The sequence below is a fragment of the Passer montanus genome, unplaced genomic scaffold (genome assembly GCF_014805655.1).
Source record: "Passer montanus isolate IOZ18808 unplaced genomic scaffold, ASM1480565v1 scaffold10, whole genome shotgun sequence".
Taxonomy (NCBI): Eukaryota; Metazoa; Chordata; class Aves; order Passeriformes; family Passeridae; genus Passer; species Passer montanus.
In genome coordinates, this window is record NW_024356505.1 from 15,323,846 (window position 1) to 15,468,024 (window position 144,179).

General features: G+C 37.4%; 1 protein-coding gene across 2 annotated transcripts; it reads left to right on the forward strand.

The window, feature by feature from the left end:
* The first annotated feature begins 4,047 nt into the window (after positions 1 to 4,047).
* CRPPA (CDP-L-ribitol pyrophosphorylase A) lies at positions 4,048 to 112,380 on the forward strand. Of its 2 annotated transcripts, none has more exons than XM_039711081.1 (10): positions 4,048 to 4,185; positions 11,454 to 11,733; positions 29,165 to 29,314; positions 43,283 to 43,387; positions 50,566 to 50,611; positions 58,599 to 58,696; positions 62,666 to 62,755; positions 63,477 to 63,569; positions 67,733 to 67,861; positions 109,911 to 112,380. In XM_039711081.1, exons 2-10 carry the CDS (start codon positions 11,509 to 11,511, stop codon positions 110,013 to 110,015), a joined length of 1,041 nt encoding a protein of 346 aa, XP_039567015.1. In that variant the 5' UTR covers positions 4,048 to 4,185; positions 11,454 to 11,508; the 3' UTR covers positions 110,016 to 112,380. The 2 variants fall into 2 exon arrangements, with proteins under 2 accessions (XP_039567015.1, XP_039567007.1); XM_039711073.1 differs by lacking the exon at positions 4,048 to 4,185 and adding an exon at positions 4,195 to 4,495.
* Positions 112,381 to 144,179: the final 31,799 nt, after the last annotated feature.

Below are 144,179 nucleotides of genomic sequence, written 5' to 3' on the forward strand. Positions count from 1 at the left end.
ACAACTGCTCAGAATGCTACAGATACCATTTTAGCTTCAAGAAGGGCTCTCAGATTTGTAGTATTTTTATCTTTATGTTGTCTTTTAGAGATCTTGCAGCTCCACAGTATATTGGGGGGGTTTTGTAATTTTGCTTTTACAATTTACTTTAACTTGCAAAATATTCTTCGATCGCATGCCTTTCCCTTTAAAACACTAGTGAACCTTGCTGCTTGTCAGGAAAAGGCAAATTAATCTTATTTTGCCTGCATTAAAAATAAAATGCTTCAAGAATTTTGAAAAAAAGGACAATTTCTCAGCTATACCTCCTCTACAGAAGATTCAACTGCAATTTTAAATTAAGAAATTTTATTCTTTCACTATTTTTTCCACAGAAGCCTTTCAGAATGATATCTACCACTCCCATAACTTAATGTTCTCTAAAAACCCTATTATGAGTTTCAGTTATAGAAACAGATAATTTTTTTTCCCTCAGCAGACAAATTGTCAGGTGCATTTCACTACTGTAATTTGATTCCAATTTGTACATATTTTCTTTCTCCAACAAAAAAAGGGAAAAAACCCACTTTTCTTTTCAAACATATGATTGGCATATTTACTGCATAATTGCAAACTACAACTGTGGTTTCAGATGTTATACCCCTGCACAGAAATGATAGATTATCTTGCTCTTTACTTGCTTTGAGGCAAATGCTGCCTCTGTCCCTTTTTATCCAGAAAAAAAACTGTGCAAAATTGTTCTTCCAATATGTGTGAATTTACATTTTACCCACTTCCAATGTTTATGTATGAGCATGCATATATATGCACAGCAACTAAAATATGATATTGATTAAATACAAAATGTATAATGGAATGGAACTTAAGATAAATTATGTATTCACCAAGTGTCACTGCATTCACAAAGTGCTTCATTGCACATTAATAACAAATGAATATTAAAAAAATGTAAACCCCCAAATCCTGGTTTTCTTAACCCATGGTAAAACATAATATAAATATATAAGAATGCTAAATATGCTGTTCCTTCCATATCATTGCTTAGGAAAACAGAAAAAAAACCCAAAAAACAAAACAAAACAAAAGGAGAAATAACAGTAAAAAGTTCAGTATAACCAAGATGCCAAAAATCTGATGGACTTTGGAAAAATGACCAGGGGCTATCAACACAAGTCAAGAATCTTTTGACTCCATAGGGACTGTGGAAAGCATGAGAACTTCTGAAACTTTTCATGTTCAAGTGAAGCCAAAAGCAGCTTCAAAGTGCTTTTTGGCTGGATTGTAAAATCCACCATGATATACAACAGATTTGATGACACTGAAGTCTGCATCCACCAAAGTCCACCCATCAAATATAGTTTATTCTGGATTGATCAAGTGTAATATCCCTACCATAGTAAGGGAAATGGACTTCAGAGCAAGAACATAACCAAACTGGCATATGTTCCTTCAGAGAAGTTAATATTAATGAATGAAATGAAGTGGGGAAACACTGGCTGGACAAGAAAGAAGGTACTGAGCACAAGAGGTTGTGTGTGTAGGTAAAGACATACAAAACCACTGTGTCAAGAAGGAAGGGAAAAATAGTTTTGAAGGCTGTTTCGATGTTGTGAATGTCTTACTTACCTACTCCTCAGAACTCATATACACTGTGAGAAGTCATGAAACTAAAAAGAACTTATTTTGTTCCTTATAGAAAGGCAAATAAGAGGCATGGTTTTTATGAACAAATGCATGAAGACCTGAGACAGAAATTCAGAATATGTTGCACTGAAAAAAAGAGGGAAAATTGGGAATGCTGCAGTATAAACTTCCATGAATGCATTTGTATAGGACTGCTGCAAGAAAAAAATCAGAATTTAAGACGATCATGGATATTAGAGGTGCTGAGCTTAAGAAGAAAAATTAATTTTGGGCACCTAATAATAATGAAGGGATGTTGACTCACAGTACAAACTTGGAAATCCTGAAAGAGACAACAGACAAATACATGTCATCAGTCAGGAATTAGGTAGTGAAATGCTTTCTAGGAAAAGAAAATAAAATAAAAGACCTGCTAAAAAAACCCAGGAATTAGGTAGTGAAATGCTTTCTAGGAAAAGAAAATAAAAGACCTGCTAAAAAAAAACCATAAACAGTTTAATATAGTTGCTGAGCCAATGTATTTTAAAAAATAATCCCACATGCTAAACTGTCCTGCAGACAATGAGACCAACATTTGTTGGGAGGAAGGCAGTTCAATTTCTAGCTAATTCCTTCTCTGGTGAAAAGTCTCCATTCCAAAAGTTTGACACCTCTGCATGTGAAGTGTCTGTGCTGTGCATGACTTTCCTGCTGCTGCAGGTATCAAGAATACCTGTGGAGTCTTGCCTTTGCTAGGAGGGATCACTTCAGTCCTATTGTATGACTTCTACTTATGATGCCTTTGCAAGCCTGTATGATCATTTTACTCCAGCCCACAGCTGACACTGGCAAAGCAGCCCAGCTGGCTTATAAACTTTCATGCTTACTCCTCAGAAAGGTCTCTGTATGTGTTTTCCTTAGGTTCCTCTTAACACAACCAAGAGAAACCTGAAAAGCTGTAAATAAGCTGTCTTCTCAAAGATATAAAGAAATTTTGCAGACACTAAAGATTTTGGTAATTTTAGGATACCCTGCATATAAGACACTGAATTTTTCCAAGAAATAATACCACAGAGGCAAGGGCCAGGGCCCTGAGTACCCCCACCTTCAAGCCTGGATGAGTTAAGGAGTCCAACTTGTCAAATACAAACACAGTCCTTCCACTAGTAAGAGCTGTTATGAAAAAGCTAGAAGCAACCCTCTTCTCAGCCTTCCTTTCCTTGTTTTGCTTTGGGAGCTACTTTTAAGCAGTCTTTATTGTTGGCCTCCTATGTCTGCATATGCTCTGATGCCTCCCTGACCTTGACCTGCCCCCACTGGCTCAGCTTCCTGGCTTGCCCTGACACCTGCCACCTCACTAATGTCTTGACAGGAGATCACCAGGCTGTGTCTTCTCTGCCATTTAATGGGTATTAGCCCTGGGAATTTTCCAAATATGTCTGGGCCATCACTGCTTATATTAACACCATGAGACGAGCTGGAACATCCCAGATCCTTGCAGTGAATTGACCACCACTGAGTTTTACCTGTGGGCGCTGGTTCAGAGTGGCTGAACATGAGGCAGGTGGCCAAGAAGGCCAATGGCATGTTGGCTTGTACCAGAAATAGTGTGTGGTAGTCTTGCTATTCTTGGCACTGGTGAGGCCACACCTAGAGTGCTGTGTCTAGTTTGGGACCCCTCACTTCAAAAAAGACACTGAGATGCTGGAGTGAGTCCAGGGAAGGGCAAAGAGGCTGGGGAAGGGTCTGGAGCACAAGTCCTGTGACGAGTGGCTGAGAGCTGGGGCTGCTTGGCCTGGAGAAAAGGAGGCTCAGGGGAGACCCCCTCACTCTCTACAGCCCCTGAGAGGAGGCTGGATCCAGGTGGGAATGGGCCTCTTCTCCCAGGTGGCAGGGGACAGAAAAAGAAATTGCCTCAAGTTCCACCAGGGGAGGTTTATGTGGGATATTAGACAAAAAATTCTTCACTGAAAGAGCTGATATTAAAACAGAATGCCCAGGGAAGCAGCAGAGTCCTGATCCCTGGAAATGTTCCAAAGGTGTGCGGATGTAACACTTGGGAAATGTAGTTAAACAGTGAATACGGCCATGCTAGGCTAACGATTGGACTCGATGACTTAAGAGGTCTTCCAACCTCAAGAATTCCAATATGATCCTATTCCAATCTCCCCCTCGTAGAATGAAGGAAAACAATCACTACATTTCAGCAGGTGTTCCCTGCCAGCCTCTTGGGCTCTCACGAAGACGCAGGGCCCAGGGTTCCGTCTGCTTTTCCCTCGGCGCCACCAGGCCCGTGTTTATCCCCTGACGAGCCAGCAGCCCCAGCCCGGCTCCCGGCGGGACAGGGCGGGACGCGCCCCCCGCCCCTCAGCGCGGCCCCGCCCCGCGCCACCCGCGAGCCGGGCATTTAAAGGGCCCATGGCGGCCGTGCCCGGGCAGTGCCTCTGCGTGCCGCCGCCGCCGTGCCCCGCTGCCCCTCGCCGCGGTCCGGGCACTCCCGAGGGGCTGCCGGGGCCCGGGGGAGCTCCTGCGGGGGCTCGCATAGCGCGGGGGGGCCGAGCGGTAGGGCCCGGTGTGCGCCGGGGGCAGGCGAGCGGGCGGGCGCTGGATTCTTTGGATCGCGGACGTCGTGGGCGAATAAAACAGGCGGGCGGGCGGTTGCGCTGTTCCTGCCGCGGGGGGCGCGGAGCGGAGCCGGCAGCCCTGGGCCGATGGAGCCCGGCAGCCGCGGCGCCGCGCCCGGCGGCGTGTCGGTGTCGGCCGTGCTGCCGGCGGGCGGGAGCGGGGAGCGCCTGGGCGGTGCCACCCCCAAGCAGTTCTGCGCCGTGCAGGGGAGGCCGCTCGTCAGCTACGCGGTGCGGGCCATGGAGAGGTAACGAGCCCGGCGCCGCTCGGCTTCCGACCGCGCCCCGCGGGCTCCTGCCGGCCCTCGCCGGGCCCGGAGAGCCGCAGGCAGCCCGTGCTGCCCTGGCCTCAGGCCCTGGGCACTAGGGCGGGTCTCGTTTGCCTTGTGGTCTCTCCGTCCCTCCCCGCCCGGTCACACCGGGAAGGGAGCGAGGTGTGTCTGGGCCCCCTCACCCGGAACGAAGTCCCGGGCGGGACGTGGGCGCTTCCCCCACCCCAGCCTGGCTCTAGCGCCGCCATCCCGGGAGGCCCTCCGACCTCCTCCAGCCCTGTCCATGCTTCGGGGCTGTGCCGCATTCCTTGGCTCTTGGAGATCTTCTGTTCGAGCCCACTCGGCCTCAAAGCTCGAGGGTTTGTGTAGCTGCAGTGGCTGGTTTGGTGAGCTAGGAGCCCACCACAGCTGTTGGAGACAGTCAGGACTATCCATCAGCCCTGGAAAGAGATTTATTCTACCATTGGATATGCTCTTTTTAATGTCCAGAGGCTTCGAAAAATGATCCACTCCTCATGATGGGATGAATGAACTAGCTGGCGTACATTCATCCCATCATTGCATTATGCTCCACTATTGCCCGTGGTAAAACACCTTGCATCAGCAGGAAGTTTGAAGGAAAAATGCTTAAGTTACGGTTGCTGGACTAGAAGCTGATGGTTTATGTAGTGTGAAGGTGCAAGTGTAACTTTTCCATGTTTATGCTGTAGTGATATCTCAAGGAGTAATGGGTTCAAATTGAAGGATGGGAAATTTAGTTTAGGTGTTAGAAAGAAATGCTTTACTGTTAGGGTGACGAGGAGCCAGAACAGGTTTCCTCAGGAGGTTGTGGATGCTCTAACCCAGGTACCATTCAGGGCTAGGTTGGATAAGGCCTTGAGCAGTCTGGTTTGCTGGGAAGTACCCATGGCAGGCAGACTGGGACTAAGTGATCTTTAGGGTGCCTTCCAACCCTTAACATTCTATGATTCTGTGTTGGAACAAAGGATTAAAGTAAAGGGATTTCTTAACAGCCAGGCTTTTCCTTTCCATAAGGCTGTGAGTTCTAGGCATGTTTCTGACAGTTAATATATTATTGTCAAATGTTAACATAATGTAAGTCTTGTATCTAGTGTCACTTGAAACACTGCAGGTTGGAGCAGAGTGTCAAGGGGAATTCTGGATGTGTTGCAGTAACCTGTAGGAAAACAAACCTTTAGATTTTTAGAGAGAATAAATGGGGAAGAGTGGAGGTTGGTGAAAGAAGTAAAATTGCCAGCCTCTCCCAAAGTTCTTAACACATGGAAACTTGTACAACTTCAAAACTGGGACTCTTTCTGTTCCCACCCAGGGAGGCTTCCCCCAGGTCACTTGTTACTTTATGAAAGAAATACTGCTTGTTTTCTTTATTTAATTTTCAACAGCAGCTAGTTGCAAAGCTAAGCACATCAGTAAGCAAAGCGTCGAATCCAAAGCTTGCCACAGCTGTAATTTCTGCCCAAATATCGTGGGAATCTGTAGAGAAGAATTATATCCTCACTTGGTGTATTGGAGACATAGAAAAGAGAACAGAATGAGCTTTGGGAAGGAACTGTTATGCATATAAAAAAAAAAATCTTTATTTTTACTGCTAATAAGCTCTGAGAAAATAGCTATACTTTGAGCAACAGTATTATGTTTGACCTAGAGATGGAAAAAAATTAGAAGGTTGGTTTTGAGTTGTACAGTTCAACCAAGTTGATTGTGACAGTAGCAGCTTGGTGCTTTTTCTTAGGAGTGCAATAACCCCTGCCAGTGCTCTGTCAGGCAGAGCTTCCTGCCACCTCTTCTGAATTGGCGTGTTGATTGGTATAGATGTGTATGAGGAGCTGGGAACAGATGTACGCCAAAGCTTGGGATTGCTTTCATTTTCATCTCAACACTTTTACTTCTGGCTCTGAAAATGTGAAGAATGTACCTTGTTCTTACTTTGTGCCTTTGTAAGTGTGAGTGTGTAATATTGCAGAACTGCAGTTTATCACAAAATTACTCAGAAATGGCAGATTTTGTGTTTAGCTTGATACTATATCTTATGTCTGTTGTTTACCTGATGTAATTGGATGGGTCATTGACTCATTAGCCTGTAATAACTTCTGTTGAACTGGACATCTTGGCTGGTGTGTCTATTTTGGAGCTTTTTTAAATCTGGAAAAAAAGGTAGCAGTGTATAGACAAAAATACATGAGCAGTTCAAGGATGTGCAGCTGCTTTGCACGTGCTTTTTAGAGATCAGTAGAAGAAGATTTTTATGCTGTTCAGCTGAAAGTAGTGAGACCCTTAAATATTAATGTGGAAAAATGGACAGATGAGACAAGAGCAGACATGAATGAATAAGCAGTGCATCCTGTTGTATAGGATAACAGTATGTAGAACATTGGCCTGCCAATAATAATCACAGATGATACCCTGAGGAAGAGGAGATGAGCAAAACTAGGGTCAGAAGAAATTTTTGGTTTTAATTGCCACTGCAGTGGCCCTGATAGGAAGGTCAGGCCCTACCTTCGGGCTAAAATTAAAGTATGTTAGGAAACTTAAATGTCTTTTTCCCATTGAATTTGTTCCTGCTTTTGTTGAACTGTGCAAGGCTTTTGCAACAAGTTCAACTGATTTATAATGGCATTCCTTGTTTTTGCTTCTGTAGCAACTAGCAGAGTTTTTCCTTAATTTGATTTCTTTTTGGTGTAAGTATGTTTGTTAGAATAGAACCTTTTCGATTCTTTTTCTGAGGCAGGGAGGAATTTTAGCTCTGTATGCACACATGCATGTATATTTTACTGATCTGTAGAGAGGAAAACAAATGAAGGTAAAGATTGATTTTAAAATAGTTGTGGAAAAAATATGCTGCTGCTATTCTAGCTGTGCTCATATTTCCCCAGTTGTTGCAAGTACAATGAGTGGTTATAAAAGAGGAAAGCAGAGTTGATATCTTCACTGTCAGAATTAAAATTTTCCATAAAGGTTTCAGTCAGCTTTGTTTTCTTTAGTGTAATATCTTAAAACAGGGGGAGGTCTCTTAAAATCCCCTGGGGAAGCTCCCAAAGAAGCACCTCTTTGGAAGTGTCTTGCATAGTTATTTGCCAAATGTTTTTCTCCACTGACTGATGCATATACACTTGGCTCTATAGGTCACACAATTACAGTTTTGTTAAATGAATCTACTCTGATACTTCTTTTTGTCCAGTTGTAATTAGCTTTTTTTTTTTGAAGTAGCTTATGAGCAAAAAATAGTTACAGCAAATTTTATGGAGGTATATTTTTTATCATGTCTGACTCATAAGAGTATTTTATTTCTGGAAAAAATTGAGTGGTTTCTGTACATGAGATCCTCCAAACTTTCTTAATCTACTGTAAAAGCTTCCTGCTTCCATTTTTGTACTGTAAGGATACATTATATTAATATGTTTTCTCATATATCAATAAATTCATAACAAAGCTTTTATGGAGCAAAAGGAAGTTACACTTGCATTCGGCAAATTGATTTTGTTCTTGGTGCTTCTTTTTCTCATTTGGTTTTTAATAAGTTTAGCAAAAGTAATATGGTGATTTATCTTGCACCTGTGAAAGTTTCTGTGAGACTGAAAGATCCTGTCTAACACTGCTAAAGCCATCTCAGCAGCAGCTCCCTAGTTCTGGCCTTGTTTTGCTGGTCTCAGTAGGTTATATTGAAGAGTTTTTTAGTGGCAGTGTAAGAGTTGCAAGAGATTGAGTATGGGTATTTGAGCCTTATATCAGATTTCAGCCCTGGTTTCTACGTGAGTGAACTGGTGGAGGGTTAAATCTGGGTCATTCGTACCTCAGCATGCCATTTAGGTGATACAGTTTCAAAGTGGGTTTGTTTCATTTCCTCTGCAGCCTGTGTTTTGAAGGAATAGCTTAATCTGTTGCAGAGTTAATGGGCTCCCCTACTCAGTTCTAACTCAGCTACTCTTAAGTGTTTGCACTTCTGTTTGAAATTTACTGGAACAATGCTATATTTTACTAGGCAGTAAGTCTATAAGTAGGTGATGATGAGGAGCATAGCTGCAGGAAAGAAACATATAGTCCTTTCTGCCTCATTGTTTGCTTTCTGCTAGTATTGGGGTCCTCCCAAGGCAGTGGTAAAGTGATTGTAACTGGGCATTTGGTCAGACTTGATTTTCCACTTTGGAACTGCAGCCTGTGTTGTCTGGAAGCATTAGAGTTGTGTGTTGTTAAAGCACGTTGGGGTACAGGATTGTGATCTTTTTCATGGGTCATGCTGATTCTGTCTGAAGCTTGATCCAATATTACAGTTGCAAAATTGAAATGGTATGTGAAGTGGTGTTTTTAAACTGGATTTGAGCAGTTGACTGGAAAATCCAGTAAACTGGAATCTACGCAGTCCTAAGAAGTTTATTATATTAGTGTGAAATGTTTCTGAAGGAAAGCATGTGATAAACTAAGGGAGGGGAAAAAAGATTCATTTATTGCCAGATTGAGTGTATACTACTTCTTTAAAACATTTTGCAACAGTTCCATAAGCAGTATACTACTTCTTTAAAACATTTTGCAACATAAGCATATCTTCAGAAGAGCTAGCAACCTGTGTGGTACACAACCCTCATTCATTAAAATTTGTAGCATACTTCACTGGATTAGTACTTTTCATGAGCTTTAGTGGGACATACCCTAAGCTCTTCTGTATGTAATCAATCTGGAGGATACCTTTATGCTCTTATATGAATGTGTTCCATCCCTAAATCCCAGCTCTAATTATAGAACGTGAGTCCAGAATGAGTTTAAGGAGGACATACTCAAGTTTACAAATGTGTTTATGCAGACACAGGGTGGAGCTGTGACCGCATCCTGTCACTTTTTGGTGTATTGTACCACTGGAGGCCTTGAGCCATTCCACCCCCTCTGTGAAGAGATTTATCACAGGCTGGCCAGTACTTGTGTTCTCCTCCCTGCTTCTCAGAAGATGCCGTGTACTACCCAGTTGCCTCACAATCTGTTTCCTTTGACTCCAGAAAGGGCAATGTCAGTGCTCTTCTGACACAGTCTCAGTGACTGTGCAGACTGTCCAGTTTCTGGGTACTGTGTAATGCTACAGTCTTTCTGCAAATCAAAATGCAGAGCTCTTGTTCTCAATTAGTGTGAAATAGCTCTTTCTGGATTTTTCTATCTTAAATGACTGATTCTCTGTATTTAAAAGAAGAACTGAGATGAATCCAGTTAGTTTGCCCTAGGTCCAAATTGAAGTAATGTAGAAGTGCTATGTTTTGTAGTTAAATATGAAAGTATGCCAGAAATCATATGAGAGATTTTTAAACCTTTTGATGGACCAGTGACAAGTTGAAATGAAACTTGAAACCACATGATTTCAGGTTTTACATTTGGGCAACTTCAATACTTAAAGAATGCTGAGAATATGTTGGTTTGGCTGTATTTTCTGCCTTTGCTACTAGTAAAATGAACATAAGGACAAGTATTCTCCTCTTGAAGAATGCTAAAGAACTTTATTTTAAATAGTTATTTTACAATTCATTGAAATAGTTTTCCATGGAGTATTATTAATTACAACCCCCAACCCCCAATAATAAGGTGGAAGGTGCTCAGTTGTTTCACGTAGTTCTAGGCAACTGATTTGTAACACAGATTAATTTTGCTTTTGAAGTAAGAATGGTTAGGCAGTGTTTTCTCATGTGTCATTGCAGAAGTCAGTATCTTGAGCCTGTGCATTTCTGAACTGTGAATTTCATACTTTTGTTTTTCTAACTGCAAATATTTAGTTCTTAGTGCTTTCGTTCTTCTCATGTCTGCAATATTAGTTTCAGTAGCTTTACTAGTTTTAGTCAGTGTATCGTTCTTGTCTCTCTCTCTCCCTAGTTGGGTGTGTAAGCTACACATGGGTAACTTTAACATAGTAATTTTTTCTTTTAATCATTGCTCATCTGGTGAGTTTCTTGTCTGACATGCTAAAATGCTCTTCTGCCATTTGTGGAGACACAGAAAGGGAACACAACTACTTTTTTTAATGTTCTCTGCATAGGTATTTAGAAAATAGGACACCACAATGGATTTGAATTGTGGTATTTCTGTTGTTTTGAAATACAGTATGCCACATATTGCTAGAATTTGTATTTCTAGATACTTTGACAGAAGTATGATTTCCACCTTCCTTCAGTTGTGATTGGTTTTAATCTTATGGTCTGTGGGTCATTCACTTCCCCCCACACAACCCTTCAGTTCTAGAGCAGGACTGATACCAACAGTAAAATCTTGGCGATCTCTAAAAATGTATTTTCGATATGGTGTTATGGACTGGCATAGCTACATTTTTTACATTTTTCTAGCTTCCTACAGCAGAAACCTTTGTGTTTATAAATATATATATGAATTTTTCAAACTCCCTGTGTAATGTTTCCTGTCAATGTTAGAGTGTTACAGTTTTCATTCATTACCATTCTATCAATTAATGCTCATGCCTGTTTTGATAGTGGTCTTTGTTTCAGACTTTTTCTTGATTGTCTCATTTCCTTGTACATCATGTGCTTCACTGGAACATGGAGTATGCCAGGCGACAGGATTTACCAGTTTATTAGAAACTGATTAACAAAGTTCCTGTTTGATTTAGAAGTTGTATTTGAAGTTAGGAATGATGCTGGAATAAGAAATGTTTTCAAGGCTTTTGAAGAGTTAACAGATTGTGCCCCTCTGCAAAGTGGTTGTTGGAAACAAGTCCCTTCCCAGAACTCCAGTGTCATTGGTATAAATCTTCTATTATAGCTCTCGTTTACGGAGTGGAGTGCAAAAACATGAACTTGGGTATACTGAGAGGTGCTTTATTTAGCCATCTTGATTTTTTTTGTTATTATTAATTTCTTTGTTTCATATATCTCCCCTTTTATTTAGTCATTCATGTCTACTTTCTCTGGTTTTGTACTGATTTTTCTAGGATAAGTTGGATATCAGACATTATTGTGGTGGTCTCTCCGGAAAATATTGAAACAATGAAGAATATCATTGAAAAATATGGCCACAAAAGAGTTACAGTAGTAGAAGGTGGAATAACTCGTCACCGGTCAATATTCAATGGACTGAAAGTGCTTGCAGAGAATGAATTTTCCAGCCATTTGGTGCAGAAGCCAGAAGTAGTGATTATCCATGATGCTGTGAGGCCTTTTGTTGAAGAAGATATTGTTTCAAAAGTGGTTATGGCTGCTAAAGAACATGGGGTATGTACTATACAGCATGGAACTCTGTAGTGTGCTTTATACTGAACAGCTTAAAATCATCGTGATTGATAAATCAGGAATTTTCTAGAGATTTTATTGATGTGTGATGAGTTTTGTTTTAAAGTAGAACAGATCCAGATTTCCTATTATGCAGAGGTCAGGTGGAGGAGGTTGACATTTTTAAATGCTGCTGGTATTATTTGATACAGGGAATAATTGTTGCCATGGAGACTGTCAGTAAGCAATTGAATCAATCAGCAATTTGTTAGTTGAAAGGTAGGTTATGTAATGATACTATGTAATAATAATTTACCTCTTTTTCCATGTAGAATTATCACCTAATGCTAGAGCAGTTCTGTTAGTGATTACTTAATAATAGCCAAAGAGTGTGTATACTGCATTGATTGACTTGCAGACTGTGCTTTCATCTGAAATGTATGTGCAAATCCTGAATAAGCAGCAAAAGAGCTGTCTCTGTATTAATGCTAAATTGTTCTAGAACCTGTAAGCATTGCAGACTGCTGGAAAACAGGGTAAGTGGGAAGCCTCCAGCTGTAGGGTGGATATTCCCCTTTTTAACACTGCATCTGAGGACTGGGATTACTCACAGAAACCAAAAAGATTGCTGAGACGGTAAGTGATATATGAAGGGAAAGAGTTGGTAAGAAGTTGTGTTATGCAAGGAGATAGGAGAGGCATGCACTAGCAACAGGAGGAACTGTTAGATGAACTGTGCAAGTCAGAGATGTAGGAAATCATGACTTGGCCACAGGCTTGTTTGCAAAATTTGCTATCTTTGTTCTTGAATTCTCCATTAATGAGATGCATAATGCTTCCCTGCTTCAAGGACATGGTTTGAGGTGATAGCAGTCATTAGTGATAGCAGATTGTTTGGGTACTAGAAAACTAAGAAAATGTACCACTGCTTGTCTTCTCCAAAAAATGTGGTAAAAGATGTGACAGGTGGTTCACAACTTGGACAGTGGAATAATGAGTCCAGAGAATGAACCGTGGTGTTTCCTTAGTGGTCCTACACCTTCATAGGGGAATATATAGCTTGTTAAAAGATTTATTATTGATACCTTAAGCATCATTATGAAAATCAAATCACATCAAGTCTCTCAGAACATGATGTTGCAAATCTAATATATTGAGCCTCCTCTTAGTCGGCCTGTAGTTTTTTAGATAGGCTTAATAAGAAATGGCAATAAAAGAGAAACTATGCACTATAGTTTTCAATGATCTAGAACATAGATTTCCAGTTATTAAAACTTAAATTCTGTTAGGTCAAAAACCTTTCTAAAATTCTTTCTTATTTAGCACAAAATAGCATTTCAGAATTGGTTTTCTGTAAAGAGGATTTAAATGTGACTCTTTGAGAGTGGTAGAATAATGGAGTTAATTGTATTGGTTTTGGGTTGAAATGAGAATAACTTTTCTGAATGTGCTTGTGTTGTCATTGCATGTTAAGGTATATCATATCTCATTTGAGTTTAACATGTTCAATTTTTCTTGAAAGCTTTATGATTTTAATATAATATTTCCCCCTGGTTTTCTTTTTAATTGAACGTAAGATATTTAAAGTAAAAAAGTAGGGGGAACCAAGGCAGTCTCCATGGACCTTCTCAAGTCAGTGTGTTCTAGTTCATCTGAACTTCTGACTGGTAAATATTTCCTAACCTGGATCACTGAAGTATAATTTGATCTCAAAAAGGTGATTGTGTACGTATATAAAAGTCTGTTCCGTTGCAGAACATTTTACTGAAATGTGTGTGGTGGCTTTCTGTGTTGGCTGAGATCCACTGGCTTCAGCAAGGCTGGGCCATCAGAGAGATGTGTGCTAAAAGTCTCTCAAAGCTGTTGATATTATGTGACAAAGTAATTGAATTGAGGAAGACAGGAAGAATTGTTTTATGTAACAAATTGGAAAACCACCTTCCCAGAGACAGGTGGTTATTTCCACTTGAGAACTACAGAATTCTGAAGAGCTAAATGGAAAACTCTGACTTTCTCAAAACTGGTATGCATGGTTTTGAATATCAGAAAAAAATTGATTTGGAGCAGCTATCATGTTTAGTTCTTCCTAGGGTCAAATTCTTTGCATATCTAAAAGGATGTCAGTTCTTCAATCTTTCAGTGCAAAAAGTAATTACTTCCTCTTGCATTATGTAGAAAGGTACAAAACCTGGCAGAAACATCATATTAAATGACTTATGTTAATAGGGGTTAATGCTGTATTGTTATATGTCTGCATACCATATAGATAACATAATTGTGAGAAGCTTTAATGTTCTTTAAAATGGCAATTGATCAAGTAACTTATTCACTTCTAGCTGCCAATTGTCAGACAAATAAACTGCTTTATTACACTTACTAATCGGTTTGTTATTTGCCTGAGGGAATAAAAATGTGTACCTTAACCAGAACTAATAAATTATGCCTTAACCCCCGCAAACAACTCCTTGATTATGTCGAAATATTACTTTGTAACCAATTAAATTCCATCTATGTTTTTGGGATAATTTTGCAATTAAAATTATATGTTTCTAGAAACAAATTCTTTGCAGCCAGTAAAAGTTGGGAAAAGTGGAAGCTTCAGAAGGCATCAGTCCAAAGCCTCTAGCAATATCTCAGTGCCAACATTGCATTTTAAACAACATAACTAAAATGAAAAATGCTTACATGAAAAAGAAATCAGGAAGGTGGGGGGGGAGCTTGTCAGTTCTGCTATTGAGAGTTTACAAAAAGTAGGCACATCCAAAGACTTTTTTTTCCTCTGGTTAACATAAACTAGATTTGAAAGTACAGTATGTTATGTTGAAAGGACTAAGTCAAAGTGGCATTCTTAAAAGCTGGTTTCTGGAAGCTGTCTAACATCATTACTTTATTCTGAGCTTTAGCAAGGACCTGAACAAATCTTACATGCCAATACAGCTGTACAGTGCTACTCAGTCTCATGGACTCCTATCAGAGGCAGTCGGTGAAAGTAATACCCCCAGAGAGAAAACGCTACGTGTTGTGCCCAGTCTGTTCCTCTCGTGCTGCCATTATCACTCTTGCTGGAGCAGAAGGCTGGAGCAGAAAACACAGACCCCTATGGATGCTGTTTCACCCACTGATTTTGCTATGGTTGCTGAGTTACATTATCAAAACTTGGTGCTGGCAAACCAAAAACCACCTTTTTTGTTCACTGACACTAAAGGAAGATTTGGGTGGATAAATAAGATCTGGTGTGGTGTACTTGAATGGGGATAATGCTGGAGTGGTTTTGCCCTCTCTGACCTTTCTTTGCAATTTTGCCCTTGGATCTTTTTGTTTTCTTATCTCCTATGGTTTTGCCATATATAGAATATTTTACACATGGTCTTTGTCCTCTTTGTTATATTCAAAGACTGATTTTAGCCAGCTGCAAGGGCTGCATCAGTGACAAGATTGTTTTTGACTCATATTTATACACTGGGTCATCTGAAGTTATCCTCTGCCTGTGTTCTCAGAAGTTCTGCTTTCATTGTATGCTTGGTGCTTTGCAGTGTTTTCACTGTCCTGTCAGACCCTTGTGCAAAATCAGAATCAAGAACTGATGACATACTACTATGACCATCTTGACATGAATGGAATGAGTTTTGTACTTTAGGAGAGTAATTAATGTCAATGTAAAAATAATTATTAATGAATTGTTGGATTGTTGGGGTGTTACTTGCCCATTTAAGAATAAAATAACATTTAAAGACCAACATTCTGTTACTCTACTAAAGCACATAGGGGACAGGGAGGGGATTGCAGAGTGCCATTATGGCTTTACCAAGGGCAAGTCCTGCTCCACCAACCTAGTGGCCTTCCATGATGAAGTGACTACATCAGTGGCACAAGTAAGAGCTATGGATGTTGTCTCTCTGGTCCTCCCTAAGGCCTTTGACGAAGTTGTCCACAATCTCCTTCTCTTAAAATTGGAGAAAGAAGGATTTGATGGTTGGACTGTTCAGTGGAGGAGGAATTGGTTGGATGGCTGCATTCAGAGGATAATGATTAACACCTCAATGTCCAGCTCTAGATCAGTGACAAGTGGTGTCCCTTAGGGGTTCATACTGGGACCAGTACTCTTTAATACCTTCATGGCTCATGCAGACACATTGGGATCAGATGCACCCTGAACAAATATATAGATGACACCAAGGTGAGTTGTGTGGTTGTTGTGCCTGAGGGGTGGATGCCATGCACTAGGACCTGAACAAGCTCAAGCAGTGGTCCTGTGTGAACACTGAGGTTCAACATGGCCACATGCAAGCTCCTGTGTTAGTAAAAGCTGGGGAATGAAAGGATTGAGAGGACACTTCAGAAAAGTGGGTACTTGTGGATGAAGAGCTGGTCATGAGCTGACAGTATGCACTTACAGCCAGAAAGGCAACTGTGTTCTGGGCCAGGAGAGCTGTTGCCAGCAGGTCCAGGGAGGTGTTTATGTCCCTCTACTCAACTTCCATGGGAACCCATCTGGAGTACTGCATCTGGCACTGAGGCCCTCAGCACAAGAAAGGTGTGGACCTATTGGAGCACATCCAGCAGAGATGATCAGAAATTATCAGATGGATTGAACATCTCCTGCAATGAAAGGCTGAGAGAGTTAGGGTTGATTAGCCTGGACAAGAAAGCTCCTGAGAGAGCTTATTGTGGCCTCTGAGTACTTGAAGGGGGCTTATATGAAAGATGGTGACAAACTTTGTACCATGTTCTGTTGAAATAGAACAAATGGTAATGATTTTAAACTAAAAAAGAGTAGATTCAGACTAGATAGAGACAATTTTTTTTTTTTACAGGGGGGGTGGTGAAACACAGGAAGAGTTTTCCTAAGGAGATGATAGATGCCCCATGCCTTGAAACATTTGAGGTCATGTTGAACAAGGCTGAGCAACCTGATCTCACTCAGAGTTTAAGACACCTGTGCTCATTGCAGCAGGGCTGGACTACATGACCCTTAAAGGTTCCTTGTAACCCAAACTATTTTATGATTCTACATTATTGTAAAGATCAGGAGCTCCTTAGCAGCCCTCAATGTGTGAAGAAATGCAGTGTGGTTTTGCTGTAACAGTTATACAATGCATTTTTCCTTTTTAATGGATAACTATTGAAAGCATAGTGATGTTTCCATAGCTTATGGTGTTTTTGCTCCTATGGAAATTAAAACCTTTTCAACCAAATTAATTGTTGCTTAATTGTTTCCTGTGTTGAACGGAGAGCTAATGCATTGTTAGTAAATACTTGTAGTCTTAGTCCTAACAAGATGTAATGTTTGATGGTGGGAGGGCATTGGTAGGGGAAAAACAGCTCTGTCATTTCCCAGTCTCAATTTAAGTTGATTAATCACATTTATTATGAAGGATGCAACTCACCCAACTGAAATACATAAATCATACACAGAAACTCAAATTACAGTCTCCCTTTTTTCTTGGCATCATTTATGTTGTACTAATAGAACCAGCCTAGTACTAATACAACCAGTATTTTTAAAAGGTGGCTTAATCCACCAATTTTTAGTTTCTGGAAGTCTACACACATTGCTTTTTCTTTTCTTTTTTTTTTTTTAGATAGGATTAGTTTATTCTGAAAATAAATTTTGAGCATATTTTCCTGTACTTAAGTGGTTGTTGGGGGTCATTTTAATGTAATGTCTATAAAATGTACCCCCTTTAAATTTAGAGAAACAAAATATATGGTACTGCTGTTTATTTGAGGCTAGTTAAAATCTATATACTTTATCTGAGAAAACAATATTACATTTGGGAAATGAAGCAGCCTTTAGCAAAGATAAGTCTATTTAGCACTCAGATTTATCATTCCTGCAGCAACTAAAAAGTTTAAAGAATAGTTCCTTAAAATAAGGGAAATCTTATCTTTACCCACATGTGTGAGGAGCTGAATAAAGGCCCTGGATCATTCTAGCAACTCCTACATGCCAAGATATGGAAGAGGTTCTTAGCCATACCTCTCTGAATGAAGATTAGGCACGTAAATTTTACCAGTTTTTGCCAAATATTGCATTGAAAAGAAAGATTATCTGAGTTTGAAGCAGATATGTTCCCAGCTGCATTTTGGCTGAGTTTCTAATCTGGGTGGTTGTGGCAAGGACAACACCAGCCCTGCAGGTTAGGTGAAGCTTCTGAGAGGCAACTTGGCCTGTTTCATATGCTGTAATAGTTTGCTGGACTGGTTCTGTGCTTATCCTCCTGTTTCCAAGAAGGAAGTGGGCTGTAGTACAGAAAGAACTAAAAGTGCCTTGAGCCCTGGAGCATGTAGGAGAGAATTTGTGAGGTATCAATCCACATATACATATATTAAAGTCACTATTTGATCCAAACTGACATGGTAAGGTGTAGTGATCCATATTATAAGGCCCTGAATAACAGAAAGTGTTAGATGAAGCCTATATAAAGAGATGATTTGAAATTTTGAATTAATGGATTGTAAGGGAAAGAAACTTGAATCCAAGGTTTGCTGCAAGGAGAGGCACGAGCAGTTCTGAGAGAAGCAGCTGAGCCAGTTCATGAGGCAAAGACATTTGATAAGCAAGTGCAGAGTTGCTTAGGGCACTGTGTGACCACAAACTCTAGTGCCCTTGGGGTTTGGTTGCTCAGGACTGTATGCGTGGGAAAAAGAGTTATTAATTAAACATTACAGTTTTGCATTTGGTTGATTAAATTGCGCAAGAGCCTTCCTATAACACATTGAGTATTTTTTTTCTTCTTCGTAAAATGATGCAAATCATGTGTTAAATGATATGCAGTGGATCAGTATCCTTCACATCATGATGTTGATTTTGTAATGATGCACACTGTCTGGAGGTAAAATATCCTTCTTAAAGTATAAACTCCCTAAAAACAATTTTAACTCCTGTGGCAGTTGCATCAAGATTTCTGCTCCACTGAATGCAAGTGCTAACTCGTTCTTATATTGATTTACTGTAATATGCAAAATCCTTTGTGGCAGAGTGCACACTCACTGATTGCTTTTTGCAATGTAAATCAGTATTTGGGGTATGAAAGATATCTTGCTGACTAAGTTGTGCTTCATTACTTGTTAATGCAAGGTAATACTCTGCAGTCAAAATAAAATAAGCAGTCTTTTTAATTTTAGTGGCAAAAAGATTGGGTTTGTGTTTCATTAATTTTTAGAGCAGATGTTTTGTTTAAATTTTGCCACCTAGATTTGCAGTATAGCACGAGTTAGAACAAGAAAGTGCTGGTTGCTCATCTTATTGTCAGTTATGTTGAATGCATGCCAAAATGTAAAGCTGTAAGTATGGTTTAAAATGCTTCCAAAAATATTGAAAACTGATGGTGGGTTACTGGCCATGTGATTTGGTTTGAAATAATTGAAATGCTTAGACCGAATTATAGATCTTATAGAATCCATTGTAATTGTTTATAATGTACAACTATTGATGAAAACTGAAAAGAATAAATAGGTCATAAGGAAGTCTTGAAACTCTGCACCAGCACATGCTGTTCTTTAGGTGAGGGATGCCATGTGTGTTGTGTATCATATACTTAATATAAATTGTTAATAGCATTATACAGACTCTATGCCAAACCTTAAAATATTTTAAAAAATGTATCTAGAAGAAAAAAAATATTAAATGAGAGCATGTTGCTAAACATTTCGAGTTACTACACTGTGACAAAAAGAAAAAGTTAAATATGTTGACTAAAGTAGTAAGACTTTTTTTGGCTAATATGACAAAAAACATTTTCTGTAATGTACTGTGCTATTGTACCTGTGGAAAACACTAATTTCCTTGACCATTCTTAGGTTCCCACAAGGAATGCACAGATAAAGAATGTACTAGAAGAAATGCTATATAATTTATATGACACATCAAAAATTTATATATTGGTTCAAAAAAGTTCATCCTAAAACTTTTGTATTTTATGCTTTATTGTTTTAAAAGTTTATGTCAGTAATTCATGATACAAGAAAAACATAAATGACGTTCTTACAACTTACTTTCAGTCTGTTTTAAAAAAACCCCCCTAATTTTGATATGAAATCAAATGTTCAAATAAATGTCGTGTCATTGTTTGCAGTACCACTCTTCCCTTTTCCTTAGTGCTTATGTATTTGGTTTTACATCTTTCCACTTATGGTACATTTTTGAGCTTCGTTTCAATGCTGTGTGTCGAAAAATTGTAGCCTGTCATACATCTAGTTCTGCTTTTTTCTTCTACTTTAAACATCTATATATTTTTTTTTCATTTATGTATTCCTATTATTCTGTCTTTTTGAGGGGAATCTTTTCTATTTTCTCTGAGAAATCTTATTTGTTCCACAGAAAAACTTTTAGAATTTAACATGTGGTTGATCAGGCCAAAGCAATATTTACTGATGCTTAGGAGTAAATGCTTTAAATACAAAAGAACAGAAATTATGTAAAGTAAAAAAGAACATGTGTGATCTTAATTTTTGAGCAACAGTTGCTGTTATCTTTCTTAGTTTGCTCTAACTAATTGGGGCTTTGACATGTCTTGATATACATGGGCTCTCCCCAGTTACTCAGATAGTATATTCTGATAAAGGTGACCTCATTAGAAGAAATGTTTTCTTTTTCTAAACAGTGTCATAAATATACATTACATTTGTTTAAGGCATCCTATGTCTTTGAAGTCATTTCAATGTACAACATAGTGTCAGCTCATTAACATTGGATCAAAGTGTATATTAAATTTCTGATTAAACATCCCCTCTCTTTCAGCTAGGAATAAACACAATTATAACTTCTTCCTTCCTGGTGTTGGTTTAAGATTAACATGTGCCCAATTTTAGTGAGTTTGACTGTTGCTTCTAGCCAGCTGGGTAAACAGACTTGAAGGAAATTAGGTGAAGTTTAGCATACAAGCCTTTTTTTCCTAGTGTTCAAAACTCCTTACATGTGTTCTAATTAACCTTCTTTTTGTCTGGCTGCTGATTAGGTTTAATATCTGTGTAAGACTAGGCTTGTTTAACATTTCAACCAGTTCTCTCCTTGGGCAATTAAAAGCTGCCAGTGCAAATGTGTCAAGATAGCTGAAATTGCACTGGCTGGTGATACTGCCTACATAAAAGAAATCCTAGTTCTCACTAATGAGAATCAAACGTGCCATAGCCATGAGAATTATTAGTTTTATCTTTTGGGTTTTTTTTTCTTTTCCTCCCAAAATTCAAAATAAGATAATTTAAGAATTATTCTTTTTGTTAAAGAAGATACCTTGCAGAAAGAAGGTAATCCTTTTCCTTCATACTTAATTTCTAATGGATACACAGCCCAGGTAGCAGATTGTGCTTGTTTGTCAGTAGAAGGAATAGATGGAAGAAATCCCGGCCTCACCACAGCACAGTCACATAAGTTATGTCTACGCTACATGGGAGAGTCTGGGTGTGAGTGTGGGTGAAAGTATGCTATGCCCTGGACTCAAATTTATGTTTCTGCATGCTAATGAGAGCACCTCTACCTTTATTGTGGTGTGCTGTTCTTTACTGAGTCATCTCGCTTGTCCTGTAGTCCTGACTGACTCCATGGTGTCTCTGGTCCTTCGAGAGACATGTGCAGCTGGTTTGGGGGGTCTTTGGACACGACCTTTACAGAATGGGTTATGGGGGCAGATGGTGACAGGTCTGATTTGAAACCATGCAACCAAGCTGCTGCCTTGCCTTGCTATCCAGAAAGTAGGTGGGTTCTGGGTGCAGAATGAGGTTATGAACTCTGAGGACTATGTGCAGGCTTGTATTAGTTCAGTTTGGAAGCTTGGCTAGTTTGGGCTTGAACAAGCGTTCACACCTAAGTTTAGAAAACTTTGCTCACATGGTTGAGCAGTTGTTTTCAACTGCACTTCTGTATAGGCGTGGTGGTTTATGGTTTGTGTCATGACTTTGTTTCTGCCTAAATCTTGTCCCTTGAATAGTTGTTTTGCTAGGATTTCTGTAGGTTGGAAGAGGAAATACCCTAAATCTTGTATCTCTGCACTGGAATAATAAAACTTCTCATAGATTAAGAATTTTGGTTATAGAAAGAAAATGTAGTCCTAGATAAGAGCTGGATACAAAATACAGAAAATGAAAAGTGAAAAAAAGAAATGTAAAGCGATAAGGTTAAAATATGGTATTTTAATGCTATACCTTAAATGTTTATTAGAAGTAATTCTCTAATTGCTCTATTTTACAAAAAGGTTATATGCCTTTGTTTTATTAGATATAGAAGGAATCTGAAAAGAACATCCTCTTAAATACGTGAAATATTTTAATCTTACAATTAACTTTTTGAATTTTGTTTGAAGGTTCTATTTGATAAATTTGAAATAGGAAATCTTTCAGTAGAGACAATTCTTCTAACTTAAATGGTAATTACTGAGTATGTCTGAAGTATGTTGATTACTGTAGATACAATTAGTTTGAATGCAAATGTATGAATAGAAGTGGAAGTTTCTACCTGTTTCATGTATCAGAGATACTGTGTTTATTTCTGTATTTTTTTCATACTGTAGATGGCTGTGAATGCCCTTCCTGGAAAGTGGTTTGATCTGTGTAAAACAATACTCTCCCTGCAGTAACATGTGGAAACATTTTGATGGAAAAAAAATGAGAAGAAATTAATCATAGTTATTCTGAGCTTCTTTTGCTGGTTCATAGCCAGACCTAATTTAGACTGAAATCCTTATGAGATGGTAGTGTTTGGAAACATATAAACAGTCTTTCACCCAACAAAAACCATTCCAGGACATATTTGTAAACTGTGAGATACCTAGCTTGTCTAAATTAACATTGATTGTTATTGTTACATAGTTCACCAGTGTCCGAATGCAATTCTTGTCTTCATGGAAAAGCAAGATAAAACTGCTTGTATGTTTAGCAAGTTCACAGTTATAAAACTGACTTTAATGGTGTTCCAAGATGGATATAGTTGTCCTACTAAGTGTGACAAGCCCCACCATCTCAAGCATACAGTTTCAAAGAAGTTAGCTCCTTTGAATTATAAAAATGTATTTCTAATGTACTTCCATTTTCAGTGTATATATGCAAGCCAAATTTATTTTTTTCTAAGGCAGAGTGGCTAAATTATTTGTGAGTCTTGCTTCAGTTCTATTTTGCTTGTCAGAGTTGAAAACAAGTCTGAATAAAGGATTGAGAAAACATGTCAAAGCTTAAGAATAGGAGCATTCTTTTAAACTTAGCACTCAGAGGCATGTTTTTCTGTCTCATATCAGGCCTATTCCTAAGTAATATTAAAACATTGAAGTGTTAGTTGGGATGGTTTAAATATTAAAGAAATAAAACATAAAATATACACTTACTAAATGCTACTAGACAGCTGAGAAGATAGCATAGGGAAGATGAATATCAGGGGAGGCAGAGGCTATGAATGGAGAAGAAAAGTATTGTTGGTGTAATTAAAAAGTGAAAAGAAGTCGTGTTAGAGAGATGGAAGGCTTTGCTCATTTATGACTAGACTCTGTAAAGTTGTAAGCTGTCATTCCCACTCTCTTGGAGTTGAGGGTTCCAGACTGGCTGTGTGAGTAGACTTTGTGGGTCTGCATTAGTACTTGGGGCTTACTGGGGACAAGGTAAGTATGCCAAAGACATAGCATCCTTTTGTTTTAGTAGGCCAGCATGGAGGATCTGTGGTTGTCTGAACTTGTTACCACACTGTTCTAAAACAAAAGGAATTGTAGTTCTGACATTTTTTGTAAGGATTTTTTGCCACTACAACTTTTTTTTTTTTATTCCTAGTCCATGTCATTCAACTTGTTGAGATTTGCAGCTATTTACCATTGTTCTGTTTCAGCACTGGCTACCCAAAATGACCAAGTCAGTGATGTGTGTTGGTTTTCGTGTTCTTTTGGAGCTTTTGACTCTATGATATCTTGTTCTTGGTGTGTTGTGCTGTGAGTGGGGAGTGCTGGTCTCTGGTGAATACTGCATTGTATTTTGTATATCTGTAAGCTGGATAATTTGTTGCTTGTGATAAAAGCTCCATCTCCCCCCTAATCCTTATGAAAATTTTAATGGATTTTACTATCTAAGACTACCTTATTATAAATAAAATGAGGATTTTAATTATTTATGAATTTTCAGTGAAAGTAAGCTGTACTGTGTTATGTTAGCCAAATTGTTATATTGTGTGCCAGCTTCTATGACCTAAAAATTCATATTTCATTTTGTAATAAAAGATGTCATTAATACTTTTTTAATTCAGCAGTCCTTGAAATGATTCTTCTCTCTGATCTTAAAGCTCACCCTGGTTATGGATTCACTGAATACACACATCTAAACAACATCTTGTTAGAGTGGAAGTATAATAAACTGAGAACAATATGTTGCTGTTTAGTGAAAAGGTGGATTAGTACACCTTGGATCCATGGAAACACTTGTGATGCCTTGTTATGCTGACCTTCCTCATGCACTTCATTCTCTACCTTTTTTTCAGTCACCATTGAATCTTTAATTCTTGAATGCATGTCATGGTCTAGGCCGTTGTGCAAAAAAAAACAAAACCACAAGACTTAGAACATTTTTGTAAATGTTTTTGATTTATGCAGTTTAAAATGGGTCATAAAAGACACCTGTTGGTTCTAAAAGCATCTGGAAGTTGGTTCAGTTTCACCAGATCAATGGATGAGCTTGCCTCTGAGGGACAGGAATCTGTCCCTTCCCCTGAAGTTGATAGAATTCTGCATTCTTAGGCCATTTTAGCATTGCTTTAAGGAAGTTATAGATTAGAAGGTTGTTTTTTCTTACAATGTTTTATTTGCAAAAGAAAAACAGCTAGTTAGTCGTATTTGTTTCAATGTCTGTTAAGAGCTTGGTCACTCATATTTGGATACTTTAACTGATTTATTTAACATAATGTGCAAAAATGGGGGAAAATGCATTTCCTGGACATGCCAAAGTTAATGCTTCAATCTAAGGTAGCTTAAAGGCTGTAAAGTGGACATTTAAAGAAATTAAGTTTAACTGTCTGTTGAGTATCCACTTCACATTCAGGAAGGGCACATAATGCATTTTCTGTGTGATTTTGAGAGCAAACCTACTTGAGGTCTGGCTTAAAATTATTAGAAATTGGAAGACAAGTACTCTTGAGTAGGGAAATGTCAGTATAAGACCCAGGCACTTGCTTTAGACTCGCAGGATTTGTATTTTGTGCTATGGTAACTCAAAGTGCAAAAAAGATTTTTAGGACTACAGTGACATTAGCAAGTACTTATAATTTTAAATGAGGATAGGTTTTCTTTGTTTTATTAATTTTTATGTTCATGTCTGAACTCAAGTCCTCGCCTGAGAGCCAGGCCAAATACTTGTGCATTCCTGACATAAAGAGCAAGTCAATACTTCTCACATAAGAACAAATAAAATTCAAACACCTAAAACTCAGTATATACTGAGTTATATACATATATATGTTATATGAATATATATACACTCTCTTTTACTAATATGGAAATAATTTTTTGTTACTGATTTAAAACTGCAAAAACCAACATGGGAATCCCTTGCAAAGATTAAAATGCTTGCTGTTGTAACTGAATCGATGTGGACTAGCTGAATGATTGTGTTCTTCACTTTCACCCCACAATTATCAGGGATAAAGTCCCTTCAGATACAATACAGCCTTATTGTAATATTGTCCCTACTGTGCCCTAATATGTTTCCAAATGAAAAACTGTAGTCTGAAGCCCTGTCTTAAATTCCTAAATTCTCCATCCAGTTCATTGCAAGGCTGCTCAGTGGAATTCAGAAAGACTTTGTGCTTTTCAGAGTAGGAGGAAGGTTTGTGCTAACCAGAAAGAATGAGCATACATCTTAAAAGTGTGCCCCTCTTTGTCCTGTATATAAGACAAAACTCACAGCTCAATTCTTTTGATTTCACATGCCAAATGTTATGCCTAGACCATGAATGAAGATGCAGTGAGCCAGTTTTGGAAGCAGAAGCACGTGTGGTGAGGTCTGTCTAAGCCAGTATGGGTTTGGCAGCCCTGTTGGCTTATACCAGCTCGGGGATGCTGCCAGCAGTACTGCAGATGCAAAGTTTCCTGTGTTTGAGACTCAGCTCTCTTGTGCCTTATGAAAATAGTGCAGGGCCACAGGCCAGTGTTTTCCCTTGTTTGGTCCCAATTTCACACAGTCTGAAAGTGGTCTTAGGAATTAATGTAGTTCATGTGTCACTGAGGTGGCAAATGCAGCCCTGTGTTGGGTCACATCATCTGGTTGAGAGACCCTGTGTGTGTTTGTGAGACAGAGAAAGGTCCTGTGGAAAGCGAGCCAGTAGTGAGCAAAACAGAATCAGTTGTTGTATCTTGTCTCAGGATTTTAAGGTTTTGACTCAGTGCTGCACCTTAGCAAGTGCTGCTCAAGCTCAGCTTTAGTGGTTTTGGGCTGCAGCTCTTTATCATATGAAGGTTTTCTGAGCAGCTGAAACTTCGTGGCTTTACTAAGTACCAGAGCTTTCCATTCTGCTTTCAGTCATGGATTGAGTTGTCCTTTTTTGGAGTAAAATCTGGGGCTTTCGTTTAAATCAAATGGCTGCTTATTATCCTGTTTCTGCATACACAGAATTTCTCTCCTTTGCATGATCAGAAGTCAGCCATGAATCTTATCCTTTGTATTAAATTTCATGTTTTTAATCAATGCCAGGTATAGTTTGAGTGGACCTGCTGCAGAAAAAAATCTTATTGTGCCCAACTTGTGATTTCCTATTGAAGTGTCAGGAAGAGAGGGGAAAAACTCACCCTGCCAGGCTGGACTCAGTTATGGGGTATTGTAAAAGAAAAGTGTAGTTGTTTGAAAAATGCACTTGTAAAATGTTAAGTGCCGTGAAGCTTTCAATTACTTGAGAAGTTAATTGCAGAGTTAAAAAAAAATACTGCATTTGGATTTAGCAGAAATTAGGTCATTCTGAATTGTTTGGAAGAGCTAGGCCTCAGCAGAGCAGGAGTTGTGGTTCAGTATTGTCACAAAGATACCAATACAGATATTCATAATTTTTTATTGTGCAATAAACCAGATGGCAGGAAAACAATGTGCTTCAGAGTTCTTTTAAGAACATAATTCTGAGTATTCAATTTTATTTAGAATTGCAGTTTGGTTTTTTGTTCCTCAGAGTGCATGTTTCACTTGTGAGATTTGGTTACGCAAGTCACATTGTATTCTTCCAGCCTGTTTTATGCTGAAAATGTAACATGACAGGATTGTTAAAAACTGTAAAAAAATATTGGATCAGCCTAAGGAACCCTCTTTTGCTAAATGGCTTTCTGGAATGGTAACTGCTCCAGAAAAAAAAAAAATCAAATATATAGCTAATTACAGAAAAACTGTGGGTAGCATGCTGCTCTCTCTCTTTTCCCACGACCTTCTAATTTTATAATTTTGTGTATGTGTGTGTGTGTGTGTGACCAATTAAAATATGACGGCAGAGCAAACTAACACTGTACAAATGCCCGCAGCTGGGATATAGATGTAATAATCCATGTCCTTGAATCATGGGAAATAGAAAGGGGACAAGTTGCAGATAATTTAGTCTCTCTACTTTTGCTATGCACAGCTTTTGCTCTAAGTACATCTGTTAAATTTACACCTCATTTAATACACTGACATATTACTAAAATTATAGTGGTGTTTAGTTTTCTCAGTTTTTCTTTTCTATTAGAGAAATAAAATTCATCCTGGCTAGGAAAGAAAGGTGGCCTAGATGACTTCTTGAGATTCTTTACGGACAGTTCTTATGTGATTGCCTGCTTTTTACTGACCTTTCTGTACCACATTTTGCCTTTGGATGATAATCTTTTGCTCCATATAGCTTTCGTATAGGTATCTCTTTCCATGTATTAGAAAGGAAAAGTGCTTTTCAGATTTTGAGAAAAAATCTCTTCTCACATGTATCTTTTGAATCTTTTTCTTTTCTCTTCCTTCACCCTGCCCTGGTTGATTATGCATATCAGAACTCTTTGGCCATGAGAAATTGTTTCACAGCTCTGTATTCTTTGTGTAAAAAAATGAACTGAGAAACTGTAGTTTGGAGCTCATAAAGTGAGCTAACTGCATTCTAATGAATGCTAACTGCATTCACCTTTGTTTTATTGTTTAGTAGTGTAAAAGGAGGAGGGGAGAAAACTTGTTCTTTCTCTTCTGAGGGAGCAAAACCTTTTTTTTTCTTTTTCTGCCATTTTATGATTATCTGAGGTCAGAAATCTTCTAAGAATGGACAGGACTCACGTATTACAGCAGGATTTGCCAACAGTGATAAGTAAAATCGCTCATTTTTGATAAGGTGCCTATTTTTTTCTGTTTCAAAATTCACTAAACCTCAGAAAATATGTGTCTGCAGTAAAAAAGTGTCAGAATTCACCACTGGAAATAATTTTCTAGATATACTGTTTTAAGATTTTGGATAATTCCACATATTTTGAAACAGCATCAATTATTCTTTTTTTATTTATCTTAAAATTCATAGTAAGAAGTATAGTGTGAAGATGCTATTCTCAGTGGTTAGCATTCATGGAGAGCATGCTTTTTTGCCCTGTGACTTGGTAAAAAGTGTTCTGCCATTTCATTCTTTTCTTCATTGTTGTATGAACCACTCTCATCCCAAGTGTCTTAAGCTACATCCAAAGCACATGAGCATTTGATAAGTTACCGATGAAGTGTGTGTAACTTTCTGCTATCAAAATGCCTAAAGCCACATAGGAGAGTTCTGTTTCAGAGATGCCACAGATCTTTAATACTATATATTGATGAAAAAATCAAAGGTATATGTTTAATTGGCTTCAAGCCTAAGCAAACTAAAACTGAAATATAAGCATTTGAATATCTGTTCTGCAGCACTGCGCTGCTGGATATTGAGTACTTTCAGATGTATCTGCTGTGTTCCCTCTGATTTCACTGGTAAGTGTGATTACTCAGTATTTCACAGGGTGAATTCAACACAGAGGAACAAGCTCAATTTTCTGAAACTTTTCTTGCAGCTTAGTTCTGATCAATTCAGATCTGTTTAGATCAAGTTGAGATCTGTGAAAGCAATAAGTGTTGTGGATTGTCAAGACTTCTCAGTTGTGTCTGCTGCTGTTTGTTCTCTGAATAGGCCTAGACCTCTCCTCATGGAAACTGCCTACAGTGTATAGAGAAGAAAGTCTGAAGAATGGACATCTTAGATCTGTACATGTATTTGCAGTAGATGTTTATGAAGGGCTTAATATTTCTTTCTTTTTTGGTAAATTGTCCCTTGTTCTTATACAGTCTTCCATTGCTGCATTTATTTTGAAAGTCTCATACAGACAAAGTAGTATGACTTACAGTTTATGAGAAATAGAAAAGATAAAGAAGGAAAAAAACCCCAATTTTCAGGCTTTTTCAACTAAAGCTTTGTGATATAAATTAATATTGATAACATTTAGGTCTCTTGTTGTGTTTTGTTCCACAGGCAGCAGGAGCAATCCGTCCTTTAGTGTCTACTGTTATTGCCTCTGCTGCTGATGGCTGCTTGGACCACTCACTGGAACGTGCCAGGTACAGAGCAAGTGAAATGCCTCAGGCTTTCTTGTTTGATATAATCTATGAAGCATACCAACAGGTAAGATATTAAGACTTTCTAAAACCATTTTTTCATTTACTTTAGTTAAAAAAAGAGAAAAGTAACTTTATTTCTCTTCTATCAAGAATAGAGCTTCAGTACCTATTTCAGATTGATGTATGCTTTTTAATTCTGAGTCTTTTAAAAAAGCCTTATCATTCTAAATTATTCAATTTTTTGATAAGTTAACTTTTAAATACGAGAAGGGGTGATGGGCCTAAATGGCTGAAAAGACAAATTTGCTTTATTTTTATTGTGTATTAAATAAATTATTTAAATGAGTGGGTTTATATGTTAGGTGTCTGTATAAAGTGTGTATTGTTGACTGAGAGTATCAAAGGGTTTTGGATGCACAGTGTAATAATGACATTTTATAGTAATTTAGTGGGATACAAGCTGTTCTAAAATACTGAGATAATATAACTTTCTACATCTAGGTAAATGTTTATTCTGCTTCTTTGCATGTGTTTTGTACATTGATTAGTGGCTGAAAAGAATGTTTAGCTGTCTCTGTTGTAATTTTTCATTTTTTCATAATATATTGCTTTGAAATTATGCAGAAAAATTAAAGTTGTGGGTAATGTATTAAACCCTGACTCTTTTTGCCTTAATTTGCCCTGAAGACTGCTTTCATTTGCCCCACCCTGCATTCACAGTTTACTGGAAACATTCCAGCCTTTCGTCTCAGCACTGCTTCCTTTTCATTCATCACCTTGTGGAAATTGCCTGTCCAGGTATCTTCCAGACTGACTGGAAGCAGAGCTCATTTCTTCATTTGTCACTTGGAAGGAATTATTTTTCATGTTCATGAGGACAGTCATGCTTCCCATCCATCTTTCAATTCTAAACAAGCCCAAGTTTCTGATACTCACTTTCAGAGAGTACAAAGCTTAGAAGTCACTAACAACAGAAAAATGTGAGGACAGGCAATGAAGAAACTGTTACTTAATTGTTCAGTAATTGTTTTCCTTAGAAATGTTGGCACAAATTCAATGACATACCCTTTATGCTTGATACTTGAAGACATTAAATGCCGAAGATGAAGGACTATCCAAAATAAAGAGTTACTCAAGTGATTGGACTGGCTTCAACCTATTTGCTTCTGATAGGAGGCAGGGGGTTGTTCTGACACACAGCTGATACTTCTGAGATTCCACCTTGAATGTAGTGGGTATACCCATAAGAAATGTATCCTCTTTGTGCATAAGAACACATCTCAAGAGACAACTGCAACTGTTGGTTTGCAGATACAACTCTTTTTATTGTGTGTATCTTTTGGCAAATTTTACATTTATGTGCAGTTTCTTGCAATCACCTTCCCTCCCCACTCCCCCAAACAACCCAGTACTTTTACTACCATGTTTGCTTATAATTTGCAAATATGGTAGAGCTGGCAAATACATAAAAAGCTCTTGTCCTAAATGTCTCACTCAAAAGACAACTATATTTGCAGTTCCTATGCTCCTCTGAATAGAGTTTTTTTCTCACATATGCATTCCATCAGTCTTCTTTTTTGTATCCCTGCTCTTTCAAGAACAAACCACCAAAGTTGTTAGAAGCAACCAAGGCTATGGTTTCTTGTCCCCAGTTTCCTTTGCTTTGGCTAAATTCTGGTCATTTTAATGCTCTGTGCCTGGACCCTTGGGAAGTATAACACTTTGCTAAAATCTCTCAACTCATATTGTTTCCTAATAATTTATGTTTCAATGGTGTCTAGCTGTCCAAGTCAAGGATTAAGACCCTATTGTTCTGGGAACTGTACAAACAAATAAAAAAAGACAGATAATCGTTGTCCTGAAAAACCTAGTCAAGCTACTGTAGGACAGATTTTTGTAGGAATGGATGCACTTACAATGCTTTCTAAATATTAACATATCCATAATCAATTCCCATAGCCTGGTGAAGGTATGTACAGATGAACAAAGAAGAGAAAATTATTTTGTTACTCATGTTGCAAGTCATTCATGAAGCTGGGAATGGAATTCATTTTGGCTGACTCAGCCTGGGATCATGATCCCATGCCTGTGTATTTTATACAGTTGTGACCTTTATGCAGCTACAGTGTGGGGAAAAACAACAGTCAGACATGCATTCCTTGGAAAGAAACTGTTGATTTGAATTAGTGCTTCAAGAAACACACGCTTTTCGGTTACACGGTGGGTAATGTGGAATACTGCTTTCAAACTCCATCTCTATTTAAATGCACTGTTGGATGGAAGTAGATAGGTTTAAAGTGTTGACTTCCAGATGTGTTTATGAATGTAAGATGTCTAAATATATTTACTACACAGTTGTGAAATTCAGTTAAAGTCAGTTATCTGACCCTTACAGGTTTGCTATCTGCAGTCCTTTTTGTCTCCTTGTTTGGTAGCAATCTGGGAAGAGCAGACTAGAGGTGCTTCTCCTTTTATTGCTGTTTTAACTTTATCTAGAAATAGAGCAGAGTAGGTATTCACACTATTAATATATGGAAAAATATATTTGTATGATCTTTACCAAATTAAGTAATTTCCTTAGAAAACATTTTCCATTTCTAGCTCAAGTAAAAAAAGGATAGTGATGACTTGGGGAAAAATACATGCCCTGTTGAACCTCCTCTAATTAGTTTTATGTACAAATACCAAAGATTAATTTACAATAGTATCTTAAAATATATGTGTACTACAAGGAATCCCCTTCACATTTGGCACCAAAAATCCAGGACAGATTTTGAAGAATTGAGCCAGGTTGTTCAGCTGCATATCATTGTGATGCATTTAATTTAATTTTCGGTCTTACATTTTCCCTGTGGCCTAAAACAAGTATTCCAAACAGATCTTTGTTCAGGTATATATTACTTTCTGATTTAATTGTTATGATGTCAAGACTTCTGATTTCATAACTATTAACTTTCAAATTTATACAATTTATAAGCTTTATAAAATTTTTAAAACTTACAACTTTTATTTGTACAATGTGTATCTGACTCAGGATGAACAAGTGACCAATACAAACAACTGCAAGGGGAGAAAAATCTGTATTTATAGTGTGTGTGGGTCTTGCAGGTGGGAGGCTTTATGTTAACCAGGGATTTTCATTGGGATTTTAGATAAAAGAACGTATAAATTTGTTAAGGGAATAAATCTGGTGTTGCATCACTACTCTTAGTTCTGGTATGTCCTAATTTGTGAGTTCTCTTTTCCTGCACAATTTAATGAACCACAGTAAATGGACAAATCAAAAAATTTAAAATCAAAAATGAAAATCTCTAATAACTAGTAAAACCTCTGTAGAAGTTGAAAAAATGTCAGAATCCATTATTTATTTCAGTTCTGAACTATCTCTGACAAAATCAGCCAGTCGAACTTTAAAAAAAAAATTTATTTTGTTATGTTAATAACAAATTCATGATTTTTGAAAATACCCATTTATTTTCTATTTTTATCCCAAGTAAAATCAGGAAGTTCAAGTGTTAATTGAAAATCCATCCTTTCCAAAGATAGCAAATAAGGGATAGATTCCTTAGACCAGACTTGTTCATTTTTGCTTAAGGTAGTTTCATGTTTCTGTTCCACTTCTTAATTTAAATAGGAACAAATGTGGAGTATGATCCTGCAAGCCTGGGAGGAGGTGGGTGGGGGAAAGACTTACCAGAAGTCAAGTGTTCCCTGGAGCAGTACCTTTTAAAGGAATTAGAGTATCAGGAAGTCAGGTAGACTACCATTTTCCTTTAATCAGAGTAGGCTGAGACTGATTTTTGTAATACTTGTTTTTGACATATTGTGAAATGCACAAAGATCTCAAAAGTTTTTTTGGTCTTTAACACAAAGCATCTTGTTGTGTCCTGTCATGTGTTCTGTACAAAGTAACGCACCCACAGTATATAAAGGCCGAAATACTCAAAGCATTGAACACTTGAAATATATCTGCTAAAGCAAGAAAGGTAACAGGAACATTTAAAAAGCTTTACCCTTTCATGATCTGGAAAGGACATAACCAAAAATGGAAGCAGAAGAGGAGTGGGATAGGTGGGAGATTCTGACCAGCTTCTATGTCAGATATGCGAACAAACAGCCCTGGTAAGATGATACAATGGTTAAGGAGTTGTCAGCATGAATGTGGGGAATGCCAAAGAGTTGCTCACCAATGCCACCAGTCCAGGGAAGCCAAGAACCTTGTGAGAGGGAATAGCTACCAACAGCTGAAAAAAGAGCAGGATATGTTAGAATGCTATTCTGCAGGAATCCTTCATATGTGAGTGGTATGACAAAGTCTGATCACTAATTCAAAATTAAGGGATAGCTTTTTAAGAATCTTATAAAAAATACACTTTTTTTTCCCCTGATGATCATTTATATATTATCTTATAATTTTCCTCAAGAACTGCTATACCTGTGGAAATTTATTGCAAGAATTACACTTTTTGGGGAGGATGGGGTGTTTGTATTACATATATAGTTAATTAAATAATCTGTTGATGGTAGACCTTTTGCCGAGCATGGAAGTTTATGTTTAGCTAATCAGAACAATGAAGCTGAAGTGAAAAAAATAGGAACAGGAAGCAGGAATACTGATGGAAGGAGAATGAGCTTCAGCATGTTTAGAGACATTTCTCTGATGCATGTCTGTAACCTCCTTACAGATATACACACAGATCAGTGTGATCTTAGGGATTCTGTCTAATCTGTGTAGAAAATATGTAGAGATTAGTACTTTTTGGGACTATACTAATTAATGTATATGTTCATAGCCAACGTTAATCACTCTTTGAATATTAAGCAATTACATTTACTTATGGGCCATTACAACATCTGCCTGCATAGGAGAGAACGGCTATATATAAACATAGTAATGACAAGATACAAAACAATAGTGTGTCAAAGAGAATCATTCACATACTTTGATGCTGAATTCTGGGAGGCAGATGTTCTTCCACTCCCCAAAAAAATCATTGCAAGATGTCCATGGATTGGGTGGAGATGGGGAAAAGAGATAGTCTGTGAACTGTCCAACCTGGTCATTAGTAGAAGAAAAGGAAATCCTTAGATGGTTCTCCTCTAACAAACCCCCTAGAAATGTTCAGGGAAGATCTTGCCAGACTAAGAAAGGAAGTTGGCTATTGTTAGGGCCATTGTCAAAGGATTTGCTCAAAGTATTGTCTTTTCTGTATGTAAATAATAGGGAGTGTATTCCATGTGGATTTTGTAAACTTCTAAAGTACTTTTTGAAAGGGCACAACATTACTTGCATTCTTTTTCAAACATGTGTGAAGCATTTTAGTATCCTCTGTAGCAGGGAAGTGGAGTCAGCTGTAGCAGTTTAGCAATATTTTGGCATAGGTCAGGCAAAGTCCTTCGAGGCAAAATGTCTAGACTGATTTGGGGATTTTCCTGTGGCTTCATTCTTTGTTAAAGACATCAATGTCTGTCAAATTATTATTGCCAGGAGCAAGAAGTGATTAGATGAACAGTAATAGACAAATTGTTGACTAAAACCATGGCAACTTTGGGAGGAAGGGTCAGATTCAGAAAAAGGACTGAAGGATCAAGATATAAGTGAGACAAAATTTGGGCATTTAATTCTACTGCTGGAATCCTGAAAAAACCACTGCTCATCCCCTTGCTAAGATATCTGAATCTTCAAGGCGCCTCAACCTTTATTTTTAACGTTCGCCAAACATGAAACTTCGTGTATATCAAGGCATGTAAGTTGTCGCCAAGGTTTACCAACTTAATATTTTATCTCCTGTAAGCATTCAGTTGGGGATAATTTTTTTGTCTGATTCTCTTCCATCATGACGGGTATGGGTCAGAGCTGTTCATTTTTGTAGTGTAAAAGCTCTGAAAAAGAGATGACCATTGTTTGAAACATATGACAGTACATAGAATATATATGTTTTATCGTAAGTTGTACTGGGTTGTTTCTTGGCCTTTTTCTTTTTTTAAAAAAAGCATCAGGAATCTTTTAAGTGTATTGTGTTGTAAGGATGATAATTTATATTCAAAATTCATTCTTATTCAAATGGATTTTGCATTTTTTGTAGGCTCTGTGTGTGTGTATGTGTGTGTAGGTCCACTTCTTCTTCCACATCCCCAGGCTCTGGTCACCCACTTAACTTTTGTAGTTCATAGTTATATGTTCAGGTCTTATAAATATATGTCACGTAACATCATTATTGTATTTGTCCTAATTCTGCATTCCAGTTTGTGTTTATAGGTATTCTTCCTTCTCATTAAAGGTATTCTGAATTACTGAATCAAGAAGTGGTTTGTGAATTAGGCAAGAGTTGGCTAGACTAATAGTAATCTTGTAGTATGATTTGTATGAAGACAGCACTACAAACCAATGTTCTTCTTTGTATGGAGTCTTAAAGGCAGCATTCTTCTATCTGCCTATATAACAGGTGATCACAGTTTTAGTGTAACTGCCTACATGGTTGGTCCAAGTAAGCTGGGTACTCAGCTGAATAGTTTTTTGAAATTTCTAGCCCTAGTTTTAATTATTGGTGTACTACTTGTATGAAGATGGCAAATATCTGTGACTTTGTCAATATACAATCTAAGCATATGAAATAATCTAAGAAAAGGAAGCCTTCCTGATTTTTCATGGGTTGTTAAGATTTTAGATATAATGGTTTGACAAGGAAATCTGTGCAATACTAAATGTTAGAAAGTAATATATTTCTTCTTCCATGAGAAATTTCACATTATCAACAGCACCCTTTCATTGTTGTGGTCCATTTCAGCTTTGATTTTATGACTTGTTTTATTTAAAAAATTATTTATTTGGAACTTCAATAGAAGCTGAGTTCTGTTCCATTTAATGCACACAGAAAGCTGGTAATTTTTTTCTTGTTTTGATGCAAAATTGCTATGGTGCTAATTTTTTAATAAGGCAGTTTTGCAGAGGTTCTGCCTTCTCCGTTCATTGTCAGGCTGATGCATGCAGACTGTTGTTTACCTACAGTGCTGTCAATCTCACCTAAATGAATATCCTAATTTGTATAGTCTGCAGGTTGTAGCTCTGAGATATTTTCCAAAGAGAAAATATCTATTCCATCTAGCATCTTTTTAACCTGGCAACTTCACCCTGAGGAGCAGGGACGAATAAATAATTTTTCCTATCCTTAAAGCCTACCCAATTCTAAAGAACACTTTTCAGGGTAAATATGTTAAAAGAAATTTTGTTAGTAATGCTTTCTTTTATTCAAAAAGTGAAGCTAGATTGGTGGTCTGGAGAAAACTATGCTAGTTTAGATAGCTCTGTACTTGATTAGTTCTTTGGCGCAATGGTAGAGCCAGGATATTGTCTGAATCCCCACCTTGCCCTAATTAAATTCTGCCACAAGAATGTTTGGATAGATTCTAATGCCTTACACAAGAAAAAAAGGGTTTTTGCTAATGGGATAATTACTTCCATTTTATGTCACTCCTCATCCTGTAGGATCTCAAAGAACTTTGCAAATTAGCATATTAGCTCTTGGAACTGTTTGCTGCCGTGGTGCAAAGCTTCCACTCCGTGGGTGAAATTTGGCATCTCTATGGCATTTTGTCTTCAGATATAATTTGGAAGGTGTATGTTGAGGAGACAATGCAAATATTGAAGTTGGAAGTTAGATTGGATTATGAGAATACTGTTGTATTACTGGCTTTACCCTGGTAAGTGTCCTGTATCCATGAGAATCACCTGTTCAGCACAGGCTCAGAAAATGCTGAATACTGAGTGGGGATCCTGGTACCTCATGTATGGGAGACCACCCTCCTAAATTGTCATCTGCTTCTTGTTCTGAGAGTAACAAAGAAGACAAGGTAAGGAAGCTAGAGGTTTTAATCTCTTGTTGTTGACAGCTTGGTGTATTGAAAGGCAATGAAAAGGACCATTTATGATCTTGCATAATTCAAAAGGTGATTTTTCTGAAGTAAATTGTTCCAAGAGTAAATAATCTTATCTGTAAAAAAAAATTAAAATTTAAAAATGCATTTTAGCTTGGCATGAATTTGGCTCACTTTTGCTTCCAACCTCAATTAAATTATCTGTTGGTTTCTTAATTTTGTAATGTGATGTATTTTGAAATTTCTTTATTGGGAAAGTGTGAACAATTGCTTCTTCAAATATTCTTAGAATAACCTAAATAATCTGTATTTTCTACATTAGAACAAGATTTTTCCTGTCTTTGTCTTGTCCAAATAATTCTAATTCTTTCCCAAGTATTTTTCCAATATGCAAGATAATTTAAAAAGTGTAAACAATGAATCCTAACACAGTGTTTTGACTACTACTCTCCTGTCACATAGATTATTGCCATTTTCTTATTTCTTCATGTTGTAACTAAAATATGGGTGTATATATTTAGTTTACTTGGAAACAACATGAGTACTAAAATATTGCAATGAGCAATCAGGAAGTGTTCAGGGGTTTAATGGCAGATTGCCAGGAAATCATGGTGTGCATAGAAAAGGCGCTTGCAGTTACTGCAGTGAAAGATTTTGGGATATAGACACAGATCTGTATAAAAAAAGGCTTGCTTAATTCTGTTAGGGAGCAAATTGCTGTGTCTTTGTTCTCTTCACTACTACTGCATCTGGATGTTTGTCACAACAGTTTTAATAATTAACTACAGTAAAAATAGTTTCAGAGATGAGATAATCTGGTTTATGTTGATCTCAGTGTTTCCTCATTCACGTTTCCTCCTTCTGTTTGCTGCTTCTGCTGTCTCTTATTTAGCTGTGGCATATTGATGTAGGCTGAGTGCTTGCTGAAAATCCACTGTTGGATTCAGCATTTTTTTTGGTTCAGTGGTAATGAATGTGGCAAAAAAAAAAATCTTTATAAAATATGATAAAAGTAAGCCAATTCAGGTTCAGTGAAAGCTTGTGTCTACTTCTTTTCTTAACCCAGTAAAATGTTCCTGATGATGAATGTTCATGATGTATTCTGGCATTTCAGCAGTGGAAACTTGATTTGCCAGATTCTGGAAAAATCCTAAAGCTCTGCTGTTGTTGGTTAGTTATGCATTTTAAGGGCAAGTGTTCTGATATTGTTACTGAATGGATTTACATGGGAGAATAAAATGGAGATGCTGCTGACAGTGGAAAAAGTGCTAAAGATTACACAGTCAAGGGTTATGGAAGAGAAAATGCTGGCTCTACGTAGGTTGTAAAGATACCTGAAAATTTTCTTTCAGTTCATGCATAAAATAATATTGTTTTGTGTCATTATAAACTAAGGAATGATGAAAATATAAGAAAATAACAGTCCTGTATTGAACCTTTTTTCATCTGTGCTGGTTTTGTTTTATGGTTGCCAGTTCCCATATAAAGATACAGTAAATTAGTGTTCAAAGTATTGTATTGGGAACAAGTAAGCATATGGACTATTAGTAAATACCAGGGGGACACAGACTGCATCGTTGCTCTTTTCTCTAACCTCTTATTCTATGTTTACACCTTGTATTTTAGGAAGTAGTAGTATTTTTCAAAATGTTTTCAAATAAATTTGGGGGGAAGAGGAAGACTTTGTGTAATGCTAAAATCTGTATCTTGTTCCACTCGTAGCACATTATTCAAACATCCACTCTTGGAAAACAAACAAAAAAAACTACCCACAAAAAAGTGTCCCCAAAACTACCTATGAGAATGCCTTTGAATATTCAACAGTACAAAAGCATTTTTAAGTAACATATTTCCTTCTGTGTAATTTAAAGAGCTAAGCTATTATGTTTTCTTTCTTTTGTGGATATGTTTTGTGCCAATATTTCCAGCTGTTTCTATCGTTCAAATCTGTGGTCTGAAACTTAAACTATGTCTATTGTTTCACAAAGCTATGTGTGCATGTCAAGTTTAGTTAACTGTACACTGTCAAATTTATGTTAAAAAAGCTTTCAGTAATAAAGGGGCTTTAGAAAGAGTAAGAGTTTAAAACAGATTTTTGTATTGTTAATTGAATCTAGATGTACACTGAATTACATACAGAAGACTTAAAATGAGAATGGTTGTATACCTGGGTCAGTAAGAATTTTCTTCACAAATATTCTGGATTTCATGTAAAATCATAGAATTTCCTGAGTTGGAAGGGACAATAAGGATCACTGAATCCAACTCCTGGCCCTGCAGAGGACATCCCCAGTAGTCGCAGCACCTAAGAGCATTGTTGAAATGTTTCTTGAACTCTGCCAGGCTTGGTGCTGGATCACTTCCTTGGGGAGCCTTAATTTCATGTAAAATCATAGAATTTCCTGAGTTGGAAGGGACAATAAGGATCACTGAATCCAACTCCTGGCCCTGGACATCCCCAGTAGTCGCAGCACCTAAGAGCATTGTTGAAATGTTTCTTGAACTCTGCCAGGCTTGGTGCTGGATCACTTCCTTGGGGAGCCTTCTTCTTCCCTCTGGATGAAGAACCACTTCCTACTATACAACCTAAAGCTGCACTGATACAGCTTCAGGCCATTCCCATTGGTCACCACTAAGAGATCAATGCCTGCCCTCTGCTTCTCATATAAAGAAGTTGTAACTGCAGTGAGATCTCCCTTCAGTCTCCTCCAGGCTGAACAGACCAAGTGCTCTCAGCTGCTCCTCATATGGCTTCCCCTCAAGGCCCTTCAGCATCTTTGTTGCCCTCCTTTGGACACTCTTTCATAGTTTAGTGTCGTTTTTATGTTGAGGTGCCCTAACACTGCCCCAGCACTCGAGCTGAGGCTGCTCCAGTGCAGAGCAGAGCAGAGCAGGACAATCCCTGCCCTTGACTGGCTGACGATGCTGTGCTTGATGCAGGACTTTTTTATAGGTGCTCTCTAATAATGCTTAATTTGTTAACTGAATTTCTTAGGGCAGTATAGAAGCTTTTGAATTCTACACTTCAAATATGGATTTAAAATTTCACATGTGAAGATGTTTAGCATGAAATGGTATATAAACAGCTGGCCTTGTGCTGCTACTTCATTTCATTGTTCTCTTCTGACATCAGTGTATCAGACTTGGAGAACAGTACACTCTGACAATATGTTTAAGTTGAAACAATTACAGATAATTAGAGTGGTAAATGTCATGGTATACAAGTGTTAGTAAAATGTGTTTTTAATTATTAGTATGCTTTGTGTCATATTTCATCCCTTGAAAGAAGCAATACTTTCAAGATGCCTTAGCCCATTTATGGAACTTCTCCACTCCCTACTAATTTTCTGTGATTAATACCTTGCTAAAAAGTTGGAATTGCTTAGTTTTGTCCTAGTTACTGTAATTACCCATATATTTAAAAATGTTATATTTCAATACATTTTTTCACAGCTAAATTTATTTCTGAAATTTTCTCTTCCATCCTGAAACAAAAATAAAAACATATGGGTTTTTTTAATCTGTATGTTATTCACATTAGTGGAAAATTGTTTGAGTTCTACCAGAAAATTTTCAATTAAAACAAAATGAAAGAAGGAAACATTTTGGTAATAAATATTTGGAATTGAAAGTTACTAAGCCATTTGGTTTTACTGGCACTTTATCTCTCTACTTCTTTACTTGAGGGATCACTGCTTTTATATGTATTTTGGAGATAGACTTCCCTATTCCTTTATCTTCTTTATTGGCCTTTTTTGTATCCTGTTTATTTTAATTTCTGCTTAATTTAAGAATGCTCCAAAGTGGTTTTTTGAAATGTTTTTCTTTTTAAGTTACTCTGTGCTCTTGTGTCCATTTTGTTTTGTAACTCAAGCTAAACTGTAAAGAACAAGAACATTTAAATACTTTTCTGTGTTGGCTGGCAAACAAAAATGACAGAATTCACTGTTTTAAATAATGTAAAAGTGATAGCTATGTTTTTTCCTGGGATGTCTGTCTGTATGAGTATTGCAATTCAGGTATGTAATGCCAATGAATTAATTTAATTTCACTGATACATTATAAAACAAGAATAGAAACAAAACATTTTCTTTGTCTGTTTTAATCAACTTCTTCAGGAAGTTAATAAAAATAATGGCAGGTTTTATTGCAGTACTCTCTTTTGGTTCTTTAATCCACTGACATTTTTACATGCCTGACAATTTTGATTTCTTGAATCCTGGAGGGAACTGGAAATTACTGAGCACAGTATCTTTGAAACATGAATTTGTAGACACATGGTTAAATTTGACACAGTGGAATTGCTTGTAAAGGAAAGGTTATGTACTGCAGAGCTAATTGTCATTCTTTAAGGACTTTACTGGCATCTTGTTTGAGGTTGATTGAGGTGATAACAACCTAAGTGCATTAATAAGATGTTTCACAGAAGCTTTTACTAAGGACTCTTGAAGGAAATTTAAAGATTTGGGATAAGAGAAAGGACTTCCCAGAGTAGATTATTTGTTAAAAGATAAGAAACAAGGTCAAGTGCATGATCAATTTTCATTGCAGTAAATCACGACTGGAGTTTCATGATGGTCTGTACTGAGACCTCTGCAATTATTTTGTTCATAAATGATTTGAAACAGGAAGTGGAGGTGTGCATTTTCTTCTGCACAATAGAGATGAGGACTAACTCAGAAGGTTTGTAGAAGGATATGATGATAAAACTCATAGGTGAGTGTAGATAAATGGAGGGCAAAAGGGTTGATCAAAGTTTCAAAGTAGTTTCCACACATGAAATGATGAATAGATATTGATCTCTTTATCTATGGAAAGATGTGAGAAGAGATGTGGTGGAGTATTTTGAAGGGTTGAGAAGGTGGTTTTTCTGTCAGAATAACAGAGCATGTGATGAAAAGAGTGATGAATGAGATACTCCCTGCTGCAGTTGCTAAAAAATACTGCTATTCAAAAAAATAATTGAGTAAATTTAGTTTTTCTGTAATTCACTGAGTGCTGTTAAGGCAGTTGCTTCTGGTTCAGTGTGTCCCTCAGGGGCTTTTTATTATAGGGATTTCTGAAGCCAGAATAATAGCTTTATATGAGGCAAAGGGAGCATTCTGGGAAAGTAAGAACATATTATTGGCTTGTTCTTTCTTACTTATTGTTGACAAGTCACTCTGAAATAGAGACTGGATAGTGGGCTAGCCAGCCTGTCATCTTCTCAAATACCTCTATTTTTTAAACAAAATATATTTCTTAAGTTATCCTTGTTACATGGAATTTGTGTTTCTGGATGGACTGGTTATTTAGCAATATGAAAATAGAGTAGAACTTTCTTATCTTAGGCTAATTCATCTTGAGGTAGTCCTGACTGATAAGCTCCCAGTTTCTGCTTTTGTACCTATGTTTTGACTCACAAGATTCTTCTTCCCACTCAGTTTTTCCTTAATGAGGTTCTTACAATCAGTATCAATAGGAAACCAAACTGCTTGGGAAGCATGTGTCAAGAGAATAATATGTTTTCTAGATGACTAAAAGGTAGATAAACCTTTGTCTGGTGGTGTTTTGTTGTTTTGTTTTTTTTTGGTTTTTTTTTTATCAGTAAGGTTCATGTAGCAGCATGGGAATGCTATTTTCTGTGCAGGTAACTGGAGAAAAAGATAGAGGGAATCACATAAGGAATATGGAGGTTCTTAGCTACTACCATCCCTTTTTTGATGCTGCAATAACCAAAACAGCACTTGAAGAGTCATGTTTCTACATCTATTAAATTGTTCCTGTACTCTAAATGTTTGTCACTGGAAGGTCAGTGGTGTCTATTAGTAAGGTATCTCTCAAATCCATCAAGATTTTCTTTATACATGTAACTTCTCATTCATTTATTTAACAATGTAAAGGTTTAGCAAGGTACTTTCAGCACCTAGTTGGATTAATCTGTGCTTATAAAGTGTTTATTTACTTCTGTAGGACTTTGCTGAATAGCCACAATTTGGCATAAGCTTCTTGTTACGGTTTTATTTCTGATCCATGCTGAACCTATGTGCCGAATACAGCTGTATTAATGTGGATAGGATTGTTGAGATGTGAGGTTTCATTAATGAAAGAAAATGTGTTATTGCTTAAAAGTATCTAAGATTAATTTAGTATCTTTTTTCTTTTTTAATTACTACAGTGTACAGACTATGATCTGGATTATGGAACTGAATGTTTGCATCTGGCTCTGAAATACTGTAAAACAAATGCCAAACTTGTTGAAGGAACAGCTGACCTCTGGAAGGTAATAATAATAATAATAATAATAATAATAATAATAATAATAATAATAATAATAATATCTACTTCTATATATATAATTTAAAATTAATAAAATTTGCATAGTACCATAAAAATTCAGATGTGTTTTCAATTGTAATTTAGGCCTTTCTATTTCATTTTACAGAATTGGTTTTGTCTGGGCTCTTTTTAGAGATTTTTTTTTTTATTGTAGAGAGACTTGGGCAGGTGTTACTTGAGATAATCAATGAAGACAATGTTTTCCTGTAAATAGGAAAAACATCTAGGTATTTGAATGACCTGAGAATCTGTAAAACTATAAATCTGTAATCTCCAAAACTAAGAATTTTCTTTTATGACATGAGCTTTCTCCTGCTATTTTATATCTTTTGTCTATTTTCCTCCACTTTTCCTGTGAGGACATTACTTTTTTTTTCTCATGCCAAATACCTGGCTATCAACAATTTTATTTTTAGAGTGGTTCATTACATTCAGTAACACTATAATATTTAAGACCTCTTCAAAAAAAGAAATTAAATTTTTTAAACATAATTTGCCTTGTTGGGTAATCTGGTAGGTTCCTGATGAATGACAAAACAGCTGTGTGTACAGATGCCAAGGCATATGTCCCTTCAACTTCAAAGTGTTGCGTATCATTGATTTGGATGGTGGGACATTATTCATTTTTAGTAGCTGTTGTGTCAAGCAGTTTTAAAGTTTTTTTATATTTTATTTCTTTTATTTTATTCATTACCACATTGAAGGAGCTGGAAGCAGCTCAAATCACTGCATCTGTCTTTGACAGTAAATTTCCTCCAATGAGACATTATTTCTAATAGTATAACCATAAATCTTCACATCTTTCCTAAAAAGAAAGGCAATTTCCTGAATCTGCAGTGCAAGTTTCCTGTGCAATTTAACAGCAAAATTTACTTGTGCATTGGTTGCATACAGAACTTCTTTTGCTGTCTTGTTGGGGATATATAGTCTTTCTGAAACAGCATATGGTCTGTTTTCCTATTTAGTGTTCTGAGGGACAGATTATATCATGCATATTTACATTACACATTTTTTTGGATGGTTTCATTGTCTATATTGCAAATGTACTTAAGTGAAGGGTAGCAAAATACACCACTAATGCTTATTTAGCTCATTGGAGTGTTCTTCTGGTTCTTTTTTATCTGTAGATACTACTGGTGTCCAGCAGAAAAATGTAGTTTAGAATGACAGATTAATTATCTCTGAATAAAATCGATAGATGTCATCTGGTCCTACACCTTGCTGAAAGTGGGACCAGGTTAGTTATATTAGGCAGTGCAGGACCACGTCCAGCTAAATTTTGAATATCTCCAAGAAGGGAGATTTCACAGGCTCTCTGGGGAAAGCAATTCTAATGAGTATCACCTTGTATGGGAACTTTTTTTCATATTATTTCATCAACATTTCCCTTACTCCCTCTTTGGACTTGGAGAGGAAGAAAAGCCAACAGAAAGCTCTGCAAGAAAAGTCCAATTTATTCTTCACTATGGCCATTAATTAACCCTTTCCCACCTTCCATCTTCTGTAATCTGGGCTGAACAAGCCGAGTTCTCTGACACCATCTTAGCAGCCCTCTACTGGCTTCGTCCTGTTCCTCTTCGTGTTATACTGGGGAGCCCAAAGCTAAAAGCAGTACTCTGGGTGTTCTCTGAAGGTCCAAATACAGGGGAATAATCCCTGTATTACCTGTAATAAGCACTATTTCCATACTGATACAGCTCTGTTGGATTCCTTATCTCCACTGCTCCCCACCCTAGCTTGTCCACAAGGTCCTTCTCTATAAAGCTGCTTTTTGTATTTCAGCATCAGCATGGATTGCTGCCGCCCAGTGTAGTTCTGTCCCAGATGCAGGATTCTGTATTTATGTTTGTGATAGACCACAAAGTTTCTCTCAGCTCCTTTATCCAGGCTTTCAGGTTTTAAGATACTCTTGGACCCTTGAGCATATTGAATGGATACTCGTTCATTTGTTATTATCTAGTAGTTTTCTGAGGGTGTTTTTCCTTTCTTAGGTTCTTAATAAAGATATTAGTATTGTCCCCACTATCAGCACCAGTAAGCAGTCCCCAGTTTCATTTGGACTTGGACTTGTGCACATCTCAGTGTTATAAAAGGGACTTGTTAAAGTGTCAGTGTCACCTCCAACACTGTTTATGAAAAAGTTAAACATCCTGATGCTGTAAACTTTATAGCATGTGGGATCCATTGCAGTAGCACTGGACTTTAAAGAGGCCTATAAACATTTGGAAAATGATAACATGTGGGAAGGGAAGTCCTCTCCCTATGGAGGAAAGAGCAGCAGAGACATTGTGTGATAAACTGACTGCAACCCCCATTTCCCATTCCCATGTGCCACTCTCCAGTGAGGAGGAGGAGGGGAAAATTTGGAGTAAAATTGAGTCTGGGAAAAGGGAGGGGTGATGTGAAGAAGTTTTAATATCTGCTTTTATTTCTTGTTATCCTACTCTGACTTGATTGGTAATAAATTAAACTAAATTAAACTAATTTCCCTGAGTTGAGTCTGGTTTGTATGATCTCTCCCTGCTGGTATCTTGACCCATGAGCCTTTTGTTATATTTTCTCTCCCCTATCCACTTGAAGAGGGGAATCACTGAGCAGTTTTGGTGGGCACCTGGTATCCATCCAAGGTCAACCCAGCACAATCTCAGTGTTGATAGTGTTGTGCAGAGTGTAACAGTAGCAAGAGCACCCATTTATGTTCTTACATCCTGTGCCCTGCCTAATTCTGTAGCCAAAATGTTGTTGATGTCTTCTGTGGCTTGTAAAGACATTGAAATTGGAAGGTGTAAAAATGACAAGGTCTGTAAAATATTACAGCTCCTGCAGGAAATAGTCATTTCAGTTTAGAGCCTACAGAGCAATACAGCTCCTTCTTGAACAGCACCTGGTGTTGGTCACTCTGTACTAAGATGTTTGGCAGGTGACCTAGAGCAGTACCATTAAAAAACAGTCATGCTTGGTCTGCAGTTTCATGAAATGCAGAATACTACAATTTTCTCAAGTAGTACTTGCTTACAAAATGATTTGGAACTATTGTTGTTGCTAATCAGCTTTCAGAAACACAATTTTCTTTCCTTAGCTGTCATAATACTGTAATTTATAATATATTGCTATTATTTTCTGCCAGGTTTTAAATGCTGAGCTAAATGAAATTTCATATGCCAAGGACTGATATTCTCTCAGTGGCTCCAGTGTTATATTTTCAACACAAGTCAAAGAAATATTCCACACACATAAATAAGAACTGAAATAAATAACCATTATTCAGTTGAGGTTTCAGAGTACTGTAGCTGAAGGATTGCAGTCAAATAATAGTTACTGAAGTTTGAGTATTAAAAACCAGTTTCATCCTATCTGGACCTTGAATCTTTAAAGAGCAGATCAGATATTTGTATGAATTCAGTTAAATAACTCAAATGTGTGGAAAAATGTTTGTGTTTATATAGTACCTTCTTGAATTAACATTAATTATTCTATCTGAGCACTTGTACATTAGGAAGAGTAACATTTCAAACTCATTGTTGGGGCTAAAGCAGGAGATAGTTTTTTTTATTTTCTGGGAACAAATTGCAAAATTATAATAATTATTTGTAGTGAAAACAACCAAGTATTTCAAATTACTTCAGTGTTATAAATATTCATAAGTGATATTTTAAAGAGTTATTATAAGATATTTGGGATCAGGAGGGCATAAGAAAAAAAAGAAACATAAAGCCTCTATCAACACCAGATTTTCAGTTTCTCTGTGTTTGATATCTTGGAAGTAAAATTACTTTAAATATTCTAAATAGTCTAAAAATTAACTAGCAGAATGTATTTGTTACACTCTAATATATGTGTGTGTATTGTAGATAAAAAATTCAGTATAATTACACATTTTAAAAATTGAGACAGATTTATAGACAATGTTGACAGAGTGAAAATTCCTCACTATTTTTAAAAACCAACAGATATATTTTCTAATCCTACAAAACTATCCCATACAAAGGAGCTCCGTACGATGTCGTAGTATAAGAAGGGAAAAATATCATTAAAGTGAAATGCAATACATTTGTGTATGTGTGTGATCATAACCTTGTATTTATTGTGTAAAGAGCTGTATTTTTGCATTTAATGTACATTTTTGTAAGTCTGAATCATCCCTCAAACTAAATCAGTTTGAAGAAGACTTTTAAACATCACACGGAAGTAATTTTGGGGAATAACTTCTAAAACAACATCTTCCTAGGTAGTGAAAACTAGTAGTCTGACAATTTACAAAAAAAGGCATACAGAAAAACAAACTTGTCTGCTGATTTTTGAGGCTTTATTAAGGTACAATAGATTGTTAATTATGCAGAAAAGTAGAGCTCTTTAATAAGTAAGACTGTTCTGCCTTTGCTATTAGCAGGTAATGTTTTCATGTTTTGTGAATGTGAGATATCTGTGTTGAGTTTTAATATTTGGCCTAGTGATATTCTGGATTGCAGCAATAAAATTCTGAAAATCTTGGATCACTGTATGTTCAAGAAGACAAAATGAAAATTAATCTTTTCACATGAAAAATGATAATTTGAGTAATTGGAAGCCTGTGAGTTTGATATTGATCAACCAAACAAAAAGGTGCACTGCTACAGGCAAAACTTGATCAATAAAGAGTCATGGGATTAAAGTAATTAATGTCAGCCAACATGGAATTTATTTATTTTGTGAAATTGACTTCAAGACTATTACAAGTCTGTAATCTTGGCTGATAAAGATGGTAATGCTGATACAACATACAACTGGCAGAAGTTTGACTTGTTACTACATGACATCTTAATTAAAAATAGGATGACTGTAATTGTACTAGTTCTTATTAAATAGATGAAAAATTAGATAATTGATATATTTCGAAAGACAATTCTTACCAGTTTCTGCAGAAACTGTTATTGTCTCTAAGGTATTTAACAATTGTCTGATAAAGTTTGCAGACAAAGATTTAAGGATCTGTAAATAAAAATATAATTGATGAGAAGTAACCTATTTATAAAGATTGCTTAGAAAACATTTTCTTCAAAGAGTATGCTTTTCATTGCAGCCAAATAGAAAGAAGTGATTTTAAAAACAAATGAAGTATAGGTCATATTTTGTGGATTGTTCTTGGTGGCAGTGATTTTGAACGTGGTGTAGGCATCCCAGTGGACAGGAAGTTTACACTGTGTATGGGCAAAATACTGTATGTCAGAGAAACAAAAATATGAAATTAGAAAAGAGATGTTCTAGTATTACAAGTGCATCTAGAATGCTATGGAGAAATCAGGGCTCAAACTCTGTGCAATTGTTATAAATAGGGAACATTCATGGAATTGAATTTAACATCTTAGTCAAATTGAAAGTGGTGTAGAGAAACTCTCCCTCCTTGACTGGTAAGGGATGGTTGCAGATGGTATCTGGAAGGATTTTCTGTGAACTCTGCAATTTTCACGAAATTTATAGGAGCTTGTATCTGAAAGTGTCTTATAGGATCAAAGATTTTGAAAGAATTACAAATGAAGCATGTAATATTATCTTTGTTGATTTATTTCTCTAGAAAACAAACCACTTAGAGATGTTTGTCCCAGAATATTCAGAAGATATTTTTTAAAGTTTATTATTATTCTTTTTATTCTCCTGTATTGTTTTCTTGAAGACTGCACCTACCATTTTTTTAGATCAGACTGTTTAAAAATATTTTTGCACCTCAAAGAGACTGTAAATGTTAGGGTGTAAGACCATTTCTAACAGACTTTAGTCTTGTTTTGAGATAGGTTTTGAGATTATAATCAGTTACACTTTACTGAAAGTTCAGTATAAAGGCCCTCTAGAATCTGGTGACTAGAAACTTTGCAGCAAAATCAGTCACTCAGTTGTTCACTCTGTCCTTAAATCTAATTTGAAGACATTGATTCTTCCCAACAGTAAGTAGAAATGTAAATGTCTATGTAAAGTCAGACTGCAAAGATTGATCAGGTTAGATTAATTCTCTGGCTCCTCCTCCTTCAGGACAAACTAGGGAAGTAAGTTAGTTTTTAATTTAAAAGAATATAATGCATTGGGAAAATAATGAGATGTTATTCATCTGTGTCTGACTATAATCCAGATCTTAATTTATGAGATTGAAAGGAAAATGGTTGCAAGAATCCTTATGTTAAAATCAAGTAATCGCTTACTTGGAGACTAAGATGCTGATACTGTTAGTGGTGTCCTGATGAAAGATTTACCTTGCAGGAGTAAAGCTTTTGGAATCCTGTTCAGTTCATTTAACAAAACGGGAAAAAATTATTCAGAATAAAGGGAAAAATATTCAGAAAGTCCAGTAAAATTTTTTCTAGCATAAAATGAATTTACAGTAAAAACAAATACAAATATTATTACTCATGTCAGTTCAAGTCACTGCTTGTCAATGTGAAGACATTGCTAGCAAAGACTGTTAATGTCCTGGGTAGATGCTGACTTTATTTCTCTGTTATTTTATTTGCAAAGCCTATTACTGTCAGCCATCCTGAGGGTATAAAACAGTTATGAAGGGTGTTTTTGCAACTACCAAGTAAATATTCGACATCTTATTGTTCATCTAACTTGATCTGATTAATGTCTTCAAGAAGAATTTGATGTTTATTAATTCTCTGAAAGCTCACGCTGTTTACTTGTAGTCTCACTGACTCCCACCGATTAATTGGACTTTCATTAACAGTAATGGTCTTGCACTACTGAAAGATTGCACCTATATTAGTAAAAGCAATAACTAGGTTTCACCCTGCCTGTCAATTTTATGTTCCCATATCCTCTTAAAAATTAATCTACTTGCAGTAAAATTAGAGTAGAATGGATGTGTAAAAAATAAATGCATTATCATGTTTTCATGATTTTTCAAAGGATTGAAAATACTTTTAGATTTCCAGTGAGTTCTAAGCAGATCTAAGTTAGATCTCAAGTCGCCAGTAGTTTCTGCTACCTCTGTTCTCATAAATTGCCAGTGATATTTTACCAAAATGAAGAAATTGACAATATCACTTGTTTATGGTGTTTAAAATGTAAAGAATTGCCTTCAGGGCAATTGTTTTATTGGTTTTACATTCCTTCCTGCTGTGTTAAATCTAATGAGGCTTGTCTGTCCTTTAGGTGACCTACAAGCGGGATCTGTATGCAGCTGAATCAATCATTAAGGGTACGTGTTTGTCCTTGTGACTGTCAGTTTGCATATTCCTGATTCTAATTAAGAATTTTGTATGTGATAGTTTGAAATGTCTTTAAGAAAAGTTATATGATGGATAAAATGTGATTAGACAAGTTGTTTTAGCATGTTTACTGGAATCTTTCTATTAGGCATATTTACTTTTATTTACTTCTCTCAGAATACAGAACCTTATAAAAAGCTGTGTATATTACAGTCAAATAGAGATTAATTTTGAAGGGCCTTGTAAGGAATAAACTTTTTTCTTTCATTTGCAGGTCAATTCTGAATATGTTTTGTCTTTCTATTCTACATAGTAGAGTGAAAATTAAATATTACCTCTTTAGGGTTCTTCACTGTTTTACATACAGGCAGTTGTTGCCTAAATTGATATAGCAGTTATGTGATATTGAGGTATTTCATTAATTTATGAATATTTTGTTGAACAGTTTCTTAACTTTTTTTTTTTTTTTTTTTTTTGTGGTGGCATACCTGTTTAACATTAAGACTGGATTTAGCCTTTATCTAGGTGGACTCACTTTAAAAACAGTGTAGGAGGGAAGAATTTTCAAATACTATATAATGAGATGGCTGTTGAGCACTGATAGGCAGTGATTCAGGGGACCCTTGCCTGACTCCCTGTTGAGAACTGAGGGATAAAACCTCAGAAACTGATGAAGAGAAAGGGACTTCTCTTTGGACTAAAAACTGCTTTCCAGAGAAAAGAATGCAGTTCCTATTTAAGAAAATCAGAGGAAAACCTGTGTGCTATTAAGGCATGGAGAGTGACTGGCTAGTTGTTCAGTCTCATTATTACAGTGGCCAAATATTTCATATTTGATGCATTGTTACAACTACTTAACTGAATTTTTCAGGCACAAATCAAAAAGATACAACTGGGAAGCCTGGAAATTTTCTGGTTCTGACAAGCAATGGGTTCCAGTGAAGATGGAGCCAGACTCTTCCTCAGTGGTCAAAAAATTACAAACTTGGAACAAAACTAACCTTTATCCAAATGAATTTCCATGCTCCTGTGTATATAAGAGCTTCAATAATCTCATAGGTCTTTAAAGGAGATTAGTTGTTATATAGTTATATATAGAGATATATAGATATATATAGATATACACACATACATATATATTCACATATATACATATATATATATACACATATATATATGTATGGCATGTTACCACCTTTTTTTTTTTCCTTAAAGCCAGTACAGTCTTTTTCAGCTACTGCTTATAATAAAAAGTTGTGTAGTTTAAAGTAAAAATTAAGACATTCATAGTAGTCAATCAGGCTAATCCCTTTACTTATCTAATGTTCCTTTGCTGTGGCAGCATGCAATATACCTGCTTCAGTAACCACAGTAGTCTTATTATGGTGGTCTCTATGACAATCTGTACTTTAAGATTGTTGAAGTTTAGATTTGCTTTTTGTTGCATTGCATGAGTTCAGGAAGCAGAAGCTGTACGTGTTCTTTGCTCCTTATGCAAATAGTATAATGAATCCTTCATAGCAAATTAGGACACTGCATAATAGGATTATCTTACATCATTAATTATCTTTAATGGGGTTTTGAATTGGAACTTGAATTAGTCCTCCAAGACAGCAGTTTGAAAGTTGTGCCTTATCTATTTTGTGCCCTTCGAAAGGCTTAAAATCTCAGACCTTCAACTGACTATAGCATGAATTATTTTGGTAGTGGACACTTGAACCATGTAAATTAATATTAGACTGATGATTTATGCACAGTTCATTCCACACTTAAAGCATATTTAAGGGGAGAATATATTTTTGTCCTTTGGAGCATCATCCTGATGTATCCCTGTATGGCATTATTTTGTCTTATGGTTGTTAGTTTTCATCAAAGAAGAAGAAGAAATCTTATTAGCAATATTCTGCTGTGTTGTGCTGCACCTATGGGAACCTTTAAGGACAGGTCACCTTAGAGAATGGCAACCATCCTACAAGCCTAGGCATGCTCAGTTAGGCCTGTCCTAGAAGCCGGGTAATTGACTATATCACAGTGTCTGGTTTTCTTGAGAGCTCAGAACCCACTATGTGATGCTATACTGTAGAATCATGGAATCATAGAATGGCCTGGTTTGGGAAGGACCTTAAAGACCATCTACTTCCAAGCCCATGGCCATCAGCAGGGGCACCTTTCACTAGGTTAGGTTGCTCAGAGCCCCATCCAACCTGGCACGGAACACTTCCAGGAATGGGGCATCCACATAATCTCTGGTGAACCTGTTCCAGTGCCTCACTACCCTCCCAGTAAAGAATTTCTTCCTAATATCTAATCTGAATCTAATCTAATCTCAGTTTGAAGCCATTCCCACTTGCCCTATCAGTACATGCTCTTGTGCAAGTGATGTGCTCTTCCTTATCACTTCTTGTGCCATATGGAGTGCCTCAGGGGGAAGTCCTACCTGACTGTCAAGTGGAGTTGCAAGATACCGGCTCTGTAAATGCCACCTGGCATGCTGTCAAGGTCCTCTAGACATGTCCCAGAAGCTGAATGCATAGGCTGGGAGGGTACTAAGAGCTCTGGCCTCACACTGCTCCCCACTGCTGTTTCAGTCTTCACAGCTGATTTGTTTATTATTAAGTTACCTGTTTACTGTGCTGGATACACATTTTATCTCTGGATGAGTTCAGTAGTGATGAAAAACTTCTGAGTGTACACATTAAATTTTGTGACTACAGTTCCAAATTTTATGTCATCTGCAGTTTATTAGTGATCAAAACTTTTGGTTTTCTTCAAGAACTCAACAAATTTTCCTGTGCTAAACTTGACTCAGGTGGAAGTAAGAAAAACATACATCCCAACATGCATTTGTTTTACCTTAGATATTATATGCATGCATATCATTCTTATTCAAGGCAACACAAAGAAACATTTCACTGATGTAAATAGACTCATGAATTATTTTTCTTTTGAGACTGTTTTCTTAAAATATTTCTTTTTAGTTTCCTGACTTCCTCAATTCTCTTTTATAACTTTTATAAAAAGCAAATTTAATACTTTAGTTAAGCAGGTATAAACTTGTAGAGTATGCAGACAAGGTGCTACACGCCTATTTTTAATAGTCTTGAAGCAAGAAAACATTGTCTTACAATAAGGGTGACTCATCTAGAAATGTAGTTAAGATCAGGCTAATACAAAACATCCTAAAAAAATTCCATTAGGATTACTGCCCTCGAGGCAGATAACTTTGAACTCTAGTTCCAACATGTAAACTTTAAATGGTGCTTCTCAGAAGTCTGTAACTTACAGTTTGACTCTCTGTCCTCCTTGTTTTTCTTTTCTTAAGGGCCTTACTTTATAAATTACTTTTTCACAAGAGAGTGCATTTGCAGATTGGATAATTTGCCCTCACATTTGGCTAAATAAGTATCTGTTGATGTAGATAAAATGATGATTTTTGCAAGTGCCGAGAAAAATATTGTAATGCCTTCAAACTATATATGGCTGTTGGGAGCTACATATTATGACTTGTGTTCTGTAAAGAAACCATTTATAAATATAAAAATTGAGATAAGCCTTGTTTAGCAAAGGACAGAGATCTTATGTGAGGTAGGCTGCATTTTCATGAGCATGCTCATGAGTAAATGGCTGTTCTCAGCTCTGAACCAAAGAAATAGACTGGCAGGTGGGGAATACTCCTTGGAATAGCTACTGTCAGGTGAAAACAACCCTCTTTTCTTGTCTTCCACCACAAAATGTTCCTTTCTTTCCCGTGTACTAATATTGGTAGGGTCAGTGTCAAGTTTGATTTTTAGTTTTTGTGGCTACAGAGACATAGGGAATGGGTAAACAACAACAAAAAAAAAAGGTTAGATAATTTTGGTTACCTATATTATTCAAATAACAATTTCAGCTATTCTGTTGAGCATGAATGAATGCTTGGCAGTATTTATTTAATTTTTCTTATGTTTACAGTAGTAGCATCTCATAACAAAGATGTTTCTAAAGATGCCAGAAGAAACCATACTGAATTTCCAGACCACTCAAGCCATTGCTATGTAGAAAGTGCAAATGGAATTCTGATAAATTAATTTACTATTTGGAATTCACTGCAAACTTCAAAGGCATTTTGATAATTAGGATGTGCTTCCAAAATAATAGGAATTATAATGGCAGACTAAGAATGGTGTGGTACAAGCATGTTTCCAAAAACAAGTGTATGTAGACACATATATGCAATTAAGAGAAAAAAATTTATGTCTGTAGGCTAAAACCTATTTGCCATTCACATGCATTTTTTCTTATGGTATTAATTCTCTAGGATATGATATTTATTATCTTTATTCAAACAAAGTATTATTTTAATTGCTGCTTGTTTGTGGCATGCTCTTCAAGGTAAACTTCTAAGTCTTCCATCAGAGTACACTTAATACATCATCTAACTACAGTAGTTCCATAAACAGGAACACATTTTAATTTATAATTGGGCATGATCCTAGGATAAAGACTGTGGCAGGTGTTGCTGCATAATAATGTGATCTAAAGCTTTCAGCATATCAAAGGAGGATGTGAAGAAATTGAAAATTAGGTTTTCTGATGGAAAAAAAAAATAGGTTTGATGGAATAAATTCTGATATCTTGTATCAAATTTAGCTTTAATGAAGAAAATTCCTGATAGGGAAATTTAATGTTTAAATTTGACAGTGCAAAGTTTAAACTATTTTTTATTTAATGCAAAAAATATGCTCTGAGTGTATGTTAAAAGTGTTGGAAGGGATCAAATGTCATCCATGTGAATAGGGAGCACTACTCCATTATCAGGTACAGCTGGAATGAAGCTGGCAGTAAATGGGTGATGTGTGTTGGCAAGAGGAATTTTCCAAAGAAACGGTAAGTTTAAATAAGTAGAGGAAACCAAAGCAAGGTAGAGAGTTTGATATGTAATGTAATAGTGAGAAAACAACTAAAAGAGGCGTTGGGCAGATCAAAAGGAAATTATGACAGAAAGTAGTTAAGTAGAACTGTGGTTCATTGTGGAAGGACAGGAGGAAACACAGAAACCCAGCCAAGGGAAGTTCCAACTTGATAAAAGGAATAACCTCTTGACAGACAATCAAGCAGTGAACAGGTTGCCTGGAGAGATTGTATGGCATAGCAGTAAGGGGCTGAGTGACCAGGCCTGACCTCATGGGTGATCTTGCTTTGAGAAGGAGTTTGAATGAGAGACCTCTTGATGTTCCTTCCAGCCTCAATTACCCAGGGGTCCAATGGGAAACAAAATGGTTTTAGCTGAGTATTAAAATTCTTTGTGACATGGCCGTGTTGTGGCTCTCCAGAAGGACTATTTCATTCACCCAAACAGGATTCTGAAAATCAAGAATGAAATGCTGCACACAGTCAGTTTTACTGGCAGGCAGCAAAGCTCATGGAATCCCTGGAGTTAGGAGCCAGCACTCCAGCTGTGCTCACTGGGTTCAGCGTGACTATGCTGAGTGACAGAGCTCCATCATCTTAGCAGAAGTGAGACACAGGCAGTCTTGGGGAGGAAAGCTCAGTCTTCCTTCCCACAATGCAACAAAGGTGCAATCTAAATTAACATATGGGCCTATTTGACCCCTTGAAATAGTTTGGATTTAAATGGCAGTTGAGTTTCAAACCTCAACTAGAACAAAACTGTTGCTTTACTATGATGATTTTATAAAAGATAATTTCCCAGACTTCCTCTACTCATTTCATTGACCATTTAAAAGCATGCAGCATCTTTTCAATGTGTGTATTGTCATTACTTTAAGGTTCTCCTACTTTATTAACATACTTTCCCCTTGTAATGTTTTGTTTCTTTTCTGGATTAAAAAAATTCAGTTTTCCACACTTGATTTTTTTTTTCTCTTCTTTATTAAACTCAGCCTGAAAATCTTAGTTGTTTTTTTGTAACTGCCTCTCCTTTCTCATTTATATTACAGGAAATTAGAGATCTAAGAGGGCTGGAGAGACTAGTGAGATGGGTTTTTATAGCTGCAGCCTTTGAGCTGTCTTTTGTGAGAATACTTCTGACACTTGCTGTTGATTACAGACTTCATTTTAAAAAGAACTGTTTGAGCCTAAGTTATGGTGCCTTTTTGGATTCCACAGCCTTCTTCCACATGTGAATTTTTGTAATAGCTCCAATCTGACTTTCTTCATTAAATTACTTAGTTCAATAGAGTCTGAGTTCTTGAAATCTGATATGCTAGTCTGGTTTATTAAGTATATCTATTTTTTATCTGCACTTTGTGTACAGTACTAAATTCAAGTGGCTCTTGCTCTGATTTCAATCTACCCATTAGTTTCTTTCTGCTGATAAGAAATTATTTCAATATGGTTTCCCATTTTTCAGACTGTAAAGTTATTCTCTATTAAGTAGAAGCCAACTGTGATGCATGTTCAGTATACTTTTTTGCCCAGTGAATCTATGGGAAGATAATTTCTCCCACAGTTGTGGTATCCTCTGATTTCCAATCCTGTGAGAACTGGCCATGCATTTTTTTAATTCTCACTTCCATCTGGTTGCGATGGTTTATAAGCAGATGTTTATTGTTCTCTCCCTTTCTTCCTCCCTCCCCTTCTTGCTAACTTAATACAAACTCAGTTGCCACCAGTATTTTTGTTGTCACATTATAAATATTGGACATAATAAATATCCATGATTCAAAAAGTAATTCTAATTATCTTTTGGAATTCTCAGTGGTTAAATCACTTTTCTTGGTCACAGAAAATTGCTTTAAAAATCACAAGTCACTTTTCAATAATGTTAACTCTAAAGCAGCTTTAAAAATAAATTTCAGGTCTTTATTTTTATAAAGAAGTCTGTGAGTTTACAATAGAAAGTGAGATGTTTCTGCACTACTGAGGTTATGCATCTGATTGAACTTATTGTGTGGTATGTAATTATAGAAATAACTTTCCATATGCAGCAAATACATATTGTTTATATCCAGACTTGTTTGAAGACCAGTTAGCCCATATTTTTATAATTTTTCTTGTCTTTCACTCCTAATTTATTTTGTGGTGGTGTTTGGTATATTTCTGTCTCTGGAGTTTCATTGAAGTCTGCTTTAAAAATAATTAGACTTTACATGTATGAAATTTCTAGTTACTTATGGAACAGCTATCCCAAATACATTGGGAGTCTTGTGTTTAGTTCTGCATGTTAATTCAGCATCGAAAAGATAAAAGCCTGAAATAGACTTGAGAGTTTCAGACTTGAATTTTGATTTGTTGGCTTAAAGAAAGGAAAATGTTCACTGAATCTAAAACCTGAAGTCAATAACAAGAGAAATTACTAATTTTCTGAAATAGCGGCTTTGTGGAACAAATCAGGCAATAACTTGAAACTGTTGCTCCTGACAGCAACAAAATACTGATTTTTGCCCCACCAGTAAAAGATCTAGAAAGGTGACCAGGCCAAGATCTTTGTCACAACTTTGCAACTTCTTTGGTATTGAGGTGAACAGTTACATCTGCTATTGAGGTGAACAGTTACATCTCCTTAAACAGTATCATTAGTAATTTTTTTTGGCAAATTTTACTATATATTGTTGAGAATAGGACTTATGTTATCTCTTCGGTTTTTTTTTCTTTTTCCCCCTTTATTTACTCAATATTACTGACACTGCATTTAGTTATCTGTTGAAGTGATAAGAGGGTTGAAATTTTCAAAAAGTTTTCTTGAGTCATCTAGTGTCAACCTGAACAAATATCTTTTAATAAATTTAAATGGGCTTTAGGGGCAGGCCTAATATAATGATTTCATTTATATAAAATATAATTTGAATTTTGAGATACATATTATATAAATTACTTAGTTACATTACCTGTACCTTGTAGCCTTTAAATTTACAGCTGTTGAAAATATTCTGCCAATAAATGACAACATGTGAATTGAAGGTAATGTTTAGCAGATTAGTAATTTGGATTAATTTGTTATTGCATGAAATCTAAGGGTTTTTGCCTTGATCACAGACAACCTATCACAAGAAGTTTGTGTTATCACCGATGTGAAGGAAGCTCTTGCACAAGTAGGTTTTCTCCTTCCCGAATCTCTGAAAAGCCAAATAAAAGTAAGTACGACTCTATGGCTCTCAACTGTCTGATTAATTTAATGTTTCTGGTTGCCATTACTCCTAAGAAATGGTCTTAATAATGAAAATAGAAACTGGACATCCTGTGTCACTGGAGTATTTATCGCAAGGGATTAACATCAGGTGTGGAAGTCACCGCGAAAGAAACATTTTCTTCCCAGTTGTGCTTTAGAGGGGGATCTTACAGATCCACTTAAAATGTCCATATTAGATTAGAGGAGAAATTGAATGCAGACAACAGAGAGGCCAATTTTCTTTGATTTTATGAATTCAGTAAGCCCAAATTGTTACAAATATGTTACAGAGGAAATGCTTTTGTTACTTTGAAGTCTGACTTGGAGTATGAACCAATTAAAGTAGGTTGTTTTCCTGCAGAGCTGTGAATGCAAAATCGAATTAACCAGCCTTTTTGTAGAGCATTAGGGGTACATTTCCCTCACAGTGAATGCTCATAGCAGCCTTTGCTTTGGAGTATTGATGGAATGTTCTACTGGCATTTAACTATCTTTTCCTTTTTCATTATTCTTTCTAATAGAGCTGTCATATTTCCATTTTCCAATGGTGATTAACATTTGGTAATTGCTTAGACTGGTGTTGGGGTGACTCTTAATTATATCTAATGTGATGATATCTCATGTTCCTGTTACCCAGAGAAACAGACAGGAGTAACTCTTCAAAAATTTAGGTTTTCTGATTTGCATAATGTTACTTCTGCAACGGCTTTATTAATTAACGTCTGTCAATCTTCTGCTTGGTGTGTTAATTATTGGAAGGATATGTTTCCCTATCAACCTGTATTGCTGTCTTATATCTGGAAATGTCATCTGACATTGCACTGGAAGTTTTTGTTCAGGAAGAACTGTATTTAGTGTGGAATCTTGCTTTATATCTATTAATTGTCTACATCTAAAAGTGAAGAAAATTAGCAGACTTGAATAAGTCTGAATAGCTGTACGATGTGGCAGAAGTATGTCTCCATTTCACTGCCACCAGATGCATTGCTATATCTGTTTTTTATCTCTGTGTAAACTATTCTGCTATTAGGAGGAGGACATCACTTATCCCTATGCTTTTAAACAATAAGATCTCTGAGTTAATTTTTAAGCTTACCAATATGCAGGATATCTAACCCTATGAAAAATATATGCACAAGCCTATTTGTTCTCCAATGAAGCACAGTACCTTGTGTGTGAGAGATTTGATTTTGTGCAAAATAATTATTTTAAGCAACATAGATGTACTGCACTGAAAGCTGGGCCTTTTCAAAGGGATAATTGGAAGGTAATTGATCTAAATAAGAGACCAAGTGGGAATCATTCTGTAGAGTACATATTATCTGGTACCATTATTTTAACATTTTAGATACTTTTGACATTCCAGTTCTCAGTAGCAACCATATTTATTTGTGGGATATTTGTTAACTTCTACGTATGTCCTTAAAGAAGAATTAAAAAGAAATTTTATTAGAAAGATTTCTGAGAGAGGCTCTAATAATGTGATAATATCAATAGCAGGCAGGAAAAAGACCTGAAAATTTAACTAATAAGATAAAGAAAATAATTTCTAAAAATTTTTAAGGCTACAACTGTTTCTTGTGAAGTACATTAACAGTACTTTAGTCAATGTTACTTTAAACAGTATGACCAATGAATGAATGTTTTGTTAAACATATCATACTGTGAAAGACATAACTTGAATTTTTCCTTAAATTTGTTGTTTAGCCCTTTCTTTTGAAGTAAACAAACCTAAATGGGAGCTGAAGGTATTTTCTGTGACTGGGAATCATGTACTCCTATTTCTTTAGTGACAAAGTGCTGCTGTCACATGAAATGGAATCAACTGGATAAAGTTGTGTGTCATTTTTGTGACTGGATAATTATCCATGAGTAGGATATAAAAATATTTAGTTGTTTTCAAATAGAAAAAGAACTAGCATTTCACTAGTAGATTTCAATTTCTTAATGATTGTATTGTCCATCTGCTGCATTGGTGTTAATTGTGATTTAAAATTCTGATATAATTTAAATAAATTTGCAGGTTCCAAATGTTCTGGTATTATTTTTTGATTTTATGAAAGTGGATGTTGAATAAAGTTGAAAATTCAGTACAGGGCATCTGGTAACTAAAAAAATTAAAGAATATTGGGTTTTACTAGGACCAGAAGTAATTAAGCAAATCCTTATACTCCTTTCTATTTAAACATTGAAACATTATGTGAGAATCACTTTTTACCAATATGGTATTTTTAGGTAATTTTTACTCTCTAATGTAGTTGATAACATTGATTAATATTAATTCTAATTTGAAAAAATAAAGTACTATTGCATAGGATATTAAATGGCAAATAGAATAAGAATTAATTTTAGTCAATTGATGATTTGTTGAAGATTGTACAGAGGCAGTTGTGCTTACTTTTCCAACAGAAAATTTTGATTTAATTTTTGTCGGATAATATTGTGGTCAAAAAATGCTACTGTGTTACTTAATAAAATTATTGAAATTAAATCAAATTGTACACTAAAGGAATTTTTACATGTTCAGCAATGCTTAAGCATCACATATTGTACTACCTCAAAGCAAAGAATAAAAGTAGACCTATTGCCTTGAATCATGTTCCAAATACTTTCTGAAAAGACACTGGCTTGCAGTAGGCTCGTGTTCATCAAAGTATGTGCAAGGCTGTAAAGGTACCAGGGATTTCTGCTTTTACATCTTCAGAGGTTCAAGCCAAGTGAGCCCTAGAGTGTTGCATTTTCCAAGTATCTTTAAGTAATTCATACCTTCTGTGACTTTTTAAAAAAATCTTAAATGTCAGTTATTTGTGGCTATGCTATCAAATACTGATCCCAAAATGTTTCTAAAATCATTAGACTATCACTGTCAACTTCTTGGTTTCAGACCACTTTCCTTTGCAAACAAGTTAGTTCCTGATTATTACAAAAATTAACAAATACAGCTTTAAATAACACTCTAAAGCCTTTTTAAATGTTGTATTTGGTGCTTTTCTTGGATTGGGGATTAGGTGGCATTTTAAAGGAGCACAGCAGTGTATTACTTCTGTTGCTTGCTATGATACTTAACATGTGTTTGGAAAGAAATTAAGCTCAGTTGTACTATGAAACAGTGGGATTTTCTGATTTAATGGAAGTTAAATGAAGATTTTTTTCTCCCGAATTTCAAGATTTTTTATTTGCTTCAAAGTGTTATCTTCTCTTAGGGAATAGATTCACCCTCTGCTACCTGGTTTACTGTTTTACTTAAGGCAGTACTGAAGCTGATAATGTAGTAGAATCTACTTTTTATTTCAACTGAGATAAGATAGTTACTTAGCTTGTGTTAAAGGTTGCAAAATAAGTATGTCTGTGCCTAAGAAAGTATTTAAAAATATTTGTTGAGGAAATTATTTCAAGGAGAGACTCTAGATGGGTCCTGTGCTCTTGTTCTGGGCAGAATCCTGGAATACCAGTGCACCTGGTCTTTCTTGCATACGTATTTTATTTTATTTTATTTTATTTTTAATTTCATTAAGACAAAATGTATATAACTGAGTATTGTAGAGGTTTTCTCAGAATTAGAGGTCTAAAATCATTAGATTGTTTTATGGACGGTGTTTTCATCTCTTGAAACAGTTGAACATCCTAACAAAGGCAACAGCGCTCATGTCTGATGCTGCCAGGGCTATTTCTGGAATGCCTGCCCTGAGCAGTATACTTCAACATATGCTGGGCTTCATGCTTCACTGTTGAGGGCCCCAAAATTTTGAACAATTTTCAGTTGTTATTTTTTGAACAAATTTCAGTTGTTATTACACAGTTTTTGTAGTGGAAATAATAATTGCCAGTTTTAAATAATTTAAATTAACAATTTCTGCTACAGAGATGGAAGCTTTAGCAGATAGTTAAGGCTGAATTAGAATTTTTGACTTTTTTCCTTTTTCTGTCTAATCAGGTTGAAGCTATTTCAATATCTCTGAGCAAAAACGATAGCTGTCTACAAAACATCATTTCAGGACAGTGCTACAATTTTGTTTGTGTAAATGTAAGTAGTGAGAATGCATGCTTTTATTTTACACTTAAAATTACTAGTAATGGTAAATAATAATTAAATATTTGAGTAAGAAGTTCTTTGTTATTTTTGTCCCCGTGTCCTGTGTTCATTCTGATGTTTGGTGTTCTAATGAGCGCTAAACTCAAACTTTGAGGTACTAGTCTGTTCATTCTCCTCTGGTCACATTCTCCACTTTTGTCACTGTGTTGTTAACCAGCCATGAATTCTTGAACAAGAGGGATAAAACCTGAAGTAGTTTAAAATTTTCTTTCATAACTGTGGTATTGAAGTGAATTATTATGAGAGGCCTGTTATATGTGAAGTAATCTAACTGTACATTCATTGCTACTGTGGTCTAAATTAGTGTTTCCCATTCTGGACATGTGCATGCCATGTGATCTGTATTTGGGTCCATGTATGGGAAGAGGTTGGTTTTAGATCTGAGACCAATCAAGACCCTCAATATTGTTTGTTTGGTTATATATGTATATAAAGGGTTATTATTAATCTCATTATTTTTCAAACATCTATAACTTTATCAGAAAACACCATAAAAGTATATTGAAACCAAAAAATTGATCAACCAAAGTTCGCCCCCTCAAAAGCAAAAAAGTGATGTATCTTCTTTTTTTTGTAAATAACAGTCCTTCAAATTCTATTTTTATGAAATAAATGTTGTTTTCAGTAATTCTAAACATTTATTTTTATTTAGGATAAAAGGTGGGCCATTCAAGAAACCCAGAAACTAGTGGATATGTTGGAAAAATCAAATATTCCTCTCTTATGTCCAGTTGTCCTCATTTTGGTAGGTAACTCCTGTAAGTTACTGTAGAAAGCATCTCATTAATTATTTTAAATTATTATTTAATATAAGTAATGTGTAATAGAAATATTTTTAAAGTTAGACTATGTTTGCACTGCTGCTAACTCAGAATAAAATTGTAAATTCAAACTGTAAATTGGTCTCCAAAGGAACTCATTTTCACTTCAACAAATGTACTTCATGCTGTCAGGAAACAAACTGACACTAGCAAATGACAGTTTATTAGTTATATATTTCTGTGAAAGGCTCATTGTGGCTGGCTGGTTGTACTGAACTGTTTACTCCTGCCTTACTGCTGTTGTCTGTCTCTGCTGGGGATGCTGCAAAACTTGAATACTCAGTTGAAATAGAATTAAGTGGCTTTATTTTTTGCTATGTGTGTATGGTCCTGATGGCTGCAGTGTTTTCCATACAGGCCAGGATGCCATTGGCCTTCCTGGCCACCTGAGCACACACTGGCTCCTGCTCAGCCCCTGCCAACCAGCACCCCCAGGTCCTTTTCCACTGGCCACCTTTCCAGCCACTCTGTCCCAGCCTGTGGTGCTGGGTATGGTTGTTGTGACCCAAGTTCAGGACCTGGCACTTTGCCCTCTCAAATCTTATACCCTTGGCCTCAGCCCATGTATCCAGCCTGACCAGATCCTTCTGTAGAGCCTATCCTTCTGTAGAACTTATCCTTCTGTAGAACCTATCCTACCTATTGCATCCTTACCTATTATATCCTGTTCTCTTAGGGTGAGCTACTGTGATTCTATGAGCATCAATATTTAGCACTTCGTTTCTAACCCCTCTTTTTTTCTCAACCCTGTTTCTGGGTCTTCAGGGTAAAACTTTATTTTTTTGAATTTTCAAAGATAAATTACTTCTGCCTTTCGTAATCAGAACAATTACATTTCTCCAGTTCTGCTGGTCATTTACAAGGCCACTGGATGTGCAAAATACTCTTTTTTTGGACTGAAAATATTTTCATTAGTACTTCAGCAAGCATATAAAAACCATTTCTGTCTGTGTTGAATTTTGAGTGTGAAGATAAAGTTGGAATTGTTTATCAAATAGCTAATGCTAAGGTGGCAAAAGCATACTTATTTTGCCTAATTGATAGCACTTTCCAGTCTGTACTTTCAATTAAATGCTTGTTTGAGTGTCATGTTAGGAATGTGAAAATGGTTTAACACTTGTAGCTATAAATATTCTGGTCTTAGTATCTCCTAAGAAATAGGGGTGCAAGTAATTCTTACACTATCTCCCCATGAAACTTGGGTTTTGCCCCTGAGATACTAAGTCTTGAAGTCATTGTAGAATCCAGAGCCATTTTTAATGAAGGTGCATTTGCTTGAACAGCCTGAAGAATGCACAAATTATTTAGGTAGACTCCTTTTAAAATAGCTGTAAGAGAAAAGAATACATTTAATCCCTTTGCTATACTCCAGATCCATCAGTTGTTTCTGACAACTACTTGAGATTTCTAAGAACTGGACATTGGAAGAACATCTCATAACTAGGTGGAAACAGTTGCTAATATTTAAAACACTGATAGAAATACTTTTGTTAAAATTATGTTGCCTAATTGCACTTGGGCATCTGGTGGATGTACCACACAATCTTTTAGAAATACAAGAAGGGAAGAAGAGGAGATCTGGAAGGTATGTTTTGAGTGACAAGAATTAGCTAAAACATATCATTGTCTCATATTAATCACTTGGAAGTATTGAAGTCCTTTAAATTTCTGATATCTAAACCTCATTATAGATGGTATGGGAGACAGAAACTTCCTTCACAGTCTTTAATTAAATTTAGTGTAGGGTGTCCTCTTCTCTAAGGCTCATGTGTGGGATTTTTCTCAACTTTATTCTTTCCTATATATATAAACTTTTTAAACATACTAACTGAATGAATTGTTAATGAAAAATCCTATAATACACTTTCTTTCAATGTGAAAGGACATATTAATATTTCTCAGACAAATGTGAATTAGAATTTTAAACAGTATGATGACATTTAAATGCATAGGTCTTAGGTACCAGCTATAAGGGAAACATGTTTTTCTACTCTCAAAAGTAAAACTCTTGAAAGAATAAATGGGGAGAGCAGCTAACTGCTTCTATTCCAAACTCATAACTAGGAACAGTCTAATGCAATTGGATTTGGGTAATTGGAAAGTTCTTGTCTATTCTTTGATTTCATGACAAAAGCAACTTTTTCATAATAGTGTGATAATTAAGAAAAAAAAGGGCTTTTCCCCCCCCTTCCAGTACTCATCTTTAATTGTAAAAATGACAGGTGTTATTATTGTGCCAGACCCTCTGTTTAACCAGCCCAGTGTGCATTGATCCAATAAAAGGATGAGCTTACACAACACCCAATGGCTTTTTTCATATTCCCACCTATCAGTTGCCACAGATTCAGTCTGTCCATTATCCTGGTGCTTGACTGGATTGTTTCATGGCATCTGTAAGCTGAAGCAGCAATTGGATTACTGTATTTGGACAAAAGGGAAGATTAATGTTACAGGAGAAACAGGCATCACAGAGGTAAACTTGAGGCAATTATTTGTTTGCATCAAGGAGTATCTTCAATTATGCTGTAACCTAACAAATCATATTCTTAAACTGACATTGCTTTTTTGAGCAATACATTTTCATGTTTGTAAATGGTATGAATGGATTTCATTTTTATGTTGTTTCTTTGCTTAGGATTACAAAGAAAGGAATGCTAGTACTTCAGCTCTGTAGTTGCAGTTATTTGCACTTCAGTACCAAAGTTAGTTTGAGAACAATCTCTTTTCAAAGCTGTTAAAGGAGTTAATGGTAGAGAGGAGCTAGGTTAAGTTCTCTCGAAATAATAGGTTTTGTAATTTCTTGTAAATAGCTGTAAATAAGTAGTACTTAGCCTTGTTTTGGGTAGAAAATAACAAAATAATGAGTGTGTGTGAAAATTAATCTTGCTTGTGTAGTAGAAGACAATAGCTTTGCTTCTGGTAAGTATGCATTTAGGCAATAAACAGCTTTTTTAAAAAAGTCTAGCAAGGGAAAATGAGTGAGGACCTATTTTCTATCAGTATAAATGGAACATATAGTACAAAGAGAACTTGAAATAATTTTCCTTTTAGGAATAAAGGTATTTCTGCTATTAACAGACACTGAAACCTTATATGTACAAATCATCATACTTAATTTTGATTTCTACAGCTAATAGAAGTTTTGTAAGAGAAATTGATTAAAATGTCGAATACGTAAGACTTGGAAAGGATTGAGCTAGTTGATACCTCCTTGGAAATAGCAGTTACAGAAGTACAGATTATTCTGAGTTGGAAGGGACCCACAGTGATAACTGAGTCCAACTCTTGGCCCTGCAGAGGATACCCAGGAGAGAATTCAGAGAATCATAGAATGTGCCAGGTTGGAAGGCACCCATCAGATTCATCAAGTCCAACTCCTGGCCCTACACAGGACACCTCAAGAATCACACCTTGTGCCTGAGAATGTTGTCCAAACACTTCCTGAACTCAGTTGAGGTCCTGTGTGACATGCCATGTTTGTGTAGCATCCCTGATGGAGATGAGACCCGCCTTTCCCTGCCCAAGGGCTCAGGATAGTCATATCCCTACCTTCTTTTGAGGTAGTTTATGCTTTTTAAACTTGAAGTATTATCTTGAAATTAACCCAATTAAGGCAACTAATTTGCTATACTGAAAAGATAGTAAATTTTCAATTAAATGTTAAAGAATTTAGTTCTGTCTTGAAAACCTTCAGGATGCTTATGAAAGACACATGTATTCTATAGGCCTTGGATAGTAAAAAAACCCAAACAAACAAAAAAAAACCAACCCAAAACCTTCTTTGAAAGTTAGTCTAGAGATTATAAAATAATGTTGTTTGTTTTCAAATTTATTTGAATATTTTTAAGATGCATGACATTTTCTGGCATATTGGTTTCTTCTGCTTTGAAAAAAACAGTTTTCATGTCCCTAAATTTGTAAGTGGTGGAATTCAGTAGTAAATAGAAGCTGTCTAAGAAGAGCCTTTTTTAGTCTGTGTTTTCATGTGTGCTTAACACATGAAAATGAGATACTAAAAACCATCAGTCTAAAATGGCACACTGTGGAAAAAGTGGATTTTGTTTTTTCCTCATCTGTTTTTTTGCAGGTGCACTTGGTTGTTCCAGAAAATAATTCTTTCAGCATTGGGATGGAAGACCTAACTATGATCAAGAAATTTGCAAGAGAAACTAAAAAGAAAAACATTTTAGTTTATGGTCTCCTTATCCAGTATAAGGTATGTAATTATCTTTCTGTGTGCAAATTATCTTCTTTTGCAATTTATATGATTAATGATAGAAACTTCATTTAAAACAAAATCAAAGAGAAATAAATATGACATGAAAAGGATTTTTTTGGAAGATTCTTGCCTGTTCTTGTTCAAAATTCAGACAAGCCTGTAGTTATGAACAAAAATGTAAGCTTTTTGATTAGAGAGGAATAAATGGTAAACATTTTTTAGAAATGCATGAAAACGTCAGGACCCTTTTTGCTTTTCTCCTTAAGAAATTGCTTTTTTCAGCATTAGATAAAGAGAAAAATAGTGAAAGTACATTCGGTCAGTGGTTCTGCAGTATTTTATGTCCCTCATCAAAACAGAGTTTGGTACTCAGGTGACAGGAAGGACATGGCATAGAGGTGTTGAAACAGTGTCTGTAATAGCAGCAAATTGCCTCAGCTTGAGGCAAAAAGAGTTAGCACTCCAACATACTTTGTACTCACAAAAGCTATTTAAAAATAAACCATTTGCCTGGGAAACATGTTCTGTCAGCCAGAAGAGTGGGCTGCCTTGCCTCCAGTGCAGATATAGTTTTTCAGCTTTTTAACTCAGCAAATTGAAGTTTGAAGGAAGAAGTAAGCTAGAAATTTTAATAAAGAAGAATAAATGTAATCTTAACTGCTTTTTTTTAGTTAATCTTTTAAAAAAATTATGTGTTTGGGTTTATATATAATTGATTAAATGTGGCTTTAGTTTTACATCTTCTTCTGGTATACCAAGCACTTGATTTTTCCCATCAAATTCTATTGCTTTATTAAGAGCTGTGAGGATCAATACCAATCAGTTTATGCTTTTATAGACTTTTAATGCCAACACAATAAGAACATTGCTATTATATGACAATTATATACTTTGTGAAATACTGATGGACATACAACAGTTCAGTTTTCTTTTTGCTGCTATCAAACCCCATTTTTCAGGGTGAATTCTGGCTTCTTTTTATAAAAATAATTTGAATAACCATTGAAATATAGATCTAAGGGTCACCTTATCATGGTAAAAAGTAACGCTTCAAATATTGCTTTGATCTAACTGCAGTTTTTGCCTTTTAGACTTCATTGTGTGTATATGATTTTCTGTACAAGTGAATCAAATAGACATATGTGGATAGCAACAGTTAGTAAAGCTGACTGGAAGAAAGAAAAATCTTTTATAATCTTCAGTAGATTTTGATGTGCATGGCAACAAGACATTTTAATATTAATGGGCACGTATAGGAGCAGTTGAGATCTGAGTGGGAATTCTTGATCTGTGGTGATAAGAGCATTGCAGCAGACTGCTGCCTCCATTCTTTGAAAATAAAAAGCTGGAATCATTATATAAGATCATTGCAGGGAGAATCATCACTTATTAGCATGAAGAAAGTCTTATATAGAATAAAACATTTACAAAGTAAGTAAACTATTTCTAGCTGTGTTGTTTTAAAATGGCTTTAAAATATTTCCCTGCTCACAGAGACAGGACTATAGTCTTTAGTTCCTGCTGTCTACTTTGATCGATTACAAAAGAGTAGGTTGTACGCATAATTTGTATATATGTGATGTATGTATCAAGTTTACTTTTGGCTGCAGATCTATATGGAACATAATTGTTTCTAGGTAATGACCTATGGAAAGACTTGATGTATGAATCTAGAAATTACATAGCCCCAAATCTATTGGTGGTCTGGGTGGGACTGAGAGACTGTGAACAAAAATATCTTTAAAACAGTTTATTTTTCTTTAATCTTAAGTCCAAAGCATGATTTGAGAGTCACCAAGGTATTTTACTTCTAGTACAAGCCATTAATAGATGAACCTGTAGATGACTTCCATGCTTGAGGATGGAATTTCATATAGGCATGATGGGGAGTCCAGAAGAAGTAGAAATACAAAAAACCCCACCTGTGCTAATGCAGAATAGCCTATTATTGCAATAACTTCTGTCACTAGATGCTTTCTAGAAGTCCTAGTTTAAAAGCTATAGTTTATTTCAGGGAAAGAGTGATGACAGGTTACTTCATGGAGCTTTCCTCTAGCTGACAGGTTTATATCATCACTACCAGACACACACAGTTCATAGGTACACATTTCCTAGTTTGAAAAAAAAAGAGAACTTACTGAGACAAGGCCATGGTAATGTTCAGGTGAAATTATGTTATGTTTCGTAGGGTTGTATGATTTAGTGGGTGTAAGGATATGTTGATATAAAAGAAAATGGGGGCGGTCTTTTGGATTTTGCATTAGAAAAGCAAGTTTTTTGAAATTAATACATTTTGAAACTATAGCTTTTTTATGTTTTGGAAGTGGAAATTAAATGCTTGTAGAACCATGGAGTTCAGTTTTGATGGTACTAAAGGAGCTGTGAAGCCCTAAGAAAAAGTATGAGCCTTTATTTTCACTTCTTAAAAGCAGTGTTTATTTGGTATTGAAAAATATGTCAAGTGTTTTTATGATTATTTGATACACCAATAAGCTAATCAGGAGAATTAAAAGAAAAGGCTTTAATGTGCTGTATAAATGACCTGCTTTTTACCTTTCATTTGCCTATAACAAGTGCCTGGTACACAAATAGTTATTTGTCTTATAAACATCATGCATAGGATACCACATTACTGATATTGATATACAGATATGCTTTATAAATCTGTAGTTGGCACCCTGAAAGTACAGTTAATTTAAATCACAATTATGATTTTTTTTTCCTAAAACAGTTTTGCAGTGTTAGAAGTGGTTTGCACTTCTTCAAAATGCAAAGGGCCAAAGAGTATTCAGTATCTGAGTCTGAACTTAGGGAATTAGTTTTTGACCAACTTTCAGATAATTTGAAGGAAATAGCTGATAAGCAAGGTGAATTAAAAATAGGGGGAAAGGTTAATTTATTTATGGACAATATTATTGGAAAGTGTTGATGAAAATGTTAGTAAAATTCCAACTCCTTAATTTAATGAGAAGTTCACCTTGAAAATAGCAATGACTGACATGGTATTATATATTAGAATAAGAATCTTTGTTTTAATAATCAAGTAATGTAGGATGTAATGGAGGAAGCAAATTCTGAGTATTAGGAGGAAAACCTATAAAAAGAAGCCAAATTATTCTTAAATAAACAAAGTTGTACTTAGAAGGAGACTTAAGAACTGCTAAAAACCCAAAGAATATGAAAGCTAATGTCAAACCATTGGATCCATGCAGGGATGGATATGTATTAAAACTATTCATTTATATCATTAGAGGCACAAGATTTGGGAGGATACATCAGCTGCGTCTTGTTGTTCTATGTTCTGAGCAATGGAATAATACTGAAATTGGCCCTTGATCTTACACACTCACACACACACACACAGCAAATTGAAGTTTGAAGGAAGAAGTAAGCTAGAAATTTTAATAAAAAAGAATAAATGTAATCTTAGCTGCTAACACACACACACACACACACACACACACACACACACACACACACACACACACACACACACACACACACACACACACACACACACACACACACACACACACACACACACACACACACACACACACACACACACACACTCTTTAAATATGTGCTAGGTAGTTAATGGGGTTATGCTTAAATATGACAGTAATGTTTAAAAAAACCCCTATTTTCTTTATTTGCTGCTCTTCTCCCTTACAAAATATTAATAGTAATAATAATAATAACAGTCTTATGACTGAATTACAAAAAATAAAAGAGAATATAAAAAGCATTTCCTAGCATGGGAGTTCTAATTCAACAGCTTGTAATGGTTACAGAAATAAAATCTTGGTCTGTAAGTTTCAGTAGAGTTTGTTACTATGCAGAGGGATTAAAAAGGAGCAGTAATCTTCTAAAATAAAGCACATTTGGATGGACACAGTAAACTGCAGAAAGCTTTAAAATAAGAAAGTAACATTAGTATATCTTGGTTATAGAACTGTATTAATTTAAAATAATCCTACTTCACAGAAGCACTGACAGAATGTTGTGTCAGAGCAGCAAATATGGGCTAAGCCTTGCCTAGGGTTCAGTGGGCCCAAGTACTTTTGCCTCTGCAACTTCTGTTTGGTTAAGATAAAGGAACTATTCACTGAGAGCCAGAAAAATCACAGTATCTACACTAAAAAGAGACAAATGACGCAATATAATAATTGTTATGAAGCTGCTTGAAACTGAAAGGAACCTGAACTATGGGTGATTTCTTATGCAAACATTCTGAGCACTTACTGTAGCCTTAAAGATTTTTTGAAGACAAGAGGCCCATCTGCAGTGTGGTTGATGGCTCAAGAAATACTTAGTGTGCTAGAAGTGTTTTATGTCTGTCTTGGTAAACCCCAAAGGTAAACATTTATGATTTCTTTTTCATCAAAGATGCCTTAAAATAGCATTATGGGTAAACATTAAGGCAGTGTTTCTCAAAAGAGGGAACACACCCCTCAATGGGATAATCCACAAACTAGAAGGTGGTTTGGCAACCAGTAGTGAGATAATGAGCCTGGAGGGAAAATGAAGTAAAATCACAAAATAAAACTTTGGAAACTCATTAAAAACAAATAGGTTCTGCCCTACATGACCTCTGCATGCTTCTCAATTCATGTAATAATCAACATAGAATTGGTCAAATTATTGCAATCTGATTAAAATGATTGGGATACTGCCTGGAGACCTCACTTTTCTTAAAATGACATTTTTTAATTTCAGCTGCAATGACATAATAGATTGTAATGAATATGGAAACTTACATTTATTCCTAGAAATCCTTAAGGCCAAGTAATTACTATTTAGTATTTTCAAGAGATAGAAGTCAAACTTTTAAATTCCGTAATCCTATGGACTATTCACTCTTTCATCAAGGAAAATTTTGCAAATTATGTGATGAGCTGGAATGGTCTTGTTTTCACGGAGCTTAGGACAAAGAGAAAAACTGAATCAGTCTGAAACTTTCTATATGGAGAGGCTGATAGAAATCAGATTCTGTAGCTTTCTTAATACAAACTCATAAGCAGTCATTCACCAGTAAAACCAGAAATTTATATTTATGGACGCTTTACACATTTTTGTCCTTAAATATTAATACTATTTGCAATCAGTCATGACTGCATAATTTGCAATAAGTAGAACTGACATAATGAGAGATTTACAAACATGGCTTTGTATTTTGAACTGAAATCTATTTGATCAACCTAGACTTTTGCATCTTTTTTGTACCATTCAGAGGATCTAAAGAAATTAAAAAAGAACATGTCTTTGGCACATTACTCAATTAAGAAATGTATTAGTTCAAATGTTACTGAAATGTTGGGGAAGTTTGGGCTTTGAGTCGTAAAGAAATTAAAAAAGAACATGTCTTTGGCACATTACTCAATTAAGAAATTGAGTAATGTGAAAATGTTAAAAAAGAAAATGTTACTGAAATGTTGGGGAAGTTTTGGGCTTTGAGTGAGGAAAGGTCATAAACACAGAACTTTGCAACCTCACTTTTGCTTGCAACACTCTGGTGTGTGACATTGGGGGAAGCACGGTTGCTTGGCTGCACATTTTAGTGGATATCTTGAAGCTTGATACTGGATAATATTGATAAAAAAATGGGATTGATATTCTTTTATTTCAGAGTTGTAGTGTGTCTGCCTTGAATGCATGCATACATGCCCTTTTATTTTCTTGTGCTTTGTTTCTTGACACCTTTCTCTGTTATTCTCTTGTTTCCCCTCAAGTCTTCCTCCTCTTCTAGCCAAAACAGGTAACAAAACAGTGGATTTTCTACAGATTTGCAACTCTTATAAAAGCACTCAAATAAGATTTCCACAAAGTAATTTTTTAGTGCAGTACCAAATTATCAGTCTGAGGAAGATGGGCTTTTAAGAAAAATAATTGGTAACCTTTAGGGCTTTCATTAAATAACTGTGTAGGTTTTTATCAGAGAAAGGTCAGAAAGTTGCTCAATTTGTCTCTGCTATTACAAGTTCTGGGAGTTTAACAAGCTGCACAGAAAACTATGAGGTTAATATTTCATGCCTTTTACACATGACCTTTTTAGACTTGTTTCAGCTATTGAACTTATAATTGGAGAAATCAGAGTTCTTCCATCAGCTTGTCAGCCAAAGTGATTAAGGCATGTAGACATATCCTAAAAGCCGTGACTTCATAAAATGGCCTTTAAACATCCTTGCTCTTTTACCTCAGTTCAGCCATTCTGACAGTGTTATTCAGTAAAGGTTGCCAGTTGTTTCTTTTGTGGATATTTTAATTGTATAGTATATATTCCTCTAAAATAGTTTCTTAGTATGAAGAATTTTAGGGAAGAAGTGGAGTTAAGGTGAACTACCATACTCTCAAGTGAAAAGGAAAATATGTGATATACAATATAGGAACTTAGAAAAGTATGTTAGTTTTAATTATTCTGGGTACATTACTGTAATAGGAAATAAACATTGAATTGGAACCATTTGCAAAAACAAATACTATGAGCATCAAATCTGAGTTTCATCTTCAAATCTGATAGTATGAGTTATTCTGATTTTTATTTCTTATTAAAGCTTTGATGTTGACCTCTTATCTCTTAATGGAAACATAAACATTTAAGATGAAAGGACTTTGACACAAAATTTTGTTTGCAAACAAATGGCTTTTAACTTTTTCCATTGCTAGCCTGACAGAAACCTCTGAAGTCCATTGCATCTGTTTAAGGGCAGTTGCACTTTTGAGTTGTTAGCACTGGAATTCTCCACTTAAAGCGATGTTTGTACTCTTTTACTGTCTAAGTTGGACATCAAAAATTAATCTTCTGACTTGGCTTCCATGCTGTCCCCCAGAGGCATCATTTAGCAGGTAACTAAAAAACCTATAGTATAGAATACTTCTGTTTTTTCTGGCTTAGCTCTGATTACATAAAACAACAGTAACAAAGAAGCTTTCTAAAATTGTTCTGTGTGCTTAAGAGGCATTTTGAAAATGTTAACAGCTTGCTGTTTTGTTGGTTTCCTAATGAGTTTTGTATTTTGAGTGCATTTTTCAATTAAAAACGTGACTGAAATTCTTCAGATAACTTTTTCCAGTTTCAGTACAAATTTTAGTTTTATAGTGAAAGTATGCAAAGGTTGTAGCAATTTTTATCACTATATTGGACCAGGAAAACTTAGAAAGTTCTTCAGCCATTTAAATACAAAAATTCCCTTCAAGCTGTACATAGTAGTGACTGTAAAAATTCTGCAGGCTCTTGCAGTGTAGTAATTCCTAAAATTTGTGCAGCAGAGGCAGTAACCATTAAATCTATATTGGGAGTATTTCCTCTTTCATCCTCTCCTGCTATATATTAGTCTCAGGCTAACTTTGGAGTATTTCTTTAGAAGGGCTGGAAGACCTGTGGTTAGGCTTTCTGTATGTACTTGAGACACTAAGCCCCAAGTCTTATTTGTTGTTTGTGTCTGATTGTTCAGTGAAAGTCATCCATTATGGATCATACCCAGTGCTGAAGTATTTATGCCATGTGTGGTATTATACATGTGATATTACACATGGCAAAGGCCCAATAATGTCAAGAATGAAAAATGCCCCAGCCTGCACAGCCATCAGATCCCAGTGATACCCTGTCTATCTTAGTAGCTGCTTTGTGCACTTGGATCTTTTTCAGATTTGTCACCCATCTCCTCTGGAAGTATCTGTCCTGATACATCCCAGGTTTGGGTTTTGCTGCAGTAGGATTTATTATGCTGCAATATGTTAGCATCAAAAATGGCCATAATGGACCAGATCAGAAGTTTATCTAGGTCATTGCCTTGTGTCCAACAGTACGCTGTAAGGAAATCCAGAGGAGAGAATCAGATCAGGGCAAGCATATATGACACTCCTAAATTTTCTCCTTACACCTAGAATTGTTAGCTTAAGTATTTCCTGAGCCGGAGAGGTTTTCTGTGGAAGTATTAGCCCTGATAGGTTTCAGTTCCATGCTCTTGTCTTCTGAGATCTGTGTAAACTTTTAGCCTCCACGGTGTCCCCTAGAGAGCAACTACATAGACTGGAAAAGAAAGAAAGAGAGGTGGTTTTTTTCAAAGTAGTATCCTAAGCACAGGAGCTTACTACTGGTCTGCTGAGATCTCAGCAGATTCTCTAATTTAGAATTAGAGATCAGATTCTCTAATTTTAAATTTGAAATACAGATGAATTGTTTTACATTCACTTACATTCAACTTCATTTATCATTTTATTGTCTAGTTACTCAGGTCATAATGAACTTCCTGCATTCCGTGCCAGTCAGCCACTACCCTAATGGACTTCATATCATAAGCAAATTCATATTATTACTTACTATTATTTTCTTTTTTTAAAATTAAGTTGTTGAACAACATAGATCCCATAACAAACCCCACCTGAACTATGTAGGTTCTGTTCTGAGGACTAAGCATTTTCTCCTACCCATTCTACTCAGTCTTTTGAGCAAGGATTTATCCCTGGCAAATCCTCTATCTTATGTCCTGGAACCTTAGTTTTCTTCGAAACCTTTCGGGAGGAATTTTGTTGAAAATTTTGGAAATCCCAGTAAATTTAATCAACTGCCACCCACTCCTTTGAAGAAATACAGTGAGAATGCACATTCAAACTTAAAAACCAAGACATGTTGATTTCTCATAATCTTAACATGCTCTCTGCTATTATTATTGAGTATTTAATTGTTAAATTTTCTGGTACAGAGTTACAGCTTTCTATTTTGTAGTTCCTGTATCTTTCCAGAATTTTCTTGTTTTAAATTGGAAATTATTACCAGGCTGTTGTGCCTGCAAAGGCAATTTTTAAACTAGAGATGATGCACGCCACTAGGAACCTGGTGCTTCTCTTCATTAGTGATAAGGCCAGAACAATCACAGTGCATTCTGGTGCTGGCTTGTGGTTGCTGAGGGCTGTTTATTTTTTAACATTCAAAAATAACAGGAGCAAATCTCCTGGCAACTTCATCTCACCAATGTTAAGTTTCTAAACATTTCAGCTGGCTTTCATCTAAATATGTTTTGGAACATCTGAATATGAAAACGTTCATATCTCAAGACTATGAGATGCAGAGTGTTTGAAGTTAGATTAAACTGTTCTCTTAAGACATGGAAATGCATGGATTGAGGCTTAACAGAAGTCAGAGAAAGATCATAGGAAACCTCCACTGGGTAGTGATTTTCATCTGAATTTTGTTGTGAAGTATATCCTGGAAGTTATTTTCCAGTCGAATACTTGGATTGAATAAAAGTGGAAAATGTCACCATTATAGATTTTCCAGCATTTTCAGTCTGAACTCATTAAATTTGATTTTAAAGAATTCTTTGAGGAGCTGCTTTCCTAAGCCAATTTTTATTCATCCTCCTAACTAATATTTTAACCATATTCCAAGCCTTACAGTGTACTTTCTCACAAGGTCAGAGGTCATATTTTCTACTGAGCATCATGGCCCATTTCTTCGCAATGTACTTATATAAATTGTCTTGATTTATAACTGTTTTGCTCTTTGAAGTTTCTACCCAGCAGAATCTTTTAAAAAAGGGGATTGTTTACATTTGAGTTTTTTTCAACCTGTGTGGTACTGGCAGCAGCATGAATGCACATTTTTGGCAGAACCTCTGCCTTCAACTTTTTCCTTGACTCAGTCTTTCCATCTTATGCAGCTATAAGCTCAAGTGTTTTTCCCCTATTTATTTAATTCCAGTGTTCTGTGCTTAAACTGAGCAGACCAGGTGTTGAATTTTGTAGGCAGTATTGTAGCAAATGATATGAAAGATGGAGATAATGTGTGATTTCTACTTAAACAACAGCAGTATAATGAAGTATGCTTTGTAATGCTCACTGCACACCAACTTATAGTCACTTGCTCCCAGAACCGTGCCATTTTAGACTTTTTTCCTGCGAGTCTTTCATTATTCAAAATGAAGAAAAATGCATTCAGAACTTTCCTCCGACTAGGTCAGATACCAGTTCCATAGTTCAGCTTTTGGTTTTTGTCCTCCAAGTGTGCTTTATGCTTACCATGTTCAAGGCACAGAGATTCTTGCACAGAATTATGGCATAACTCTGTTTACAAGCTCATGGAGTTCATAAACCAAAATACTGATGATGTCAAAAGGGAGAGTCTTGCTTAGACTGCAACCCCTGGTGCGAGGACACGAGGCTTGACTCCATTTTCATCAGAAGGCTGATTTATTATGATATATATTATACTAAAATGCTACATTACAACTATACTAAAGAACAGAGAGAAAAAGATCAGAAGGCTACAAAGACAAGAATAGAACAGGAATGAATAACAAAAATCCTGTGACTGCTCACAGCCTTGGCACAGGTGGCTGTGATTGGTCACTGATTGAAAACAATCCACATGAACCAATGGAAGATGCACCTGTGGCCTTCCACAGCAGCAGATAGTTATTGTTTACATTTCTTTCCTGATGCCCTCAGCTCCTCAGGACAGGAAAAATCCTAGCAAAGGCTTTTTCCCTAAATTATCATGGCAACAGGAGAGTATGTGCCTTTTCTTCTGAAGCGAAGAGTTATTTTTTTATGGAAGTATATGTTCTCTGCATGTACTGTTTCTAAATATTTTGGAGAGAAGATGAATCTGCTTTGTTTATAGACCTTCAAAATGTTTTGGGGTGATTTACTGCACTCTGAAGTTCCATTAAGCATGTTTGTTTGTATGTCAAAATTCCACTTCCTAAAGTTTACTCCAAACCCAATTTTAAGTAGTTAGCTGTTACTAAATAAGGGCTAACCATGCATCTACGTCTGGTTGATGTAAGATTTTGTTGATTAACTTATTAGTAACTCTTACTGGCATGTCACTTTTTCAGATTTTACATAAATTTTGCAATAAATAGAAATTTTGGACAAGGTAACAGTTTTCTGTAGGTGCAGCCTCTTAGCTTTTTAACATTCTACTAAAGCTTGTTTGCAGTTTGTTTAGGTTTTTTCACCTCATGATAGAGAAAAGTGCATTTTACAGCCTAGAATCATCCAACAAATGTTAATTACGATCTTTCAAGACCTTATTGAATAATTGGCCTAGTGAACTCAGATGATGTCCTCATTTTCCTTAATTCCTTATCTGACTGATCAAAGTTTTGCTACAAGGTACTTTGCCACCCCACGTTTTTCAGGCATGAATTGGAAAAAACATCTCTTTCTACCCTAAACAATATTATCTCTTTGCTAATAGTTCATCCCAAGAGTGAGAGTGGGGATGAAATTTAGTGGTGTAAGAAAGCAGCTGCTGAAAGTTTTCAAGCAGGTTGTATGCCGGTCACAGCAATAGCAAAGGGAGGTTGGCTGTTCTGTCAGCTGTACTGCTGCTTTTGTTGTTAACAGGGTTTGCATTTCTAGTGGAAGGGACACCATGGTTTCATGTGCCAGCAACCGTAAGAGCTTGAAACTGGTATGTTTCTAAAAGAGATGGATTTCAATGTCAGTGCTGAACAAAATGAGTGACTAAAAATGTTGCTTTTTCATCATCATCAAAAAATAGGAATTAAGTCACAGAGAAAAATGATCATCCAACTCCTTCATTCTATGTACAAGATTATTCCTTTAACTACACATTGTTTTCTTTGCCTTCCTTCCTTATTAGTTTTAGTAGCTTTATCAATCTTGCCTACGTGACTTGATAAAACTCATCTGAAATGTGTCTTTTATACCCATTTATTTCAGCTATTCATTGCTTGGCAAACATTGTTATGTCATTAACTCTGTATATTTTTCCTTTTCTAATTCTTTATGGTATGAATTAGGCCATCCTCTCCTGTTTGAAAAGGGCCTGTTTTGTACTAATTGATATTAAAGCATTAAGAGAAACGGCTTGGAGACTTACTGGCTTCATGCCTAATTACCAACTACATATTCCTAGTTATGGGGGACATGAGAAACATCCTTTTGAACACAGAGACATATAGAAATGTTCAGGGTTATTACTGAAAAGCAACTGCTCAAATCAGAGTAACATACTTTTTTTTTTTTTTGAAGTCAGGATCTTTCTTCATGCTGCCGCCATGGTTTCAGCTTTTTTTTTTTTTTTTTTTTTTTTAAAGTCAGGATCTTTCTTCATGTTGCCTTTTGAAAATAATATTCACTCTTGCCTCTAATCAAAGATCACCAGAAACTGAAGTGCTACAACAGGACAGAGCTAAGATAACTTTTTGTTTACAGAAAAAGAGAGTGGGAAACATTTTAAAATAGAAAGTTTTTCTTAAAAACTGGGAAGCATTGGTGAAACTATCAAGGGTTGGCTTTGGCTTTTTTTTCCCCCAAAGATTCTGTATCAATATTCCATTTTGCTAGAAGCAGTACAGCTGTGTTTAAAGAGAGTACTTGCCAGTATAATTAAGGATGTGAAGAATCAGATTCCTTCACATCCTTATGGGATGGGAACATTGGTCAGAGGACCAATTTGTGTGCTAATTTATAGCATAAGCTTGCACAACATTGTGCCAAAATGGGAATATTCATCGGTGTTCACCCTAAAACATTGCTAAATCATTTGAGGCAGCATCAGTTTAGTATGAAATAGAACGTTTGCACATGGCTCTTGACATTGTTTCCATTCTGAAGTGCCGCAACAAGTTTAATTTTAATCCTAGGGCAAGTGTTTTGCAGAAAAAGCCCTCTCTGTATCCTGATAATGTAGCAGCTGTGTCTCCTTGCTGATGATTTTCAGCCAAACAACACAGACAGGCAAAGTGTACAGGCAAAAGTGATGTTGTTCCAGAGAAGCACTAGAAACTTTAATGGTTTTTAACTGGAGGAGAGCTTTTTAGATTAAATAAAAAAGGTTTTTTACTGGGGGTGGTAACTGGCACAGGTTGCCCAGAACCCAGAATCATTCACAGTAGGTTGGACAGGGCTCTGAGCAATCTGATCTAGTTGAAGATGACCTGACTCATTGCAGGAGGCTTGGATCAGATGACCTTTGGAGGTGCCTCCCATCCAAACCATGCTGTGATCCTATGATTGTGTACTTTGGTATTGGGTTAAGCTAGTACACATCAGTGGTACTCCAATGGCTCTTTTTGTCCCTGTGATTTTATCATTCATAGCAGCATGATTATTATTTCTACAAGCTTTAGTAAGCACTGTAACTTGATATCCTTATAAATTGTGTTTACTCTAAATTCATGTTATCTGTAGGATTTGACTTTATTTGGTAATCATGTTAAGTACAAGATGAATGTAAAACTGAATAAAAGCTTTCCTCTTAAAAATAGAATGCTTTTTTTTTGGTAACATTAGGAAAAACTCTCTTGCCTCTGCATAGAGGTGATTCTCCAGTTAAGAAAGGAATGTTCTTATTTGTGTAGTTTTCTTAGCAGATGAAGGTGGGTTTATTCTCCACAGTGTGTTTTGAGCTATGTGATTTGTTCACTTACTTAAAAATACTTGTAGCCTGTCCTAACACTGTGCTTTGCGAAAAGTGAGCAATATCTTGGCTGTATATGCATTAGGCATACTTTCTTATGTATCTGAGGAATTCCTCCTCCTGTGCAGCCACTACAGTGTCCTAGCTTCTGTCCATTCACAGAGATGCTTGACAGAGTTCCTGCTACTGGAGACTGTCCAGTCTGAGCAGTGAGCCACGGTGGGATTGGAAGCTACAGTAAATGAATTAAATTTCATTTTAAATTCTTATTTCCCACTTTGCTGAGGAAGGTAAGCTGCATCCTGGTAGGGAGAGCCAACATAATATTAGGAACAATTGTTACTGTTTGCTTGTGAGGCAATGCTTTCAGGCACATGATGTAATTTTGGGGTTTGTCCTGTGATTTGGACTCACTGAACCCTTCCAACTGAGGATATTATATGATTTGATGATTAATCCAGATTTAGCCAAGTGATTCAGCTTTATAAACCTTCTCGCTTGTACATACACTGTTGGTGCTAGTGAAAGCTACAGCTGTGAAATTTGCCGACATTCCTCTCTATTCATTGTGGATTATTGTCCATGGGTTTGAGCTTTCTTTATGGCTGCCCTTTCCACAAAGCCTTTGAGCAGGCCCCACAGGTCTTTGGCATTTCCCCCCATTTTTTCCCCCCAGGGAACACACTGCAGTTCATTGCTCCTACTTGGTGATGGTGTACAATGTGTTTGAGTTGCAGTAGGGTTTTCTTGTGTTCATAACCACCCTCAGCTTGGGCACCTGATGTCAAGAAGAGAGAATAAGGGGTAAAGAGACATTTTAGTGTGGGTGGGGGTGTGGAGAAAAAAGGCAAGACAGGAGGGAACATTGCAGGACAGAGAAATAAATAAGACTGGGAGCAGGGCAGCAGCAATGAACTTGGCTTTTTATGGCATGGGTGGAGTAGACAGTGGAGTCCATGATCATTTTACCATTCTTGGTAGTTTGCCACACTTGTTTGTTCTAAATGGGTCTTGTGGGGTGAAAAGTGAATAATCATATGCTATTAAAATGCTTTATGCAAAAATATCCTGAAATAGTCTGTACAGAAACTCCTTAATTATTTGAGTTCTGACACTTGTATTAACCTTTGTATTTTAAAATTGAAAACTGATACAGTGAACAGTTAATTTCCTCTCTATTTTCTCAAAAAGGCATCTAACGTAAAATTAATTATAAACTGGCTCAATTGAATGTAGACCATGGTCCACAACTCTTCCATTGAGGAGCATTGCAATAACCACATCATCTCTGAATGAGGGAAGGCTCTTCCACTCCTACTGACAGAATTTGGAAACTCTATCAAAACGTACTTCATAAATATAGATGAAAATACCACTCACGTTTTTAATCTTTCTAGAAGATCTAAAGCATTTAAATTTAAATTTGCAGTTCAGATGATGTATCCCCACTTGGCAACTGTAAAATAGGTCTTCTTTTTAATATTCACTCCAGGGATATAGTGAGCAAAATAAGATTAAAGATATGATATTAAAATAAGATAAGAGGTTTCTGAGGGTTGTGCTTTGTAGGCATGTTTGGAAATATTTGCTCTAATCTACTGAGACAATATTTTACTATATATGAAAGTTATCTTGAAGATGTGATTTAGGACAATGAGCGTACATTTTACATAAACATGTTTTATCCAGTAAAGACCAAGTATTGTCTTGAATTGATGAGTTTATTATCATGGCAATAATATAGATCATAGTAAAAAGATAATACAGGAGAAGAAAGCGAGAAGGATTAGTCACTTTAGTCCAGAGTGAGTTATTTTATGTTTCAATGAGTAATTATTTTATATACCAATGATGTTTTATAATACAGACTGGATTCTTAACTCAGTATAAAAAAGTGTTGATTTGCAATCCCTGCAGCATAAGTACATTTCTTCATCAGTCAGCAATACTTTTATTACTATAATTATAGTCAGAGGCAGTAGGATTTTAGGCATCTTTATGCAGATGATGACTATATATTTATTACTCAAGTTTCTAATGTTTATTTTAAACCAAGACATTCCTAAACATGCTCATCCATGCAGGAACACTGAAGGCCTACCAGGAGTTACAAATGCACCATACATTGAATCATAGCATGCTGTTGTATTGATGAACAGTATCTGTTCATCATGGCATAGAGAAGGCTAAAGTGCTGAAGTGGGAGCAACTACAAAACTGTTCTTTTTTGGTTGATCAGCCAGCTATAAATAAAAGTACCAGTGACGCAGATCATGTTCTCGCTATTCCGTCTCTCTCATTTGCTAGAGATTATCAGCATCTTTGGGTAGAGAAGAAACTAGGATGCAATGTTTTTTAGTGTAAGCAAAGAGGAAGAGTGAGATGTAGTAAAAATTCAAGTAGCAGAAAGGAGTCGTAAAAGTCAGAAAATAGGGTTCTCTGCAAAATTCCTGTGAAATTGGCCTACCACGATTCTTAATTTCTGTGCTTTTCTCCACCCTGGAATTGACATCAGTATCAAGTTAGCAAATACTTTGTGGCTTCAGCTGAAGCATTTTAGCTCGAGTGCCCTTGTTGAAAACACCATGTGATGATGAATAGCAGTTTTTGAAAATGAAGTGCAGTTAATTCGTAAATCTCCACACAGACACCCTCTTTCAGACGTATAGTAGCCCCAGGCCAGTATCTGCGGAGGAGTGGAATGCGAACGGATTCACAGCTTTACTTCACAAGTTTCTTGTGTGACTCCACATTTTCCTCCCCACAGCATTTTATGTCTTTTAAGTCTATTGTGTCTCAGAGTTTTTGAACTGTTCATGCTATTAGTTTTTTCTTTCTGCACCCTGTGATAGGTGAATAGCCTTCTGCGTAGATCTTCATACATATTATTGCAATTATTAATGCTTTCATTGTAAGTGAACATTATTTATGAGATACTTGTGGAGTGATTTATCTCTTTTCAAGTATGAACAAGCTATGAGGTTTAGAAATAAGCACCTTTATATTCATTTCTCTGCATCTGTGATTGATGACACGACCACTGATGCTATGCTCTGTGTGGGGGAACACATTCTAGGGAATGCTGTGTCTGGCCAGATCTGGAGATACAGATCCTAGTCTCCCTGTCATCTTTTGTAAGAAGACCTGGAAGGAATGAACATGCAGGATCAGATTTGAGAGAAAGAAAAAGTGGTGAGGAATTCTCCATCATAAGCTTGGAATAGAGAAAAGATTCTACCTCACTCTGAGCTTTAAGGCTGAATAGTGGGGGTTTGGTTTCTCTTTTGTTTTGTTTTCCCTGTTTTTTTACCTTGTAAGATTTTGATTTATTCCATTGCTTTGATATTCCACAATTATGGTGTTTAAGAAAAACACTTATTTTAAAATAAGTGGCATGCAAATTAATTATGCAGTATTTCAGAATTTATTTTGATACCTCATTCTAGTATTTATATATGTTTATAAACAATGTGGGGTTTGGTTAATTATATTCGAGGAAGCTGAATTTAAAGTAGGCTGGGTAGAAGCCTGGAACCTGTGAGTTCTAGGAGAATGGAGGGTTGGTCTGCATGTCTGGTTGTGAGAAGCAGGGTTTTGTTAGTGTTATGGTCCATGTTGACATAGTAATGGTACTTCAGTTTTTAATATCATGATTGTGGATAGCCTAGGAGGAAGAGTTTGGACAGGAAAGTTGGAGAGATTTCCTCATTTTATGCTTCTATTTACAAAAATGGCATTCATAACAGCTACTCAATTATGAAAATAATTGTGCCAGACTACTCATCATATTTCCCTGCATATGCATGTTAAAAAGCTTTCCTTAATGACTGATAAAGATGTTCAGTAGAGACCCAATTATTGTCTGAGATGCTGAGGGAAAAATAATTTCAGTGTCAATCAACTGAGTTCTGCAGTGATGCTGGTATATCCTATTGAAAAAAACCAAAACCCCACTGTTTTTGCAGACCTGTTGATAATGCTATAAAAATTAACATTAGCAAAGTAAATCTTTCACATTGAAAGAAAATGGAAAGTTTATTATTAATGATAATAGCATTTCAAAGTAAGATTATAAAAGTGACATAAAGCAATGGCAAGGCCCTTTATTCCTTTGGAACTGCAAGGTAAAATTGAACCCCAAAATAAATACACAGATTTGCTAAGACTTGCAAGAATAAGAAACTTCTCCCATAAGACTTGTAGATATTTTCTGGACATTTTAACTGTAAAATTCTGGATTTATACTGTGGTCCACTAGAACAAGCTTTGGAGAAGCCTTTTAGATATTCATTGCTGCTTTAGGTTGTCAGATTGGAAATGTTTTCAGGCTGTGTCAATACTTGAGCAGTATAGAAGGAAGAGCCCCAGGCAGATCTTCCCAAAGTAATCCTCTGGTATTAGTGTTGTAGTTATCTTAGCATAGCTGACAAATATTAAGTATGTTAATGGTGTTTTGCCTAATTTTTTTGGGTTTTTTTGTTAAGTTGTAACACTAGTATAACAAAGGGAACCTCTGTGGATTCATACTATATTGCATTGCTCCATGTGGAATATACTACTGAAATATTCCGCTCATACTATAGACTAATAAAACCTCATAGTCTTTGCTGTTAACATCACTGTCAGTGGTCACTGTTCCTCCAGTACCAGTTCCACTGGAGTTTTCATGACTTATGTGAACATCTCTAGGTTCAGGACTTCATCATATCATACTGCTTCATGTAAGGAAAGATGTTCTCCATATAGAGTTATGTACACTTTCAAAAAATACGGTTTGAAAAATGCCCCCGGCCGTCTTGATTATATCTTTGCCTACTGTAACTGAAAAAAAATATAGGCATCTGAAATTTATTATGAGCATGGTGAAATCACAATGCCAACTCATAGCAGAAAGCTTTGACTGTAACACTCTGCATCTTGAAGTTCTGCATATGCTGTATGCTTTATCCATGTCCCAGGATCATTCAGTCTCATCCAGAGATTCCAGTGCCTCCAACTGGTACCAGACTGGAGTCAAAGCAGCAGTGGTGTTAGAGACTCCTAGAAAACATTCTGTCCTCAGACTCAAGTGGCTCCATGAATTCTGTTCATCTGGGCTATTGTCACAGAGTATCTACTACAGATGGAAGAGTAGGAGAGGGCAGGAACTCTGGATGGCTTTATGGTGGCAGTGTAACAAAAGACAGGAACACTCAAAGCACGAACAAAGATGAACAGAAAGGGCTGACTCCATATATGAGGCTTATAAAGGAGATTCATTGCTTCTGCCACCTCATGTTACCATGTCTGACAGACAAAAAGATGATGAAGTGCTTCACCGAGTATCCACCCGATATATCTGTTCTTTAGAAACCAGATTTGTGGGAATCCTTGGAATTGCTGGAGTGAAAACACTTGATTTGGGCCTCAGATTTGAACTAGACTGAGTAAAAATCTGAAAAATGTGTATTGCTTAATTGCAAGGTCCTCAGCAGCATCGTTGCATTGGTCTGCTCTTACTGTGCTGCTCTACTTGGTGAAGACAGGAATTTAGACAGGAATTAGCTGAATTTGGGAAACTCCAGAAGATACTCTTTTCCTGGGTTCTTTGGGTTAAAATATTGACCTGGGCTTCAGTTTCCTGTCCCTCCTTCACTGGAAAGTAGCAGCAGCTCTCCTCTCCCTACAATAGCTGCTTACATTTCTGTCTTGCTAGGTAATTGTTCCTTCTCCTTTCATCTTTTTGGTACAGGAAATTCTTTTCTTTCACCTGCAGCAGTAACATCCTTTTTATTATCAAATAGTCCTGTCTCTTACTCCCTTCAGCAATAGAATTACCTTTTACTTTTATTGTTTACTCTAAATTATCTTCAATTTCCCTATTTTCCCACTCCTGTCCAGAAGTTTTCGCTCAGCTCCTATGTTTTTGTCTATTGGTGTGGAGCAGAAGTGGTCTGGAATGGGTGTTTGGCTCAAGTCAAACCCAAAAAGCCTGGCTGCAGCAAGTATAGAGGCTGTGCTTGGGAGGAGATCTCTTCCAGCCCAGTGAGACACCCATCTGACTGACCTTTTACCCTCCGTGCCCCTCGCACAAGTCATCTGTCTGCCTCAAGAGCATCTGATGCTTAAACAGATGTTCTGTGACTCTTCCAAGGGATCCTGTGCCAGATGGCAGGATCCACAAAATGGATCCCTGTCACTCTCACTCACTGTTATTGGACTCAAACACAAATAGAATATAAATGAAAACAGCATTAAACACTTTAACTAAAAGGTTCATGATGCAATTTATTCTTTTGCTAATTGGATGAACTCTTTGAATCAAGATTTTTGTAATGTAAGTAAAACTGCCAACTTTTATTTTATTGCTTTTTATTGCCTCAGGCAAATATATTATTTTGATATTTAAATAATTGGCATCAGAAAGTTGACAGTTACTAGAGAAGTTATAACTGTGAATCATCAAGTCAGACAATAGCTTTTTTTTTTTTAAACAGGGGTGGGTGATATAAAAGACTTCCAGATGTTATTTTGTTCATGTCCCTCATCAGATGAGAATATTCTGAGCAGCTTGCCCCAAGCAGGTAGTATTTCTCAAATATTGATAATGAGAAATTCTTCCTGACATATCCTAAAGTTCACTAAACACTCTCCACTGGGTATGCGTGGTAAGCTGAATCATTCTGCGAGAGCAGCATGATCCTAAGTGGAGCTGGTGCTTCCATTTCAGTGCTGTTCATATACTTTTACAGTGAGATGAGCAGACTATACAGACCTGAGTTGCCTTGTGACTGTTCAGGATTGTGCTTGGTTAGGAGGAAGACAGTGCAGATAGTGAAGGTACTATGTGCCTAAAATTGAGTGCAAAGCAAACTGTGATGGGAAATCCTTCACGAAGTTCAATTCATAATTTTCAAAAGAATTATGTACATAAGGATCTTGCCTTGGTAGGAACAGTCTTCATTATCTGCTTTATTCATGACAATTTATTTTGATAGACTGAAGATGAAAAAAGTGTGAAAACAATAAGCATTGTTATTGCTCAGTAGTATTTTGGTCATTAAGTAGAGAATGTTTTAAAATTTGAAGTGGTGGGAATGCAGTTACCAAAAAAGCATTTTGTCACAGTGTGCAGGGACATTTAAAGCCAGCTGGTATTAACATAGCAACTTCTTACAGTTTTACAGTCTGCTTGTAAACTCTAATGCTCAGAGTTCAGAATGTGTTTTTCCTTTAAGTGTGAACATCTATTTACAAAGGTATACAAGACAGCTGGTGACTTGCTGGTTTGATGAACAATTGTAGGGCTTGTCTGTGAATAGTCACAGAATCACTCAGGTTGTTAAAACACCTCCAAGATCATTGAATCCAGCCTGTGATCCAAAACCATCTTGTCAACTAGATCATGGGACTAGGTGCCACAACCAGCATTTTCTTGAAGACTTTCAGGGATGGTGACTCCACCACCTCCTTGGGCAACCTTTTCTAATGCCTGACAACCCTTCCTGTGAAGAATTCTTCGTGATGTCCAGCCTGAACCTCCCTTGGCACAGCATTTCCTCTTATCCTGTCACTGGTTGCGTGAGAGAAGAGGCTGACCTCCACCTGGTTTCAGTCTTTCAGGCAGTTGTAGAGAGTGAAAAGGCCTCTCCTGAGCCTCCTTTTCTCCAGGCTGAGCATCCCCAGCTGCCTCAGTCACTCCTCATAGGATTTGTGCTCCAGACCCTTCATCAGCTCTATTGTCTGGACACACTTCAGCACTTCAATGTCTTTCTTGTAGTGAGGGGCCCAGAACCCAACACAGGAGGTGTTTGAGGTGTGGCCATACCCTTTGAGGGCACCTCACTACTGGCCTCACCAGTGCCTCACCAGTAGAGGTGCATGGACGCTGCCCTGGTCCTGCTGGCCACCCTCTTGCTGGCACAGGCCAGCCTCAACAATAACCTTGGAACAAGCAGATAATGTTTTTTGTCAGGTGTTTGTTAAACATCTTCTACATAAATGCCATTTAAACTTTGTTGCTGTTGATAGAAAGTTTTGCTGAGACACATGCTCCAACTTAAACAAGCAGGACTGTCTTTGATATGACATATAAGAGTAAACACCTCTATGCAAAATAACATTCTAAACATTATAAGAGAAGGAGGTAATTTCAAGAAGTATGTTAAGAGAGCAGTGAGGATATACATGTGCAGTGATTTCACTGGTGCACTGAGATGTTTTGTATAGCCGAGAACAGCACTGCTTAGAAAGTGCAATAATAAACTACATTGTGCTTTTGTATTGGTGTTTTGCCCCCAGTTTTGCTTCATATGCTGGTAAATGTTGACAGTTATACCTACAGGTGGATGCCTGTTACAGCACTGTCAGGCATGTTTTTCATCTTGGAAGTGATTTCCTGAGATCTGAGCAAGGATTTTAAACTGAGGAGTAGGAAAGAAATGCATAGCCAGTGGAAGCAAGGACAAGTTACCTTGGCAGTGTAGAGGAATGCAGTTTGGATGGGATGCAGTATAAGGATCAGGAAAGCTAAGGTGCAGATTGAGCTGTACTTGACAAGGGATATGAAAATTATTTCCTGAGAAAAGGTTCCAACTTGGAAGTATGGGGAAACACGGTATGGCACAGGAAGAGTCGAGTTTCCTTCCTTTAGCATGTTTGCTTCCAATTTGAAAACTTGACTTCAGGCAACATGGAAGTGCACTGTTGAATACTGGTTGGTAGCAGGGTTTGAGCAGATTGAACTGGAAAATATTTTTTTGTTAACAGCTGTCTTTGCCTAACTGAGTGGGTGTGATAGGTATGGCTTAGGAAGAGACTCAATAAACTCATGCAGTTACAGATAGTGCAGCAGGCATTTTTAGAGCTCCTTTGTTCATTTATTAAAATGAACTTTTAGGTGAACTGGCAGTATCTGTGAGTTACATACATTATGTGTAATTTATCCGTTTCTTCACTGTATACCTTCCACGAATTAAGCAACAGTATCTGGCAGGCATATTTCATTTTTCTGATATGCTCTGTCATTTGTTTAATAAATCTAGGCATTTAGCAAATGCAAATGACATTAATATTAGGTTGACCCTCATTGAAGCTTATGGAACTTCTCAACTTGATTATGCTCAGTTAGATGTTAGGACTCTTAAATGATCATGTTTAATTGGTTTACCTTACCTTGGGGGATAGGTGTAGTAAATATTGCAAACGGAAACTTCTAATGTGCAGAGCTACTCTTTTTACTGACCACAAGGAAGAATGGAAACTTCTTCCATTTTAAAGATTTTTAATTTGTTTTGTCTCCATCCTGATGTTGGGATATTTCAAATTCTGATTAATTCTTACTAGATATAAATATCTAGATCAGTGTTTTCAGTTTCAAAATCTGCTACATACAGTTTACAAAAGTTGTGAAAATAACAAAACACAATATGTAAAAATAAATTCTTTTAAGAATTCTCATTTTTTAATGTAAACTAAACCACTGTATATTTGAACTTAATGCTGTGCATTGTAGAACCTTCTTTGCTACACGAACTATGGAATCAAGATGCCTGGAATCTGAATTTCCTCATTGGCATTATATACAAAGATTGTGAGCAAATAAATTAAATTGAAGACAGACAATCACAGGTCTTTAAGACCTGTTACTTAACCTGTGTACCTTACTTTAAGACCTGTGTTACTTAACCTGTAGAACTTTTACACAGACACTCAGTAAATGGGAAATTGGAAATAAGCTTGCAAGAGAAAGGCAGGCATAAAATACAAGGCTGCTTGAATGAGGAGCTATAGCAACTGCTTTGAAGTACAATTTAAACAAACTCCAACCTCCTCTTAGGTATCACTTATAGGAATTTAATTCTATCAAATTCTATTGTAGTTTTCAGTTAATGACTGACAGCTAATGCAGGCACAGAATTACATATATTTCTATGATGAAGCAACACTTTTTGTAATGTATAGCTTTTATTTTCAGTGACTATTCAAGTAGTAATTTCATAAATTATCACAAAGGTCAAAGTGCAGCATTTATGAAAAATAAGAATCTGTGGGATTTAGTTTGGTGTTTTGCTGCTTATATATGTATCAGGGTATGTTTGCCTCTAGAACAGATTTTTTTTTTAAATGCCCCTCTTCCACACAAGAATTTTTCTCTGCTGGATGAGATTTTCTAACAAATACAAAGTTCTCTATGGAATCTTAAAAAGAGAAAATAATTTCTTTATTATGTATTATTTGATTATTACATCCAGCTATGATATCTAAGTAAATTGTAGGTGTTAGGCTCCTGATCTGAATCATTGTGTACGAAAGGAGAGGTTCATTTATATCTTTGAAGGGGTGTGAGGGGAACAAGCTTCCTGATTTAGTCACCCACTTTATTGCAGGTAATGTTAGAGTATAGTAAGTCAGACAACTTAATATAGAGAGTTTTAGTAGATTTTAGGTTTAGTGATTCTGTGTTTTAGCAGTTTGGCTCTTCTAAGAGCAGAGTATATCAGAGGCATAGTGTCAAACACGTCAACTACTTGACTTGCAGGTATCCTTGGATTTTGAAAGTTGTACTTCTGAACTCATACACCCTTTTTATGTCCAAGATCTCTTGAAAATCATTAAGTCTTTCTGTGAATCTGTTTCTAATTCTGACATATTTTTGGATTCTCTCATCTGATGTATCAGTGAATTTTACTATGTTAAGAGCTGCCTAGTTTTGTAATTCTGACTTTCTTGTGGATTATATCAATCTTGTTGTCCAAATTTAAAGAAATTTTTTTGTAGCTACATCCCTCTTTCATCCCTATAAGCACTGAGAACTGTTTATGTTTTACAGAAGGACATTTTTAAAACACTCTGACCCAGAGTGTTTTTAATCAAGACAGATTTCTCACCTTTTTTACATTGCCTTTGGAATCTGATTCCTGCTTTTACTTTTATTTACGTAATGGAATTCTGTAGTTTGCTCATTTAAGCTTCACAATAGTGTTCCAACTTCTGGTTTTCATTCTTTACTTTTCATGTGATGTCTGAAGCCACAGCTGAAAAGCAGAATTTACCAAAGAGAGAAAACAATAGACAGGTAGCAGAAGTGGTGAACAAAATGTGTTTTGGGTGAACACATTGTTCATGCTGATTTCTACTTCTGGTGGCTGGAATGTAAAGATGTATTTGAATTTTTTTTTTTATAGTAGAAACAGAAGTATGCATTTTACATGTTTTATGAAGAATAATTTAAACTATATCTGAAGTACAAATAATTGTCAATAATGCTTTGTCTTAAACCCAATAAGATTTAGATTATGAACACAGTGGATATATTTGTGACAAATGAGCAATTCATATCAGACATGTTCACACCTTTCCAAGAAAGATGCTGTTCTTGGGATGCCACCAGAACCATGCAATGCACTGGCCAGAAGCCATCCTCAGTTATTGCACCTGAAGTACATGGTGTCTGTTACATGTGATATCCAAAAGTACATATCTACCCACTGTAAGGCTGAGGGAGTTTGTTATTGCCAAGAGCCTCTGCTGGGACTTGGTTTCATCCAATTAAATAAATGAAACCAAGTCTTGATGATCTGTTGATGTTGAATCTTGGATGTGTCTCTCTGCATAAGGTGAGACTGGCAACTTGGGCAGTAGGTAACTCATCTATTCTGGCATTTTGTGATGCTTTTTATGTCTTTGCAGTTCTTTCAAGAGAAGGAACTGATTCCAAAATAAACTTTAGAAGATTCCACAAGTTACAAACCTTAAGTACGGTTGCAAGTGACACAGCAGTCTGAATTACTTGACTTAAATACGAGGATTCATGGACTGTCTTTTTTAATGACTGCATGCAATTAAGCTTCTTGAATTTTGACTGTTTGGTCATGAATGAGCACTATTCTGTATGTCTGCACTTTAGGAAACTATTATTTTCAGATTCTAAGTTATCAAATCAGATCATATTAGTGCATGAACTGTAAACAGTGGGTGCAGGCAGAATCTCACAATCATGCAATACTCCTGCTTTGTAATGGTGCTTATCAGATTTCTCTAGTTCTTTTCATCTGAAGTGTATTTCTCTGCCTAACACTTTTAAGAAATTTAAAAGTAACTGTTAGCAATTGCTTTTATAAACAGCTTCAGTCTTCTTGATAAAATTAAAGTCCTGGAGCTGGTATGCAATGACGTCATTCAAAAATCAGTCTATTTCTTGTTTCCTTATTTTGATGTTTATTTTCCATTTTATATCAGTAATATAATCCAGGCATTTCAGCCCAAAACAGTACTTCTTGGGTGGTACAACTCAATAGGTATTTAGTTCCATGCCTTATAAATCTACTAGAGGCAAATTATAATTGTCTTGAAATACAATGCTTGTCATAACTTATTACAGTTTATGTATTATCTATTGTGTAAATACAGTATTGGTTCCTTTAAGCACATACCAAAGTGAAAGCAGAATATAACATCACAGTGACCAACACAAGGACACAGAGAATTGTCTGGAGTCCATGGCGGCTTTCTCAGAACATTATCAATTAAGCACAATAAAGGATTGCTTCTACTTACTGATTTGGCTTTAGAGAGCCTGTTATTTACTGACTGCAGAATATTAATTTGGTTGCCACATATTTAAATATTAGAAAAGAAAATGTTTCACTTAAAGAGTGGTCAGGCATTGGAATAAGTTGCCCAGGTTTCGAAATGGTGGAGTTACACTCTCTGGAAGTGTTCAAGAGGTGTCTGGATGTGGATATCCATTTGAGGATATGGCCTAGGGGTGATTCTGATGGTGCTGGGCTGATGGTTGGACTTGCTGGTCTTGAAGGTCTCTTCCAACCTTGATGATTCTGTGATTTATTTACTTAATATGATGGTAGTTGCAGAAACAAGGATTCATATACAATGCTTTTAAAATTGATTACTTCCCTAAATGCATCCTAATGAGGTGGAATGAATCTAGAAATGCTTTGGGAAAGATGATTTTTGGCATATTTACAGTTTATAAATAGCTCTGAATTTTTAAATATTTTTTTTCTGACATTTAGGTTGATGTTTAGAGATTTCCTGATTAATCATTTTAAATGTCATTGCAATATTATAATGCCCCTAACTGATATTTACTGCCATTTTGTACAACACCATTTTTTATTTTTAAGTTTCTTTGAACAAATTAATTCCAGTGTATATTCATAAAGTGTTGAGATTGGTCATGAAGAATACACAAAAATTAAAACTGACATTTCAAATTTCCATCCTAGTGTTAGAATCCTATAAAAGTATGTTGAAAAAATTAAAAGGAAGAATAAGTCAGATAATTTACTTTTAATAAGAATATTACTCTTGGCATATATATGAATTGCAACTATAAAAAATTTCAGTAGTGAGTTTGGACTTAATGATTCTCTCTATAAAAGTGAGACCTGTGTCTTGAAAGTGTAGATTATGGAACTCATTGCTTATATTGTCCAGGATATTGGTAAGAGAGCAAATATTTGAAAAAAAAAATCAGGGAAGTGGAAGACAGGAAGTTTTTTCTACTACATATTTCTATAGTATTGTCTATAATATTGTCTAGTTTATATACTGTAAAAACGTGTGCTTCACCATCAGTGTTATAAGAAGAGTAAATCACTGAGGCATGGACACAAGAATATTTTTTTAAGAGAAGATTAGCCTAACAAGTTCAGGAAATCCTTTCTGCTAGTGTCTCATCTGGTTATAGGAAAGGGTATACAGAAACCAGTGGGAAATAATCAAAATGCTATAACTTAGAAAGGATTTTTAAGTCCCATCTTTGGACTGGAACAAGTCCACAAACAACCTCAAGCAAAAGACAGCCTGTGTTTTCCTAATGAACCTTGAAGGGAACATGTTGCTGTTCGATTTGTTTGACTGGGAGAATGGAATCTCATTTTGAGAATATAAAAGGTGTTAAGCAGCAAAAGTTAAAATTCTTACCAGGTAAGCTTCAAGTAAGTAATGGAAAGATAATCTCAGCAGTTATTGTAGAGGGGACATTGTGACTGAGGACAAGTTGGAGTGTCAAGAGAAGAGGCTGTGGCACGTCTGTACTGCTGCAGATATAATTTTGCTGACTGAATAGGCAGCAGATTTATGGAGGCAGAGCACGCAGGGTAAAAGCTGAGGCCAAGAGTGGGCACAAGGGAATACAGTTTGTTGAAGACAAAAGAGATATTGAATCAAGAGAGGATTTAGTGGAAATGGAGTCAAAGATTACTTCTTTTGTCTGGAGGAAACTTTTAAAGGATGTCCATGAAAAGCCAAACCACACATTTATCTAATCGATACAGGCTGAGGAGATGAACAATGTGAAATCAGTGCCTGTGTAAAAGGATACATGCACTTCTAAATACAGCTGTGAACTGAAGCTGGAAGGAAAAAAAATAAAAGTGAGAAAGAGTAAGTAAGAGAAAAAGTAAGAGGATGAACAATGTGAAATCAGTGCCTGTGTAAAAGGATACATGCACTTCTAAATGCAGCTGTGAACTGAAGCGGGAAGGAAAAAAATAAAAGTGAGTCAAAGTAAGAAAAAAAGTAAAAGTTGTGCTTTCTAGTTGGAACTAACACCTAAATTATTTGAACAGCAGAACTGGTTTTTAATTCTGGATAAGGCTTAAACAGAGCTACATTCCTTTCCTTTTTTATCAAACAAATCTATGACATAATAACTCTGCAGGCTCTCATAACTGAGCTCACATGGTGAGTGCTGGGATTCATATCTCTGCCATCCAGTGTTCTCACTTGAGTAACTGACCTTTTCATGAGTATTATTTCCTTGGTAACTGTGGATACCAGGACCAGAACTCCACAAAATTAAGCCACTACATTTCCCTTAAACATAAATGTTGTAATTGTTATAAAGTTTCAAAATAGAGTATTGACATTTTAAAATTCTTGAGCAGTATTATATCCAGGATCTCTAATGATTAGATGCTATCAAGATTTTTGCTATGAGAGTGGAGGCTACTTAGTGTTCTGTTTGCTTTCATTTTTGACTGCTATATTCAGAGAATAATACAACAATTTTGTTCAACCATCTAAATTATTCTTCAGTTTGTTTTAAATAGTGTTCAAAATTAGCATATTTTAAAATACTTTAGACATTTTGTGAGCGAATTATACAAGTCTCATGATTATCATATTTCTCTGGCAACAGTAACTTAGATGAATATTCAATTTTTATAGGGAAAGGTGAAAATCAAAACCATTTCACATGCAGGCAGTCTACAAGAGGGTCTACAATATCACCTCTTCTACCTTATTATTTTGGAAAAATGGCAGTCCATTTTCTTATGAAAAATACTAATGCCATCCATCACCATGAAAATAACACTGGTCACTTGTTCAGCCCATGGATTTCGGTTAGCTTTGGATGACCCACATTTTAAAGTGAGGACTGAGTGAGATGAGAAACTCTTACATGTCATGTTTAATCATGACCTTGGAGACTTCTGTAGATAGTTTCTTACATGCCTAATACAGAAGGTACTACAGGGAAACAAACTTGCCTGTGCAGCCAGTCACAGACATATTTTAAGTTGCAAGTAGGCACAAGATGGTTTTAGGATTTTTGAAAGGAAACTTTGGTAACAGTTTAATTGGAAGTGTCAAAGGTCTCTTAGTCTCTTCTGTTATGCAACTCAAGATACAACATACCTGAAGAACAGGCTTAACACTGAATGCTAATTTCATGAAAAAAGATGTGTTCATAGCTAATAAAATACTTAATATGCCTTATTTTTAATAAAATATCTTAATTATAGGGTAAAATGAATCCATCTTCTAAAAGAGGACTCATTCCATTTTTATTCTTTTTTTTTATTCTATTTCTTTCTGTTTCTTTTTAAAACTTTAAAATAGCTTTCTTCTAAAAGCACTTTTTTTTGTTATTTTACAAATTTTTTTCACTTGGATATATTTTCATTTTGAGTGCTTTTGTTTGTATATAGACAGTGTTATGTGATTTGGGCTGATACTTGTTGGCAAAAAGAGAGAGAAGTCTGTCTTGGCAAACTCTGATTTTTATGCAAAAGAACATCTGTGAGCTCTATCTTTGTGGTGTAGCTGGACCCTCATAGCCTAAGAGAAAGCTAGAATCAAAAAGTAAGCACATCTGTCCCCTTACAGCTATAAGGATTATACATTTTGAGTTGGAGGATAAGGATTTACTGGTGAGCCCTGAGGAATGCTACTAGCTGCTTTATCTGTTTGCCGTGGTTTTGCTGCAAGGCAACTTATGTGCTCTTTTTTGCCTTCCTATCACTGGGCTTCACTCAAGCAGTTTTTTTTGGAAACTGGCTATTTACCCTCCAGCTATACCATGGTTTAATCAGTAGCTAGTGGCAGGAGAGAGTCCTCCATCTGATTAACCAATGGAGGTATGATCAAGTGGGGGTGAGACTCAGAACAGCCATCACAGCAGAAGCATTAAGGTCAGAGAAGGTCTCCAAGATCATTGAGTCCAACCTTTGATAGAATACCACAGTGCCCACTAAATTATATTGCAAAGAGCCATGTCTACTAATTTTTTGTATACTTCCAAGGATGGTGATTCTTCCACTTCCCTGGATAGCCTGTTCCAGTGCTTAACTATTGTTAATTTTTTTTTTCCCTAATTTCCAACCTGAACCTCCCCTGATGCAACTTGAGGCTATTTCCTCTTTGTCCTGTTACTGGGTGCCTGGGAGAAGAGTCTGACCCAACTTGGCTACATCCTCCTCTCAGGGAACTGTAGAGATTAAATGACTTTACTTCCATCTACACTTCCATGGGAAGAGACAGTGTTGGGTGTTTCCCATTCCTCTTGGCTACCCAGTGAAAACAGAGCACTCTACCACAGTGGTTTCCTAGTGTGTTTTTATAGTTTCCTGCCCCGTCTGTTGGATTAGGTGCAGACTGTTCACTGCTGCTTTCTGAACCAGATTTTAAGACTCATCCTTCCTCTGGGATTAATCATTCAAAATTCATATGCTCCCACCATTGCTTAGCTGAAAACTTTAAGTAAAGGACAGGTGCTCTATTTGCACTGACTTTAGACTATGGGCTAAGGATGACAAGGAAATAAAGAAGAGAGAAACTGAGAGTTCGGATCAACATTTTCAGCAGTTATTATTTCCTTGTGCCTTCTGAGGAGGGATTCATTCAGTTAATGTCCTAGAGTGCTGATCAGATAAACTGTCCAGTCTTAAGTGAGTAGGTAAACACTGTGTAGGTAAAATACCTCAAGGAAAACACAGATTGCAAATGCACTTTCTCCATTTACAGCAGTTTTGAGTGTATTTGAGCATACCTGTACTTAGAGGTACTTTGCTCATGGAATTATTCATGCTTGCAAGAAATTTAAGTTCCTTTTCTGCTTATTACATGCACTGTGTTAAGACTGCTTTGGAGCTGGAACAAGTTTGTGTTTTGTGCAAAAGAATGTTGAGAACAATCAGAATTACTGCAAAATTGATGTGTTAAAACCTAATATTGGTGTGAGAGACAAAGGGAATAAATCTTATTACTAAATTCTGTTGTAACTTGTTTTACCCCTGCTGACTCCTCTCCTCTTACTCTCCAAGGAGAGATGTCACCTCATGTCTTTGTAACCTTTTGTCTCATTTCTGCATGCTTTTTCATCAGCCTGTGTTGGTTTTTTCATTGTTGTTGGGGTTTTTTTGTTTGAGTTTTTTTCATTTAGTTTGCTTTCTTTTGTTAAATGTAAACTAGTTTGGCCTTACATGAAAGTCTTGAATTGCAAGGAAATTCTATTTTTGCATTCCAGTAGGGTGTAGAGCTTCAGTTATAGAGAGGAAAAGACAGAGATGGACATAAACTATGCCTTAACATCACAGACATGCAGTCAGAGAAATAGGACCTGAGCAATAAGATGAAAGCTGTCAGATGGACATTCAGGTGTGATTCAAAGATGGGTTTAAATATTTCAGTGTGTAACTTATACACAAAGTTTTTATGATTCATTCTGCAATCTGTCCCTCCTCACAGAATTATGAGATGATGCAACTTGAGAGCCACTTTGTATGCAACTAGCTAGATTCAATTAAGAGTATCAAATTAGGGAAGTCTGTGATATCAAATGATTAACAATGAGCTTCTGAACAACCACTCCCTCTCACTGTGTCTTGCTGCCCAAAACACTGACATTTGAGTCACTTTAAACCCGATTTTGAAATTTTGAGAGAACAGTTTAAAACTAATTGCATATTAGATCTCCTGAAGTAAAGTAGAGTCTAAAGTTGAAGTTCAGTCCCTGCAACTGCAAAGTAACCAGGCTTGTAATACTGTCATTACTTTGGTTTGTATTTCTGTAACCAAGATTGGAATGTGGCTCTTACCCCACTGAACTGATTTTATCGTCCTAAAAGTTTGGAAGCCACAAGGCTGGATGTGAACAATAGCCCAGCACATGTCTACGCATACTTTGTCCCTCAGTATCTCTTGGGTTTTGTTTACTTCTTTCCCCAAAGAAGAACTTTTGTTGTTGTTCTTTAGAAGGCCATATGGTTTTTCCTCTGAGCCATCTCAAATAAAATATCTGTAATCAAAAGGAATGTTTCCAATCAATTAGTTACTGCAGCCATGTTCTTGTATTTCAGATTATTCACAGTGTGTAGGAGTTGTATAATAAAGATTTTAATGACTGAATGGACACATGCCTCTTCTTATTTTGGAGATCTGGATGTCTATTATGCTTAATATTACATATAAAGTTAGCACTTACAGAAGGGAAGAAAAATGTGCTTTAAACTGGAAGAAAGGAAAAAAAATGCTCACATTTCCTCTGCACTGATTTTTAGCATCCCCCCAGGAGAGTCAATGCATCACTCATTCTTTCCAAAAACCTTACAATTTTGTTAGTCGCTAATTAAAAGTTGTCCAGTCTTTTTATATAACTCTGCTAGTTATAATCACAAATTGTATGTCACAAAGTATATGAAACTGTTGCAGCACATTTGTATGCCAAGTTCTGTAATCTGTGATAGCAAAAACATTTAATGTCTTATACAACGTTATCAACTTAGATGTTTGTGAACTACTGTGTTCATTTTTTTCTTGAAAAGTCAAAACCAATCTATGTTGTCAATGCAATATGGTATAGAAAGGAAAAACCTCTAATAGTGAAATATACTGTGTTGAATATAACCTAAATATGTACTTTGTGGTTGTGCTATAAATTTATTGAACAAGTGCTGTATTGTTTCCTCTGTTCCCATTAGGTAGGTTTTGGAATTTTTTTGTAATTTATTTTTTTTTTCTTTTGTAATACAGTTCCACTGATGACCCCAGATCCCACTGGGTAGAAATGACCTTTGTGCTTCTTTGAAGATTTAAAAAAAATTATTGATTTCACCTGCAGTATATGACACAGTTTACCTGTCAGACAGAGCCTCTGACATGGATATAATCTCACCTGATCTTTAGCAGTGGGGGGTTTTTTTAATATTTTCAGGGTTGAGATAGTTGTCTATTAAAACTATGATTTTTCCTTTTCTTCCTTTTCCCCCTTCTGACTTGCTCCCTACCACTTCTCTCTGTCTTTTCTACAATCTCATTTTTGCCTTCCTTCTCATTGCCAGCTAGGGCTAAAACAAGTCATCAAGTGAAACAGAGCTTGAAAGTGCTGCATTTCTCTGTTTGTAACAGGAGAAAACCAGCTAAACTGTGCTGAACTGCTTTTACTCTGCTACTGGCCTCACATGTCAAATGCAGTCATACGGATCCGTAGCTGCTCCGTCTTTGCTTGGTGCCTGGAGAAGTGCAGTGGTCTGTAAATGATTTGTGTGATCAGAGTGTTATGTTTTGCAGGAGACCAGCACCTGTTAACTCATTTTTTCTGTGGTGGGCCAGCTCTGTATTCCTGGCTAACTGCAAAATGTACTGCTGCAGCCCATTGAAGTATTGATAGACTCTCACAGTGGATGAAACAGCAGAGAACCCATGACACAAACACTCTGAGGGGAATGCTGCTAAAACTTCTTCACAGGGGAAAGTGCAGGAGCAGGCACTGATCTCTTCTGCCTGGTGACCAGTGACAGCACCCATGGAAATGGCATGAAGCTGTGTCAGAGGAGGTTTAGGTTGGATAGCAGGAAAAGATTCAGAGGACAGAGGTTGGGAAATTGGAACAGGCTCCTCATTGAAGTGGTCACAGCACTGAGCGTGGCAGAGTTCAAGAAGTGTTTCGAAAATGTTCTCAGGCCCATGGAGTAATTTTTAGGGCTGCAGGCCCTGGAATTGGGACTTCAGTGATCCTTGTGGGTCCCTTTCAGCTGAGGATATTCCATGATTCTGTATGCTGCTGCTGTGGGGAAGCTTAAATCCCACTTCCACTCGAATTTGTTAGTGCTATGAGATTGATCCACAGCTTTCTGAAAACAGAGGAATGACTTGCTACAGCTTCAGTCAATTTCAGACAAATCTTAGGTTTTCAGCAGGTCGCAGAGTGCAGGTTTGTCAGAGCAGAAAGCAAAGTTCCTGTGCCTCTGGAGCATTTCAGCTTTCCTGTACTGATGACAAGAACAATTTATTTTTTTTTTTCTGCTTAAAAACCTTGGTGGCGTGTTTTGCAAGGTTACCAGAGTGGCACCTCACAGAGCCTGTAGGTAACACAGTAACACATATTAACATAAATACATTTCATACCATAGAATTACTGGGTAACATACTGTATTAAGAGACCCCCTTTAAGAAACCTCAAACACATAATATAGTTTTGCAGACAACCACATCTGTTAAATGGCCTATTTCTGCCAGTACTTTTGTACCAGTCCCATACAGGTGGCAGAACTGGCTGCTAGCTCAAGAATTAGGTAGTTTTTGGAGCAACTTAGAGGGCAAGATGATTCACAGGCATTGTGCTGTCACTGCTGGCACACTCACTCTTGTAAAGAGCTTCGATCAGATAATGGCTAAATGCCGAATGAAAGCTCTTGCCTAAGCTGCAGTGATTGAATGTACTGAAAGTGTTCTTCATAACAAGCTCTTCACAGAATTATTTTGGTCCAGGAACTTTTATTGATCATTTGGCATGATCACGCAAACAGTGTTTTTTACAGGGGGGGAAAAAGATTTGGAGAATGAAGGAGGGAACTGACCCCTGGTCACCTACATGCTGTAGAACATGTTTTAAACCTGCTGATCTAGGGTGAATCTGTCTACTCTTATCATACTAGGGAAAGGAATCCTATTTGAGTTTTTGTTTGTTTGTTTATTTGTTTGTGCTGTTTTGTTGGACTTTTTTTAAAAAAGAGAGTAATGTTTACCTTCAGGTTTAAATCTGTGAATCTTACATGAAAAGATAAAAGCACCAGAGACTTAATTCTCACAGACTTCAGAAGATGTAAATATTTGTTTGTTCTCAGTAGATTCACACGATCATTTTAAATTTTGATGTCTATCCATTTTCTTTGTATAAACTATAAGAAGCATGGCTGATCAAAAGTGTATGAGAGAGTTTCATGTATTTATGCACAATTTGGCTTGATTATCATGAATGTATGCCCACTGAACTGCAGGGAATTAACTCAGATCTATCAGGCTTCACTAATTAAGTGGTCTGCTAAAACTACATAAGCACAGTGACAGCTTGGTTCTTCCAGTGCCACTCACTTTTTTCAGTCCTCATTGCATCCTCAGTATCTAGATTTCAAAATTATTTCTATTTTGAGGTGTATCCACTAATGAAAAATTGATTGCATTTTCTTAGTTCAGCAAGGAAGGCTGTGTATACAGACGTTCAATTATGAACGTGCTCAAGTAATTTTGAACCCAGCTACCTAGCTGAACTCAAGTGCTACCTTAATTACTTATGTATTACTTGAAAGAAAACCTAAAAAATATTCAGAGAAATACTTTCCTTATCTTTTAGAACGATCTGCATAGCTATCTTCTTATTGAGATAAATTGTTGCATTGATATCATGTGTAAGATGACACTTATCAATAGATCCTTTGGCACATGGATTAAAAATGTGATGTGGAAGCATTTTAAGAAGAAAGGAGACCTCAGATTAATTTGTACTGTTACAGAAATGGAGGTTGCTTTAATGTGTAGATGCATGCCAGTACATATCTTCAGGGGGAAAAAAATGCCTCTTTGTGAATCTATGGATGAATTCCTCATGGTGTGATTAAACAACAAACCATGTTAGATCATTGATTTCTGGTAGTGGAAGAACCTCAGTCCTTCTTCAGAACAACTGTTTCAATTGAAAATATTAATTGAAGAAAAAACTTTCAAGTGTTGAGGTTTTGGAGGATAGATTCTCCACTTAGTTTCTCTTAGAGCAAATGAAACACTCAGTATGTGATGTCAGGTGAGTTTTGGAGGGATCTGGTATAGCCTTAGTATAAATTGCAGCATTCTGTGGAGTTTTAAAGTAGCAGCAGCTCCTCTGCCACCATAGTCCTTTGTAAGATGCTTGCCAGAACAGTATAAATTGCAGCATTCTGTGGAGTTTTAAAGTAGCAGCAGCTCCTCCTTCATTCTCCAAATCTTTTTCGCCCCCTGTAAAAAACACCATAGTCCTTTCTAAGATGCTTGCCAGAACTGAGACTGTTTCAGCACTTTTCTCTTCTGCCCGTGTCTCCTGGTGTACCTGGTGTGCACCCATATCCATGCTGTGAAAAAGAGCAGTGTGCACGAGTTCCTTCTGTTGGCTCCAGCCTTTTTCCCTAAGGTAGCAAGAATGTGCATTGCAGCACAGTTATTGATTTGTAGTGTGTTCATCCCTCTCTCCCTCTCTGTTTTAGTGGGAAAGGTGTCTACAGAACAGTTAGGTTTTATTTTTTTAATGACTGTGCTTATGTGGTAGCAACATGCAATTTGTGCCTCAGTCTGGGGGGCACTATTGGATTGTGGCTCTGTGTATTCTTGATGCATCTGGTAGGGACAGAAAGGCTCAAATGTCACTTCCCAGTGGTATGTAGGCTGTATCCATACTGGTAAGTAAAACAGGCCAGGGATGGTTCTCTTGTCCTAGGGCTAAAAGGCACAGCATGCCTCATCTCCATATGGCTACATTCTTGCTTCCCAAAAGAGGGTGGCCTCATTCAGCCTGTCCCTTGGGAGCATTCCTTGGCCTGTGCTGTCCCCTGAACCGTGCCCAGCCATTGTCTGGAAACATGCTAGCTGTCAGGAGCCAAAACTGTGCCAGGGAGCAGGCTTACAATGGAACAGCAAGGGCAGGAGCATGCCGGCATGCCAGCACATGCTCCAGCCCTCTTTTTGTTCCTGGTACAAACATAACCATGTTAATACTGATATTGCCTAAGTTTAGTAGTGTCTTTAAATCCTGTTTTCAGGCTTTCTGTCAGCCATATAACCAGGACTATACAATTCTATTAATTTAAAAAAAAAATTCATTTAATGGAATGTGAAATAATATTAGAGCAAGACAGAGTGCAAATAATGGAACACAGCAGTTTTATTCTTTCGGCGGTACAAGACAGAGGTGATACCTGCAGAGGCTTTCTTTTTTTGAGCTGAAAAGGGTAGTCAAGGGTAGATTTTTCAAACTATTCTTAAACTGAACTAACTAGAACACATGTAAATTGAAATGCCTATATGTGAAGTATCAGTTGGGGGAAAAAAAAGTAAATCCTAAACAGATTGAAGCAAGGAAATGAATTGTAAGGGAAATGTCAGTAAGTATTCAGATATCCTCACAGTTTCTTAAATAAGTGCAGATTTCTGAAATATCAGATTACATATTCCAAACACAACTTTAACTCTGTCCCTGTAGCCATTCCCAGTCTTAATCTGCAGACCAGAGAACCCCTACAGTCAGAAATTCTACATCAAATAAATTCTGAGTATGAGTTACAGCCATCACACAATATGGTTACATTGGAATATTTTTACTATTTAACAACAGACAAAGTAGATATTTTATTTTGGAATCAAAGTGCTGTTATGTGGATTTATGGTTTATAACATTGGCAGTGTTTCTGAATACTTTCTTTTCCAAAGTACATAAATATAAAGTGGTAAAAGTTTTGGGTTTAGCTTATAAATGTAGTTAATAAATTTCTATTTATTAACGGCCAAGAAATGTTTGGGGGAGGTTGGTTTTTCTTTTTACAGGAGAATCATTTAAATTAACTGGATGAAATGAATAGACAGTGAATGTCACAATGGTTTGGGGGGAGTTCGTGGCACACCAGTTGATCACGTGGAACTGCAGTTATTAATCCATTAAAGTCATTACTGCCTCCAAGTCTTCTTCAAAGGTTACAGTCTTTTTAAAGTATTTCTTTAATGAGGGACAGAACTATTCCTGCTTGCTCAGTCCAGTGTGTGCAGGGCTGTGCACTCACTGCCTGGCGTGCCAAAGGGTGTTCTGTGCCTGGGACTTGCTGAGCAGTGGGTGGGCAGGAATGAGCGAGAGCTCTTGGGGCTGCAGCAGGATTTGTATTGATCCTCCTGCTCTGACATCCTGGGTTTTATCGTGATTACAATACAGACAAACATGTCAGGCAATTAAACATGTGAGGACGTGGTTCTGCTTGATTATTTGACTTCCTGCAACTAATAATGAGACTTTTGAAAGATTTAGTGTTATGCCATTGAATATAAAAGAGGTTTGGAGGCCTGTAGGTGCAGTGGAGTTAGGTGTGGTAGATTAAGTTTGTCCTGGCATCCTTATTGAAGCTTCCCTGTAGGCACTATCAGCTGTAATCAGCATTGTTGCCAGAAATAACATTGTAGTGTCAAAACCATGAGTGTTTTAAGGGTATAATCAGGGGACTTGAAATGTTCACTTGTTGGTTTAGCTTTAAATTAATAAAGACCCAGAGGATTTTTTTTCCTTTCCTGGGTTGTTGTTGAATCCTGTCATTTTATTTCTTTTTAATTTTCTTTAGAAAATCTTCTGGTGTTCAAATTACGTTGGAAAGAACTGCTTACAGGCAGAGTGATGGCCTAAAATAAAATAAAGTCCTAGCAGGATTTTGAAATGAGAAAGAATACCTAAAATATAGTTTAGCTGTTTCATTAGTCATTGAACAATGTGTTGCCTTTCAGTAGCTAAAATTTTTGCTAAAAAAACTTTTCCTGCTTGTTTGTTTGTCTGGAGTGGATGGTTGTGATAACAACTAGAAATTATCAACAAAAGTTTTAAGTTATGCCCAGACAGTGACCACCAGATACTACAATAATGATTCTTATTATGAGAGTGAGTCTTGATTCTCAGAAGAATAGACAAATTGAAATTCTTGGAGGAGTCCAGTTCATCATGTTACTTACTACCTCCTTCTAGTGAGACTGTGGCTGTGACAGTAAAGCAAGTTAAAGTCAGCACATACTTGATTGCTATGGCACTGATTTCTCCTGCACACAGAGGCTGGCTCCTGGGCCCAGGTGCTGGACATTCTTCAGTGAATGGGTGACCCTGAGATCAGAATGGGATAATGTTACTGGGAAGGACCATTAGCACAAATCTAAAATTAATAATTCCTATGATAAATACTTTAAAGGATTACCTAATTGAAATCCTCAGTATATACTTCATGAGGTAGTTAAACCATCAACTGGAACTGTATTTAGAGTAAGAATATATTTTCTATTACATTTGTTATCCTAAATGAGATGATATATATTCTCTTAAAGAAAAACACTTCTGGTTATTTCCAAAAACAGACGTAGAGTGACCTATCCTACACAGGGGCAAATAGGTTTCCTGAAGAGTTATAATGATAGTATTAATAATTGGATTATTAGAAGTGAAGTAACTGTAAAGCTTGCAGTTCTAATTTGTGCTGCTCACTTACTACATTTCTGGTTTTGAACAAATTTCAATTCAGCAGTCAATTTCAGTGGTTTTTAGACCACTTCTGCATGCAGGTTTCTGTACACATTACTCTGCCACATTGCCTGCCTTCCAAATATTACTCATAATTTTTTGCATGTTTTTCCTTCAGAACATGGAAATTAGCACTAAAGCCTTAGATTTAGCTTTAGAAAAGGCTTTTTTCAGTCTAAAGGAATCTTATGGTGTCACTTTCAATCTCTCCTGTGAAAGTTAAATTTCTTTCTCTTGTTTCCTTTTATGTTCAGAAACTTGAATAATTTATTACTGCAAAGGAATGTGTACTGAATCCAGTAACCAACAGAGGATGTGGAAAGATTTATTGGGAGAAACATTAAGAGCATTCTGGGCCAGGTGTATTTTATTTCTTTTTGTGAAATGGAAAAAAAATTCTATACACCTCCAGCCAACTTCAGATATGGCTGGAAGCCCAATTGGAAGACAGTGCCTGTAATTGTGAAGTGCTTCTTGAGATAAACTGAACAAAAAGTGATGAAGGGCACAAGGAGATTTGGCATTGCTGAATAGCAGGAACTGCGTTGCTGGATTTTGAAAGCAGCTGCGGCATTTGCCATCTGAGTGGGTGTGCACATGACTTCCGCTCTCCTTGTGCTTCATCCAGCTCTTTATACCCACGGGGAATGGGGGAGTGAGCGCCCTGCTGAACCAGAGCATGAAGTCTGAGTTTGCCTTTGCACCCTTGGCCCATGACAAAAGGTTCTGAAGGAGCAGGACTGCATCAGACTTCTACACTCCTTGTTTAACTGAAAAGGTGTCACTCAAGCAAGGCACACTTCATGAACATTTTTATTCTACCAGTTTTTAGACCTCTAAAAATAAATTTATTGCATATTGGAATATACAACATGAATTTGTGAGGAGTGTAATCTTTTGCAAGGTTACAAATTGTAATTTACTTATTTGATATTTAGGATAAAATTCTAGGCAAATACAAAAATCATTTTTTCAGGAATGATAAAAAAATCAGTTATAAACTAGCTATTTCTAATTCAATCCAGTTATCTCACTGGCATATTTAATTTCATTTACATAAGTAAAAAAGTTAATAAGAGCATTATCACAGAATCATAGAAAAGTTTGGTTTGGAAGGGTCCTTGAAAGCTTAATTGCCTATTCAAACCTCCATGCAGCAAGCAGGGACATTTTCAACTAGATCAGGTGGCTCAGAGCTCTGACCAACCTGGCCTTGAATGTCTCGAGGGATGGGGCATCCACCACCTCTCTAAAAACTGTTCTGTTGTTTTACCTGCCCATTATAAAAACTTTCTTCTCTATATCTAGTCTGAATTGACTCTATTTTAGTTTAAACCATGTCCCTTGTCCTGTAAAAGGTCTCACCCCATCTTTCTTGTAGGCTCTCTTCAAGTGCTGAAAGGTGCAATAAGGTCACCCCAGGGCCTTCCCTTCTTCAAGCAGAACATCCCCAACCCTTTTAGCTCTTCTTCATAGGAGAGGTTCTCCAGGTTCTCCAGCCCTCTCATCATTTTTTGTATCTCTCCTTCTGGACCTATCTCCACACTGAGAATGTTCCAGGGACACCTTTTCCCTTTCAGTTTTTTCTTCAACTGCAACTTCTTAGTTTCCAGTTCCCCTCTGTGCTAGCTGAATAGACAGGTCCCTTCAGCAGTTACCTTATTTATTAAAAAGCAAGTTTTGATATTGTGTTTTTGTAAAAGTTGTGGAAACGGTTTGTTCTTTGGCAATTAGTTCAAATTTCTTAAGTGTTCTCTACAAATTCTTCCTTTGTGCAGCATCTTAGAAAAAGAGGTGAAAAGATGTGGAATTCAACTGCTCCATTGTCCTACCCCAGGCAGGAAGCTCTATCTGTGTCATATTTTGCATGACTGTGAGTCTTATGTTATAGGACCCTCATGATGAGTTTCCTTGATCTGTCCAATAATCTCTTCCAAGGACCTATACCTGTTGCTTCCATCATGGAATGGATGGATGGATAAAACCTATTGTTTTATCCATAATGACTATGGAGAACAGCTCTTGATTTCTCTTTGTAGATTCCCCCTACCCTAGAGTTTTGTAGACCTTTCTTTTTCTCTGTTGCTTCACAGAAATGGTTCTCTCCTATTTCTTGCTCCAGGGATTTCTCCATGCCTGACTACACCTATTGCTAATTTTCCAGATCACAAATGGAAATCTTACTGGTAGCAAAAGGCCAACCTTTTGTCGTCCATACAATTAAGAAAACTTGGTAATTAGACAAAACAATCTTTCAAATGTGAGCTGGAGTGCTCAATTAGAAACAGAATCAATGTCTCATTTTATTGCTGTTTCCTGTGTTGGTTTCTATACTTGCTTATCAAAACCAGACTACTTTTTGAAGTTATTTGATACAAAAATCAGCCTAAACCATTGAAATCCCAGTGCTTAAATGCCTTTGTGAATTCAAGTAGTTGGTAGATTACGGAAGGGACTCAGTAGGTACTTAAAATTGCAGGTCTTTAACTATGCCAGTCAATTAAATCCTGTATTTTGTTCCATGTTTTCAACCCCAAAATTTTTACTGCCTTTTAGATTTTAAAATTCAGCTAGGAAGCCAGTGACAGAATCAAGTTTTTGGTGGTCTCTGAGTAGATGGAATTCTAGCAGTTTTGCATCAAGGAGACTGGAGAAAATGGTTATTACTGTGAAATTGTGCTTCCTTAAAATAAAAGTTTTAGAAGTTCTTCTTCTAATAAAGAGCTTTGTTTCTTCTGCAATCATGTGGTAATTTGGCATAATTGAAAATTGATTTTAAATATTTACTTTTTCCACTTTTTAAAGCATATTGTTTTCCCTACTCCCTCATTTTTCCTTTTCTTTTTTTTTTCCAGGACCCTCTGCTGCTTCAGGAGACAGTAAATTCTGCTGCTGCTCTTATAATGGCATTGATAAAGGACAGAAACCCTGAGCTTATTGGCCAGCTGTTGGTAGCATAAGACCATAAATCATATGTAGCTTTTGGAAATGTTAGTTTTCATTATCTGTCCACCAAAGGTGTTAAGTCATTTTGTTCTTTGTTGAAAACTCTGGATTTATGCCATTTATTATTATGATCATTTAATAGGATATTTTTGATATTTAAAATACAAGTCTAATATTATGTATAAAGTATAAAAGGAAATAAAAAGTAATTCTGAGATACACTGGGTATATACTGTGAGGAATGATACTGAAATGTTTTTTAAGGTACTGATCATTTTAAAGGTGCACAGAGGACACCAAAGCATTCATGCAGAATTGTCTTTAACTATGTGTGTGTGTGTTGTACTACAGGACTGCATGACTTAAGTTTTATTTCAGATAAATTAATCCTAAAGAACCGCTCATCTATTTTACATGAAATTATTAAAAAATTGCTGCTGTAACATCTATTAGTGAATGTAGAGTTCCTTACAGAGTGTAGCTTTCCTGCCATAAAGAGAAATGCATATTGCAGGAAGTGTTGGAAAGGTCAGGTACCTGTTCTCTGTGGAATGGTAACCTCAAATCAAAGAAAAGACACACATGGGTACAACAAGGTGCTAGCCCCCAGTTTTCCAGATGCAGTGTGCTCTGGCTGTAGCCTCCGTGGTGCTACACTTCTTCCAGTGCCCAAGTGCCATTGTTCAGAGCTCCTGTAGCTCACCTGAAATAGGAGGAGTCTGTGAACTCATGTATAAGATTACAATTCTCATCTCTTACTGGTTAGCAGATGTATGTGGTAAATAGCAGCAAGGAGAACAAGCATTATGAATTCAAAGATACTCTGCATTGATAGTCAAGTGCAGACCACTGGGACAGGAAGTTGAAATGGTGAATGGTTATTATGTCAGTGTCTCCGAGTATCCCAGGCACTAAGAACAATACAAGCAGTGTCCCTGAAACATATGTCTTTGCCTTTGCATCAGACCCAGGAATTTTAACTCTCCTGCAATTTGTGAAGGGGCTAGGCTAGTGTCTTACATTCTTGATAAGGCTGGAATAAGGTCTTGGAGAAGTATCCCCACAAAAAGTGTCCAGTGAATCCCTGATTCAGTCTATCACTGTTAGTTCAGCAAGTTTCCCTCTAAAAACAGCATCCCTCCACTTATTCCCACCATGTTCCACTCCCTCTGGTGCTCAGACAAAACTTAGGATAACAAGCTCCCTGCTTGGTCCCTTTCCCTTCACATGACTATTTATATCTCTGGTTTAAATCCCTTTTAGAAGCTGATCTTGGTCCCAAACTTCCTTCATTGCAAACTAAAATAAAGAGATGTCAGCTGACGGTTCCAAAGCAGACATTTTCTTCCACACACAAGTCATGCAAAGATAACTAACAAAGTTCTTGTGCATCATCTGCTTTCTTCTTTGCTTCTTTCTTCTCTCTGCTTTGATTAATAATTTGTCCTTTTCTGACATTGTACAACATAAGCATTCACATTAGCTCTGTGTATGGCTATACAATAGGCATATTTTATTCATACATATATTCATGTCTGTTCATATGCAGAGCACACAAGTAAATGAAGAACTAAAGAATTTATTACTGGTATTCATAATTTAACAGGACAGCTCTCACAAATAAGTTTTCTGAATGTGCTTTTACATTAATAAATTTGATGAAGGAATTTGTCCCACAGGCTTTTAAAAGACATGATGAAAGATGTCTCTTTGACTGTATTTTGTTATTCTTGTTTGCTTGAAGACTAAAATGCAATCTGTGATGTGTTTTCCGCAAATAATAACGTGAATTTAGAAAACCCTTCATGTTTTCTATCCACTCTAATTTATACACTGTGATACTGCATTAACATTGGTTTTTGTGCAACATCATTTGCTTAAACAGAGCTTTTATTTTTTAAGGTTGTTTTACTTACCTCATTCTCCTAAGAGGATTTCAATCCAATTAAAAATGATACCGCAATGAAGTGCTGTAATAAAAAAAAATATATTATAGTTGTTTATGGATTTATTTTGAAAAGAGAACAGACAATGCACAAGAAAAAGTAAATTTTGGGTCGGTCATCCAATATACTTAGTACTAATCCTAAATGGAAGATAATAAGCTTTATTAATGTACTGTTAATCATTGCATTATGGCTTTTTAATCTTTAGCAATCTTTTAAAATAATCTACAAACACTGAAAAGTCCATTTTGCTGGAAGCAAATACACCAACAACAGAACTACTAAAACAGATCACAAAATACTAAAACTGCAGTAAAAAAAAGAAAAGAAACTAGACTGTGATTAATGCTATTGTGTATCCAAACCAAATTTAAATGCTTTTTGGGTGATTGTTAGTACTTACAATGGGAATAAAGATATAAAATGAAATTAAGAAACTGGCTGATTGTTTTTTGTCTGTGCATAGCTTCTCACAAATAGCAGTATACATGAGAAACTTGGCAGCCTTTTGTACACACATGCTGTTTTGAATTTAACTAGTGAATCAGTCACCACCCATATTGCTTTGAACATTTGGACAGAGATAACAGAAAGTAAATAGAAGCTCAGACTCTGCCAGCCTTGCTTACCTTACTCCTTAAGCACTCTAATTAGTATTCCTTGGGTAGTGTTCATCAGAAAAGAGAATGCAGAATGTGGCCCAAGAAATGCTTTTCAAAAATGCAAAGTTGAGTGAATTGTATAGTGAAACTAACCCACTTCATGCAAAATCTGAAATCTGTATTGCTTTGTCTTCAATCAGTTATGTAGAAGATTTTCTACTCAGTCTTTCTTTTTGTTTAGCTTTTCAGACAATCTAGCTTGAAAAAAAAAAGGCTTGATGGTCCTCTGAAGAAGAAATGAAAAGGATAGAAGATGGTGACATTATAAACAAAAAACCTCCAACACCCCAAAACTCTACCAAAAAACAAAGAGAAAAAAGTGAGATGTTACCTATTGCAATAAGTGAAATAATAGAGTCAACTTTGGTTGAGCTCATCTTCATAATTAATGTAGACTGCCAAACAAAAATTTTTGGATCCCATGGAGCCTTTGGTGTATTCAAATTTGTATTTCTATATGACACCAAAGTCTCATCATCTCCACAGTGCTGTTCTAAGAGCCTCAAAGAGAGGCTTCCAAAGACATCAAGTTTCCAATTACTTGGCAATTTCTGAAGATACAGCAACTTTTCCTGTCTGTAGGTCATTCCACCAGAGAGTGGTCATACTTGGGTTGCTCTGTTCTCCCTGCCTCAGACACTTGCCAATTCTCACTGATTTTTGTTTAGTTTTTATTTCTGAAGAAGAGCACATTCACTTTGAGACCTGCAAAAGTTTTTTTAATATTATATCTCCTTCCTCTTTATCCATAACTTTGATCTGAAAAATTCTAGTTCATCTTATCAGCCACCCACCAATATGCAGACAATCCCTCCATTGCTGTTGAGGAAGGTTTGGGAGTTCAAGAATAAGCTTATGTTAACAGTGTTCCTGTAGGCCAGAGTTTGGAGCAAGATTATTCCTGCCAGACTCAATCCAATTTTGCACCTGATTTTGAATAATTTGTAAAGGCACACAGTTTGATGACTAATGCCCTGCTCTGGGTGCCTACAGTGAGACAGGCACTGTGAAAATGGGTTCACTGTTTCAAAGGCAGTGTGAAAATGGGTTCAAATAATTTGCCCCAGTGCCCTCACTTTCAATTTCAGACTGGTAATTTTTTGTGACATCTGTCTCCCTCAGCCCATTCCCCAGCCCCGTTGTTTACCAGAAATCAATTTTCTTTCTGCTTCTGGCAGGCACCAAGGAAAAGAAGCACTCACTGACACTGCATTTTTTCCCAGTGTAGGTTGATTTTGATTGACAGGGCTGTAAAGCATTTGTTAAATATTCATTTTCCTTCATTATTTCTTCCAGGAATACTTAATTAGTTTAGACATCTAAAAAACACAATTTCAGCACCTGGGCTGAGGAAACACTCCCAACTCTGAAGATACTTTTTGTGATAAAGTCACTTGTCTTGCAAACACGAACCTGGGGAGCAAAGTGGCGTTTCTTAATACATTTATTCCAAGGTTAATTAAAGTATAATTTCAATATTTAGATTGAAATGGATCTTGTCCTTCATCCTGCACCTACTCCTGTCTCAGAAACTAAAATCATAATTCAGTTAAAATGCCACAACACTGAATTATAACACACTTAGAAAGACAAATGAGAGAGAAAGAGACTTGGACAAGAAAAAGGTGATGTAAATTTAAATAGCATAGAGAAGTAGGAGGCAAGAGAGAATACACCAGAGCTCCACCAGATGGCAAGACCTGCAGGGGAGAGCCCTTGAATGGCACAGTGGGCTAAGGGCTGCAGGCAGGAATGATTTCCAGGTCCAGTAGCACTTCAGATGGCAGCTCAAGAAGGCATTTCTCTCCAGCAGCCATTTTAGAAAACTGTCTCTCTTGGGTAGTTGTTTGTTGTTACTTCTGCATCTCTTTCATTACTCTGCCTCCTTCCTTTTGTTTTTGTGCCTTAGACTGGTCACTTCAAATTTCATATTTCTTTTTCATTTTGGCCGTCCCTGATTTCTCCTGCGCTCTTTTCCCATACTTTCCCCTACTTCTGTTGCTTATTCTTTCTTTCTGTATTTGTCACTCTTTTTCCATTCCTCCCAGCCCACCATCGTCGAAAGGGACGATCCCCCCCTCCCTTCCCTTGCAAGCCAGGCCGTGGTCTGGCATCAGAAACCCTTCCTCGCTCCTGGATCGAGAACTGAGGCGTTCGGGCTCTGGCACCTCGGAGCCGCTCACAGCTGGGACTGAAAACAGATGTCACTTCCGCTGCCAGCTGCCGGCAGATGAGCAGCAGCTGCCCCAGGGGCCAGACCTCCTGCATGGCAGCTGCTGGGCCGGCACCGAGGCCGCCTCTTAGCTGGAGTCAGGCTGAAAGCTGAGCCATCCCACGGAGGGGGGATAATCCGCCCCGAGGCCAGACCCCCCTTCCCCTGCTTCAGTAGCCAAACTAGGGTTTGTAAAGTCAGCGCCTAGTCAAGGAGCCGGATTTGCAAATCTATCAGAGTGGCAGCAGCAACAAAAAGTGAAAGAAAAAAAAGCCGCGTCCAGGTATGGCTTACAGTGCTGGTGACTGGAAAAAGTATGTTTTCACTTAGTAGCCAGTGGTTTTGCCAGGAGTTGCTCAGAGACAAAAAGCAAGGAACCCCACGATGCCGTCCTAAGCAGCTCCTTTCCACAGCAGAGATTTGGCCTCACGGAAGCCCCGCTGAAGTCAGTGGGACTGAAATTTCCTTGCAGCGCACTCAAGAATGCACGGCATCTCCTCCCTCCAGCCATCTTCAGCTAACTCACACATAACCATGCTGGTTATGCTAGGGGCTTATTATTATTATTATCATCATCATCATTATTTTTATTGTGCTGCAGTTCTAAGTGTGTATTTATGCTGTGCACAACTCCCTTGCCATTTGGTAGGGAACATTATGGTCTTCATTAATGCCCACTATGTTTTGGAATTTAGTTGTCACTCCAGCTTAAGCACCCACAGGCCTGTGGTACGTGGGGTTATAGGGACAGTTTTGAAGGGCAGTTCAGAATTTAAAGTCTCTCTTTGAGTACTTGCTCTGAATCCAATGACAGCACAATAAGCCTAAAAGGATGATTTTGTGCAGGACTAGAAAAAGGATCGGCCTCTTTTGGACACTGTATTTTGTCCCTTTCTCCTGTATGCTAGCATTTAGGGTTGTGCTGCTATGTAGAAATTCAGACAAGGAAGGTGAAAAACTGTTACCTGTCTGGAAACTAACACTGCAAAAAGTGCCTAGCTCTCAGCAGAGTCGCCAGGTGGGATGCCTTTGGGGGGAGGAGGTACATCGTGATTCCTTCTGCCAAGGGATGTGCTGGAGGCTTGTAGGGCTGCAGCAACAGAATCACAGATTTGCCTAAACGGTGACTCGACCCCAGGGCAGTGTTTTCTTAACTTTGCAGTTGCAGGTCCTGCTTACATTGAGGGCAAGATGAGTGTTTGTTATTCTAACACTGTCGTGCCCCTTCGGCAGGGGTGAAGTGCAGGAGGGCCAGGCGCTGGATGTGGCTCCTCTCTTTGGCTGTCATGTGCAGTCCTTGCCAGCAGGAAAGTAAGCCTGGCTGTGTGTTGTGACATGCAAACTTCTCTGAAAATGATAAATCTGAAAATGCTCAGAGGTGAACTGCATTCCAGACTGGTAGGTCAGGATAAGAAAAGGAAGGAAGGAAACGAGGTGTCTCTCATCCCTTCTGGGAGTGGCTGCTTACAGCAGATCAAAGAAGTACTTTTATGATGGATATTTCAAGAAAAGCTGCAAAAGGCCTTAAGTGCACGGCAGAAAATACACATTACTTCTCCTTGGTTGTTTGTTTTTTTCCTTAATCTTTAAAGTAACTGGCTTCACTGATTTTGGTCTTTAATCCTGCTTCCAATTGTGCACCTTTGTGTAGGCAGCTCCACAGCCTTGGAATGTGCAGGATTTGTCCAAAGCTTTGCTGCACCATGGTTACTTATGGTTACTTACAGTATGAGAATGGTCATTACAGTGGCAGCAATGCACCCTCTGCTGGTGTCCATCGATATTTTATCCGAAATCTTCCCCAAGTTAACTATTAATAAATACTGTTGATGGCAGAGGAATTTTTCTCTCCATCTTCTCAGATTCCCTCCCAGCAGTGATAACCTAAGGTGTTGAGATGGGATGAAAAAAACTCTGGGCATGGTGTCAGCTACAAAGTGAAAAACAAAGATGCAACTATCTTCAAGAGGAGGCTGGAAAACACCCTGAGCATGTGGGCTAATGGAAAAATGGGGATTTATGCTAGTCAGGGTGTGTGGGTGGAGGATGGCAAAGCATTTGTTATTGTCTGGGACAGCTCCTGCCAACAGGTATCTGCCTCAGGCTGAATTTTTGGTAGTGGTTTTTGCAGACATTTTTCATTCCTCTCAAAACACACACTGAGTAAGATTTGTTTTAGCTTTCCAGAAATCCCTAAATTACAGATGAAATGGGCATTTGGGCAATTCTGTCTTCAAATTATGAATATTCAAGTGGTTTTTCTGAATTCTATTTTGTACTTTAGTGAAACCTCAGGTCTTATCTTTTTTTTTTTATTTAAATTTTTTAATTTTTATGAATCTTAAGCTAAATTTGATAAAAACCTTAGAATCATCAGAAAAAACCCTAGAAAATATTATCTGTACTGCACTGTGATAGATGTGGTCCGTGACTCAAATGAGCATTAATGAATGGGTGAGCATAATGGCAGTAAGTGGGAAACAGGTGAATACAAGCAGAGCCTACACTACCAATCTTGTATGCAAATTTAAAAAAACCTGTTTTGAGTGTGAAGTAAAATGGGAAAGAAATCTCAGTAAGAAGAGACAACCACTAGATTCAGTGAGGATAACAGAATGATTTCTAGTCCATGATTATCACAAACAAATATCTTTTAGAATGAGGCTAATAATTTATGTTCTTTATTGGGTTTCTATTTTTCCAAAAGAAAGGATTCAGGGAAAGGGTGGAAAAGATTGATTCAGATGGATCCTCAGAGGATCTTTCTGAACAGAAATGCCATATTGTAGATATTCAGTGTGGAAAAAAAATAAACTTGTATAAAATTATGTTGCAGGTAATAATGCCTTGGAAGTAAAGCACTCTGCTCTTCAGTAGCTCTTTCATGCCCTCTGCAGTTAAAACTCTGTTTTGTGTCTGTGCAGTCAGTCTGTTTTTCCTGGTTGCAGAATTCAGTACCTAAGGTTAAGGAAAACTGTAAAACTGTAAACATGGTTGGAAATTTTTTTGGGCTGTCTGTAGGCTAGGTTGTGACATTTATTGTGCACTCATATTTTACAAGCATTACAGTAATGCAGATGATCCTGTGCTTTCACAGTGCTGCCTCTTACACAGCAAGAGCTGAGAGCACAGAAGTAAACAGAGGTGCCCTCCTGTGTGAGATCTTCGCTGGTTTCTCTACGTGCAGGCATCCATCTCCACTCAGATCTGGAGTTTCATGCATATTGGCTGTCAGGTAGAAGTTATGTACAGATGGCTGTATAAACTACTTAAAACCAACTGTGATTCTCATCATTACATGTAACTTTTTTTAGCATCGCTTTCAGAAAGTGTTGATCATATTTTTGCATAGAATTATATGAAGTGATTCATCCTACCAAAAACAGTTATAAAAGCAGGTGAAAAAAAGTGTCTTATTTCAATTTATTGTACCTCCATTACATTCAACTAATTTCAAAGACATGTCTAACTTTTGGACATATAAAATTGTGAAATAGTGCACCATAGCTCTTCTAGTTGTATTTGAAGAGAAATGTTCATAAAAAATTTCATTGGATGAAAGAAGAAATGGTCAGTTTTTACAATGTCAAAGGTCTGTCCTGAAGTATCTAGAACAGGACTCTTGAGGAGGAAAGAATAAGTATTATATAATTAGGTGAAAGAATTAATAACAATAGCAGAAATAATAATAATAATCACAATTAAAGGAATTAAAAAATGCAAAAGTCAGAAAGGTGATCTGCTGAGAAGGTGATCTGCTATTTAAAACATCAAAGATATCTTATTTTTCATTCCAATGACATTTTCAAGAGTGACTGCTGGTTACTGATTCTGGCATGGGCTTCCACTATATACTAGAACAGGTCCAAACAGGTACATTTTATATATGTAATTGAAAAAAGGCTAACTCCTGCAAGCTCTCTGGGCTATGGCTCTCACTGTCACTGCTGTGTTCATTAGTAGAAACAAAATCTGAGCTCAGACACTTGTCTAACAAAGGTATCTCTGAAGAAACAAACATTGCTATGCACTGAATGCCTTGCTTTGGGTTCCTGGTATTCACTGAGACATTAATGTGCCAGCCACTTTTAAACAGTGACTGTTCTCCAAGGAGCTCCACAGCCTAAATTAACCATCCCAGGAGTGAGGCTGGACACAGATGCTGTGAGGAGGCTGGGGAAGGCCAAGAACCCAGGCAGTACTTCAGGAAACACAAAGCCCCAGAATGGTGAGGTGAATGCCAGATCACAGAGACCCCTTAGTCCCCCACTGTGTCTTGCTGCCCTCCTTTCCCCCCATTAAAGAGGAAAGTGAGTATGGTGCACATGGTCCCGAGTTTCAATAAAGACCAAGGAATCTGGTTTCCTGGGCACTAGTCCTGCTCAGGGAAAATGAGAGCTGGCAGGTTGGTAAACTTCACTATATTTCAGCCTCTCCCTCTATGCAATATGAATAATGGCTACTTCACAGCAGCATTTCTTACAGTGAATTCATATTTATGAAGTATTTTGTAAATTGAAAACCATAAATGCTTGAAGGAGCTGTCGTGTAAAATTTATTACTGCTGAGATGATACTCAAGTGCTGAAAACAACTCTGTGTATTACGGAGCCCTTGATTAACCAGCTGAACCATGGAAATCTTGTTTTGCCTGCATTCATTTTTCAGTGGCTCTAGAGATAATAGGTGGTATTACTCATGTACCTGAAATATAGGCAAGAACCTTGGACCACAGAATTTATCAGTGTATTAAATTTACTCAGCCATGTTTCTCATTTGACTCATTTGATGTTGTGCAGTAGATTTACAAATGCTCATCTCTGTTTGTATTGTTTATGAGCAACGTGGATTGAGCTGAAATCCTTCTTGGACAGAGCCATTGACATTATGCACTTAAGAACTGGGGTTTTTTGAAAACATTTAATAGAGGTCTGGACTTCCAACTCGTGTGTGCAGTGCTGGGGGAGTAGGGCGGCCGCACAGGTGTGTGTGACCCTGCCAGCCCAGGCTGTGCCCATTGACATTATGCACTTAAGAACTGGGGTTTTTTGAAAACATTTAGTAGAGGTCTGGACTTCCAACTTGTGTGTGCAGTGCTGGGGGAGCAGGGCTGGCCGCACAGTGTGTGACCCTGCCAGCCCAGGCTGTGACACCGCAAACAGAGGTGGGGCTGGCTGGGGGACCTGAGGAGAGGGCTGGGGACAGGCAGCTCTTAGGCATTCATTTCCAGGCAGAGCCTTCTTCTTGATCTCTGGACAGGTGCCCTGCACCCTCAGCCCAATCCGGCTGCTGGCTCAGCCCCTGACAGGGCTGGGGATGGTGGCTGAACTCAGGACCACTCTCTCTCCAGGGACCATCAGTGGGAAATATCCCCACATCTCTCCTCACGGCTGACTGCTCTCTGCTTAGGGCTGAGGCTAACATTTGGCAGCATGAGGAGGAGACAACACTTGGGAATATTCCACCTGAATGAATTTTTGGGAGAAGAACATGTTGTCTACTAAGTTGAAGTGATTTCTGGAACCAAACTGGAATAAGTCAGGGATTTTAGCTCATTTAAAACACATAGGCTTCAAACAATTAATAACATAGCATTTCTGTATTTCTGTGTTGGCTTCAGAGGAAGCAGATCAGGCTCTTGTCCCCATCTTGCAGCTGTCCTCTGCCAAATGCCAGAGGGAAAACCATCTTCTTCTTCTTCTTCTTTGGCACTGAAGCAAGCTGCAGGCGCAAGGGAGGAAGTTGGACAACTCTGGAGTCTTTGTGCAAGATGTTCAGCCAGGAAGACTACTCCATTGGCAAGATGTGGCATTAAACAGCACAATATTCCTCCCATGGGGCAATTCACTATTATAGGGAAATACAGTTTAATACAAAAAAAACCCAAACAAAGCAAACCATTTGGAACAAGCTGCACTTGGATGCCAAACTGTTTTACTTTGATTGAAAATACTCAGATGGATGTTTCAAAATTTCCTTTTTCTATCACTACTCATAACAATATAAAAAAGAAAATACCATTTTCTGGCTTTGATATAGGTAGAAGATATCCAATGTCAGACTTCATGGAGGAACAAAAAAAAAAATAAAAAAAAAATCATCTGTGCCTCTCAGCTTTGCCGGAGTGGTGGTGAGAGATGATGGAGAGGTGTGTTGGAGGCAGCAGTGCAGGGGAAAAAAAAAAAAAAAAAAAAAAATCATCTGTGCCTCTCAGCTTTGCCGGAGTGGTGGTGAGAGATGATGGAGAGGTGTGTTGGAGGCAGCAGTGCAGGGGAAGGGAGCTGTACCAGAAAGGGAGTAAACATCATCTCTGGAAGCACCTGATAGCCACAAAGAAATGGGCTGAAACCCTAAAATACTGAGCAGGAGGAGACAAAGTAAGCCATGATGGGGTTGAGGTGGCTCCTGCGATAAACGTACAGATCCTTTTCAGCGGGATCCCCGATCCCCGCGGGCGGGGGGTGACGGCAGCGGGCGGGAGCGGGGCTCGCCCTGCAGGGGGAGTCGAACACCAGGAATGGGGAGCGCGCGGCCGCGGCTCCCGGGGCTCCCGGGGCTCCGAGCGCGGCGCTGACCCGCCCAACGCCGCGGCACATCAGCCCTGGCAGGGCGCTTTGGGTGCTCTCTGTGATAAAGGCTGGTCGGTGGGTTTAGCCAATGCGAAGTACTTTATGATATGATGAGGTGGATGTGCGTGTGCGGGGGAAAGGGCGGCCTCCCGACATGGACCAAGGTTCGGGTTTGGGATATCCAGCTAAGGAAGGACACCTAAATTCTCTGCCCTCTGATGCAGTCAGTTAGGCCCACGGGTACTTCCATCAAACTTAAGCTGTATTAAAACTTAAAGTTTACAAGAACAAAGTATATTGTTCAGCAAATCCTACACAGAATTTTAAAAAATTACATTTTAAAAAATTATTATCATTATTAAAAATAATGTCATGCAATCACATATTAATGGCTCAGGATAGAATCAGCAAAGGCTGAAGATAAATATCTGTTCCATACCAAAGTACTTATCCTCTGGCTCTTGCTTTCCCTCTTTCTTTTGGATAGTGTGTGCAGGAGGTATGGGCTCTTCCCAAGTGGGTCCAGAGCAGTTTTGTGAATGACAGTCTAGAGCCAAGGGAGCTGCACCTGGTATGTAGTTTGGGGAAACAATTACCAGCTCCTCAACAACTGCCAGAGCCAAGCAGGGTTTGAGGGAGCTGCAATAGCTGCCTGTGATCTCTGTCTGGCAGACACTGAAAGTACGCGCACATGCACAAAGGCACGTTCAGAATTGCACCTGCACACGAGTTAATTTATAGGCCCAGTGTTTGAGCCAGGGCCAGTCAGTGCTATTCTCAGTTGCCATCAATCTCTTTATTCTTTTGCACTGTTTTTTGCATCCACTTATTTTAGGCACTAGTGCTAGAGGTGTGGTTAGTAAGTGCCTCACTCCAGCTCAGAGAAGATTCATAGCTCCAAGTTGATTGGACTCCTTTGCTCAGTGTCAAAATTGTCTAAAGACCACTTACATGTAAGATGTTTGAATATCCTCTACATACCAGGTCTTTTTACATACTTTATCCAACTTAAGTGCTGACTGTTATCAGTGCAATACACTTAGACAATATTCTGGCTGCATCAGCTTGCTGTATTCTTGATCTTTCTCATTAGATTAAATACCAGTGCTAATAAATGACAGATTCCCTTTCTCTATCTGTGAGCACATCACACTTTTCAGACAGACTTTTTTCAGATTTCACGTATTTTATCCAGTCAGTTCTTTCCAATTATTCTGATCTAAGTTTTCTACTAGTTACTGTTAGCATTAGCTTAAGCATTAAAAATTAATTTTCAGTGGTTTATATGTAACATTTTGCATAGGAAGATCCCCAAGTACTTCATAAACATTCATTAGAGGTGACAGCAAGCAATGTGTAATAGCCAGGGAGAGCTGTTCCTATTTTGCTGAGAGACACAATTTCTGAGTCTTGATTTACCCACAGCCCTGACAGTGATAGTGTAATTACACTTCTTGGCAGCAGCACACCATCAAGAATTGCTGCTACCTCTGCCCCCACCTTTCCTTACAATGTGACCCCTCCCCAAAATAGCTCATTGGCTGTTTCTAAGGAAGACTGTGACAATCCAGCTGTTTTAAAGGATTTAACTAGGTGTTGCATAAGAAACTAACACAACTAATTTTGGTTTGCAGGTACTCCAACTAAAATCCATAGTGTCCACATTGAAGATCAGGAGCTTGCTCCAGACAGAACTGTAAAGCAGCATGTGGTTTAACTATCTCTTTCTGTATGCTACTCACAGAAAGAGAAAACAGCTGTTGAAATTGCAACTCTTGCTTGTACTTTCAGTCATGGACAGTCCAGGGAAGCTCCCCTGAAGTTGGCAGTTTTGACCACCTGGAATCAAGTAAACAGATTGTTCATGGAGTGCCACTGGTCTCCATGCTAATACAAGGACATATTGAAAGCAACTGAGGAATCTCAGTTGTCTATGTCAAAGGACAAAAACGATGTCATTTAATGTAATGGTTGCATAAATGAGAAAAATAAATGGAAGTAGGAAAAAAACATGCCTAGATATCCCCCACAGTGTCCTGGTGGTTCAGCCATACTTGGCAAGGTACTGCTTCTGAAGATTGTAAACATCATCCCCCCACCCCCAAATCAGTTTCCTGTGCATTGTTCTGGGCTTGCACTCATAAGCACTGCCTTCTGCAAATCTGACTGTCTCACCTGCAGCACAGCACTGGCATGACTGTGTTAATTTGATTCTTCTATCAGCCTGGCTTCTGTTACTTGTGATTCCTCTGCAATATATCTCATTTCATGGTATAGAAGGTGAAGGAGCAGATAACAACAAACAGCTTGTTGCACAATCCTGAAAAGTCTCAGGAGAGTCCTTGTGGGGAGGTAACTTAGAAGGACATTGATACAGTGAATAACTGTGGGCTTTCTTTTCAGGAAAAGAGGTTCAATCCATTCCTTATAAATATACAAAACAGTTTGAGAGAAGTATTGATTTCTGACCAATTCCTCCTCTTTGGAACAATCTGAACTCCTTAAATGTTGGCCAATTCCTCAGATCCTAAAAGATAACAAGAGCAGAAGTTTTGACAAATTGTCCAAGGTTCTTTATCAGATTTCTCCTGAAGAATAGAGATCAAGAAACTATATAGCTCATTAGTCACCAGAAAAAACATTGCACTCTTATCTTCTGAAGTGGAGCAGGATTTAAGTCACACATACAACCTGTGGAAATCTCCAAGACGTTACTACAAGGACAGTGGAATTCTTAAGATAAAGGCTCGTGTGTTGTTTTGGTTGCCTTGCCACACTGTAGATGTTTCTATCCTTTAGTGATCTGTGTGCAGTTCAGCGATAGAAACCAAAGCAGCTTCAGGAAGGGACAGAACTGGGAGCCCACTGCCAGCACTTAACTGCACACATTTCTCAGAATGGTCAAGGCCTTCTGGCAGCTCCTGGTCAGACTCCTTTCCAGACCGAATCTCAGCCTCAGCCACGTGTCCTGACAGATTTCCTTCTGCTACACCAGCTGCAGAACTTCCCTTCATAGGCTGCTATTGTCAGCCTCAAATCCAACATCTCCAGTGCCACATTATCATGAACTTCAAGTGCTTTTCCAGTGGAAGGCCTCTTTCCTACTTTGGATTTCTTTTTCCTGGTCTTCTTTGAACTGAAAAATCTCATCTCCTTGTCTCAGGAGACCAGAAAGCTCTTTTCTAGAACAATACTACCTACATCCTTTCTTTTTTTCCTCTCCTGCTCTATAATATCAGAGACAAAGCTTTTCTTTCTATTTTTTATTCTATCTTCTTCCTCCTGGTACAGCCACTAACTTACCAACTGCACATGGAAAGGGCCCTCAAGGATGTGGTGCTCTGAAACTCTGTGCTGCTCTTCTCTCAACAGAAGTCTGTTCTGATGTTAAGTATACAGAGAGATCAACAGGTGCTGTTATAATACAGAAATATTCAGTTTTAGAGCCAAATCTTCGTGAAAAAAAAAAAAAGCTTATTGGTCTCCTATATTATATACATATCATATGCACTTATGTATGACTATAAATAAAATCTATTATCTATATATAAAAAGTGTCTGGATGCAAATATATGCATATATATATTTGTTTGCATTTTAGTGTCCATAGGCCTAGGAGAAACACATGTAAACAATATGCAGTTTTGGGAACAAGAATAGAACCTGTCAATATTTAAGATGTTAATGTTTAAAACCAGACTGCAGCTAAGTAATAAAAGAGGCACCTCCATCAGACGTGTTCACAAATATAATGATAGCCTAAGTCTGATTAAGCCAGATGTCAAACATGAATGAGCAGGCAGGAAGCTTCAGGAGGCTGAGAGCAAACATGAAGAGAAGGATCTGAAAGGCCATGAAGAGTGAACTATGTTGAAAATGAGATGGTTAAACCTGAGTTACACTGAATAAGCTCCAGTTTCGTATTTGAATGCATTGTGGGTGGACCAACACAAAATGTTTACTCTCAGGACTTGGCAGACTGTTATCTTTCACCTAAGAACAACTTGCTGAGACATTTAAAAACAGTACTGAACACTGAGGAGACAAAGTTGGCAAACATTTTTCCCCAGTAGTAGTTGTTTTTTTTTCCTCTCACTAGTCCCTAATGCTGTCACAGTGTTTGCAAAATGAAGAGGTGTGTGGTGTGGTATGACACAGTACTGTGTTATGGAGTCTTTTTTTAAGTTTTGTGAGATCTAGAAAGCTGTATGCCAGGTATGGTAGCAGACAGCTGCATGGGTCTGAAGGGCTCTGCCTCTGTACATATGGGGATATGTGCTAAAAAAGCCTATTTATCATATGCAACACTATGTCTTCCTCTATTTTCCTTTCCATTCATTTATAAAATGACAAAGATTTCAATTAATATTAAATACATTTTAGCAGAACTGCAAAGTATAGGACAGCTTGATTTCATGAAGCTTTATTTGCTTGATTTGGAGCTTTCTACTGTACCAATATGGGGGACTCAATCCAAAACCCTACCTAAGCCAGTGGGAACACTTTCCAGGTCTTTAAAGGGTAGCAAAGCAATTCACAGGGTGGGTGAGATGGTTAGCCTCAAATTAAATGTTCTTGTGCAGACAAACTTTGATTTTCAGTTCTACTGTCTTACAATGAGCAAAAGTCACTTAGGACGAAGTGCCTCGCTCAGCTGATAAAGTTTCAAATAAGGAATCCTTTCTGTTTAAACTAACTCAGTATTTCTCATGCACACTTCCAGATGGCTCTTTGCCCCTGTCCTGCCCCACAGGTTTGGTTAGCAGGAGGTACAGCAGACCCCTGTTAGCACAGGTGCTGTGACCCCAGCCTCCCATGGCAGGAGCCACATTGGTGCCATGCCATGCAGTGGCCACTACAAGGAAAATGCACTCCTGGGAGATTTTAGCTTAAGGGGAACAGAGAGGAAGGTTCTGCACAAATGGGGATGCAGAAAGGCAGGAAGAAAACAAGAAATACTGAAAAGCTCTAAGTGAACTTACAGAAACTTAAGAACGGGTTGATCTCAAATGGTGGGCTCTGAATTCTAGTTCATATACCTCCTCTGTAGTTATTATGTTGTCACCATGATTTAGATAATGAGTGAATACCTTTTTTCAGCATTTGTCTTAATCGTCTTGTCCCATTTCAACTAGCTATTTGATAAATCCTCTTTTATACATAATAATTGATAGAAGATAGGATCTGCATTTGAAATGATTGGAGAGCTTTTTATGTTACTTAAGTAACTTATATTACTTAAATAGAGTTATTTTGCAAGTATGATTTCCTTAAATTCATCCCATATTTTAAATCTAATCTGAGTTCTGGATGAAAACATTTAAGCCCCCTCCCCAGCTATCTTCCACTGCCAAACTGGACAACCTTCACCTGGTTTTAGGAGTTCAACTTTCTCACATACCACTAAGTAATCCCAGTGATTAGTTAATAAAAGCTCCTCTCACTGCTTTCTTTCCTACCTCATGTCTATTCACTAATTTATATCTGAAATAGTCTAATGGAATGATCTGTCACAGAGTACTAATTAAAGAAAGCTGGTTCATTGACTCTAGGACACAGAACACAAAAGGCCTTGCATTTCTCCAAATCCAAGCAGCAGAAAGCCAAGGTGGAAAAGTCACTGGCTTCAGGTTTGTGCATCAGAGCTTACTCCCAGATGGCTGGAAACCCAAGTCCTGGCCCTTGGTTCTGCTTTTTGTCCTCAGTGTCTGGGGACAATGAGCCTGAAATCGTTTGGCTCAGACAAAGCCTTCCATGGGACTGGAAGATGGTCGAGTCAGGAAGTCCCACCAGGTTGCAGGTTCTTGCCATGAAGCCCAGAAACTACCAGTTAAACATGAGCTTTTCCCTGGAATACCTGGTCTGAGACATGATAAGCCAGCACAGGTAATAGTGAAAGTGATGTTTTTCTCAGTTTTATACTTGTTAAAATAACAACTTAAGCCAAAAGAGAAACTTCTTTAAGGTACACCCCCTCTGTAATTCTTTCTAATGCAATTTTTTATAATATCTGACTCAAGAGAAATTTGAAAAGTAATAATTTGTATTTGAGCTGGGTCCAAGTTCTTGAAAAGTCTTGCAGAGGCAGATTCCTGGATTTTGGCCATTTCTTTCTGGGTGGTAAACAATAATCAAATTAATGATTTCAAATTAGTTAAAAATCATCTTGAACCAAAACCAGCACAATTACAAGCAGATGGATAAACAAGGACAATGGGAATTCACAATCTAACTGGCTGGTAGTTATTTTAAAACACCTCTGGTAAAGGAAAAACAAACCAAAAGATTTTTAGGGTGTATTCAGTGGGGCAGTGGGATTATATTAGCTAGAGGCTGTGAGATCCACCCCATCAGTGCAGGCACTCAGTTGCCCAATAACTTTCAGGACAATCACAGAAACAAAACCCTGTTCAGTGGTAACTGCAGAGAGGAGCCTTGAAAATAATTTCAGAACTTTATGACTTGTGATTTTTTTGCAAAGAAAATCATCTCTGACACAAAAAACCCCAAACCCACAACCCTGTCTCAAAAAGTGGTAGACTCTGCCTCTCCTTAAAATAATGTCTCACTGGTGAGAGTTGTCCAGGCCCATGGATGGGCAGCTGAGACATTCCCAGAGTGTTCCCAGGAGCTGAGGCCAATGAGTACAGGGCAGACAGCTCTGCTCTAGTAAACACTCTTATCCTTCACAACCATGTGTCTGCTTACAAATTGTCTTTTGGGAATGGCTGTGGAAATCCCCTGCTTCTGATTTGTGCCTGGGAGTGGTTTGAAGGGTAGTTGGCAGCAGCCTTGAGGCTACTAGGGATGTCTAACTCTTTAACACCATAGATGATCATAATTCAATGCTCAGGACTGTTCCCAGGCCCTGTTTATTTCACAAGGATACATGTAGACTGAGAAGAAAATTAAAATGAAATATTTGGTTTGTTGAGTATAGAACTGTCATGTTCTACAGGACATCTATTACAGAGATGGATTAAACCAATGTGATACTATTGCCTGGTGCAGAACTAACTACTAAACTCACAGAAGAATCCTTTCAGTAGCATGGTTATAACTTCAGCAAATCAGCTTGGACTCAGGGATACTCCAGCACTTTGCAGTTGCAATCTGAATTTTGCCAGCATCAGCAAAGAGCCAAATTAATTTGCAACAGACTCTAATGTGACCTGTGAACCATTTGAGTTGGGTTTCATCGGTGATCATGGCCCAAACTGGGATGCATCTGTTAATTTCTTGTCTTACTTGGTATGTCTGTTATCAGTCCCTGGTGTTTTTGAAAGCTGGATTTCCTTGCACACATACCAAAATGCTCACTTCAATCTCCTTCACACAGTTTACTATAAAGCCCTTGATTAATGCAGAAAGGGCCAAACATGAGGAGGGATGATCAGTCCAGACTGCTGCTGGTTTCCACCAGCTGAAAACAAAGCTTTTAGACAATTCAGAGAAAGTCAAAGCCTACAACACCTATTTTAAAGATTATCTGTCAGTGTGAGCAACGGAAAGTACGTTCACCTCCACAACCCTCGTCTGTAATTTTGTCTGGGTGGGTGAAAGGGATTGAATACAGTGGTTTCACCTCTTCTAATTCTTAATGATCCTGCCTTTCCCCCGTCAGCCTACGCAGAGATGTTTGCAGCCATCAAATGCACAGACTGCCAGACCTAGGTGTGTTGGGCTGCGCCTCCAGGGATCTTAACCAGATGGAATTTTAGCAGAGGACACAGTTCATTTCAGAGCAATCCGAACGAGCAGCTTTCTTTTCTTTATTACACCATTGCATTTGGCAGCAATCCACCAGAGGCAGATTCTCTGCTCTCTAAGGAATGATCTGCCCACTCTGTCCATTTAACAGGACGTTCAGCTCAGAAAATCCAGTCGCTGATCACACATGTGGAGCAGATGTGCGAGCATGCGTAGCAAAATAAAAAATAAAAAATCCCAGCAGTGTACTGGGAGAAATGTAGCGTAACTACTGAAAAACAGTGACACAAAGGCTCTGATTCTGAAACAGTGGTTATTGTTGTTGTAAGGAGGATTTTTCTTATTACTCTTTCTTAGGGAGGAAAAAAAAGCGTAATAAATCCTTTATTATTTTTGTCTTTGGAGGTCAGGGAGGATTATTCATGTTATACTAATGTGGCTTCTTTGTTCGATTTCACAGACTTCTCCTTACAAAGATATGGTTCTAACTATTTTGACCAGACTATCTTGGGGCCCTACCTCTCAGGAACTGAGTGCTGGAAGACTTCCACTGGAAAAAAAAAAACACAGCCTTTTAAAAGAGAGGATATCAGAAGTATACATCTTTTATCCATGCCCCACACACTTGCATATAAAGGGAGAGCACCAGCTGTTTTTCTCATGGTGAATAAGGGTTACTTGGGGAAATCTGACTTCCTGTTTTTACATGGACAGCTACATTGTTGCATGGCCAGTTAATTTTGGTTAGGTCAATAGAGCAAGTTTAATTATTGGAACCTAACTTATTCACTCAAGCTTCACACTGTACAGAAGAAAGAGGGATTTCTAGGAGCTCCAGACTGCACAGAAGCTGAAAAGCTCATCTTAATTGCATGGCCCCTGCTCAAACATATAAATATATAAATATTCTCTTTTTTTTTTTTTTTTTTTTGGTGGCGGGAGGGGGACAGGGACAGCAGGGAAGATGGGATTTGCTCAATAGTGCAATTTGGGAGTACAGACAAAATTTCTATCTTAGTTAAAACTATACTGAATGAAAATCTTATTGAGATTTGTATTTTTAAATATATATATGTGTATATATGTGCCTATATATATATATATATATAAAAAATATTCCAAACCACCAAAACTCCACAAACTCCCAAATTAACATATTTAAAACACTGAGAGTAGCATAACTACACCTACAGATGTGGTGGGAAAATTGTCCATTTTGTCCAAAACAGCACAACTCAAAACAACCAAAGCTTGCACAGTGTCAAATACAGAGAGCAATCCCCTTCAGCTGCAGGAGGTACTGTGAAAACACAGCTCTCGAGTTGTGGCTCTCATAACCAGGACCACTGGTGATGGTGGAATGAAATAGTAACTAATCCCAGGTACAACCCCCTAAGAAACCAGGAGTATTTCTGTCACTCTATGATGTTCATTTCTAATTTACTTTAACTGGAATGCTTAGGTTTTGGGGTTTTTTTTATTTTTTTATTTAGTTCAGTCACTGGCTAAGCCCCTTCCTCCATTTCATATGGTGTTACAAGCTATGGTGGATTTCTAAATCTTGGTCTTGGTTAATGCATCAAAGGACATATGGGCTGATTTCCTTCAGTTTCTCATAATATACATGTAGCCAGCTGCATGTTATTACATAACTTTAGACTTAAAGCAACCAGATCATTCTAGATACAATGATCTATTTCTGTGTTTTTGATACAGTAATATTACAGTGGGAGAAACTCTCCAGTGCTGTTACAAAGAAAGTTTGGGTTTTTTTTTAAATTCATATCCTTGTTCTTAATAAACATCCCAAAGAAAAATATTCAACAGCAGCAGGCAGTAATAAAGAGGCAAAAAATGGCAAAACCACAGTACTGAGGAAACCTATGTGAAAACACTGGTTGTATCTTCCTGGTTACAGAAAACAAATAGAACTGTTCAAAGTGCTTGCCAACAAGGGCCTGCCAAATAAAATATTGTTTTATGAAGTCAGGAAAAAACTAATTTTAAAGGTTATTGTAGGTTATTTGTGGTCACGTCTTGTGTTCATAAAACATGATGTCATCCTGAATACTTCACTATTTTTATTTCAGCCTTATAGGTCTTTGTCTGAGACACTATCTCAGCAATTGTAGAAATTTAGAAGTTATTGGAAAATACTTACAAGAGTCTGTTCCACAAATTTAATAGGAATAAAATAAATTTGACACAAGCCAATAGAATGCAAGAAACTATTAATGCAGCTTTGTTTTAGGGGAGTTTATTTAACTAATCCAGTAAATTGTAATGACGAGATCACACCAGTAGCATTAAATTAAATCATTTAAAATGAGAGATTTGGAGAATTGTTTTCCATATTTATGTTTGTTTCAAATTAGATTAACACCACAAAACTGCATCATGGAATCTGATTTTCTGCCTTGTCCCTGGGACATGGGGGGAATTATTATGAAGGCCATTATGATAAACATTATGTCACCTTCTGCTTTTTTGATGGAAACAATTAATTCACCTCACTGCGTGAGTCACCCCACAAGCCAGTCTAAAGTGTATCGATGAACTGAAAATGATGGAGAGAAGTTAACGAGATGGTCATAAGGAGTTAAAGACTTTTTCTGGTCACCATTAAAGCTTTTGCTTCCTTTTTTTCTGTCTGTTCTGTCTGACATTCACTGACCCATCACAATGCCAGATGGAGTACATGAGATTTTGTTTTTTTCAGAATCAAGGCTTCCTATACATGGCTTCTCCCACTTGATGCTACCTAATTAACAGCTGACTCAGGCCTAAACACTTCCTTGAATGTTGTGGCCACTTTGGGGATTTCTTCTTTTTAGCCACTGACAGCCTCTTCTCTGGTGCTCTCACTGCTGAGACAGTTTGTCAGAGCAAAGAAATGCTTATGATACCCCTTGTGCCCCTCTGGGCTTGTGTGCCTACTAATTTTTTCATTAGGATAAGAATACCCCTCTAGTGCTCCTTCTCCTTGTTCCATTTAGGCTTTGTTTTATGGTCATGGAAAGTGGCTTGACATGAACTAAGCCTTAAAATATGAGGTTTTAAGAGAGAGGTCCTCATTTTCTTTCTGAAGCCCCTGACTCTATGTTATCCCAATGATGGTGGAAGCATCCTGTACGTGGAAGAAGCTGTGTGCAGGGACCTGGCCCAAAGGGAGGAATTCCTTCTGGCTTGGCTTGTTGTGGTAATGCAAGGAGATTCATGGTGGGTGCTGTGGCATTCTCATGGGATAGCAGAGCATTTCTCTGGGTGCAATTCCTTGCTGTATTATTCTCACTTCTTTTCTCAAAATATGTCTGTCTTTAAATTTAAAGGATACTTTAAATCTTAGTGGATCTCAGTGGCAGTGAGGGGTGACAGTCTGTGTCACTCACATGGGAGGGAGAGGTTAAGGCAGTTTTAACCCATTTCAGCCCTCTCTCTACCCTAGACAGCTGCAAACATTGAGGCAGTCTTCAGATTTTTGTGGAATTTACATAGCCCAGAGGCCTGGGCCAGTGCTCTGCTGATGACAGTGTTGTTCAAGGTCCCTGAAATGCATGTGTTTTGGCTCTATGGCCCCATCTCCAGAGGGTGCCTATTTGATTCCTGGGGTCAGCAGTGATTTTAGAGGGACAGCTACAAGGCTTCCTCATGGCTGCCAAAGGAAATCCTCCTTCAGCTGCATCTGAAATTTCCAGAGGCCCTTCTCACTACATGAGCTGATTTCCTACATAAAAGAGATGCAGTCACAGGACAAATCTCACTCAATATATCTTACCTGTAAATGACATTTTTTCTTCTAGATCAGTTTCTAAAACCCCGATGATATTTGTTTTTCTGTTTTGTTGCCAGCTGGAATTGCTGATGCTATTTCCATGCTGTGCTATCATATTTGTAGAATGAATCTCAAGACCACAGTTTTTATTGATGGCTTACCTTCTGTATTTTCTGGGAAAATATCTTACTCTACCTACAGTTGAGTCAAACGTCTGTTCCCACTATCATTTTCACTTCCCACAGGTGTCTCCTACCACCCAGATTGTAAATATTTTTCTTTCTACCAAGTACTGTGGAATTCATGCTTGGGAAACCAAGAAAAGCTTTCAGACAATTTGGGATGAACTTAGACAGATTCTTCTGTTCCTGTGGTTAATCAATAATATTCAAGTGCAAAAGAGGAAAACAGGCAGATTACGTTTTCTATATGTGTATATGCCTGATCTGCTTGTTTTCCTCAATAGCTAAATTCAAAATAAGGCAAAAATGTGACACGTTGAGTCACTATATTTGTGTGTTTCTTAAAAGAAACTTGAAGGATCTCTATTACTATTTCACTTCATTGGCTGAACTGTTTGATCTCTGTCTAGGAACACGTCAGCCAGCTAGTCTATTGTATTAAAAGTACCATTTCTAAAGCACTGAACAATCATGTAACTCAATTCTGGATTCAACAAGCTTCTATCTTCCTCCTTAAGATATCCCCTACATTTACAGGAGGACTCATGGGGTTTTTTGGTTAGGGTTCTCTGACATGTTTGGTTGGGTTTTTTTTTGGTTTTTTTTTGGTTTTTTTTTTTTTTGTTTTGTTTTGTTGTTGTTTTGTATGTGTGTGTCTGCTCACAAGCTAAAAGAGATTATCTGTTCTGTTTTTAAAATGGGGGGAAAATGGGCAGTAGCAGATTCAGTACTAAAGACAATTGTACCATAAGGATAAGGTGGGATGAGATGGGGAGGAAAATAATCCAACTGCCTAATAATTTCTCAGTAATGTGATTGGAAGCATGTATTGTATAAATCTATAGCAAAAGGGGGCCATAGCCCTTGAATTTTAATATGCACTTATGCTATAGCTATATAAAAATAAATCATACAGCATTCACCATAAGAAATTGTGATTTGCCATCCTGGTGTACACAGAAGATTTGGTCTTGATGATCTATTCCTGTGTTGGGTACAAGTAAATAACTAACACTGTATAATTCAAACAAAAAGCCTAGCATGGATTAGAAAAGTAATTCAGCCATTTCTGAGATAAATTATGAGAATTTATTTTCTGCATTTCTACTCTTTACTTTTCTGGGGCAGTTCCCTGAAGAGGGTCCTTAAGGTGCAGGAACTGTATAGCAGGTATTGGTTGATAGGAAAACAAGCAGTATTTTCTGCCTTTCTTTGGAGAAAGTAAATCCTTTTGAAAAAGGCCCCACTTTGATCCTATCTGGAACCAGGAACTGGCCTCCTTGACTCCTTCTACGGGACTTTTTCAGGATGAGGACTGTTATTAAATTCACCAAGATGGGCCCACCACTGGCCAAGGCCGAGGTAGGCAGTGGGGATAACAGATATCTCTGGGGTAACATATTTCACAGAATCACACAGTGGGTAAGGTAGGAAGATATCACTGGAGGCCAACTAGTCCAGTCTCCCTGCTCAAGCATGATCCCCTAGAGCATGTTTCTCAGGTTTGTGTCCAGAGGGATTTTGAATATCTCCAGGGAAGGAGACTTCATAACCTCTCATGGCAACCATTCCTTTGTTGAGTCACCCTCACAGTAAGGAAGCTCTTCCTCACATTCAGGTGTCGCTTCCTGTGCATCAGTTTCTGCCCTTTGCCTCTTGTCCAACTGGTTGGCACCAACTCAATCTGGAGAAACTACACACTATGAGCTTTTTCTTACAGAACTGCACAAGCAAACTCTGTGGTGGTTTCTATCTCCTGCATCCTCAGCGAGAAATTTGCATCAAAATCCAACAATTGTAATGCTGAAGGATATGACTAAATACATTTTTGAGAAAGCTCAATATTTCTGCAAGTAAATTGCAGCAAGTGAAGTCCTGAAATCATACCACTCTAGTTGGAAGGGCAGCATTAAAAGGATAAGATGACAGAAGAGCCCTGACAGCAACTTCTTTTGACTGAGTTAAGCTATTTTCCATAGATCCTATCCTGAAGGGCAGTCTTGGAGAACATCTTTTCCAGAAAAACAAAAACCCCTGCCAGCTTGGTGGTAGGACAAAGGGAGATGAAGACATAAGAGGAAGTTCTGTCCCATCTCAAGTCAGTGGGACAAAGACAGTGAGGAGACATAGTGACAAAATGCATGGAACTTGTTCTGCATCAGAGCTTAACAGAGTCTCCTAAGAAAGACTGTCCTGCAGCTCACACACACGGATGCAGCTACAGTCTTCTAGTGAAGGCATCATTTAATCAGGGTAGACAAGAGTACTTTAGCCAGCCTGAATTTGGTGTGTAAGAGTGAAGGACAGAAGCTTTCCAGCTGTGGCCCTGCTGCCACCTCAGGAGACAAGTGAAGCAGCTCTTCTTGGCACGGGTCACAGTGGTGAGACAAGGATGCACCTTCACTGTGGGAAGTGACTGTTCCGACAGAGCAGCACAAATGCAGGCATCTCTGTCTTCAAGGATGGAGTTTTTGTCCAAGTCTGCTCTAAACAGCTATTTCACAATGATGTAGTGAGGCCTGATGTGTACAGATTGCTCTGAAGACAGAAATCCTTTTGACAAGTGCTGTTACTGTAAATAAGTAATAATTAGACTATGCATTATGAAATCCTTCTTAAGAATATTTCACAAGTACTCAGAAAGGGACAAAAGCCCACAAATGTTATTAATTAATTTAGTTTCAGTAATACAAGGAGGAATTTAACTCAAGTAGACATATCTATCTATCTGTCTATCTAACTATGTGGGTGTATGTATTTGTCAGATCAAAGATGTCCTTAAAATGTTCAGCAAAGAATGCTATTTCTGTAATTCGACTAAATCACTGATTATTATACAGAGTAAATATAATTGCATTTTATATGGTTATTGTATATTGAGAATTTGTTGTTGCACAATTTTCATTCTTCACTGGGATTTGTATGTGTAGCAACGAATAAGAATAATTGATGATTCATGATTGATAATGGGATATTTAATAATTTTGTCTCTTTATTACCATTCTAATGAACATCTGCAAAAATGCTTTCTTTGTAAATACTATTCTGGGAGTGTGTGATGAAATCTGCCTTGTTCCTGGTGTTAATCTCAAATACAGGTCATACAGTGTGGCAGGAGCAGAATATTTGTATGTCATAAACACAGTCATGGCGCAGTGGAATTATTCAAAAGACGCTCCTGATTTTATAGATAATTTTTCTCAGTGTATTTTAGAATTTGTTCCACTACTGTAATGTTACAAACTCTTGGTACAATTTAAGGTTGCCACAGTCTTTTGCCCAAGTCAGGTCGGAGCTGGGTCAGTGTTGTATGGGAGTGTTGATCTGCTGGAGGGTAGGAAGCTCTGCAGAGGGATCTGAACAGGCTGGATTCATGGGCCAAGGCCAATGGCATGAGGTTTAACAAGGCCAGTGCCAGGTCCTGCACTTTGATCACAACAGCCCCAGACAGTGCTACAGGCTGGGGACAGAGTGGCTGGAAAGCTATTCCATGGAAAAGGACCTGGGGCTGCTGGCTAACAGTGCCTGAACATGAGCCAGCAGTGGTGGCCAGGAAGAGCAATGGCATCCTGGCTTGGATCAGGGATAGAGTGGCCACCAGAGCTAGGGAAGTGATTCTCCCTCTGTACCTACGGATAGTGAGGAGGTCAAATCAGGGGAGGTTTAGTTTGGACATCAGGAACAATTTTATCCATTCCAATTAGAGTTTGGAATGCACTGCCCAGAGTCATTGTCCTGGAGACATTTAAGGAAAGTGGACTTAGTGCTGTGGTCTAGTTGACATGGTTGTGTTCAGTCACAACCATTGGTTGGACTAAATGATCTTGAAGGTCTTTTTCAACCCAATTGGTTCTGTGATCCTGGGATTAGTACAGACTCAGTAATATGTCTTAGCAAGTAGTCCATTCAATTTATTTACTGCTTATTCCATATTTGTAGCCCAACACAGTGGTCTACTCCATTTTAAGAGGACTTGTTTGAAGATACAGGCATATATTAATATATGTATGTATATTAATATATGTTCTGAAAGTAAAGGTGTTAATCCCTAGCATGAAACATCTGGTACAAGTGGATTTGTACAGCTTCTGCAGCTTTTTTTGTTTCTCTTCAAGTTGACAGAGAATTGTGACACAAAGTAGGAAAATGATCATTGCCATATTTGTAATGCAAGAAATACTTAGGGATTTGTAATATTTAAAAGGATATCTACTAGTAAGAATCATATTTTCAAGTCATCCAAAGTGAATCTAGTTTGTTCTATTTATTATGCAGCTGAATACTTAGCCTGTGGACAGATGTTCAATTTGCAGACAGCTGTGTTAGTTTAAGATGTTACTATCCCCAGCTGTTTGCAGCCAGCATGTTACTGAAGGCCCCTGTCCACACAGTCCTGCACAGCTTTACTTGGAGTTCTGAGACCAGCAGGGCCAAGGTCACTTGGGCTAGCTCAAGCCATCTGCAGTAGCCATTGCTGTTGGGAAGTGCTGAAGGCCATGAGCTATTACTCCTACGGTGTCTTTATGGCAGCAAAGAAGTGATTTCACAGTGGTGAACCCTGAGCCTTCTGGGAGACCAAGTCCTTCACAGAAAGACATCAGTCCTGAGTCTCCTACACAAAAGCAGTTACACATGGATCATGAATAATCATCTCCTTTTTGGATCTTCAGTGGGATGAGGTCTTTGGTATGTAGGAAGCAATTCAGGAACCTAAAAGAAGGCGTATCTGATATACATACACCTATAAATATCTAATGCCATTTCACCTTTCTTTTTCTTTTTTTTGTTTTTTTGTTGCACTGTGTAAGTCTTTGAAATCTCAGGTTTAAGCTGGCAGCAGACACCTAATTTTAGTAATCAGATTTTCCCCCTCAGTGTTGAATAACTCTCACTGACCAAGGGTATTTATTTTGGAGAGCTGCTAAAAAGTTTTATACAGCACAATCTGAATCCAGTGACCTAAAAATTCAAGGATTACTTTAGTGATGTTTAAATAATTTGAAATTCTGAATTCTTTGTGAGGAAGATCCTTAAAAGAGAGTACTATAAAAATAATGTCTCAACAGACGTAATAAAATATTGCATTAGCCAGACCTTTTCCTAGAGGAAGTAAAAACAGTCTTTCTTGGTTAGAGTCCTGGAGATCTGTTTCTCATAATGTGATATTTAGGAGCAGCTATGAAATGTCAATATTAATGCTTGTATCATTCTAATTTTACAGATAAAAAGAAAAAAACCCACACCAAAAAACTTGATTTTTTTTTCTCATTTTCTTGTGCATGACTGAGAAAGTTATGTGCCTAATAGCAATGTGACCCAGAAATGCATAGTCCTAATAGAGGATTCTTGAGATTGTCATATATGGCGAATGGCAAAGGGCAGATGGTCCCTAAATTACTGGTCTACACTTCTCAGGTGTGGGATTGGGTCAGTTCTTTTGTGCAAAACCCTTTGCTTCTGAACAGAGTGCTTGTTACCTTTGCTCTCTGGTTTGGACCCCCCCCTGCAATAGTGGAATCCTTTAGTTGCACTGGAGTTTGCATCAAAACATTAGTGAAGGAAGAGGTGTAAATATTACACATTTAGGGACCACTGTGTTCTCTATGCAAGTTTTCTCTGCCTAAATGTATTTCAGAAAGCTGAGGGATAGTCTTTACAATTTCAAGCAAACCACTGGGTTTTAGCTAAGTGATTCCACATGCTGGTTGAGAAAGACTCTATATTCGCCCTTCAGCGCACTGAACCTACAAATCATGTTTGTAAGACCTTTTTTTTTCTGTTTTTGACCTATCACTTTAAATTCAATGTATCTATTTTAGCTGCAATTTAAAACAAATTGTCCCAGTCCAATGAAGACTACTTACTTTCAGTGCCAGAAAAGGGCATATGTCACAAGAAATAGTCTGAACACGTACTTCACTGTTGCTTATTTGACAGATGACCTTGATGTGGATCTCCACTGGGGGCTGAGGCTGCTTATGTCCATGTTTGGTTCAGGTTGTCCTGTTACTATTTCCTTCAACTAGGGCAAAGATACAAAGTTCTTCTAATTTTTGTCTCCATGCTTCTCAGCATCATCCAGAAAGAACAACTTAGCTTTTAAAGGGAGGAATCTGAGACCAGAACTCCCATTTGCTTACCATTCATTTTCAGTGTTTTACAAACACCCAGTATCCAGACATCTCAGCCTGTACTAAAATGGAATAAGACTCATGAGGTACAAAGAGACTGAGGAAGCTACTGTATACTCCCAATACCTGGCTATCTCTCTGAAATACTAGCAAAAAAAATTACTTTTGTATTAATATGGATACAATCTTTGGGTCCCACATGTTTCTCACTTCAAGACATAATTATGAAATAATATTATAATAAATACAGAGAAGTGAACCAATTCTTTAAGACACATGCTCTAGTGTCCCTTCTGCTTTAGGTGTCATGGGACATTGAGGGGCTGAAAAACTGAGTTCAACAGAACCATGCAGGATGGCTGTGTTGTTATGGGGTTACAGATTATGGCTGTGAACCAAAAAGAATAGAATTGAATTTTCGCTATAAAACCACTGAAAATACTTCATAAAAAAGTTCTATGTATTCTCCTTCCTTTCTCCTATCCCTCCCTCTCTGTTCCCTGCCTACAGACTGTCAACATTTATGAGTAAGTAAAACAATACTTCTGAGTATTTTGATGCAAATTGATAACAATGACTTAAATTTAAATTAAGTCACCTAATAGCTAACACATTTTTATTTTGAAAGCATGAGCAATGCAAATAGTAGAGAAACACATCATTAATTGTTTCATGTCACAAATGTTTATTATTTTTTTGCCAATGGCACCTATAAACTGAAGATATGTATTTGTATTCATATACGTGTCTCACCTATAAACAGGAAGGGAAGCCAGATTAACAATGCTATTTTATTCCAATGATAGTGAGTTCAAGTCTTTTGGGGGAAAAATACAGGGAAGCCAGATTAACAATGCTATTTTATTCCAATGATAGTGAGTCTTTTGGGGGAAAAATATCTTTTCATATGTTAAGTTGGTTGAAATTAAAACTTCCCCAGTCACTAGATGCTCAAGAATCGAGGTACGTGGTATTTTTCGTTAATTTTTAAGTAAACCCACATTCTCCACAATATTTTAGGATGCTTTTTCTATGATGCTGTGTGTATGGTATTTCATACTGAGATGACAACATTAGGAACACATTCAGTGGCTGCTTAAAACTTTATCCAGACAACAGCTCAAAAATTATGCATTTCTCACTATTGTAAAGGAGTTACAGTCAGAATGGGCTTCTTAGAGACCCACTGACTGGGCTAAAACACCTTTTTAAAAATTACCATTAAAGAAAGAAAATATGGAATTTTCTTAATGATTTGTATATATTGTTGCTAAGTTTTTATTATAGAGGTAGAAAACAATATAGTTTTCTTTGCTTATTAGTGTTTACTCTGTTTCCATTTCGTTGCATACTTGTGCCATGATTCAGCCCCTAGAAATAGACATATTCTTCTGGGCTTCTAATGCTGTAAAATCTTGGCTCTCAGAGCAAACAAACTTATTTTGCACCAAGTTGCCCTACCTACAAAAATACTTTCTGAAGGTTTTGTGATTTGGAGTTGCATGAATCTGAATGATAGGCTCTCCTCAGCCTGCTTAGCATTATACCTCATTCAATAGACAGTTTAATGGATGATCCATAGCAGTACAGTACATTTTTGAGCTCTGGGAATTACTCTGCACAGCTCAAGATTTGGGACTGGATTTGGTGGCTGAAATCCAAAAGCTTTTTTCCTTTTTTTTAAGTACCAAACATTGCCTCTTGCCAAGTGGGATCATTTTCCCATCTGTTGAAGGGTTTTCTGCCCTTAGTAACAATATTCGGTTTTTCTGGCTCCTTAATGCTCACACTAGTATAAAATAGCAGTAACAGAATTTAGCAGTAATGTCAGTAAGCAACTGAAGTTAAAGGCATCAGGGAATCAGACCTATAGGTGTGAAGGACCAAAAGAATGCCTGTCTGCATCTGGAGGGGCTTAATATGACCTCCATTGTTTCCACCTCCTTTTAATAGATGGTGTCTCATTTAAAAATGGTTGAAAACCCTTCCCCTGTGATGCTTGCTTGACTAACACACCAGCTGCCTTTGGAAAGTTGGGAGAAGGATAAGCTGTGATGGAAGCCTTTGAGAGCAGTGTTTATGCCCCATCCCTAAGGACTCCTGAGTGTAAAGCCCTTGTTTTCAGTGTGGAGTGTGCCAGGGACACAGCATGGTGTCCAAGCACTGCAGCTGGGTAAGCCCTGACCTCCACAGAGTGCCACTGTGGGCAAAAGGAGAGGAGGCTGTAAGGGACAGGCTGGTGACAGCCGAGCTCAGGCAGGCACAGCTGGCTGCCCCAGAGGTGCACTGGCCTGGGGGGACACCAGGGGCACCAAGCTGACCTGCTGGGACCTGCTGAGCTGCTGAACTCAGTGCTGGACCTGCCACAGTGAAGTCCTCAGAAGGCTGTTTGATCTTGGATCCTTAGAGCTGAAATCTCCACTGTGGTAGAATATGCACGAAAAAGGGCTAAAGTGTATAAATATGGATACACCAAATATAATAGATATCTGTTAGTACATTAAATGTACAGGCTCCAAAGAAATCACTCCAGCTGTTATACCCCAATAACTGGAAAATGTACTTAAAAATTATTTTGTGTGGCTATTTTTGTCACAACACATTCCAGAACAGCTGTCATAACACTGGGAATTTACTTCCACAAATATATTCCAAAAAGTCCCCTTTATCTGGCAGCAAAAGTCTGCCAGATAAAAAAAAAAGGAGAGACTACAGTGCACAGAGCAATATTCCAGATGCACAGGATAAAAAAACTTCTGGTAATTACTGGGTTAATCAGAACTGTTCTGGAAAGTCCCAAAAATTGCATGTAGCTGTTTCAAAAATCACGGGAATATTTTCAACATTTCCACTGGGTCAAAGCAAAAATAACTATACATCCTTTTTAGGTGATTATATTCAGAAGACTGGTCTTGCTAGAGTGACTTAACACATCCATTACTGCAATTACAATTTAGTGATAATTACTCTGTAGAATTCCAACCTTCTATTACCACAAGTGAGGGCCCATGGAGGAAAACAGCATCCAGCATCTCCAGGGCCTTGGAATGAGTGCCTGTGATTTTATAATTTCCAGACTCATTACACTTAGTTTGGGAGAGGCTATACGTGCATTGTGTAGATTAAGAGCCCTCTTTTTGTTGATTAAAATGAAGCACTGTCATTGACCTATCAGATCCAATATGTCTAATTAACATGGAAAATTAGCTTGACCTTACACTGGTTAAGACAGATGACTTCCTTACACAAGTTCTAAACACTTATAGGCATTAAGCCAAAGCTTAAAAGCAATTTGTGTTTTATGAAAATCTATTTAAGTTTCCCTTCAAATAGAATAACTCAAAACAAACAAACAAAAAAAAGAAAACAAACAACCTCTTCACACAACTCATGTCTCCAGTCAGAATATCGACCCTCTGTGATCAGTATGTGACCAAATCCATGCTGGCATACTACACACTTCAATGCTTCAGAGACCATGATCAGTGCAGTGCTTCAGAGACCATGATCACTGCAGTACTTCAGAGAGGAAGTAGGACTGAGAATGCAAAAATCTGAGTTATCAAAACCTTCCTTCTTTTCATGTTTTGGTCTCTCTGTGTGATCATCAAGGCAGAGAAGCACTACATTTGTCCATAAACAGAGCTAAAGACGTGAATATTGTAGGGATATGTTACTCCTCTAAGATGTTGTCTGGCTGTGACATTAACCAGTTTTTGAACCAAGCAAAGGCACAAAATGGATCACATAAATATCTGTAATTGCTTTCACAAGACCACAAATGAGCCAAATACTTGATTTCTCACTTTCTTTGTTTTTCCACAAGGAGCTAGGACCTAGCTGAATACTTTACTTTCCATTCCGTGGCTTTAGGAAGAAGGTGGGGGGAGGAGGACACACTTGTCAGCCTGTCTGATGTAATCTGTGGTCTGGTTTTGCCTGTACTTGAAATGACAAAGATTGGAAGTTACAGCTACTTCCCAGCTCTTGCAGGCACAGCTGCTAGCTCACAAGGCAAGAACTACACAGGAGGAAGAGGAAGGACCCTTCCTATCATGACAGATGGGGTACATGTATACCATAACACTAAAAAAAGGAGAAGGGTTGAAGGAGAGAGAAAAGAGCTACTGCTTGTAGTGATAGTCACCGAAAATCTGAGTCTTTTCATCATGCCCTCATTTTCACCTCAAGGGAGGATCTGTTTTGCTATCTTTATCAATTTGGCCACCCCAAGAGGGATGTTGATGTTCTCATTGTGTTAAAAGTCAGCCTTGTCTGCACTGATAGAGAGATCTAAGACAGCTCTGCAATAGACCTTGATTTCCAAAAAAATATTGAGCTACAACACTTAAAGGGCCTTCAGGTTATCCAAAAATAACTAATAATTTTTTTTTTCAGATGTTGATGTGCCTTTGTTCAATGACAGATTTCTGGAGGCAAATGTTACAGAGTAAACTAATGAGCCATTTCTTGCAACACTTTCAGTTTGGGTTCAAACCGGAAAGCACAGATCCAAGTTCTGCTGCCTTGGGGATATTTTTCAATGTGAGGTTTGGATCCAGCCCACTATAAAGAGCCACTATACATGCAAAATTTTGAGATTGCTGTAGGTTTGGACTCTATCCACTGTTAAAGTTCAAAAGGTTTTGTCTGGGTATTTTGACGTGGGCCTATCTCCATTTTAGTTTTGGAAACAAAAAAGCCCCAGATACACATAGGAAAATCCCCTTGCAAATATGCAACTTGCCTATCATATGCAGAAACAATTTCAGGGCTCTCAGTCCTCCAGGTAGTTACTTGTGCACTGACACCCATTGTTTTCAGTGGACTCCGCGGGTAAATAATTATGCACCTGGGAACAGCCATTTGCAGGATCAGGCTGTTGTAAAACGATATGCTGATGAAAACTTAAAAGGTAGCTGTAACACTTGATTGGATTGGTGCAGACTGTTAGCAGAGGCTGTCTGGATGCAGGCTATTGTCACTCTCATTTTA

Bases quoted from the DNA above. Each gene is read 5' to 3' on its own strand.
- CRPPA (XM_039711073.1), top strand. From the start codon at position 4,335: ATGGAGCCCGGCAGCCGCGGCGCCGCGCCCGGCGGCGTGTCGGTGTCG. The intron at 43,388-50,565 runs GTAATAATAATA...TCTGTCCTTTAG, and splicing joins GAACAGCTGACCTCTGGAAG to GTGACCTACAAGCGGGATCT. The intron at 58,697-62,665 runs GTAAGTACGACT...CTGTCTAATCAG, and splicing joins CTCTGAAAAGCCAAATAAAA to GTTGAAGCTATTTCAATATC.